Source organism: Lissotriton vulgaris, unplaced genomic scaffold (assembly GCF_964263255.1).
Source record: "Lissotriton vulgaris unplaced genomic scaffold, aLisVul1.2 SCAFFOLD_360, whole genome shotgun sequence".
Classification (NCBI taxonomy): Eukaryota; Metazoa; Chordata; class Amphibia; order Caudata; family Salamandridae; genus Lissotriton; species Lissotriton vulgaris.
In genome coordinates, this window is record NW_028249489.1 from 585,747 (window position 1) to 729,925 (window position 144,179).

Sequence of the window (144,179 nt, forward strand, 5' to 3'; positions counted from 1 at the left end):
TTCCCCATGTGAAAGGACGCATTACTGGAGTTGCGTCACTTTTGTGACGCACTCCAGTAATGCGTCAATTTTGTGTTTACAGTTACGTCAGAAATACTGACGTATCTGTAACTCCTTGAGAATTGATTAGTCATAAATTAAATATGACACATCTGGAATGTCATAAGGAGTGCGCCCAGAAAAGTGACGCATCGCTGTTTTCACGTACCGATGCGTCACTTTTCAGAAATGAGGCCTCCAGTTTATTCACTGTGTCACCTCTACGACCCTTTCTTGCGTCAATACGTCCCTTTTGCATACATTACACCTGACGTCGGAATAATATGGCACAGGGGTTTACAAAGTGACGTATTTACCTAGAAACGCCACTTTGTAAATATGAATAAATAAGGTGCATTTTTTATTGGACTGTTGTGTCACAAAAAGTGATGCTTTGGTGGCTTTAAAGTGACGCATGGCTTCATAAATGAGGCCTTCTGCCTTCAAGTCCAGAAATGCATCTTTTCTTATCCTTCCACACCCCTGTTCCTTTTCAACATTTTCTTTGAATATCAACATTCCCCATATTCACTCTTCTTCTCATAACTTTCTTTCCTAACACTCACCTACTTTCAGTCCTCCTACTTCACTTCCTTTTTGCTCTCATACCTTTCTGTTCTTTCTTACTCATTCTTCTTTCCATTATCAATGCACTCTATTTCACTTACTCTTTTTCATTTTTTTAAGAATATAGCTCTTTGATGACAATTGGAGGTAGTTCTGAAAAGAACTTTTGGTTTTCTTCTTTTTTCTAAACAGGAACAAAAACAGGGAATGGAAACTGCTCAACAGGAGCAAAAAAAACAAAAAAAAGTAGGGGTGGGAAGGGCAGTGATGGTTCTCCAATGCTCGAACCATGAGCTGGACACTTTGCTCCCCATAGGTGAGGAGTTGATTGCAGTATCTGCATCTGAGGACACCATGGTTAAATGCAGGTTGAATGTTTGGCACCTGCTCCTGCGATTGCCCCCTCCCAGAAGAAGTTGCTCCTCCTGTTGATGTAGAGGCCCCATCACTGGGAACCTCTTGTGCCAGAGCCCTGACACTTTCCCGGGCAAAATTCTGGGGGTGCTTCCTCTCCACACGCCGGATCATTGTGAAGTTCCCAAAAGAGTACTTTTTCAAAGGGTTTCCTCGTGACAGCTCTTCTTTGCAGATCTTGCACTGCACTTTTGGAGCATTTACCTTTTTTAGTCCAGGTGGGATTATAAAAAATTTCCAAATGAAATGTTCCTTAACTTTTCGTTGAGGAGGCTCTTCATTGATGAATTCTGGTTCATCCTCACTGCTGGATTGTCTGGCAGCCATGGTAAAACCAACAAATATCCAGGAGCAAAAAGGCAGGTCTTGCAGTCACAAAAGTGAGAGAAGAAGTGAAGGAAATGGGTGGGGATTTCATTCTTTGTAAAAAAAACTGTTAGCAAGCAATGAAAAGTGTTATTTTAAGGTCACATGACCCGACGCACTTACGCTACGCGCTCCCGGGTGCGCACACGCGGCGCGAACGTAGGAGCTTCCGGGGCGCATATGTGGCGTGAACGTAGGCGCTTCCGGGTGCGTTTACGCGGCGCGAACGTAGGCGCTTCCGAGGGCGCTTACGTTGCGCGCGGAACTGACGTCATCAAACTTTTACGGAAATGTATAATCATTTTCCTTATAAAAAAACTGATTTTATTTGTATGGTACAAAATGTTTTGCATTATTATTAACTTTTCATTCATATTTTTTTTCACAAACGAAAGTAGCGCTCTGAGTGCGCTTTCCGGTGAGCTTACCTGTGAGCTTACCGGAAAGCTTACTGGAGAGCTTACCGGAGAGCTTACCGGAGCGCGCACCCAGAGCGCAAAAGAAAAAAATTATATAAAAAAAAATCAAAAATGAATACTTACACAAAACAGCAAATTGTAAAAAAAAAAAAGGTTAGAAACTCGATATAGAAAGGAATTAGCATTTAAAAAACCTTTGAAATTCACTGAAAAAAACATAGGTTTCACACCAGTTATAGTTAGGAATTAGCATTTTAAAAACCTATTAAATTCACTGAAAAAAACATAGGTTATACACCAGTTATAGTTACCTGGAAATTTTACTGACATAAAACCATTGAAATTCCCACGTTATAGTTAGTTGGACTCACTATAACATGCGCGCCTGCAATACACTGCTGATGACGTCACATATTACATCACTCATGACATGGTCAGTGACATCACTCATGACATCACTGATGACACCATCCTTGTGACAGAGTGACAGACCTCCTTTCAGTGTAATATAAGCCTTGAAACACATATTCAAAAATAGTATTTAACATTTTCAAAAAAGTGGAGATACCCATACCAGTTACAACAACCAATTCAGTAATTCCACCATCTATATACACATTCATTCATTCACAAACAGTTCTATATAGTCACTCATATATATACTCACTCATCATATGTAGTGATACACCTATACATCCTGTTACACACCGACAGTCATCCAAAAGTTACTCACACACATACTCACACATGCAAATAAACTATTGAACATCCATTTATTTGCATATACAAGTATACACACACTACCACCTTACTTCTAAGGGAACTTACACATACTTACTCTCTTAAACAATCCCTTATAGAAACACATACTTAATTAAACAGGAAGTCTTACAATCTCTCACTCTCACATATACTCACTTATATACATCAATACTCACATATACTAGATTAAAACATATGTCGTTACTGATAAAGACACTAGTGACACAGTCATTCACTCACTAACACACACATATACACACTCATCCACCCATACAGTCCTGCACATATGCTGTCTTCAAAACACATACAAACAGTGAGTCAGTCATTGATGCATCTATGTGCTAATACCCTCACCAAACCATTCAGACACTCATACTGATACTAAAAAAACATCTAATAACCCCTATACACACACATATAGCTACTCACCAACCCATGCAGCCACTTATACACAAAGTGAAACACTGATACATATATTTAAATATTTAAAATGTATTCGCTAATATATGTATTCGCTAAGATACATTTAATAAGCCAGTTAACCAATCAACTTTTTTTTTAAAACATCCATTTACACACTTATTAAAACATTTATTCTTCCATCGACCTTTACATATACATATATAAAACATATTTATTTTTCAGAAAGACACACATTCACTGGATGGTGTCATCAGTGATGTCATGAGTGATGTCACTGACCATGTCATGAGTGATGTAATATGTGACGTCATCAGCAGTGCATTGCAGGCGCGCAAGTTATAGTGAGTCCAACTAACTATAACGTGGGAATTTCAATGGTTTTATGTCAGTAAAATTTCCAGGTAACTATAACTGGTGTATAACCTATGGTTTTTTCAGTGAATTTAATAGGTTTTTTAAATGCTAATTCCTAACTATAACTGGTGTGAAACCTATGGTTTTTTCAGAGAATATATATATTATTTCAGCCTTCTTTTCTTGTATCAAAAGATACTCGGACACCTTCCTTCTGCAGAAGGAATATATATATATATTACTTTCTGGCGATTGCCAGTACGTAGGTATAGTTAGGACCTAGTTTCCATAGGAAATCCGCAACATTCTATTTGGAATAACTTTGGCGCCGGTGGATGAATCTTCGCGAATTTCTCCAAGAAAATGGCCTGCTCCGCTCCGCTCTAATGTGTGATGAGTGTTGTCATTAGTGACGTCATTTGAGATGTCATCAGTGATGTCATGAGTGATGTCACTGACCATGTCATGAGTGATGTAATATGTGATGTCATCAGCAGTGCATTGCGGGCGCGTGAGTTATAGTTAGCTGAACTAACTATAACGGGGGAATTTCAATGGCTTTGTATGAGTGAAATGTCCAGCTTACTATAACATGTGTGAAACCTGGCTACATACTGCATAGGGCTTATCTTACACCTAGGAAGATTGGGAAGTATTTTGAAGTGGAAGATGCGGCATGCCCCAGATGCAACACGGTGGGAGCAGACCTGGGACATATGCTCTGGGACTGCACACATCTGCGGGACTATTGGAGGGAGGTTATTGAGACGTTAAACACGGTGAACGAAAGGGAGTTACAAGTCACCAAGGGGGTGGGCGTGTTACACTGGTTCCCGCATACACCCAAAAACAGGATCTCAAGTAAATTTGTAGATATGGGCCTGATCTTAGCTAAGAAAGAATTAACTAGGAACTGGAAATCAAAACATTGCCCAACACTTAGAAGGTGAACCAACGAGATGCTTAAGTGGGCAGCAAGTGAAAGCACGCTCAGATATCAGTTAGCACGCCGCAGGTCAGACGACAGAGCACTGGAAGCGGCCATGGAATGGGAGATGCTAGTGCAAGCCTTGCGAGATAGCACGATGGAGGAGGAGGACAGCCTTTCTGAGTCGAGCGAAGTAGAACCCCAACACTTACCAGGAGCACATTCCTAAAAAGACATTACCACTCCTGATAGCACACACACATGATTACCACGGTAGAGCTTAGGCGTAGGGAAGACCACTCGGGGGGGGATGGGAAGGTTGGGGAGGGTAGGGGAGTTGGGTCGAAGGAAGGGGTTGAGGGTAAGGGCTGTTAGAGGGGTGCGGGGTGAAAATATCAAAAGCAGGATGTGATATTCTGAGTCTACTGAAAGCCACAGGCGCAGGAGGACCAGCAGGATGATCCACTGACTGACGCCGCCCGACCTCCGGGTTGTGGGCTTATCGGCTGTGTACATTCCAAGAGTGAAAGGTGGGGAGCGCGCTGGCGCCTGTGGAGAGGAAATGTTGTAAATATGTGAAACGCAATATGTTCCCTGCAATAAAAACAGTTTAAAAAAAAACCAAGTGTGAAACCTATGGTTTTTTAGTGAATTTCTCTAAGGTTTTTTAAATGCTAATTCCTAACTATAACGTGTGTGAAACCTATGGTTTTTTCAGTGAATTTCTAAGGTTTTTTAAATGCTAATTCCTAACTATAACGTGGTTGAAACCTATGGTTTTTTCTGTGAGTTTCAAATGTTTTGTTAATGATAATTTTTAAATGTATTAATTGTTATATTTTTTTATACTGATTTACTACATTATTTTAAATTATTTATTTTTAGATATTTTATTTTTTTAAATTACATTACATATTTTTAATATAAATTGAACTTTTTTTTAAAATATTGAAAATGTCATTTATCTTTTTTTATTGAATATTTTTTTAATTAATATATATTTTATATATCAGGCAATGATATCCTATGGAAGGAATTTCAAGTTACTGGTAAGTACAGTTAAATTTACTTTTCAGGAATAGTAGTAAGCTAGATTGGGGAATTAATTCCTCTTCAATCCTGAGGTCCCCTGTGAGCCAACTAGCCCACCAGGTACCTCCAGTATGCGCCATATATATATATATGTGTGTATATATATATATATATATCTGTGTGTGTGTGTGCATATATATATATATATATATATATATATATATATATATATATATATATATATATATATATGAAATGAGGATAGTTTTGTTCGTTTCTATGTTTGGTATTTATACCTTTATATTTGCTTTAGATATTATACAATTGAAAGTGATAAATAATGTGGCGAATTGATATGTAACACAGGGCTGCATTCATGCAGATATACTGGTTAAATAATGCAACATGCACAATAGTCTGTTGTTTCTATCTATGATCACGTGACCAGAGATCCATTTGTGAGGGGGCGTGCACGGTGGTAAACATATATAAAAAGTGATGCAGACGTGTACAATGCTGAATGTGATCAAGGGCCCGTGAAGCTCGAAACGCGTTGTTGCAGGCTGTGGAAAGAACGAAAATAAAAATATACTTTGCCTGAGTTGCTGCGGTGGTCTGAATTCCTGCCTTGCCGTAATTGGAAGTGGTTGGAATTGTTTGGTTCGTATTGTTACAGAGGTCGGTTACCTCTGTCTCCAGACCGCCTCCCTGCAAGCTGGAAGCTGCCCTCAGCCGTAACCTTGTGGTTCCGTAGTGGAAATTTGGGGGCTTCCCCCTGCCTTCGTAAAATGTCACACAAGAAACCGACGGAAGGATGAATTTGACCGGGTCGGAGGACTCGAAAGAAAACAAAGAACGCCGGTGAGTGGAGAAGTTTGATATTTGCAGGAAGGGGGAGACAGCCCAAGGCAAGGCAAGAAACAAAATTGACTGTGATCATTTCGGGATTGAGACGTTCTAATCACAGCCCGCCATGTCAGCGGAAATTGAAAGAGATAGAGAACTAGCAGCAGAGGGTTTGTTCGGCATTCAGTCGAAGGGAGCACGGAATACAACACAGATGCTGCCCATAGGGTCCGATAAAGTCAAAGATGCCAAAACATTACTTAAAAACTTTGAGTCGAAATCCAAACTAGAAATCACAGAATGGTGGGAAAACAAATCACTTTCCAAGTACATTGAAGTGGGGCGGGTGCCTCGCGGCTTGGGAATCTCTGGCCCCGAGCTTCGATAGACCTAATCCTGAGATGCTCCGTGAATGGGGGAGAGCAACTTGGAGGCGTCTATGAACTTGGTTCGAATTCTCACCAAATATGCTAGAATCGATCGCACGGAAATATTGAAAGAAATTGAAGCTATTATTAATGAACTGGATAAGATACCAATAACGGATTACATCACCAAAACCAAAGCGGCTATTATGGAACGATTAAAGAAACACGAGGAAAAAATCAAGGCGAGGAAAGCTCATAAGTTTGTAGGGATCTGGCGGACTATGAGAACCACCAGATTTGTAAATTTTCACGCAAATATGACCCTGTGAAAAGGAAACAATACAGTGAGAAAATTACAAGTGGGTCCAAAAGTGCAGATCCAATAATGAGTCTCAATGATGATTCTTCCAATGTAGATACAATATCCGTCACAAGCGATTCAAGCGGTTCAAGCGGAACCACAGAATTCACTTCCAACAGAAAACCAATCCTGAACATGAGTGAAGAACTTGATTTTTTAGTGGAAGAGAGACTAAAAACATTACGCCCGAGACAACAAAGGAGGCCAGAAGAAAGCGCAGGAACAAGCGAAGGAGGGACCAGGGCAAAAGGTGGAAAAACAGCCACAAAGAAGAAAACGTTCTGGCAAAGGAACAGGCGTCAATAGACAACAGCATTGTAAATTTGACTAATGTGGATCTCACCAAGGCAGAACAACAACTTCTGGCGTTGGGGTTGAATTTTTGCCCCGGCGAGGATTTTAACTATGCACGAACCCGCATTGATGTGTTTTGTTTCATTCGTAAACTAAAATTGAGAAAATACTTCGCATTAAAAGTAGACAAAAATCAAACTAATGCTTCAGTCAGTAATATGCAAGGGTATGATGATGTTCCGTCACTATTGGCTTCTGATGTTCCCGGTGTAGTCACTATGCATGACTTGCTTGAAGAAGAAGAGAGGTTAGCCAATAGTGATTCAATAGATTCTATTGGTTTATCCACACAAGAGAGACTGCGCAAGATAGATTTTGTACAGAAGGGGGCTGGGATCAGTCCATTCAGAAATAAATCTTGCTTCGTTCCCCTCATGCCAAAAGATTCGATTGATACCTACCATGACATGATTGTATACGACTTCTACGAAATCTAAATGTTAAGAAAAACAAACAACAACGAAGCATTTTTTTAAAGAAAGTAGCCTATGATAAATTAGTAAAAAAACTGGGGGAAAACTGTGACATTGTCATAAAAAAATCCGACAAAGGCGGAAACCTAGTATTATGGCCCAAAAAAGATTATATAGCAGAAGTCAATAAACAATGGGTAATGAGATATGCTATAAAAAAGCGTCAACTAAAGAATATCAAAATGCAAGAGAAATTCTGCAGAAAATGTTGGCACAGTGTAGAAGAGAGGGCCTAATATCAAATGATGAAAGCAAATTTTTATACAAAGAACACCCGGTGTTGCCCATTTTGTATCTCATTCCAAAGATACACAAGGGAGTATCACCGGTTCCAGGTAGACCAATTATTTCTGCCATTGACAGTGCCAGTGAGAATATTGGTCAGTACATCGACCACTTTTTACAAGATCTAGTGATATCACTCCCCAGTTTTTAAAGGATACAGGCGACTTTTTGGCGAAAATGGAAGATGTAGTGTGGTCAGACGACCTATGTCTAACACAATTAGACATAGAATCGCTATACACAAGCATAGACCACACACAGGGCCTACAAGCGATCAAATATTTTCTGGCAAGCAGACCTATGGAATTTTATGGTCATAACAAAGTTATTGTTGAACTGATCAGTTGGTGTCTTAATAACAATGTTTTTCTTTTTAACAATGTATTGTTCAAGCAGTTGAGAGGAGTTGCCATAGGGACCTGTTTTTCCTCCAGCCACGCGTGTTTACACAGTGGCTGGTGGGAGGAACAGGTCCACAGGCGAAAACATAAAACGCTATTTGAGGAACATGTGGCCACGTATTTTAGATACATCGATGATGTTTTTATAATATGGCGTGGTGATATCTTAGCTGCAATTACGTTTATTGAGGACATTAACGATAACTCCTTGAACCTGACATTTACTTCACACATCCACAAAACGCAGATAGAGTTTTTAGATGTTAGACTCCACGTTGAAAATGGCAGACTTGAAAGTATTATGTTTAGGAAGCCCACGGCAGGGAACATCACACTTCACGCCAACAGTTCCCAACCTAGGCACCTTATCGCAAGTATTCCTTATGGAGAAGTCCTCAGACTTAAGCTCATTTGCAGCAATGAAAGAGATTTTTAACAACTGCCTAAAAGAAATGCGAGTAAGACTAAACATGAGGGGGTACAATGATAAACTCATTGACGATGCTATTCGAAAATCAAGTTAACGGCCAAGAGCTAGTCTCTTTAAAAAAGAAGCTATTAAAGTATCAGATGAGAAGAATAAAATAGGTAACCCCAGACTCAGTACCACTTACTCACGACAAGAGAGAAAGATCAGAGCAATTGTCCAGAAGCATTGGCCCATTGTTTTAACAGATAGCATCTTGCATGACCGTTTGACTCCTTCCCCTGTTGTAACTTTTAGAAAAGGTAGATCCATGGGCAATGATTTGGATAAGAATTCCCCTGAAACAAGAAAGGTAACACCATGGCTACAGCCGTCCAGGGGATTTAAAAGATGCACGGTATGTCGTGCCTGCAAATTTGGGTGCAATAAAACATCTTATCAGACACCATTTGATGCATCCCCAGTTCCCATCAAAGGCAGCTATAGCTGTAAAACAGATTTCGCCGTGTATGTCCTGACGTGTACCTGTGGTTTAAATTATGTGGGAAGCACAAAGCTACAGGTACACGTCAGAATACTACATCATTTGAGAGCTATCCTCCATAATGATGCAGCCTATCCTGTGGCACGACATTTCTATAAATGCCACTACAAGGATATAAATTGTCTTTCTTACTTTGTCATCAGTGCTGTCACCAATAACAAAAGAGGAGGGAACAGAGAGAGGCAATTAAGGCCATTAGAGACAAAGTTTATCCTTGAACTAGATAGTAAATGGCCATGAGGATTGAATAATGCAGCGGATATGCATACTTACTTGTAAATACGGTTATTCTGTACATTACTGGGATAAATAAAAGTATAAGCATCACATAACATGAGCGAAGACCATTGATGCTATACTATGTTGCCCATGGACACGAAAGATATGAACTATACACTCTCTCATGCATTAAGGAAATAGTTTTAAGCAATCATTGTTGATATTGTATTTTTTAGCATTTTATAAATCCTGTGTATACTTTTAATGGTGGTTTTAATCCGGCTGGAGGAAACTTTTAACTATGGAGAATATAGGGAATGAATTTGCTATGAAATATAACTTTATCAACCTTGTTTGTCAATGTACATAATGCACTTTATATTTATTATCTACTGTTTGTTGCACATATAGTATGGCACTTTATTATAGTATTTGCACTAGTTTGAGAAAATAGGCACGTAAGCACTTTTTGGATAATGCAAAAATTGAGATCTATTGGGATGATCATTACTGGTAAATAGAATGAATATGTGTACATGTGAATAAAATAGCCACAATGGACTGTACAATCGCATATCAAAACAGTATAACAATTGGGATTTATCCAGTCTATCAATATGAAATGAGGATAGTTTCTTTCGTTTCTATGTTTGGTATTTATACCTTTATATTTGCTTTAGATGTTATACAAATGAAAGTGATAAATAATGTGGCGAATTGATATGTAACACAGGGCTGCATTCATGCATGCAGATATACTGGTTAAATACTACAACATGCACAATAGTCTGTTGTTTCTATCTATGATCACGTGACCAGAGATCCATTTGTGAGGGGGCGTGCAAGGTGGTAAACATATATAAAAAGTGATGCAGACTTGTACAATGCTGAATGTGATCAAGGGCTCGTGAAGTCCGAAACGCGTTGTTGCAGGCTGTGGAAAGAACAAAAATAAAAATATACCTTGCCTGAGTTGCTGTGGTGGTCTGAGTTCCTGCTTTGCCGTAATTGGAAGTGGTCGGAATTGTTTGGTTCATATATATATATATATATATTTTTTTTTTTTTCTTCAAACCTCTTCCTTTGCAGAGAAGAAATGGGTCGCACTCCAGTAGCTGTATTCCAAAGTTTCAAATGAATTTATTCCATATGATTCTCAAACATCAAATACACCAACGCGTTTCGATCTCTGCTGAGATCTTGTTCATGGTAACGCCCCATGTTTCCTACTACTTTTGCTGTCTCTGCTGAGATCATGATGACCATAATTTTGAAATATACTAATTATTATATTTCTTTCTTTTCATAGTAATTTCCTACATTTTGATTTTAAATACTTATATTTATTTTATTTTTAAAGTTACATTTCATATTTTTAATCTAAAATAATAACAAAAGTAAATTCAAAAAGAATGCAGTGCTAGTGAAACTGCCTCAGTGAATTTGTAAGTGTTTGTTAGGGGCAGATTTACAACACCCTTGTGCCTCTTTTGCACCACCGTTGCATCACTTTTCTGATGAAGCAGTGGTGCAAAAGATGCACCACGATATGTGCTATTTAGAATGTGACGTATCTGGGACGTACGGCACATTGTAAATCCCTGTACCTGAAGGACACATTCCTACATTGGGGGCGTTCCTGCGCAGAAACACCTCCTAAAAGTGGCTGACTGCAATCTACAAGATTTCACTTTGTCCCTTTTGGGCTCATGCTGTGTCAAAACCCTGCACTACCTTGAAGCAGGTGCAAGGATTGACACACCAGACTGAGCTTGGGACCCCAGACCATTGCTGGAGATACATTGCACTTCCAACATAACTCAAACAATGCACCACCTCTACAGCACAGATACATTACATATGTGTGCCATTTTTATCCCATGGTACACGGCATTGTAAATACGGCGCATCCATGGTGATGGTGTCACGGAGCACAATAACTGACATATTCCTGGGGATATGCCAGTTATTGTATATGTGCCCATTAGTGTTTTAATGTAGTAATAGGATTACTACATACCAATGAATGAGCAACTACAAAACTAAAACAACAGTGACAGAGTGTTTGCTAGAAGTGTAACGATACAAACTAGTAAATTGAACGTATAAAACACAAATTACATAGAAGACTGCATACATCGTCTATAAGGAATTTGGAACAGTCTATGCCCTATGGCCTATTTTAATGCATGAGTACGTAGAGAGTGAGTGGATGATTACAAGACGGCAAGGAAATAACGTGATTGAATTTATAACAGCCTCAGTTGTACCACAGTACACAGATAAACACATACTGCTGAATGGCTCACTACAATATTGAAACAGTAGTGTGAGAATGTTTGCTGGAAGTATTAGGATACACATTGAGGATTTGAACGTATAAAACATACGATTGCAGGTGCATAGAACAGTGCATCCACAGTCCATAGAGGTTTGAAACAGCCTATGCACTAAGTTCTCTTTTAATCCATGACTATCTAGATACTGAATGGATCATTACACTTCTGCAAAGAAAGTTCCTCACTAAATTTATTACAGCTTCAGTTTTACCACTGTACAATTAAAAAGACATACTGCTGAGTGGCTCACTCCAATACTAAAATAGCAGTGGCAGGGTGTTTGTTGGAAGTCTAAGGATACAGACTGGGGAATTGAAGGCATAAAACACAAGTTTGCACCTGCATACAAGACAGCATGTATACTCCATACGGATTTTAAAGAAATCGATACCCTCAAACCCACTTTGCATATTTTACATCAATACAAACATTTAAAGAATATATAATTGAATCTATAACTTCATTTTTAGTACAATAAATACATTAGTAGATAGTGCTTAAACCTTTATTATTTTTCAACAATAAATTTATTCTTGTAACATCTCATAATTTAACAGACATTCCAATGCAACTTCATCAGATATGTCATTCAGATCAATTTCCTCGTCAGCAGGTTCTGATTTAATGTGTTCTAAAATTTCAACATAATTTAAAACTTCAACAAAATCTGCATCAAAGCCTTCGTCTTCAAAATTACAATTCATGCCTGCAGCACTAATTTCCCATTCTTCACTCTCATTGCCTGTGACTGATACGATTAGTTTTTCAATTACACTCAAGGTAATATCCAATATCTCCTGAGTATGAGGCTGTTCTCTTTCCATAATTTCTCCTTTATGTTCTTGCTCCTTGTATAAAAATATAAACAGTTAATTTTATCACTTTTCGTAATATATAATAAAAAACTACAATTTTCACCTATTTTGGCCTACAAAAAATACTATATAAATACCATTACCGAATAACATTCCATTAGTAGAGTTTTAGTCCTTTGCAAAATTATACAACTATAATTACTTTTAAGGATATCCTGTTCTTAGCTTTTCTGAAATGTTGAAAGCAGTCACTCCTTATGACTATAGGAAAAGACTCAAGCTGTTACAGTAAAATACACTACTAAAAAATGTAGAATATGTCTATTCACCTTACCCTTTCCAAAACAGTAAACGTGTTTTACTATAATGGAAAAGATACTATTCATTGTCCTGAACATTACTGTGTATCTGTGTATATTTAGACATCATTATCACACTACTTTTTAAATACTTCATGTGTTTACTCTATCTCTATCCTCATCTATAACTTAGTCTAACCCTACTAATTACCTACCACTTCCAATTTCGAACTAGCCTCTCCTCTAGTATTTATCTGCAACCTTGTAGCTTACGGTTCTTTATTTTTCCCACTGCTTTTAACCTATAATTACGTAACATTCATTAGCCTAAGCCTATCAGTTTATTGTCAAATTTTCATATTATTAATTTCTTTATGTTCTTCTACTAACTTTTCTTTATGCAGTTGCTAGTTATCTATTCTGTCAATCCTTCAATATCTTGTGTTTTTCATTAATGTTCCTTCTTAATTCAAAAGTCTTTCTGCTATTCCTAACTCAATGTGTTCTTTTCCCTAAAGACCTTGCTTAACACAAATTTCATTGTTTCTTCTGTTAAGTTAGAGAAAATACATTGACTGAGTACATTCAATATTGTCTATAATGTCAGGTAAGTTTACGTACTCACTAACTTGTCAAACAACGTTCTTTAACTCTCACAGAAATATTTCCACTTTCTCTTCACGAATGTCTAAAGAGCAACTGAAAACGGGTCTGAACTTCAAAACGTCTTCAGTGAAGTGCGCACTCGTTAGTGAGCGTGCGCCTCACCAAGGATTCCCCACAACTCTGTGGTAAATGACTAGATCATAACCGCGTCTTTCAGCCGCGGCCCATGCAGGGACTTGCGATGGGGCAGGAAGGACGGGCGTGGGAGGGGCAGGGTGAGGGGTGATAAACAACGGAATCTGCATAATTGCAGGTAACTAAACAATGACATTAATACAACTAATTTTGGGCCATGTTATCAACAAAACGCGATATCAACAAAAGGGGAAACATTATCCCCGCTTTTATCAGCAGGAAAGTGCCGATAAAGCGGCGATAATCCATCTCGTTTTGTTGGTAATATGACCCAAAATGCATGCTAATGGCTTTGTGGTGACGATCACACGTGGTTAGTGGGTCGTACATGCATGTTTAGGCTCTATATTGTTTTAAAGAAAAATTGCAGCATACGCGTACAGAAATATGTACAATTATGAGCAGGAGCTGCATGCTGATTGGCTGTCAATACTCCAAACCAGGAAGTGTTGTAATCCATCTTATTTGTGACGGCAGCCGAGTCACAAGGAAACAGTAAAACAAAGTTGACAAATAAGGAAAGGGGGCACAATAGAAACATTCTGAAACTATGGTGTTGCTCACGGGGTGGTAGATTTATTGTACGCGTACCAACCACGTATGGACGACATACAGCTGTAATGTTGAAAGTCGTCATGTAAGCGTACGTAAGCAAGAAAACAAAAAATCATTTTAGATATTTATGAAGTGTATTTGTTTATGTGTTGTGTGGCTCTAAAAGTGCTGTTGTGTTTATTGCTGTCAGGTCCGGGTGTCCTCAGGATCGTACGATGCTCAATGGGTTCCACCACTAGACAGCCCCTAGGTCTGAAATACCACAGACTCAAAGGAGTGGTCAAGTGAGGGACAAAAAGAACAGGGAAGGGCAGGATGGGGACAGCAGGGAGAGAGAGCTGAAACGAGAACAAGGCACTATGAGTCAAGCCCACACAATGCGACCACTTACACATAGATTACAAGTGTTACATGCCATCTTTCTGTACATAAACAAATAAGCTGCAATACCTGTAAAGGAAAATAATTGTGCTTTGCCTGGCAATCTGGAGATGCAGAGAACGTCCAATTCTATAATTTAAAGAACTCTATGTTATACTGCTATCAACAGATCAATGACATGTCACTGTAAAAGGCATCGCCACTACATACCAAAAGGATACATGCAATAGGCTTCAACAGGGGGCTTGGTAAAAAACAGCCTGCCAGGCGAAGCTCAAGTACCCCTGTTGCAAAGAAACAAAAAGTGCGCAATAAGTCATTCAATAATCCAAGCCTAAGGATTGCGCTACGGGTTGAGCTCACCCTTAAATATAGGACATGAAAATGTTCCAATGAAACTCAGGGAGCACCTTAAAAAAGATGCTTCTTCTGTGCCCGTAGGTGAGCACAGTAATTCAAAGTCACGAGTGCTCTCTTACAGCAGAGAGTCGCTCCGAGTCACCTCCTAAGCGTCCGAAGGTGAGCACAGTTATTCAAAGCACTTCTACTCTCTTAACGCAGAGAGTCAACCAATGTTCCCATTCCCAATTCCGTGCCCAGAGGTGAGCACAGTAAACAAAGACACAAGTTTGCTTGTAATGTAAACTGACGTGCCCAGAGTGAGCACAGCAAACCAAGTCACGAGTGCCCCTAATGCAGAGAGGCAACCAAGATGCCAAATGAGGAAACAATTCTCCCACTGCTGGAAGATCGGGGCGCCACCTCATGAAATAGTATCAAAACAGACAGAATTCGGATTAACGAACCTTCGGAATATGCCTTTAAAACGGAAACCACAAGGACCTGGAACCAGAATGGCAACTGACAGTAGATCAGTACAGGGATAAACATAAACTCGGTGCGAACACCCCTACCGTACTCTTCCTAGATGAAAGTAGAATCAACGGCGGCGCTCAGCAGTTCCCGGCTTCCTCATGAAGGTTTGCGCGATGACGTCACCACCTCTTCCGCCGCGCGCTTCCGCTTAGGAGCCTGGGAATTGTAGTAGGACAGCAAAAGAAATGTCTCAAGGCAGTGTTCGAGCCCGCACTCGGCCATGGGACACAACAATTGCGAGATTTTAGTACCTACAAGTAAGTACTGATGCAGTCTTAAGTTTATGAGGAACACTCTGTTCCCCTCATCTGTAAAATGTACACCATCTCTCCTATAGATGCCATGCATATTGAAATGCAGATTATTGTTGTAAATGGATCCCATTCGGTAGTCTCGGAGAAAGGCAGAAACAGGTTTATTCACATGTTTCCTAGCTTTTTCAAACTGTGGACAATAGTGGTTGGACCGCTTTCATCTCTGCCTTTGGCATATATTAGAATATACAAAGACAGTTTTCGGGAACAGTGTCATCAATTGGGCAAAGGTGTCCTTCGTGAGCATTTCCAGAGCTACCCCAGTCAAAGTGCCTAGGTCATTGCCACCACAGTGCACAATTATGAGGTCAGGGTGTTGGAGATGCATAAAGGATTTCACCAATGGCATCAATTGGTACAACTTTAATCCTCTCTGTCCAATCCATTTAATGTCTACATTTGGTAAACCTAGGTCCTTGTGAATTCTATTCTGTTGTGCGTACCTTTGACTCCAGAAAATATAGCAGTGTCCCACAATCCACACTTCCACACTGTAAGCATTTTGAAGAGAGGTCTGGATGCACTCTGATGGCGTCTGTAAATGAAATGCTAGTTTTAAAAGTAAGATTTTTCTAAAATGGTGGACAACATGCAGTTTTCAAAAAAAGAAAAGAAATGATTGGTTGTTTGACAACATTTTACAAAAAACTAGGTTCCATGTTTTTTGTTTTTTAAAAGCCTTATTTTTATTGGTTAAGAAAAAGTGATAAAAAAGAACGTTACATAAGAAAAGCTGGTATATTCTCCAGTCAAGCACACTTGCTGTTTTAATTTGCAACAATGTATGATGAACTTTTCACCTGTGTGCTGAGTTAGGTGTTCCCTGAAATGTTTCTATGGTAACTGGCAGATTCTGGAACGGGGCAAGGGTTGAAAGTTCTATTAGTTCGAAAGCTTTGGAATGTTAAACCAATAGAAATGTGTGTTTTCCTTTGAGTTAATGTGAACAGGATTTTAATTAGTTATTTATATGTATGTATGCGTAAAATGAGAGGGAAAATGTTCAATTTGATGGTTGTGCTGCAAACACTGAACTCCAGAGATTTTGTAGAAGAATATCCACTGTGTGAGTGGTATTCTTGTTAATCTAGATTTCAATTTGAAAGGTGAGTTGAAAAGTTGTATGGGATTGCGTCTGTGCGGTGTATCTTTGTACATCAACGAAGTATGGGGTAAATTATCAAGACTCAATGATACAATTATCACCACTTTATCGGCAGGAAACTGCAGATAAAGTGTTGATAATGTTATCGCCTGTATTGATAATATGCTCCTATATTCATCTGTTTTTAAATGTTTTATAGTAGTAAATGTGTTTTGCTATAATGCATGCTGTTATGTTTTTTTCTTTAATATCATTTTGTGCCTCTGTACATTAAGGGATTATGGGCCATATTATCAATAAGGGATGATACATTATCGCTGCTTTTATCGACAGGAAACTGCCGGTAAAGCAGTGATAATGCTCTCGATAATATATCCTTGTGAATTCCCATAGAAACCCAGGTTATGGTGTTAACCTGGGCTTCTATGGAAATTCACAAGGATATATTATCAAGACCATTATCGCCGCTTTAGTGGCATTTTCCTGCCGGTAAAAACAGCGATAATGTATCACCCTTTACTGATAATATGGCATTGACGGGCATATTATTAAGGACCAGTGTTAAAATTATCGACGTCTTATGGACAGGAAACTGCAGATAAAATGGCGAAAATGGGCTTAATAATAGCTTCTTGTAAATTGCTATAGAAGTCCAAGTTCTAGTGTTTACCTGGGCTGGTATGGGAATTCTCAAGAACATATTATCAAGCTCATTATCGTCGCTTTATCGGCATTTTCCTGCTGATAAAAACAACAATAATCTATTGCCTTTTGTTGATAAAATGTCCCGAAATTCATTTTAATAATGTAATTGTTTACTTACCTGCAATGATCCAGGGGGCATATTACCAAGGGGGGCGATAGGCAATTATCACCGATTTAGCATCCGTTTTTGGCCGCTAAGCGGCAATAATTCTATCGCCCTATTAGCAAACTGTCACTAACTGATGTTAACGACAGCTTTTAGACGATAGCGAGCAGTTTGGGGCTCGCTTTGCATGTCAGCGATGTTTATCGCAAATGACGTGCAAACTGGGCGTACCCAACCAGTTAGCGGCTGAATGCAGTCGCTAACGTCGCTATCGCCTATTAGCAAGGCAGGCGAACCTTTGGAAATATTCGCGCTAACCGCGAACATCTCCAAATATTAACACCTGCCCAGACCAGTTCTTAGCCATGTTATCCGCCCGCCATCCTAATGACCCCCTAAGAGTAGTGTTCAGAAACAGAAAAATGTCTTTAGTGTATCAGCAATGAAAAAAAAAACTACTAATAAAGAAAAGTGAAGTAGTGTGGCTCACTGGTTAGAGGCGGCAGACCCGAGAGCAGAGGACGGCCCGGGACCAGGGTTCGATTCCCGGCGCGGCAGGTTTCTGGACCAGGGTCAGCGGACTCGATAATTCTCTCGCCTCGGTGCCCACTCTGATCAGCGATCACACTCGGCAACTCTGGCCATTAGCTTGCCTCATCTTCACTAACGGCCCCACCAGACCGCCGGGGATGCCTGGTCTCACCCTGGAGAAACCCATTAAGGGACCATCTCTCAGGGAAGCCAGGAAGGGTTTCGCAGCGGTCGAAGCGCCTTGGGACCCTACGGGTAAGTAGTGCGCTATATAAATGCCTATACATTTACAAAAGAATAATGGAAAATCAAGTGCAGACAAAACTGTGTACAAGGAACAAAAAGCAATTCATGGTAATTAGGACATTTATTTTTATAATAGATTGGTATCAAATTTATTGAAAGAAATTAAGGTATATAAGAAAAAAACAGTATTTTATAAGAAGAAGAAAGCTATAAAAAATGTAGTTGAGAAAGCTTTGGAATTGAAAAGAAAACTGTTTATTTTAGTAATCAATAGAGTTAGATCACTAGATAAGCGAATCCATTTAATGAAGTCCAAAAGTAAGTGGAGAAGATTAATTAACAGAGGTAATTTTTGTGAGTTTTTTTGGGGTGAATGGAAACATAGTTCAAGTTCTGAGCCTTTTTTTAATGAAGAAACTTATCTTCAGAGTAATGATTTGTTGCATGCAGTTGACACCAGTGGTCGTGCTTATGAGGTTAGAAATGGTTGTCCTACTGAGAAAGAGAAAATTGTTCCTAGAAATGCAGAAGAGGTGTTAGCTGATGAAGTTTTAGGGAGACGTCCTAAAGCTACAGTGTACACTTGGAATTGTAGTAGTATTTGCAGTGTGCGGCAAGAATCTATTGATTTTTTACGCAATTTCTTATGTAATTATACCAAGAAAAGTGTTAAACAAAAGATTAAGATGTTACAAGGACAAGACCCTTGCAGAGTGAGAGAAAATACTGGTTTGCAAGGTCATTCTCTGCCTTGTGTTTCTAAAAAAGTATGTAGAAGTGTTTTCCACCATTTCAGGATGTTAGCAGTTCATCATACTCAGATGAGGAAATTAGTCAGAACATTGTATAACGCGAAAAGTCCAGCACTAATGTTAAAAAAGTTGAACATTGCTCTTTTGCGCGGATCTGTATCAGATGTAACAAATTTTTGTGATGAAATTGAGATTAGTTACTTTGGTCCTCAGGAAGACAGTGCAGAAAGTGAGAGATTAATAGAAGGAAATGTGGAAGAGAATGTAGGACAGTGTAGTGTAGAAAATTGTGAGCAAGAAATTATACAGTTTAAGGTGATATCAGGTGAAAGGCCAAATTATTCTTGTATTTGTTGTCGACAAATTCATTATAAAAATCAGACCGGAAAAGGAGGACAATATGATGAACGACCTGCGCAGATTCCTGCATCTGAATACCGGACATCAAGATTATATGCAGAAGATGCAAGATTTTGACAATGTACTCCATATTTGTTTCATCTTTTGTTTGAGAGTGATTTGTCTGGACTTTCTTATGCAGTAAACCACATATTGAAAACAAACAGGTGTACATCTGCAAAATGTTTCGGCAAAGGAATTTATGGATAAAGTACAGCAGAAAGATAATGTTTTGGAAACTCAGCTGATTAATCTGATGGCATGTCAGCGTGGTACTAATGAGTACTGGTACAGTTGTCATGTAGAACTTAACTGTATGCTGAGGAACTTAGGAACTCCTACATGGTTCCTTACTCTAAGCTGTGTTGAATATGCTTGGGATGATTTACTTAAATTTCTTCGAGAGGCAAATCCAAATATACCAAATATCGAATACAAGACACCTGGAGAATTGTGCTCTTTGGATCCAGTTAATGTATGCAGGAATTTCAATCATAGATTCGAAGCTATGATGTTTTTTATCACCAATAAAAAAAATCCTCCTCTTGGAAAGGTTCTGGATTTCTTTTGGAGATAGGAGTATCAAGTCAGAGGTGCTCCTCATATACATATGCTAGTATGGATCAAAGATGCTCCCAAATTTGGAACAGACTCAGATGATACTGTGTTGTCTTTTATTGAAGAATATGCTACATGTGAAGTACCCAAAAGTACACAAGATAAGGACTTAAGACAACAAGTCTTACGATTCGAAAGCCATCGTTGTGGCAAATACTGCCGTCGAAAGGACAATTCTAAGGACAAATTCTACAGCAAATGCTGTTTTGCATTTCCTCGACCTGTAATATCAAAAGGAAGAGTGAACAGTTTTATGTCATCTTTGCAACATAATATCACAAGAAAGTCTCCAAAAAATACCTACAACTTAAGAAGAAATGAAGAGTCAAAATACATAAATGACTACAACCCAGTCATTTTGTTCATTTGGAATGCTAATACGGATATTCAATATGTTGCAGACAATTCCATTGCTGTTGCTCGATATGTGACATCGTACATAACAAAGTCAGAAAAGACGGAATTGAAAGAAATGTGGGAAGAGATTTCCCATGAGAAGAGTCTAAGTAAGAAATTATACAGTTACAGTTTGAAGATGTTATCTCATCGAGAAATTGGAGCGTATGAATGCTCGGATCGCTTATCATCTGCAAGTCTATACTCCAAATCTAGAAGAATCATTTGGGGAGTCTAGGTCTTGCTGCAACACGAAACCGAGTTCTCAAATCTGTACAAGAAATTGAATATTTAGCTGAAAAAGAGCCAAAAAGTACTGATATTGTGAAAACAAATATGTTGGATACATATTATCCAAATAGAAGTCATCATCTTGAGAACATTTGTCTCTATGAAGTGCTGCAACATTAATAATGGTATATATGTCGTTATTGGTTCTGAAGGATGTCTGGTGAAACAAAGAAAAGGACATTTGATTAATCACTGTAAACTGAGTTGCGAAACACCTGACAAAAGGGAATTTTACTATTTAGCTCTTTTGCAACTTTTCAAGCCATGGCTTTCAGAATAGAAATTACATGGAGGTTTTGAGAGCTATGAAGATTCCTTCAATGCAACTGAAGATACTATAGAATGTCCTATTTTTGCTAATTATGTCAAAATGTTGAATGACGAAATTGAGCAAGAAGGTACAATAGCAGCTGAGATTGCTAGAGACAGTTCTCAAGAGAGTCAAACTTCTGCTCCGTTGAGTCAGGACCCACTGGGAGAACCAATTGTTCTAAATGAAGCAGCAACTGCTATGGAAGAGGTGGAAACAGTAATGTATCAAGGTCAAGAACATCTAACAAACTTAGGAAACTTGGAAGATCAACTAAATCTTGAGCAGAAAGAAATATATGAGCCAGTGAGAGAACAGATTGACCATGGATTTCTTCATGAGAAGAAAGAATGCTCTTTCTCATCATTTGAACCTATCCGTATGTATGTGAGTGGACAAGCTGGAACAGGAAAATGTTTTTTAATTAAAGTAATCGCAAGTTTTCTACAGAAAAGAACTGACTCGCATTTGTCTTGTGTTGTCACTGCTCCAACTGGGTTGGCGGTACACAATATTAAAGGAATTACTTTACATCGTTTATTAATGCTATCAGTAGAGCATGACAACAAATTACAATACCACATGCTATCTGGAGAAGCTTCTTATGAAGTTTCAAGAAAATGAAGCTTCTCATTATTGATGAGGTAAGCATGGTCTCAAACTTAATGCTTACCTTTGTGCATTTAAGAATGCAGCAAATTCTTAAAACAGAGTATGACGTATTATTCGGAGGAAAACACGTCATAGTTTTTGGAGATCTTCTTCAACTTACTCCTGTAAAAGGACAGCCAGTGTTTAAAACACTGGTGCATGAAGATACTAGAAAGTCTTTGGGGAGTATTGGCAATGTAAACATTTGGTCATATTTTCAGTATGAGGGACCTTACTACAAATATGCGACAAGCAAATGATGTTGATTATGGATCTGTTCTTCAAGATATAAGAATTTGAAAATTGACCGAACATGGCAAACAAGCTTTACAGACACGATTACTTTCCAATTTGTTTCCAAATGCAAATATTGTCCCAGAGAAAATATACATGCGAATTGCAGAAAACAAATCTGTAATCTGCTTAATGGCAACACTGCGTGAATGTTCTATATTCAATGAAGAAATGTTAAAGTGGGAAAATGAAGAAATTATAAAATTGGAAGCAATTGATAAAATAGAACATGAAGGAATCAGTATTATTTTGAGTGAAAACTTGAAGAGGAAATTGGATTCTTTAGAGAAATCGATAAGTAAAACTGCGGGTTTAGAAAAGAATTTGTATGCATGTGTAAATTGTAGGGTAATTTTGCGACGTAATTTGAATGTGCAAAAAGGTTTAGTAAATGGAGCAATGGGTAAAATTATTGATTTTGTTAATTATGTAAACAGAGCTGGCATTGAATTTTTGAAAATCAAATTTGATGAAATTGCTGAAGTACAACAAGTTAGTCATTGTGCAGCTCGTTTTTTGCTTGTAAAAGATTTGTATGTCTGCAGAAAACTGTTTGTTTGGTATATGCGGTGATCATTCATAAATCTCAAGGTTTAAGTGTAGATTGTGCTTTAGTAAATATTGGAAGTACCGTGTTTAAAGAAGGTATGGCATCCGTTGCTTTGTCTCAAGTCAGAACTTTATCTGGATTGTACTTGATTGATTTTGATGAGACAAAAGTTTCTGCAGATACAAACTGTGTGAAAGAGTATAATAGGTAAAGAAGAGAATATGCACCCAATTTAGGTGAATATCCAGTGATTGAAAAGCGTGTGGTAGTTAGAAAAAGATGATTTGAGAATATCTGTTCTGAAACTGTGAAAAAAGAAAAAAACCAAGATGAAGTTGCGCCTCCAAGCAAAAAGACAAAGGACAGTGTTGAAGAGAATGTTGGTTATCGGTTTGAAAATAGTTCTGGTGTCAACTGCTATGCTAATGTAGTTGTTAATGTTGTTTTTTTTCTTCAAAGTTTCCAACAGCAAATTGTAGAAAATCAGGACAAAAGATGCTGTTCATTGTTGAATTCGGTTTATGAGAAATGTACTAGTAATAAAAGTGAAATACAAAGTGTTTCTGATATTCAAAATGTTTTGGACATATGTTCTGGTTCTAGTCAATTTACGCAGAATATTCAGCAAGATTGTCAGGAATTTTTAACGTATATGCTTGGTGTCCTGGAAGATGAAGGTATAGATGTTGAAAACCTTTTTGGCCTTTTTAAGAAATGGCATCATGACTGTCGAAATTGTTTGTTTACTTGTAGCACTGACATAGACACTGAGAGATTCATATATTTGACTTTACCTGACTGTGAACCAGTGTCTTTTACCAATATAATTAGAGGAGCAATTCAAAACATGGAGTGTAGCCAATGTAAATCAGAAATGTCATCAACATTATTTATACAAAGATATGGACAGTATGTTATTTTAATGCTGTAAGGTTGTAGAACTGATGGAACAAAATTGAAAACTTTGATTATAAATTTTGTAGCTAATCAATGTTCAATATCAGGAAGAACTAGCTGAATAATAGCTGTTGCTATTATTTTTCATGATGGAGCTTCTACCACATTGTTTATTTAAAATGTCTGAAAGGTTGGATGCAGTGTAATGATACTCAATTAGTTTTTAAGCAACGTTTGCCCAAAGAGTTACCAAATTGTTACCTAATATTTTTAAAGACAACATTTTAAGATCAAAATTTGCCCTTTAGGATTACTGATGTTAAGGTACATTAGTCTGGTGTTGTAGAGTATTTTGTAAGTGAGGGTGAGGAGCTTTAAGGTGATCCTTTTGTTGATATTGAGGCAGTGTAGGTGTATCAGGTGGTGGGTGATGTGGGTGCAGCCGGAGACATTGATGATCAGTTACGTAGTGGTCTTTTGGATTTGTTGTAGTTTTTGTAGGTGTTTGGCGAGAATTCATGTGTAGAGTATTTTACCACCATGTAGTCTGCTGCTGATGAGAGCCTGTGTCACTGTTCTTCTTCTTTTGGTTAGGATCCACGTGTAAATGTGGCGGAGCATGTGGAGGGTGTTATAGCAGTACGAGGACAAGGTGTAGACTTGCTTACACATGGAGAGGGAGCAGTTGAGGTTGAATCCTATGTTGTGCACATGGTTGGTAGGTGTTGGTACTCTTCACACTGTAGTCAGGTAGCAGGAGTTGTCTGAGGCTGATGGAGTGGGTCTGAGGATGAGTACCTTCATCTTCTGCCAGTTTGTGTTTACAAAGCTGCTCTTATGTAGTTAATGACGTTCTTCATTGTGTCGTGGAGGTTGCTTTCGGTGGTATGTGGCTTCTTGGTGAGGAAGCGGATGAGCCGGGTGTTCTTTGTGTAGGAGATGTTGTTGAAGTTGTGATGGTGGCTACTTGTGTTGGGTGGCCATGTAGATGTTGAACAGCGTCGGACTGATGGATGAGTCCTGTGGGACCCTTAGATGATGTTGGTGGTTTTGGATCAGAAGGCTGGGAGGCAGACGTTCAGGATTACTATGGAACAACTTCCAAACAAAGGACTTGATGCATACTATTTGGCCGTAAGGAAAAGTGTGCAAAACCATTAAGGACTTTTTCCTGTGTATTTTGTCAGCATCTATTTGTAAGTAACATTATTTACAGTGTAAGAAAATTAATCAGAATGGATTGTTATTTTATGATTGTTTGAGATATGTTATATTTACGTAAGAAATTGCTCTTAGAAAAAAACATTTAAGATATGTTTTATTTCTTTTTTTTATATTGTTATTGAGAATGTTGACTGGGTTTTTTAAGATATCCTTATGGATTGTCTTTTTTTTGCCCGCTGTTATGTGATGAGTACTATTGAACTCACAATAGTGAAATTCAATATATTCTGAGAACAGCAAAAAAAGGCAAATGAAATGTTTTACAAATTATTTTGTGTTGTAAAATATATCTAGTAACTGTGTTTTTTTGTATGTTCCACAGATGACAATTTTATAATATATACTTTAAAAAAAATGTATTATGCTTAAGGTGAGTACAAGTAACTAACTCAGCCGCGGCCTGTGGAGGGAGTTGTGGTGAGGTAGGCAAGTAGGGCGTGGGAGGGGCAGGATGGGGGGTTATAAACAGCGGAATGTGGATGATTGCAGGTAAGTAAACAATTAAATTAATAAAATGGATTTCTTATCCTGCGCCCTGCATCGCAAAATGCAATGCAGGGCACGAAACGAAGTGGCATATTATCAACAAAAGGCGATACTTTATTGCCGCTTTTATCGGCAGGAAAAATTCCGATAAAATGGCGATAATGTACTTAATAATAGGGCCTTGGAAATTCCCATACCACCCCAGGTTCTGGTGTTAAATTGGGCTGTTATGGGATTTCACAAGGGCCTATTATCAAGCCCTTTATCACCACTTTATCGCCATTTTTTTTCCCGATAAAAGCGGCGATAATCTTAATAATGTCTATGTGTTGACAATCACGCGTTGTAATGGCTGTGGCTTATGTCCTTCAAATTCGTTTTTAGGTATACATGTGACCAAGTCTGATAACATTAGAGTTTACGGACAAACACCGTGGTGTCTCTGCCTCGAAATCTCGTTGATCACAAAGAAAATAGGAGGACGATAAAATGAAAGTAACAGATATATTAAAAACAATGGTGACAAACTACTAAAATGGCGGTGAACGGAGTACCTCATCAACTTTTGGCGCCTCAATACTATGTTCCAAATAAATGTAGATAAAATACGATTATTAATATATTACAAAACTACAACAGCGGATGACACACACGACCCGGGAAAACAAAGCGCCAAATTTAATACCTGAAATAAAGAAAGCTTTGTTTGTTGAACTTGAAGAAAAAGAAAAAACGTCAGCTTCGAAACGAGGCTGCGGATGCGTAGAGAGTACAACTGCTACACAAAAAAAGGAAAGTTTTACATACTATCATAGAAATGAAGGGGCATATTATCAACAAAAGGCGATACATTACCGCCACTTTTATCGCCAGTAACTGCTGATAAAGCGGCAATAATGGGCTTCATAATAGGCCCTTGTAAATTCCCATAGCACCCCAGGTTCTACTATTAACATGGACTACTATGGCAATTTACAACGGCATATTATAAAGACCATTATCGCCACTTTATCGGCAGTCTCCTGCCGATAAAAGCGGCAATAATGTATCGCCTTATGTTGTTGATAATATAGCCAGAAGTTTGTTTTATTAATGTAATTGTTTACTTGCCTACAATCATCCAGATTTCGTTCTTTATCACCCCCCACCCTGCCCCTCCCCCGAACCGCCTGTCCCACCGCAACTCCCTCCAGGGGCCACGTCTGGGCTTGATAATACGCCCTTGTTAAATACCATGGAAGCCCATGTTAACACCAGAACATGGGCTGCTATGGGAATTAACAAGGACGTATTATCAAGACCATTTTCGCCGTTTTATCGGCACTTTCCTGCCCATTAAACAACAATAATTTTAACATCACCCCTTGATAATATACCCGTCAGTGCCATATCATCAGTAAAGGGTGATACATTATCGCCGCTTTTAACGGCAGAAAAGTACTGCTAAAGCGCCGATAATGGGCTTGATAATAGGCTCTTGTAAATTCCCATAGTAGCCCAAGTTCTAGTGTCAACATGAGCTTCTATGGCAATTCACAAGGATATATTATCAAGCCCATTAACGCCGCTTTATCGACAGTTTCCTACCGATAAAAACAGCGATAATGTATCGCCTTTTCTTGATAATATGGCCCATTGCTCTTTTTTTGACCAGTAAACTTAGCTGCATATCATCAACTACCGGATGTTAAAATTATCAACATTTTATTGGCAGGAAACTACCGATACAACAACGATAATGAGCTTGATAATACGGCCTTCTTATTTCCCATAGAAGCCCATATTAACACCAGAACATAGCCTTCTATGGGAATTTACAAGGACGTATTATCAAGCCCACCCTCCCAACATTATTAAAAAACCATAGGCCCTTGTAAATTCCCATAGCAGCCCAGGTTCTGATCCTAATCTAGGCTGCTATGGTTCTTCACAAGTGCATATTATCAAGCCCATTATCGCCGCTTTATCAGCAGTTTCCTGCCGATAAAAGCGACGATAATGTATCGCCTTTTGTTGATAATATGGCCCATTGCTCTTTTTTTTACCAGTAAACTTAGGTGCATATTATCAAGGACCGGTGTTAAAATTATCACCGTTTTATTGACAGGAAACTGCTGATAAAACGGCGATAATGAGCTTGATAATACGGCCTTGTTATTTCCCATAGAAGCCCATGTTAACACCAGAACATAGGCTTCTATGGCAATTTACAAGGACGTATTATCAAGCCCACCCTCCCAACAGTAATAAAAAACTCCAGACAATGCAGATACCCGGAGCTGAAGGGTCATTTTACATATCACTGCCCCAGAAATGTAGCGTTCCCCGCAACGTGCACAGGGAAAGAGAGAGAGAGAGAGAGCAAAAAACTTTTTTTTTTTTAAAAGACCCGAGGGGTTGTTGAGAATGCACCCTTATTTTCTGGCTCCCTGTGGGCCCTTGTTACATTCATAATAAATACATCTTTCATCTATTCTGGTGTCAATGATTACTTCCCACAACAGGGGTGCAGCTCACCGAGACTGCGGGGAGTAGCAACGTAACCCCCGCGTACTTCAAAATAAAACCAGAGGAGTGCCGATCCCCCAGTGCTCGGGGCACCTTACAAGCCCCCATTATGCAGAAAAATTGCCCCCGTAATTTGCCCCCCCGGGACCTAATGAATAAAACAAACTTCTACTTTTTTTTCACCTTTTCCACCGCGTACAAGTACTACACGAGTACCCCGCCATTTTTTTTTTAAAATAAAATAAAAATTGAGCCTAAAGATCCATGTACCACTCCCTGACCAAGACTATAGGGTCAGAATGTTTCTACCCTGCCACCTTTCCTTATTTCTCAACTTTCTTTTACTGTTTTCTTGTGACTCTGCTCTCCCGACAAACAAGATGGCTGCCAACATTTCCTGGTTTGGAGTATTGACAGCCAATCAGCATCCAGCTCCTGCTCGTAATTCTACGTTTTTCCATACGCATTTCCCGTGATTTTTCTTTAAAAAATGAAAAATAGAGCCTATACATCGATATACGACCCCCTGAGCAAGCCTAGAGGGTCAGAATGTCTCTAGCCTACCCCCTTACCTTATTTCTCAACTTTGTTTTACTATTTTCTTGTGACTCGGTTCTAGCAAAGGCACAAGATGGCCGCCAACACTTCCTGGTTTCGAGTGTTGACAGATAGTTCACAGCCAATCAGCATGCAGCTCGCGCTCGTAATTGAACAGATTTCCGTGCGCGTGCTGAACTCCGTCTCTAGATATCGCTATGATTTTACTTGAAATTTTCTCAGAACGGATTTACACCATTTAACAAAAAGCACAATCTGTGAACAGAACTCTACCTCTCTGCCAAATTTGGTGTAATTCCGTTCAGTCGTTCGGGCTGTAGCCCTGGCTAAAGGTCCCTATGGAAAATTGCATGGGGAAAACACGTTTTGGGACCACCCTTTTTTCTCGGCCCCCACATGACGAATCACCCCCAAACTTTAAGGGAAGGAGCGGTACCAAGTAGGCCATTTTCTTAGAGAAATTCACAAAGATTCGTCCACCGGCTCTAAAGTTATTCCAAATAGATTGTTGTGGATTTCCTATGGAAACTAGGTCCTAACTATAACTACCTACTAGTGGCAACCGCCAGTAGGTAATATATATATATATATATATATATATATCTATATCTATATATATATATATATAGATATATATATATAGATATATATATATATATCTATATATATATATATATATATATATATAGATATATATATATATATATATATCTATATATATATATATATATATATATATATATATATATATATATAGATATAGATATATATATATATCTATATATATATATATATATATATATATATATATATATATATATATATATATTATATATATACATACACGAGGAGGTGGAAGAGGACAAATGGCGAACACAAGCCAAGGAGGAAAACTAAGAGAAGCAGGAAGCCGAAGATACCCATTGCGCAACAGAGCAGCACCGAAAAAGTATTAAAAACAAAAAGTAAAGTTCCAAAAAAAGGATCCTAAGGTCATTGTCAATCTATCTGATCACCAATTAACTGAATCTGAGACAGCTGTTCTAAGTAAAGGGCTAACATTTTGTCCTGATAAACATCAAGATGAAGTTGAAACGAGAATTGACGTATACAAATATATACGTAAATTAAAATTGAAGAAATTCTTCGCTAAAAAGAAAAAAGAGACAACTGAGCAAAGTCTACCACAACCAGAAACATTCACAGTAGCGGATGCAGCAAGCTTAGAAACTGCATATTAACTTACTCATCAGACAGAAGAGACAGACATGAGTAATACTCAAATAATAACGGACATGGGAATCCCCATAGCATCAGACTCCAAAACCAACTTTAAAAGAAAATCCAAATTCTGCCCAATAATACATCCTGGGAATCGCATAGATTTATATCACAACCTAGTAGTAGCAGAACTTGAAACGATGACTAATGTGAATAACAGCAAAGAAAATGTCAGTGAACAGGAACGAGCAGCTCTAAAAGCTCTTCAACTAAACCCCCTAATTGAAATCAAGCCTGCGGATAAGGGGGAGAACATAGTCATCCAGAACAAAACAGACTATGTAAAGGAAGCTAATCGGCAACTTAATGACGAGGCAAATTACAAACTACTGCATACTAATCCAAGTTCCAAGATGATGCTAACGTTGCACAAACAAATCAGTGAATGTTATGAAAGGGGACTATTAAACAAGGAAGAGAAAGATTACCTGACAGTACTACTCCCAATAACACCTACAATATACTTCTTACCCAAGATCCACAAGACTTTACATAATCCACCGGCTAGACCAATAATTTCAAGTTGTGGATCTTTATGTGAAAACGTTGCATCCTATGTTGACTACTTCTTGGCACCCATCGTCCCATCTCTCAGCTCATTCATAAAGGACACTGGGGACTTCCTCAGGAACATAATGAACACTAATTGGCATCCGGAATATTGGTTGGCAACAATAGATGTTGTATCTCTATACACGTCGATACAACATGATGTTGGGCTGAAAGCACTCAAATACTTCTTACAACAACGCCCAATCTCAGAAATCAGACACACGAACATGTTGATCGACATGATAACATTCTTTCTAACCAATAACATTTTCCTATTCAACAAGAACATTTACGCCCAAATTTATGGCTGTGCAATGGGCGTTTCTTTCTCCCCAAGTTATGCTAATCTCACCATGGGGTGGTGGGAGAAAAACATAGCTTGGGGAGAGGAAAATGAACAATATACCGCAGATGTGGTATTATGGTTGAGATTTATTGACAATCTCTTCGTCCTCTGGAAAGGTCCAAAGCAGAAACTAATTGAATACATTGATGCTCTGAACAAGAACAACGTAGGACTGAAATTCACCTACAATATTCAAGAAATAGACTTCTTGGACAGCAAGGTCTACATAAAAAACAACAAACTTGAGACAACAGTCTTCAGAAAAAAGACCTCTACAAACAGCGTTTTGTTTGGTACTAGCTTTCATCCCACCTCCTTAAAGCGAAGTATTCTGTATGGAGAGTTTCTCCGCATGAGACGAAATTGTTCTGAGGATGAAGAGATGGAGAAAAAGTTCAATGAGACAAAAGAACGATTCACTGCCCGTGGATATAAACACTCAGACATCACTCATGGGGTACAAAGAGCAAGAAACAAAACGAGAACAGAAACACTAATACCAAAAATCAAAGAATTTAAAACGGATGATGACAAACCACGAATGATTCTTACTTATTCGAAAGAGAGCTTTAAGATAAGACAAATCCTGACCAAATATTGGAGTGTTCTGAAAAAAGATACAGAAATTGGATCTCTATTAGGAGAAAGACCATTGATAACATTTCGCAAAGCACCATCGATACAAGATACCGTGGTCAACAGACACTTCCGAATAATAAAGCCTTTGACTTGGCTGGAAAAAAGACAGCATGAATTTACAAAATGTCTAACATGCAAGGCATGTAAAATCGGTCAAAACCTCAAAAGTTTGAAAGACCCTAAAGGACGTAAATTCGAAATTAAAGAGAAAATCACATGTGAGTCACAATTCGTTGTATACCAACTTCAATGTTTCTGTTGGAAAGAGTACATTGGCTCAACAACTTGTGCTCTCAAAAAGAGAATACTCTAGCACATTCGATCAATCATAAACAATGACTTCAGCTATGCGATAGCCAAACATTTGAAAACACATCCTGGAAAAACCTGGAAGGACATTACATATGCAGGCATAGCTGTGATTAATGAAAATGAGCGAGGTGGTGATCGAATTACAAAACTACGAAGTCTCGAATCAAAATTAATAATTAGATTCAAAACCAGAACCCCTATGAGTTTGAACGGGGATCATGAGATGTATGTGCACCTGTAAATATGAACTATACGATACAAAGAACATGAAAGCGAAAACCACGCTAATCTGGACAATTTATAAATCTGTTTAAGAAGTCTAAAAAGTCTAAAAAAGTAAAAGATGTAGTATTCTTAGTAACTTTTCAGATGATACATTAGAAAGACGTGTAATTTAAGTAGTACAGTTTAAACTCTCTTTTTTTTCTTATCAAAGTGTTAACGGCTTGCAAGTAAAACGCATGCATAACGGGTAAGGTTAAACACGGCACTCAGCCATTACATACCTAATGACTATCGGTCATTAATGTGAGGGCATAATATCACCTCCATAAATAGTTTTTTACATACTTTATGTCAAAAACAGCCCTCACATATACTTGGTAATCTAATACCAATGTTAACCCCAAACTTAATGCTAAGCGAAATACTTGCAGACCAGCAACACGGCGATAAAGCTGAGAAATAGCAATAAACTGCAATTGCCTACTGTTCCCACAAAGCACCGTAACTTGCCATGTGAGAGTTTCAGTATAAATATGCAAAACAAACAAAGGACTAATGTTTGTAAACCGTGATCAGGGACTTGAATAGTCCGAAACGCGTAGGTGGGAGAAACCTACAGGAAAATAAACACAACTAACCAGCATTGAAGTGGTGTGCGGTGTCTTCTTTGATGAAGAAAACTTGTTGTAACAATATATATATATATATATATATTCTAGCACCCCGTCCCGACGTTGTCCGGGTATGAATTGCTGCCGGCCAGTACTATATTGTTTTGTAGGATTTCGTTTTGATAGCATTTCTTATCTGTGACAGGCCTGTGAATCGCTCTGATTCACAGTGCACTTCTGATGCACTTAAGCGTTCAGTAGTGTGTGAACTCGAGTTTCCCTACTTTATTTTTCCTTGCAATATTATATAGCGCGAACTCGACAACATGGCATGAGCACAATTTACATTACAGAAGAACACATTCAGTTGTGGTAGGCACGGGGAGACAAAGCGATTTGCCTGGAATCACAGGATGTTGGGCTGATGCCGAGATTCGAACGTAGCTCCCCAGCTCTAAAGTTCGCAATTCTAGAACTTGTGGTGGGAGGTGTGTCTAAAAGTGTATGTCGGTGCTGGCCATCCATGAGAGAGACCTGTGCATTTTTCAAATGGGTGGTGAAAAAATATGAGTATGTTGCTGGAGATGTGGGCCGCCGTGCCACCAATGTACTCACTGGGGGAGGGTAAACACCCATTATTCCACAACTTTTTTTCCGCATACCATCACTCCGCATACTTTCATTACAAAAGTACCATGTCTCCGCAATGCCATTGTAACGCATGGCATTACATTTTATATGCTTTTACCACGCATACATTTACAACAAATTTCGTTGTAAATGCATGAATGGTAAAAGCATATATTTTTTTAATGTTTGGATAAGGTAAGTATGGGTATAGGGGTATATGTTTTGGGGTACTGAAGTATATGCTTTGGGGTGTTTGGGTATTTTAAGGGTTCAGATATAGTTTTGGGTTATGGGGTACAGGGGTAGTTTTAGGGTTTAGGGATAGGTAAGGGTTTTGGGGTACAGGGGTATTTTTAGGGTTCAGGGCTGGGTTTGCGATTTGGGGTACAGGGGTATTTTAAGGGTTAAGGGCTAGGTTTGGGTTTTGGGGTAGAGGGGTATTTTAGGGTTCAGGGGTAGGTTTGGGTTTTGGGGTACAGGGTTATTTTTAGGGTTCAGGGCTAGGTTTGGGGTACAGAGGTATTTTTTTGGTTCAGGGGTAGGTTTGGGTTTTGGTGTACAGGGGTATTTTAGGGTTCAGGGGTAGGTTTGGGGTTTGGGGTACCGTGGTATTTTTAGGGTTCAGGGCTAGGTTTGGGTTTTGGGGTACAGGGGTATTTTTAGAGATCAGGGGTAGGTTTGGGTTTTGAGGTACAGGAGTATTTTTAGGGTTTAGGGATAGGTTCGGGTTTTGGGGTACAGGGTATATTTATAGGGTTAAGATGGGTTCGTTTTTAAGGGTGTTGGGGTATTTTAAGGAGTAAGGGTGGTTTATGATTATGGGGTGTAGTGATATTTAAAGGGAGCAGGGTGGGATTAGCACACAATATGAGACATGACATGAAGGGCAGAACGTACCACACGCCACCAGCGTTTGTCACGCCCCCAGCACACGCCCACAGCACAACGCAGACACGCCCACAAGGACTACTTTGCTGGAACGGTTCTTTTACCTTTTAAATGTATATGGTGGGCGTCTGCATAGCCTATGTCCTTCTGCTGCAACTGCCCTTTCCAACGCTGTATTGGGTGTTGTGATTGGTGCTGTGGTTCCTGAGATTACCCGCCTCAAAGGTTTGGGCTCTCTCTTTATTATATTAGTATGGATATATATATATATACACAGGTACCCTTGACAGGAGTCCCGCACTCTCAGAACACAATATGCAGTGGAATGCTCAGGATTTAATAAGCTTCTTCATAGCGCGTTTTGGCTGTTTTGCAGCCTTGCTCACACCCGAAACGCATTGCTTCACCGGCATACACACCACCTTCCACGGGTCCGTGGTCTGCGCAGACGCATAAAAAAGATGGATATATATATATATATATATATATATAAATGCTCCACAGTTTGGCCCATCTTGGCTGGATTTTCCAGTGCTCTCGGGCAGTGCGGAACCCAACGGCAGAGCCCAGCCGTATTATATCCACCACAACCTTCCAAGGAAAAAATGGGTTGCACTCACTGGTAGGTTTAAGATCACTTTTACTTTCAATCAAAGTTCATCCGGACCGAATACAACAACCAACGCGTTTCGGTCTCACCAAGACCTTGTTCACGGTAACACTAGTGATGCATTCTGACCAATTATATACATTGTTGTTCATTACAAGCTTAATGATAATTTTCTGTTTTACATCAGTTAGCATTCTGGGAGATGTAATCAATCAATCAGTCATTTGTAGAGCGCACCACATACCCGCGAGGGTCTCAAGGCGCTGGGAGGAGGCAGGAGGTAGGGCTGCCACTGGTCAAACAGCCACGTCTTGAGTAGCCTCCTGAAGGTCAGCAGGTTTTGGGTCTGTCGTAGACTCAGTGGGAGGGTGTACCAGGTCTTGGCAGCGAGGTGGTAGAAGGATCTCCTGCTGGTGGTTGTTCTTCGGATGCGAGGGACAGTGGCGAGTGTGAGGTCAGCGGAGCGGGGCTAGTGGTTGGGGATGTAGAAGGAAAGTTGTCTGTTAAGGTAGGCTGGGCCGGTCTTGTGGAGTGCCTTGTGTGCGTGGAGGAGGAGCTTGAAGGATATCCTCTTCTTGATGGGGAGCCAGTTCAGGTTTCTCAGGAGGTGATGTGGCTGTGGCGTGGTACGTCAAGGATCAGTCATGCAGAGGCGTTTTGGATGCATTTCAGTTGTTTGATGAGCTTGGTTGGGGCTCACTTGTAGAGGGCGTTTCCGTAGTCAAGTCTGCTGCTGAGCAGACTCGACTACGGACACTATGGAAACGTCGGAAATGCTGCTGAGAACTCAAACCAAATCAAAAGTGATTAAAGTGATAATATGTGGAAAACAGTGTATTGAAGTCAAACCCGTGTCCGAATAATACACATTTAACTTAGTCACTGAATGATGACACAATATTATTGATTCATTTTGTCATATTACATTTGATCACATCAATTCATGAGTCTTAAACTTTCGGTAACAATAAAACCCTTCGGTGGGTTGGCTCAAATTTGGCAGTGATGTTTATCGACAATTTTCTCTTGCCCTCTAGTGGGAACCTCAACATTGATTAAACAATCATGTCAAACTAAGTATTGAAATTTTGCAGTTATTGAACGTGCTTGGTAATAAGTGTGCAGTGCTCCAGTGATGTGAATTGAGTTAATAAAATTACAAAGCAAACAAACGAGCTCACAAGGTTTTTTTGATAAGTGTACATGTAGTTCTTCACTCTGATTCAACCCATACGGTATGAAGGTCCGCAAGTCGATAAGAGAAATTGTAGTGTAGTTCCTATTTTCCCAATAGGCCCTGCGCATTGTAATAACATAAACAGTAGTATCGACGTAGAAGTGCGGATCTTCCAGGCCTCTACTGACTATGCTAAACTTAATTGGGTTTGTTACCAACTAGCTCAGAGGTCACTGGAAACTTTCTTGACTGAATAGGAAGTGATCAGCTTCCCTGGCACAGACAAGAAGGGATTCAGTTTTCCAACAACCGTGCAACATGACAACTTTGCTCCTCAGATCAAGAGTCAATCTCTAGGGTCGTGTGAAACAATAGACAGTTATTTTACTCAGTCAGGTTGGTGCAGATTACTTTCACAATATGTAGAGAATAGAGAGACGGGCTTTGTCAATAAAAGGTTAACATTTATTGAACAGTCTTTCTTCTCGTACAAGAGAAATGAATTGCCACAATTGCAAGACTTGTTATTATAAAAAGTATGTACAGTAAGATAAGTATTGCGAAATAATACTGTAAAAGCATTGATATGGTTTCTTAGCCATACAATGGTTTAAAATGAATAAAACATATATACATTCATATATACATTAGGCTAAAATACTCAACTGGTGCTTCTAACTACGCCTACCCCAGTGTACCTGACCTAAGCCTAATACTTGGGAGGGGAGTAAGTAAGTAGCTTTAAGTTAAGTTGGTCTTGCCAAGGTTTGCTTCAAGAATTCTCTCTCAAGGGTTTAGTCAACACCATACCTCTGGAATAGAATGATGGAGGTCTGGTATCTCCTTCAGGGAGTCGATATCCCAGTCACCCGCAAGGGTAGACCAGAAACGCCGGAGCTGGATTTCTCTGCAGGAGAAAGACAGCGTCTCTTCTCAGAGCGTCGAGGAGGAGGAGGAGGAGCAGCGTCCGCGGGCAGCTTGCATCTGCTGGGCTCTTTGCAGGGGATGGCTGTTCAGCTCCTAAGTTCACCACATCATCGTTCGCTTGTTAGCAGCGATAGCAGTAGCGATAGCAGCTATGGTATCATCAGCATGACAGCTTCTTCAGCAGCAGCGAGATAGCTGGCAGCATCAGCTTCAGCGAAACAACGGCAGACAGCAACACAGAAACATTGATAGCTTCAGCACAGCGTTTGCTTAAGGCAACGTTGGTAATATTTATACCTGAAAGGTGCCTTGTTTGACGTAAGTTTTTGGACATAAGACGTCAATAAAGATGTCACTAGGAAGTGATCGTCTATCAGTGCTCATTAGAGTTCTATTACTAATCAAAACACAGCAAGCGGGGATTTCCAGGTTTGCTGAGTTTTTATCTTGTTGAAGAACTCGGAGTGTTAATCTAGGAATCTCAGATAGTAACTAATTGGTTGCAAAGGAAGTGGCAGAGAAAGCTATTCTGGAATGTGGCTCTGTTCGTGTGAGGCCAGAGATGAGTTTCTGAATATCGCACTTGAACGGTTATGCCAATATAAGGAATAAATGGATTTATAGCCGAATAGGGGCATAAGGTCACAGTATCGATCAGGGTCCTAGATTAGAACGCTACACCCACTCCACAAATTCATGTCCATCAAATTACTAAAACTAGAGCAATAAGATGCATGTGTAACATTGCCCATCCCAAAATACATATATGCATTTGAAATAGGCGTATTTGTAATACGTGAAAATTTAGGTACTGTACGTTTTTGAAGCATAGAAGTCATTCAAAAATTATAGCATATGAAATCAAATGAACGATTATGCAAAAAGAATTACACATGAAATATCTCTGAAACAGAAGAAGGGCGAGATAATTTCATCACATATAAATGCATTGTAATAAAATGTGCTAGAGGCTGGTGTAAAGTTATTATGTCTCTAGATGTATTTAGAAATAGAAGTTGAAGCTTCTGTTCTCTATAAATAGTTTTTACTTTAAGCAAAGAATTTTTCGTGCCAAAAAAGGTGAATATTAAAAAGTGTTCAATTCAAAAGAATTATTGCTTGAACTGGGACATTAGAGTTCCAACGCTTTTAGCAGTTTTTGTTGTTCAAAACTGAAGGCCGAATTCAGAGTTCATGGGAACGCTGTGTGTCGGAATGCTTCTCTAAAGTTATTGTTTCTGTTCGGGTGAGAACATCATATCAGACAGGCTCTCAAAGAATTGGTCTACAAAATCAGGTGACAGTTCGACCAAATTCGATAGTGCTGTAACTTGGCAGGTGTGAGAATGATTGCTGTCATCAAAGTCGGGATCAGCAATGCTCACAGAAGGTCGTACCTGGGTGATGTTGCTTTTGTCACTCGCTCCACTGTTACCACCTAGTCGTAGCACAGGAGTCTCAACGAATGCCGTCATCAGGATTGGTAGCCGCTGGGGACAACACAATGCGTGAGCCGTTATCGGACTTAGCAAAGTATCGATATCCATTGGTACTGCTGATGGAAGTGAAAGACAGATGTCCAACACGCACTCATCTCCGCATATCATACATCGTAGTACAGGTAAGATGCAGGAATGCCATATCGGTCTGAATGAAAGGAACCAGGTCATGTTTAGATCTCTCAGCCTGGCCAATCCAAGGACTCTAGTTATTCTGTCCCGGTAGCGCATTGCTAGGATTGTTTCTTCCATTCCCATAGGAGTCATGTCTGAGCTGTGGCTTGCCATAACGAAGCAGGAGGGTCAAAAATAAAATCCCTGCTACAAGTCCCAAAAATAGGGGTATGCCGCCAAAAACAGAGTGGACAAAATTTGGAACGATTCCCAGAATTGCTTGAACGGGTGTTAGCAGTCCCGTAAAAATCGTCTTAAATATGCCTGGGAGGCCTGTGGCACTAGACATGTTAAGGAGTTGGCTCAACATTTCTACGAAATGCACGGGGCAATTTGTTGATAAAAGGTCATGAACCCCCGTAGCTGTCCTTGCAACTAGAAGATCATACGTCTCTTTTGATGACGTTATGGGCACTGTTGTCTGTAAAAGCACAGATTTCATTTTGCTTAAGGTATCAATTCGTATAGAAGAGAAATGCAGACGAGGCCAGATGGGAGTCTCTGTGTCTCCAGGCCCGCTCGGGAACAATGCTTGCATACAGCATTTGACCGTGGATGTTACGCTTACGAGATAACTTTTCCCTGGAACAAGGCCACAACATCTGTGATCCGTTCTAAGAATGTAACTCCCATTCGAAAGTTGCATAAAGAAGGGCTCTATCTGCGTTGCAGGTGTGACAAGCTGGTGGCATGAAAGGTTGTTAGAATTACCTTCACAGGCTCTGTGTAAATTAATACCCTGACACAAAAGTATACCGCTTAGTGAACGTTTACAGTTTTCACCACTAAGAAATACATTTTTGTCGCTGTCACTATAGCATGAATGTGTGTATGGTAATTTCCATTCTGATTTTACATATCCTTTACCCAATCGTTCATACTGGCCAGTAGGTATGTATTCAAGGCACTTTTTAAATCGGAAAGTTGTTATCGCAATAGTGATAATTCCGTGTATTATCCATTCAATGACAGGACTCTCTGACATTGTCAATGGTAATCTCTCAAGTTTTTCGATGCTCAGGATTGTATAGTCTGCTCCTTTCTGTGCCAAACTGATTTGTTTATCAGTAAGGTTAAAAATGGAAAATAATGACGTTGTGTTGATTAAACGCCAAGGCACATTGCCTGAACGAAGATTTTGCAGCGTCCAGCCTAATTGTACAATAGAACGTAATTGAGATTGGCCATGCTGTAACATTAGCAAGTCTCTGTCTATTATGTCAAAGGCAGAAGATACAATATTGTCCAACGAATATATTCTGGAGGACAGAGTCATTAACCCATTGTCCACTACAGAAAGTGATTTTTCCAAATTAATACGATCAATTTCTCGTATTTTTTCTGCTGTTTCAATTTGTGTGACTTTCCAAGCCTCGTTGTACGCAGCATAGTTGCTGGCCGCTATGAAACGTTTTTGACGCTGTTTGCGTGGACCAAGAATGAAATCGCGCAAATCAGCACCATCTTTAAGTAAAGACAAGTGTTGCTTAATTTCAGCCAGTGTGGATGATCCTAGCCATTCGAGGCAGAGTTTCCCTGTATGTTGTTACTATCCCTGGATGTTGTCTCTGGGAGTATTTAGGGTCTTGTCTGGTCATTTTTAACCCCTGTGTTTTATTCAGGAATCTATCTTGACAGCTGTTTGTGTCAGTAGGCCAGATTAACCACTTTTTCCAATCAGGATGTGTTCTGTTAAAATGTAAAATTTTAGTTACGTCTATCTCAATATCTGTTGTTGTATTTTCAGGTATTGGCTTTGGAATAGACGGTTTGTTAAGGTCTTTGATCATAGCTAGGCCAAGACAGGATGTTTGGTGAATTGTGTCATTTAAAAACATCATTTGTTCTGGTATCATGCAGGTTCTGAATAGTGCTTCTAGGCCTTGTACCTGCCAATCTTTCGTACCCCAAATGGTTTTTGTTTCAATGTTATTTTTCCAATAATCAAAACCAAATGTCATAATTTTTTCATAAAATGCTTCTGAATATATTAATGTAGTGTTTGTCAGCATTGTTTTCATTCCTGTTTTATCTAACAGTTTGTAATAAAACGTTTCTGCATCACTGGTGTTAAACCCTGAGAAGTACTTGAATTTCTCAAAGAATGTTTTAGAACTGCTTTTAGGTGGTGTAGCACAATGTTCCCATTGATTATACTTAAAAACATTTCTAGGCTGTGCAGATTTATGCAAATAATGATCGCCATAATGTGTAAAACAGAATACCTGTTCATAACTAGACGAACCTTGTAAATAATCATGTTCTGTGAATCTAGCTGACATTACTAAATCAGACATCATGTCATTAATACTGTTAAAGTCCCAATCATCAGAGAATGTGCTAGGTTTTACAAAGTCACTTAAGGAAACCTTCAGTTGATGAGGATACTTCAGGATCTCGACCGGACCATAGATCTCATAGTCAGTTTTCTCCCATACTACCCCACCGGGTATTGGAATGGCTGTGACATTTATTGTTGACAGTTCTCTTTTCTTCACGTGGGATGATCTGTGTGGTTTGAGGACTAGGTTGATGTTCTGACTTGCTGTGTCCATTCAATTGTAATAAACTTTCCTAAAATTAAAACTAAAATTAGGCATAGTAGGAGTATGAATACCCCTGAAATAATCCAATGCTCAATCAACGGTGAATCCAGATATAATTCTTTGATTTGTTGAAAGAGTTCCGTTGTAGTTTCTTTAGAATACTTTTTTATTTCTGGCATCACTTCGGGGTTACTTTGATCCTCAGAAAAGTTGTCGAAGTCGATGAAATAACCAGAGGCAGTTATGTCAATTGTTGGGATTGTTCTTTCAATCTGTCTTTCGGTAGCACTTTCTGATGCCACATTATTGTAGACTGGTGTTTCTTGACGAACTGTTTCAATCTGTGTCTCAAGAGGCACGAGTTCCATGGCATTATTGCATAGTCCTTCTCTGTGCACTGCAGGCTGATCGAATGTGATTAGTCTTTCAGTTTGAACCTCTTGGATTGTTGCAAGTTTGGGTTTTCGGTTGTTTCTCGGGAGTCCACTGGGCCTACTGTTGATTATAGGCCACATGCTTGTGGTTTTACCAGGTCTATAGATACAACTCTGTTCTCCTTTTACCAGCAAGGGGCGGTAGTACTACTGATCTTGTTCCGGTGACTGCCAAGACAGGTACTGCTTTTCTGTAAGAAGGCCCAAATTCCTTCTTCAACGCGATTTTTTCTCTGACTAGATCCCCAATCTTTGGAATCCAGACAGGCCTTGCTGGGGCTGTTGCTTGTGGTGCCTCGTCAGTGGTATCTGACTGTTGCTTTAACTTTATGTTGCTTAAGGATTTTCTTGTTTCATTCAAGTCCTGTAAAACAGCCAAACGATCTTTGATGTCAAAGTCTGTTTTCTTATCTTGTACCACTGATACCTGACTATCTAAGTCCTGAATTCTCATTCTAATTCCAAACAATAGTTCGTATGGGCTGAAACCTTTTAGAGATTTTCTTGGCAAATTGTTAAGACTGGTCTGGACACTTATTAAATGTTTGACCCACCCAGCGCCTGAACCTAATACCTTCGCTGTTATAGATCGCTTTATGTCCCGGTTTTTTCTTTCTACCACACTATTCCCTTCGGGGTGCGACGGACAAGAATACCGCAACCCAATTCCCATGCTGGCCATGGCCTCCTTATAAGCTCGAGAGCTGAAAGCAGGACCCTGGTCAGAATGGAACGTGGTAATTGCGTATGTGCCGATAAAGACTCGCAGATCTTTTATAACCGTTCTAGCGTCAGCCGAGCGCTGGAGGCCACATTTTTTAAGTGTGTTTAGCCTTAACGATGTACAATGGGACGCGTTTCTCTTTTTTGATAGCGCGGATAGATTGCCTAATGCTTTCTATTAGGGCTACTGACACTACTCTGGCCGGTTCTCCACTGCGATCTCTGTTGCAGTCTTCACAGTTTTTTGCAAACTCATGAATGCCTTCACTCATTTCCGGCCACCAGTACTCTGATTCTAATTCTCTCAGAGAGTCCCTGATTGTTTGGTGTCTCAGACCCAACCCCATATGGGCTTCCTGTGTGAGGAAGCCCCTCCGGTCCCTGTTTGGAATTACCCTATCCCCCACACCAGGGATACGAGCAAAAGGAACGGAGTTTGCATCGATTACGTATGCATAATTGAGTGGATAGTTCACGGGTAGTGCTGCACAGTCGCCCTTTACGGTCGTTTTTACTGCCAGCATGGTTCCCCCGTCTATGTATTTTTCTGTACGCTTTTTTGTGGCTACGGAAGCCGGTTTAGTTGCTTCCGCTGTGGCTGTATTAGCCAATGAATTCCCTGCAACGTGGAACGCCATCATGTTGAAGACTCTGTGCGTGTATCACGTGAGTCTTTTGTAGTTCTTTCTGTAAAAGAGCTACCTGTTTCCAGAGCAATTTATGCTTTATTGTGGCACCTGTGTCATCTTTGTAATCGTTTTCAATCCAACTCTGCAGTTTATTATTGTAAGAGTTGACGCATAAATGAGAATCGCACACGATTAGTGTCGGGAATTCACGTTCTGCATTTTCGAGCGCCATCTTTAAAGATCTGATTTCAGCTCTCTGAGCCGAACAGTTTCTTACTGATTCAGTTTTTGTTACTTTCGGTCTGAATTTACCGCACAGCCAACAACCTTTAACAATCGCACAGGCTGCATCGTAGGATTTGCTCTCTACGTTGTAATGCTGTACAAATCTATCTGTATAGATTATATAGGCGTATAGTGGGAGAGGCAGAAGTTCGATTGGCAGAGGATATTCTTCTTCATATTCTAAATCATTCAGTTCTTCGAATAGTGGGCAAAATAGTATTTCACTTCTTCTGATCCTAGAGAATCTACACACTGTATCCATTTCGGATCCAGTGACACTGTAGGCAGGTTTACTGGGCTGAATAGCGCCTCGAAGGCGGATTCCGCTGTTAGGATATTAATCCTTTTGCCGTGTGCTAATTCTCGTTCATTTGCTAATGCAATTTGCACTGCTTTCACAGTTCTTTCTGTGTGACTGAATGTTTCTTCTACTTGTGTGTACAAGTGAGATTTAATTGAGATTGGTACCTTTTTTCCCTCATTTGAGGTCAGGTATGTGAATCCGCATCTTCCTGTGATGACTCGGATTACAAGATCGCGTGTGTTGTCACGTGTATCTAATTTTGTTTTAGCTAACATGTCTGTTTGCAGTGATCTCAAAATTTCTGTGTGTTTTTGAGTCCAATTGATTTGTTTAAAATCAGGTTTAATTAGTTCGTAGAGAGGTTTAACCCTCTCTGCGTAATTTAGAATGTATGTTCTTCCGAAATTCAGAAAACCTAGTATGGATTGTAAATTCTTCAGCGTTTTTGGAGCTTGGAGTACAGCGCACTTCTCTAAGAAGTTGTCCGCTAGGCTTTTTCCTTCACTTGATAACTCGTAACCTAAGAATAGTACTGTCAGATGGGCAATTCGAGACTTTTTAAAGTTGAATTTGTAACCCTCTGCTGCGAACCCAAGTATAATGGTGTTCACTCTTTTCAAGTGAGTATCCAAGTCGTCGTCTGTGAGATAGATATCATCTATGTAAGATAATGCCTCATCATCATATATTTGTAGTAACTCTGTTACCCTAGCTGAGAATAGTCCTGGGCTGTTCTTGAACCCCTGTGGGAGTCGACAGGATTTTTTCTGCGACCCAAATGCTGAGAAAGCGGTCAGATATCTGCTTTCTGGTGCAATGTTTTGACAAAAGAAACCATTAGATATGTCTAATGTTGTTTTATATTTTTTCCTAACTATGTTATTCATTAGGGCTGCACTATGCTAGTTTTGTACTGCAAATGTTTTGCAACATGCATTAAGGTGTCTGTAATCCAAAACTAGACGATATGAATTGTCTGGCTTGGAGACAGGAAACAATGGATTGTTCATTTGAGAGGTGCATGTTTCAATCACCCCCTGGTACTCAAGTTGATCTAATATCTCCCTGACTTGTTTTTTAGCTTCTTGCTTAATGGGATACTGCCTTTGGGCAGTTGGTTCACTTTTTAACTGGATTTTGTGAGGAGGTGATTCCTCATCCCATCCTACATGATTTTTATATAATGCCGGTGCCTGGGCTACTGCCCATTTCCTTGCATAAGTATATTTTTTGTGAATCGGAATGTGATTCGAGAAGGCAGGCATAATCATTTCTTCGCCACGAGGGCATTCCCTGACAAACTCTGGGGGCCAATCTTTTTCAGCTAACAGAATATCATAGCCTTTTGAGAGTTTATCCCAAAATAGCCCCTTTATTTTCCTAGTCTTATCACCCTCTATACGCAATGTTATTTCGTATATTTTATGGGGCTTGCTAAGTCTGGTGTCGGCAGTTTCAACCTGAATGTATTCATTCGTGTCCACTGTCTCCAGATGACTCATCAAGATCTTGCGGGCTATACTGATTTCTACTGCACTGTCCAACATTGTCAATGCCCACTCCCCGTTTTTCAACTGTGTCCTCAGTATTCTCGGCATGGTTGATTACTCTAATACTGGCTTCCTTCTTTTTTGGAAATTGAGATTTTTTACTCTGAGCAGATTCCTTGTCTTTGGACTTGGTGTGCTCTCCTGGGTCTGACCGTCCTCTTCTTTCCGATTTCTGCGAAAAAGATCGAGAGGGACGTGTATCAATACTTTGATATCTATCAGGTTTTTTCAAATTATCCCTATTTCTAAGGTTGTATCTTTTCTCAGAGGGCTTCCTCTGGGGAGACTGGTGTTCTCGAGTCGGAGTTCTTTCCCTCCGTCGAGGAGACCTTCCTCTGGACTGGAAAACTTTTTCCTTGGGAGTGGATTGTTTATTTCCATCCCAGCTCTTTTTAGGAGTGTTTAAATTATTTTTAATAAATAATTTTTCAGGATTTTCGAGCAGTTGGAGTTTTACTGGTTTTCCACCCAAGCTGTCTCTACCTAATTCTTCATAGCATTTCTCTATGATTCTGGCAAGCTCAACTGGCTGATCTGTTATATCTGTTTCCTTCAACTTCTGGCGGATCGCCACAGATGCTGCTTCTCCTTTTATGTTGGCTAATAATATAGCCGAGACCTGCTTGAAGTCTTTCAGTATTTTCATACCAAGAGTTAAAGCAGGGTCTGGACAATATTAATTTTGAATCTGTCTTAGTACATCTGGTATTACCGCCATAAACGGAACACCATGTGTTTTTGTGTAAATGGAAGCAAAGACTGTACCCCAAGTGTCGCAGTCCTCTATGTGTGGTGCGATTCCCATAGGAAGGCAGATGGTCAAGATTCTGTGTTTCTCAATAGGGGTATTATCCGGAAATACTGCCTCTATTTGAGTGATTTTCTGTGCTAACCAGAAAGGAATTTGTTCCCATTTTATGGGTGTTTTACCAAGACATGATTTTATGTTCTGTGGTGTAATTTTATTAGTGTTCCCCTGATGAGGGGTCAGCTGTGGTACATTAACAGCTGGTTGGACTGTTGCAGTCCGCATTACATATTGGACTAATTGCCTATGTAATTTTATAAGTGTTTTTAGCTGTACTAACAGCTCTTCTTTTGACATTTTTGCAATGTCCGGATGTGGTGTGTAGCTGGCTAGAATCGGCCACGTTGCTCCTGGTCTACCTAGTGGACCGAGCCTGGTAATATGATCATTATGTTTTAGGGCGCCATTAAACCAGATCAGATGCTCTTGGAATTTTAGTGGGATTTCAGTCTCCTCGAAAGGAGCGTACTCATCCGGAGGTTTCTCAATTTTGTAATAGGGAAACTCTTTTGTTCTAGCTTTTGCCGCTGGAAAGTTTATCCATGAATAGAATACCTCTGTCTGCCGATATTCGTGTGCCTCTATCACGAAAATTACTGTACCACCTTGTGGTGTCAATCCGTTTTCTATAAGTTTTAAAGTTATAGATTTTCTTAAATGAGCCGGGATTATAATTGCATCCGGGTCAGTGTCGTCGGGACCCTGCTGAGTCGCATCTGCTGCGGCCCCAGTGGTTCCGTTTTCTCCTGGCATTGTAAAAAATGCAAGGTTTGCAGAGTAGGTCTCCAAGGAGACAAAGATTAGGTGCACAATATTTTGGAACACTGTATCCTTCAACGTTGAATAAACCAGAGCTTTACATAGGAATCTCTTCCTACTGAGTTCGGGCGGATTTTAACCTTTCACCCACTCCAGACGTCTATTGGAGTATTTACGGGAGAAAGGGGTCTGTGTGAAAAATGCACGACTGAGTTACTCTAACGTCTTGCGTTAGTTTATCGCCTTACCAAACGTTGGGCGCCATGTAGTGTAGTTCCTATTTTCCCAATAGGCCCTGCGCATTGGAATAACATAAACAGTAGTATCGACGTAGAAGTGCGGATCTTCCAGGCCTCTACTGACTATGCTAAACTTAATTGGGTTTGTTACCAACTAGCTCAGAGGTCACTGGAAACTTTCTTGACTGAATAGGAAGTGATCAGCTTCCCTGGCACAGACAAGAAGGGATTCAGTTTTCCAACAACCGTGCAACATGACAACTTTGCTCCTCAGATCAAGAGTCAATCTCTAGGGTCGTGTGAAACAATTGACAGTTATTTTACTCAGTCAGGTTGGTGCAGATTACTTTCACAATATGTAGAGAATAGAGAGACGGGCGTTGTCAATAAAAGGTTAACATTTATTGAACAGTCTTTCTTCTCGTACAAGAGAAATGAATTGCCACAATTGCAAGACTTGTTATTATAAAAAGTACGTACAGTCAGATAAGTATTGCGAAATAATACTGTAAAAGCATTGATATGGTTTCTTAGCCATACAATGGTTTAAAATAAATAAAACATATATACATTCATATATACATTAGGCTAAAATACTCAACTGGTGCTTCTAACTACGCCTACCCCAGTGTACCTGACCTAAGCCTAATACTTGGGAGGGGAGTAAGTAAGTAGCTTTAAGTTAAGTTGGTTTTGCCAAGGTTTGCTTCAAGAATTCTCTCTCAAGGGTTTAGTCAACACCATACCTCTGGAATAGAATGATGGAGGTCTGGTATCTCCTTCAGGGGGTCGATATCCCAGTCACCCGCAAGGGTAGACCAGAAACGCCGGAGCTGGATTTCTCTGCAGGAGAAAGACAGCGTCTCTTCTCAGCGCGTCGAGGAGGAGGAGGAGGAGCAGCGTCCACGGGCAGCTTGCATCTGCTGGGCTCTTTGCAGGGGACGGCTGTTCAGCTCCTAAGTGCACCACACCATCGTTCACTTGTTAGCAGCGATAGCAGTAGCGATAGCAGCTATGGTATCATCAGCATGACAGCTTCTTCAGCAGCAGCGAGATAGCTGGCAGCATCAGCTTCAGCGAAACAACGGCAGACAGCAACACAGAAGCATTGATAGCTTCAGCACAGCGTTTGCTTAAGGCAACGTTGGTAATATTTATACCTGAAAGGTGCCTTGTTTGACGTAAGTTTTTGGACATAAGAAGTCAATAAAGATGTCACTAGGAAGTGATCGTCTATCAGTGCTCATTAGAGTTCTATTACTAATCAAAACACAGCAAGCGGGGATTTCCAGGTTTGCTGAGTTTTTATCTTGTTGAAGAACTCGGAGTGTTAATCTAGGAATCTCAGATAGTAACTTCTGCTCTGTCATTGCACTAATTGGTTGCAAAGGAAGTGGCAGAGAAAGCTATTCTGGAATGTGGCTCTGTTCGTGTGAGGCCAGAGATGAGTTTCTGAATATCGCACTTGAACGGTTATGCCAATATAGGGAATAAATGGATTTATAGCCAAATAGGGGCATAAGGTCACAGTATCGATCAGGGTCCTAGATTAGAACGCTACAAAATAAACCAATTGAAGGAGGTAATCACCCTAAAGAAATACTTAGAGGTACAAAGGGTACCCAGAGGACTGAGAATTACCCAAATGCCAAGCCACCAAGATAGAAGCAACAAATTACTGCAGGAGTGGGGTAACACATCCTGAATTCCTCAATTGGTTTGATGATCATATTGGTCAAACACATAGCAATTGCATTAAATAAAATTAAGGAACAATTACATGAATTGGAAAAAGAACTAACAGTATTGGAATTAAATCCAGAAATGAGTAATTCAAGGAAGAACTAGAATGACAGATTGAGAGACATGAGGAAACTGTCCAATTGCGCAAGCAAACCAGATTCCAGCGCGAAAAAGATGACTATGCGGAAGGGAGAATCTTTATGTATGCCAGAAAGTTCAACACTTTAAAACAACAAGATAAAATGGACAGTGTTACCAATGTATCCAGCAGCCTCTCATCCCTAACTTTAACTGATGCAAGTGAAGGAGAGGCAGAACTAACCGGAGTAAAACATACTTTTTAGGGGACATGCTCCAACAACACCAGTAGGAACAAAAACATGAGTGCCCAGCCACAAGGATACAGAGGAAGGGGACCTCCCCGGGGATACGGAAACAAACAAGAAGAGGAAAAAGGAGCAAGTTAAAGAGAAAAGCTGTGCACAAAAACAAGGAGCATGCGACAGAAGAATACATATTAAACTCAACACAAGAACTGACAATTGTAAACTTATCAAAAAGATGCATATCTGAATCAAAAATATTGCTATTAAAATGTGGCCTCATTTTTTGTCCAATAGGACAAATGGACATAGCACAAACAAGAATTGACCTATATCAATATGTGAGAAAACTGTAATTGGCGAAAAACGTTGCTGAAAACAAACAAATGCGAGACTTCAAAAAGATACTTGAAAAAACAATCTCCATCCTTACAGCAAAAGATTCAAATGGTTTACTAACATTAATCAACTTGGATGCAACAGGGGATACAAACAGCATTGTTTTAGAGGAAGCCAGTCCTCAAACGGGTGCTGGTTTGAGTGGCAAAAAAACAAAAACACACTTTTACCCACAACTTGCATATGACATTCCAGGGCTTAATCAAAGAATTTGATGCATTTAAAATTGAATGTACAAAGAAAGCATGCATTACAAGAATGGCCTGATATAGAATAGCCCATACAGGGCAGAATCAAGTCAAAAGGTGACGAACTGTGTATTGCTATAATCAGGTTATTCAAACCCAAATAGTATATAAAATGCATGTTGAAAGTGGAATGTCGTATGCTAATAGCGTAAACATTAAAGTAATGAACTTTTACGCTATTGAAAATTTGAAATTGTAAATTTGATATCTATGTGATGCATTCAATGGTAAACAGTCATAATATCGATTCCAAAATATAGAATGGACATAATATCGAAGTAAAAATATAGAATGGACAAAATATAGAATGGACACAATATAGTGGTTAAAAATATTGAATTGAAGGTAAGTAATATCGATTGTCAAAATATCGAAGTCAAAATATCTAAGTATAAAATATAGACGTTAAATATATCGAATTTTTTTGTATGTTAGTATATGTGTGAAAAGTTTATATTAATGTTTGTAATGTATGTTTAATTTATTTTAAGTAATGAATTGTGTGTTATTTCATTTTTGTGTAATTAGGGGAATAGGGTGGGAAGTAATTAAATTGCAATTAATTGAATATTTTTATTTATTTATTGGTATTCATTTTGAATTTATTGTTAATTAACTTAATTGGTAATTAATTTTTATTAATTGGTAAATAATGTTTATTAATTGATTAATTGTTAATTATGTTAATTTTCTTAATTTTTTTCATAGCGAGTTGTGGGTTTATAGGGGAATAGGGTGGGAAGTAATTAAATTGCAATTAATTGAATATTTTTATTTATTTATTGGTATTCATTTTGAATTTATTGTTAATTAACTTAATTGTTAATTAATTTCTATTAATTGCTAATTATTTTGTATTAATTAAATATTTGATAATTATGATAATGTTATTAATTTATTTTCTGTAGTGGGTTGTGGGTTTATAGGTGAATAGGGTGGGAAGTAATGTAATTGTAATTACATATTAAAAATATTTTTTGTGTATTGCTAGTTAATTTACTGGTAATTATTAATTGGTATTAATTTTTATTATTAATAAGTTTTTGTTATTAATTAGTTGTTAAATAATTATGAATAGGTAAATAATTTTTAATAACTAATATTTATTTGTATTTCGAATTAATTATTACATAATATTAAATTGGTTATTAATTTCAATTAATGTTTTATTGGTATTGATATTTAATTTATTTTTAATAATATATTAAATCATTACTTTCCCTACTGTTAAACTCACTGGAGTGGGAATAGGTATTTTTACCCTCCCGCTATCCAACGCTTTTCCTACTGTTGCACTCTCTAGAGTGTGAATAGTATTTTTTACCCTTACGCTAACCAACGCTTTCCCTACTGTTGCACTCTCTGGAGTGGGAATAGTCATTTTTACCCGTACGCTATCCAACGCTTTCCCTACTGTTGCACTCTCTGGAATGGGAATAGTAATTTTTACCCTCCCAATATCCACCGCTTTCCCTACTGTTGCACTCTCTAAAGTGGGAATGGTCATTTTTACCCTCCCGCTATCCAACGCTGTCCCTACTGCTGCACTCTCTGGAGTGGGAATAATATTTTTTACCCCTATGCTATCCAACGCTTTCCCTACTTTTGCACTCACTGGAGTGGGAATAGAATTTTTTACCCCTACGCTATCCAACGCTTTCCCTACTGTTGCACTCTCTGGAATGGGAATAGTAATTTTTACCCTCCCAATATCCACCGCTTTCCCTACTGTTGCACTCTCTAAAGTGGGAATGGTCATTTTTACCCTCCCGCTATCCAACGCTGTCCCTACTGCTGCACTCTCTGGAGTGGGAATAATATTTTTTACCCCTATGCTATCCAACGCTTTCCCTACTTTTGCACTCACTGGAGTGGGAATAGAATTTTTTACCCCTACGCTATCCAACGCTTTCCCTACTGTTGCACTCAATGGAGTGGTAATATTAAATTTTATCCTCCTGCTATCCTACGGTAAAAATATTGTATATTTTTTATTAAAATTACGTTAATATATATGTATTAAAAAATAAAACAATATCTTTTTTTAACTTAAATTAATTATATCATAATGTTAAGGTTATTTGAGTATTTTTAAGTATGTTTTAGTTAATTATATTTATTATTTCATTATTTTAAATTACTTTTAAGACATTTAAAAAATTCGATATTTTGACTGACTATATTTTTTACAGACTATATTTTTGATTCGATATTTTTGTACTTACCTGTTTGTACATAGGAATTCGATATTTTTGCATTCTATATTTTGGCGATGATATTTTGGTAAGTCTATATTTTGTCATTCTATATCATGTCAGTGATCCGCATTCAATAATTCTATATCATGTCAGTGATCCGCATTCAATAATTGATCCGAGAAATACATATTAATCAATGTAAGGATTATTGAAATGTGGGCCTACTTATGATGAATTAATAGGCTGCTCTATGAATCGAATGTAATTTAAAAAAAAAAAATTAGCAGAGTTTTATATAGCGCAAACTTGACCCCAACCGAATCAGGTATCAGAGCACTTTACATAGCACCAGTTACGTTACATGAGGACACACATTCATTTTTGTTAGGCAAAAATGTATGCATGTTCAGAGATTGGTGCCTATGAATGAGCCATTGTGAGCCCTGGGGACCACCACTTGCCCGGGGCTAAGTTTTTCAATAGAGAGGGGCTGCGGGGCAACCCTGGAGGAGCCATAGATGGCCCTGGAGACCACCATTCACCCAGCGCTGGCTCCTGCTACCTCCTGTGGTGCCCTCACTCGGGAGGTAGCTGTTTGCTATTCCTTGGTGGGAACAAAAGCAAACATAACTCTTTAACTCTGCTTTCTGCAAGCCGGAGCTGTCAAACAGCTCCTTCTTGCAGAAAGTGGAGTTTTCATCTGTTTTCTTGCATGCAAATATGCATGCAGGGGAACAGATGAAAACATTGCTCTCACAAGCAGGTAGCTGCTATTGAACATAGCTCCCTGCTATGCACTGCTGGTTCCCGCAGAAGGCGGAGAGCCTGCTGGGACCATAGGAGCCTTGAGGCTCCCCCTTGGTCCAATTGCTCACTGGAGACTTGGCCGGGCCCCGAGGATGGGGTGCTCGGGCCGAAATGGGCCCGGTGTAGGGGGCCGTGCAGCCCTCCTCCCCTATACAATTAGAAATATAGGAGCAGAAAGAGGCAGAATAAAGTCAGCAACTAGCAGAAAGATGCAAAATAAAGGCAACATGGCAAAGCAACAGGCAGAGGAAGTCATTCGTCCCAAGGCATAAGCTGTGAAGCTGTACGCCCATAGCTACTCAGCAGGACCACAGGGACCATGGCCACATAGGCTTCTACTTCTCTGTACCAGAAAACGGGTTCTACCTTGCGATCCTCAGCAGGGCTCTATAACAGTCTTTCAAGTGCCCCTCAATTCAGTGTGGTAATGAAACCCACAGTAAGGATTGATACAGCAGGGTGCAGTATTTAGTTAGGCGTGGTATTTCCCACGATTCTACCATACTGTACAACGTTTGTGTACTTGATTGCTACATGTGCCTCTTTTCACCGGGGTTTTCTTGGTAAAATGTATTTGGGGATGATTACTAATGTGTGGTATCTGCTACAAGTCATCAAATAAATGCATTTTCAGTTGTCATTGCAGCACAATAGGAGCCACCCCTCTATCCCTATCACAATGAGTGCATTGATGACTGAATGTATTAGAGGAGTATTTGTGTGTTAAGTGAGTAGAAGTGCTTAATTTGTAAATAAATGAGTGCCGGTGCCCAAAGCTCTGCTCACAAGTGCTATTAAGTGTTATTAATGTCAGCAGGCAGAAAGCCAAGGTTACGTCATCTTGAAACCCCCTCAGGCCTCTTTAATCCACCACCAGATGCTCCCTGCCCCTGCCCCTTTATCTCATTCGTCCTGCTTGTGATGTGTTTTCCATTGTATTCTTCCTTCATCTTCCATATTTGCGTGTTTATCCATTGCATGCTCTCCGTCAATGTATGATGAGGAAAAATAGGTGCTGATCCCCAAAATGAGTGCCGGTGGGCCCCACCCAAAGCGTCTTATTTAGGATTTGGCGGAGTAACCTGTATCCCAAACTCTTGTTTACCTGCTCTATTTATCGTCAGACGAACACCCACCTTACTGCTGGGAAAGTCTCCACTGGTTCAGTGGCATAATGCTAAATGATGGGGTCCCCTATAGAATGTGATAAAGGCCCCTGAGTCTCAATTATCTCACAGATATTCATTGGCCTTGGGCTGAATGGGGCCCCCTTGAAGGGTTGGGGTCCACTGGAGGGTTGGGGGGCCCCCTGCACCACAGGGGCTGCAGGGGCCTGCGTTATAGCCCTGCGCTGGCCCAACCCTGAGGCCATTTCACTGATGGATTGACTGACATGATTGGACTGTTGGTCAAAGTAGCTCAAACCATCCGCCCAATATAGGGCATACATTCCAACATATATTTTTTTCTGTTTGCGACCACAAGACTTCGCCCTGTCCAAAACATAAAAATGACCCCAGCACATGAGAAAAAAACTCTTGCATGTCAGGGACATGTATTTATTTTTTTGATTTCCAAAACAAACTAGTGCTATGTGAGTTTATTTTTTAAAAATAAAAATCTTTGCGGCGGGGCTGCCCTGAGCATGGCACGCGCACAGCAAAGCTTCGGGGCCTTCAGAAGAGCCACGGTTCTTCCCAGGCAGCAAAATATCTCTAAAAGTGGGAGTCTGTGGTCAACAGAGTACAGGCTTCGAAACTTTAAGTCACCATGTGTGCTACTTACACAACCGTAATTAGGAATGTATTCAACTTTTTCAAGAGTACTTCTGGAAACGTGCAACTTTGCAGGTTTCCAGGGCTACCATTGGCGTAACGAACCTTGAGGGGGGACCCCCTGCAGGGTACGTGAAGGGGCCCCCTCCAGACTCAATCTAGAGCTCCCCAGCAGAAGTGCGGTGCTGACGGTGCCCCCTGGAGGGTGAGGGCCCCCCCGCACCGCGAGGGCTTTAGGGGCCTATGTTACTCCCCTGAGGGCTACTTAAAAAGCTTTCTGAATTCGCATCGTGTGTAAATCACACTTGTTCAGTGGAGTACACCCACGAATCCAGGATAACAAGTTTGTTTGAGAATAGAGAGCCTTGCCAAGCAATTAATTCGTGGGTGCACCTTGTGCAGCTGTCTATTGCAATAGCATTAACTGGGGGAGTCTACTGTAAAATAATGTCTGCTATATAGGTGGGGCCGGTATGCAAGCTGTGCCAGCAGCACAGACTGTGATTCAATCCTCTTGAATCACCTCTGAATTTCCCTCCTTAAATTAGGGGTTTTCCACTCTTGGTCAAAATGCATAGTTAAATGCATTTTCGCTCTGGCTGCAGCTAGAATGAAAGAATATTGGCATATATGCCTGGAATAAAAACTGTTATATGCAAATAACATAGCTTCAATCTCTAGCTAGTTCCCCCTTACAAAAAACATAACTGGGGTTTCTTGTCAAAAGTCTGAAAAAGGTGTTCCATTTGTCATTTCTGTCATTGAAAACTGGAAGACAAACTCCCTCCTCCATACTCTTTAATGCTGATGATCACATACTAAACAGTTTGCTTTAAGGTTTGCTTTCTTGCCAACACATTCATAACCCTCTGCCAACTTGAAGGGAAACTTTTGATGAGTTCATGTCAAATATGGAATGCCTGATTCAAAATGATAAACTTAGACCAAAAGTCTAACTTTAGTAGTAGTAAAGTTAGACTTTAGCTCTAACCTTTGTGAATCAGGCCCGGAAAGTCTTCTCCTTCATGTCCTCAACAATTTCTTTTAGGTTTGCAGGTTTTGAAACTTTCTGAATTTTGTCTAGGACATCACACACCATCTGCCTTCCATCGTTGTCTATACTAATGCCCTGCTCCTGATTCAGGGGCATTTCTCCATGGATGTCAATTCACCAAAATGCCAGGGTTAGCGGAAGTGACTTCACATGCCCCTTGACCTTCACTTTCACTCAGACATACATATGCTTATACATACGCACACATTCACACATACACACACTACCCTCACATGCACACACATTCACACATACGCCCACTCTTGCTTACATAAACACACTCAAAACTGCAAGTGCGCACACAACATGCATACATTTAAAAGCATTTTTTTACTTTCCTCAGCTGCCAGGGAGAGTCATATTCCAGCTATTTGTACTCCATTTTATATTGAACTAATAGCGAATAATGTAATTTTATTCACTATAAGTAGGATACATTTTTTTTTTACAAAAAACGAGGCGAGTGAAGCCCTCATCCACGTCCATAAGAACAAGCTGGTTCTTTTCCTACCACTGATTTTGCCACTGCTGACGCTAGGGGTCGCAAAGGCAGTGCCAGGGGTCACAAGGGCCAGGGGTCACAGCAGTGATTGCTGGTGACCCCTAATGACGTCCATGCATTGCTCCCTATTTTTACGCTGCTCTACCCAGGCAGGTTTGCTCTCATTGTGCTCATTTTGAAAGATGTATCTTCCACCGCTGATGCCAGATTTTCTTTGATATGGCTGGGAGAGACTATTTTCTCGCTTGCCTCCACTGGCCCCTTTACTGCGTCTCTTGTGCCCTCCTACGCAGTGTCCTCTTGTCCCCCAGCCACCTTGGTTTAAAAAATCTTTTTTAAAGATCGTTTCTGCCTTCCCTCCTATTAGCAGGTGGCTATGTTCAAATGCTTTTTTTTACCATTTCAAGATGGCCGCCGTCTGTGCTGTTTGAGCAAAGAAGACAGTGCTTAATTTTAGCCTGTCATCTGCGGTTGCAGCCACTGGAACTCATTTTTGGGGACCCGCACTTATTTTCGGCTTTAGGCATTAATCAAGACCAAGATAGGGAAACAGACACAAAGCAGAAAGATGGAGGAATAGACAGACGGAAAACCTGTGGCAAAGGGGGAAGCAGGAGCTTGCAAGAGTGAGATAAACGGCAGGATGTGTCTCGTAGTGGATTAAAGAGATTGCAGGTTGTTTTAAGACTATGCAGCTTTGGTATTCAGCACGCTGATGTTCAATTACTCTGGCCAGGGGCTTCAGAGCAGAGCTCCAGTCACTGGCACTCATTCTTTTACAATCTAAGCACTGAGGGAAGGATTGGTTCCATCCAGTGGAGGCCAACATGTAGAGACAGGGGAGGAATGGGCACGTGCGACCACAAATTAAAAAAAAAAAAAAATGAAACACTTACCGAGTCCTCCGCAACTGACCTCTTTTTTCTTTAACTGCAACTCCCTTGACCAATCCTGGTGCTGCTCTCATGTAGCATGAGAGCAGCACTCTGATTGGAAGGAGCAGCTTACTTGGCACTCCACTGCGCTCTGGAGGCCTGCCCTTGCTCTGACCCAGCTGTCTAGAGATGTTTAAAGTGTGCATGTGTGGCTGGCCACAAAGACATGCGCACTTTAAATAGTTCACATACAGCTCACCCTCCTCCCTGCTGCTGTCACTCAGCAGGCCCCGCTTGATCCTGATGCTCGGTTCGGTACGGGGGATGAAAAATAAAATGGTAATGAATTGCTATTTTATTTTTCATTTCTGGAGCTTTGAGGGAAATTTAAATGGGGTGGTGCTCCTCCGTTCCAACGGAGGAACCGCCCACGGTTCCATCTCTTTAAAAACTTTAGCTCGGGATGAATTGTCAGGGAAGCCATATTGGATTACGATTCGCTTCACATAGAAATTACCTGCAGGATCCGTACCTTTAGTGTACCGACACCAGAGATTCAATTCCGTGTTTCACGCAGCTCAGCAAAATGGCGCAAGTAGGCCACATGCAGCTTTCAAGGTCGACTAATGATGTTGTTTTTTAAAAGGCGCACAAAGGTCCTTCAGGAGAGAAAATATAACTTTTTTTGGCCGAGGATGATTTCTAGGGTATCATAGTTTGATTTAAACAGCAGATGTATTCCCTTTTCTACAAATGGGGTTTTAAGACTTGTTCATGCAGCCCATTGACAGAAATAGATGTTTTTATTATTATTGGATGGGGAAGTGCTGCTTCTGCAGGGCATGACTCATGCAGAGAGGATGAGTCAACATGGAGGGTAATGCAAGAACACAACCGGCTCGAGTGCAATATAATTGGGGCGTCTTTGTTTTGTGTGGGTTCGTTCCAAAGAGTGTCTGAGCATCGCTGATTGCCCACCTACACTTAATCATCTAACCACAATTAAACCAGAAAAAAAATGGTTGAGAATAAATTACATTTATAATTTTTTTAACATGGAAGGCACACCCATCCTAGAAGTGAAAAATGTTTTTTGAGTCATGTTGTCAGAGCATAATCTATGATCCACAAAACTCAACCATTTTGTTCTAAATAATCCTAAAAGGCTTTTTGTAATTTGTGAGTTCCCATTGCAAAGTACTCATTCATGTTGGAGCGCAGTAATGTTACTCAGACAGACTTCATAGAGGCATGAAAGCATATTTGGGAGTCAGATACCCCAGGCGTAGGGCTTGGTAATGCCATTTATTTGAAAATATCCCCAGATTTCTTCCTATAAAACTTGGATCATGGGCCAGAAATTGAATAGGAAGTGTCCTCTCCTGGGCACTGCCAGCACAATCCCCTTGATCTTTCTTCAACCAACAGAACATCTTGGGAGAAGTTCCAAGCACCAGTGCTCGTCAAAGGAGTCGGGAGCAGGACTTGGACTGGGGGTTTGACACTAGGATCTCAATTGTTTCTCCCTTCACACTAAATACACAAAATGTGATGAGAGGAAAGCTTCAAAGTAGATTAACCCACTGGCAATCACTCAGGGTGGCATTCCAACCCATATTCTCTTTTTTTGCCTACCGTGCCATCTCAGATTGGAACTAGCTACAGGCAAATCAGCCTTTGCTCTGCTCCAGTAGGAACAGTCCAAACCCATGTTCCTCTCCTAGCTGGAACACAAACAACACAAGATAGTTTGCATGAGAACGATGGTCAGTACAGAGTTGCATAAGGTATGCCTTTGTCTAGAGTGCCATGGTGCGTGAATACGATTTATTGGGACACGGCCCAAGTGATCACCAGTGGCTGAGAATATGTCAAGCATAACAACCATCAGTTGTTGATGCTGCAGTTGAAGACCTAAGCTGAACAGATAGGCCCAGACGTAGGCCTGATGCTCACTCTGCCATTGAACTCACGCTACACCCTACTGATGAGCCCCATAAAGGGCGAAACTGGTCTGGGGTTTCTGGTGGTTCCTTCTAGAGGGGGCCTAATCAGGCAGTTCGGGACAGACTGTTCCCATGAGGAGTAGGGGTGTTACTGATTTACAAAATGTGGACCTTTTCCTAGAGTGGCATGATGGGCGAAAACCAATGGACTGGAATGTGCCCCTAACCATTCATCAGTGGCTGAGATTAATTCAAACTTTCATCCATCACTTTATTATTGTTACAGTTCTTTCTTCATACTGGAATACCTTAGGCGTTATACTGGCAGATTAGCTTGCTTTAAAGCGTCCCTAGTTTGCGTAAGTATGGGAAAAATGGCACAGCCTTTATTTTCTGGTCGACCAGTCCAGTCTCCACTTTTTACAGACATATAGGGGTAATTAAGAAGATACTTGTCCACCCCCTCTATTTCTTTGTTGTACTTAATCATCCTGGTTATCTGTCACAATAGCCATATCCCACTTAGGTACTAGTTAGTTGATGGAACCCTTTACCCATGGCGTCTTTAAATAGGAATACATACATGTTACAGTATAATATCAATATGATTGTTTTCACACAAATTCTGTATCATTAAAACATTCACCAACCATGAGGGTTCATGGAAGAGGCAAATTATATATTGAAATTTGTGGTTTTGGTATAAAATAAAGAGAATTTTTGACAGAATTTGTACAAACATACTTTAATAATTAGTGTGCAAGCATTCATTCTGACAATTCCTACTATATTGAGTGAGTAGGCCTACTGGATTAAGGACAGCCTGTGATATTGCGAGAACACAAACCTGTTAACCATCCATCTGGCACTCTTCCACTCTGAAACCTGAAATAAATGAAAATAATTGATAAATAATTGATAGGTGAGGCAGTAAAATAGTTTAGTGAGTTGAGTGCCTGTGCTTGATTGTAATTTGCTGGTCCGAGCTTTGATGACCAACCAAGACGACAACACCATTTATCCTTCCATGGTTGATAAACTGACTGTCACTGTGAGATGGAATAATGAATGACATCTACCCTAAAATGCTACCAGTTACAGATGCTGTACAACAGGCACAGTTCTTGCAGATCACTTCGTAGCCAGCACTAACAGCAGCAAGGAAATATTTGCCGTCAAAAAAGATTTCACTGCACCCACTGCCCCACTAGCAACATCATCCCCTCATAAGACCTTTGTAACAAGCAATTCTTCACTAACAAAATCACCTCCATATATCATAACTTTGACCGTAAACTCATTAATTTAGCAACTAAGCTTCCCTGCTCAAGAAACCATCTGCTGACCCAACCACGCTTTCCAACTATAAAGTAATCTCTCTCCTACCATATCTTACAATGATCTTGGCGAACATATTTACCAATGCCTCACCGATCACCTCAGCAACCACCAGCTCCTTGACGCTCTGCAGTCTAGATTCCAGCCCAACCACAGTAGAGAAACAGCACAAAATGCCGCCACAGAATACATCTGCATGATCATTGACAGAGGAGACGCAGCAGCCCTCCTTCTCTTGGACCTCTCTGCAGCATTTGACACAGTCACTCTCACAACTCATCATCATCAGGCACCCGCAATAGATTGGAATCCAAGGACTGCTCTCTGCTGGATCTGCTCATTCTTAATGGATTCAACTCAACTTGTCAGCCTTGCACCTTACTACTCGAAAGCCTGCAAACTCATCGGCAGATTGCCTCAATGTTCATCGCTCAACCCCACCCTCTTAAACGCATGCATGATCCCTCTGACCAATGGCATCCACACCCACGACATGAACATCTACTGCTAAGCCAATGACACTCAACTCATACTCTCTCTCTTGGGCAACACTCCCAACACAAAAAAGAGTTCATCGCTTCTTGACTGAGTCGCTAACTTGATGAAAGGCAACAGTCTCAGACTCAATACCGTCAAGACAGAAGTGGTGCTCTGCGACAGGAACACCTCACCATAGAACTCCAACCGGCGGCCAGCCGAACTCTGACCCATATACACACCCAGCAGCCACACCAAGAACCTCTGAATATTCATCAGCAGAAAACTGAACATGACCGTACAAGTCAATGCTGTCACTGCTTCCTGCTTCCATTACCTGAAGACGCTGAGGAGGATATTCAAATGATTCCCAAACAACACTAGAAAAACTGTCACTCATGAGCTAATCACCAGTAATTTGGACTACGGAAACACCCTCTATGCTGGGATCACCAACATCTCACTAGAAGACTGCAAAACATCTAGAACTCGGCAGCCAGATTCATCCTCAACCTCCTACACAGAACTCACACAACACCACACCTCAGGGAGCTCCAATGGCTCCCAATACACAAATGCACTCATTTCAAACCTCTCACACACACATTCAAGGCACTACAAAACACAGGCCCCACATACCTGTGCAGTCACTTCTCCTTCCACCAACCACCCAGACACCTCCACTCCACAGAATTCCTAGTTGCACACATCCCATGCATACACAGAACCAGATCAAAGAGTGTAATGGCCTCCCACTCCATATCAGAGCCTTCTCCTCTCTTCTTGAATTCCACAAGAAGATGAAGACCTGGTTTTTGATCTCACCAACCTACCATAGTCAGGTCTAAGCACACACACCTGCTAAGTGCTTGAATACCCTCCTGTGTGTAGTGCGCTTTACAAATACACATAACAGACATCTATTTTTAAAGATCCAAGATACAATGCAGTTAAAATTCTGCTCTGAATAAACGGTTATTTTTTATTACATTTGAGTCTAGGAATAGGGCACCATGTTGCAAATGAGATCTGTTAAAGAGAGGTTCTAAAGCACCTACTTACATCTCTCATAATGACAGCTAAATGCCGGATCACTGAAATAATATCGACTGACAAAATATCGACTTGCCAAAATATCGTGGACAAAATATCGACAGTCAAAATATCGAGTTTGTATCTACAAACAGGTAAGTACAAAAATATCGAGTACAAAATATCGTTAACAAAAATATAGATGTAAAAAATATCGACTTTATTAAAAACAGTGTTAAATTAAATTAATATTAAATTTTAATTACTAAAATATACTTAAAACGACTTAAATTAAATTATAATAATAAAATAATAAATGAAAATAATAAAAATAATTTTTTAAAATCTTATTTGTTGACCCTGAACCCTAAAAATACCCCTTTACCCAAAAACCCAAAACTGACCCTGAACCCTAAAAATACCCCTTTACCCAAAAACCCAAAACTGACCCTGAACCCTAAAAATACCCCTTTACCCATGACCTGAAAACTGACCCTGAACCCTAAAAATACCCCTTTACCCATGAACTGAAAACTGACCCTGAACCCTAAAAATACCCCTTTACCCATGACCTGAAAACTGGCCCTGAACCCTAAAAATACCCCTTTACCCATGACCTGAAAACTGACCCTGAACCCTAAAAATACCCCTTTACCCATGACCTGAAAACTGACCCTGAACCCTAAAAATACCCCTTTACCCATGAACTGAAAACTGACCCTGAACCCTAAAAATACCCCTTTACCCATGAACTGAAAACTGACCCTGAACCCTAAAAATGCTCCTTTACCCAAAATTTATCAATATTATTTAATTACCAATTAATTATTAATTAACAATAACAATAAAGTAAATATATTAGAACATTAGGTGTAATTATTTTAATAATTAATATTATTTTATCAAAATTAATTACTTAAAAATAACACAAAATTATATATATAAAAATGTACTCTAATTAATGTAATTAACTAATTACAATTAATTAATTAACAATTATTTACTAATACAAAATATATTCAAAATTATATTAATTAATTAACTAATTAATATTAATTAATTATCAATTAATTATTACTTAAAAATATTAACAAACATATATTAATTAATTAATTATTATTAAATTACTTCCCACCCTATTCCCCTATAAACCCACAACCCGCTACAGAATTACATTACGCAATTATTATCAAAACAAAATTCATGTAATAAAATATTTAATAACATTAATACACACTATTCACACATATAATTACATAAAAATACACTATAAAATATTATATATTATTAAAAAATCGATATTTTTGCTATCTATATTTTATACAGTCGATATTACTTCACTTACCTGAAAAACGATATTTTTGTAGTCGATATTATGTCCAGTCGATATTTTGTCCAGTCTATATTTAAAACTCGATAATATGTCCAGTCGATATTTTGGAGTCGATATTTTGTCTCTATACCCTAAATGCCACCAGGTCCTTCATATATGCAGATGTCCCTGCCTATTGTTGAAAACATACTCTGTAGCCTTATGCTTAATTGTACCTGCTCTCATTCTCTTACATCATTCTCAGAGGCATACAAAATGAATGAACTTTTTTGTTTCCATGACCATGCAAAATAAACTATTTCCTACTGTCATTCCTGAACCTAATACTTTGGTTAAGGAAGTAACTTTATATCTTCTATAGATGTCTACCTGTTGCAGCAACTCGTGTGCGAGCTGTCATGAAATAGACCATTGAGTTAGAGAACACCTATAATTAACTGCCAACAAATAATTAGGTTGTTGGTGTCTTGTTTAGTAACCTTGAACAATTAATTTGACCACTGTCCAAGGTCATCCATACCAGAACTTGGTCATAATCTTATTTTCCCTGGTGGTAATTATAAATCTGCAATCAGAGCAACTGAACTTACTTTTATTTAGCATATGATCCCATTCTAGATTAAGCCCTCTTTCTATTACATATTCCTTTACTAATTCCAACACTCTGAGACACTGTTTAATAAAAAATCCCATTGCCTTGTATTTGGAACATTTATATTGAGTAAGTTCCAAAGCATAGCCTCCATAGGCACTCTAATCACTAAAAACATTTTTCATTCTTCCTGATATCCATTATTTGATGTCTTATTTTATTACAAATGAAAATGCATACCCTCCTTGTTTCTAGTTTAAAGCATTATGTGCCATTGTTCTTGTTCATTCACCTTTGAACCTTTTTGACTTCAGCACCACTTAAGAAATATCTTTTAAAAAATACTTATTTCCTTGGTTTTGTTTCAGGCCTGTCGGCTTTTTAAAACTTTATTTGAATATTTTTGCCGTTGTCATTGGAGTGTTCCATACTCAGTCAATATTCCCTTCTCCATAATACATAATATGAGAGAACAAAATGGTCATTATGACCCCTGACTTAGACATTCACAACGACTTACAAAGCGTACATATAAAAATATGCTGCAACCCAAAGAGTACAAATGTTTGTTAAGAGACTACAACATTACTAATACGATATCTCAGTGAGTAAAACCCTCGCTGCTGACATTTCCTGTGATGTACATGCCAGATTTAAATCCTGACCAGTTCAATTCATCCTCCCATTTTTTCCAAGGTTGGTAAATTGAGTAGGCTTAAATTTAGTCAAATCAGTTACATCACTTAGAGATTGCAGAACTGAACTATCGCACACGCTATAGAAACAGGTTAAGACCCCCGCATGCCCTGTAGGTCTATCAGGTAATAGAAAAGCAATTACGTTTTTATTATACCTTTTTATTCTACAGACCTAATTTTTCACCCATTATACATTATATTATCTTACTAGACTTTATTTACAATTTAATAGACCAATATAGTTATTAATACTATCATAACGACAAATCTAGTAATCAAAGCAATTACAATAACAATAGCCTTATTACAACCTTAGCAGGTTCTCAGAGAACGACAGAAACTAACCACCTGTCTATTCAACATTGACAATAAATAGTCAATCTAGTTCCTTACCCACTCTATGGTAAATTATCAATACACCACTTTATGCTTTCAGGTTATGCTTTAACACACTAATATGCTAAACATTCCATCAGTGTTTTAACATTTTTAGTTAATACTCTATTTATTTATGAAACTGTATAAAACATTATGAGACTAGTCCATTCCTCAGACATCGGGACTTTATCTTTAATGCATCATACTCAAAGGTTTCCAACTCTCTGTGCTTACATTTCCCTGTACATTATCAACATTCTTTTGGGTTCTTTAAAAGCTAGAGCTTTGATCCCAATGGTTACAATCAACATATGCTGCTAATCTCAGACCTTCTGAGACCACACTAACCAGAGCAATTGCAAGGGCAACTGGCAGTCCAAGAAAGTGTTCCTCTCAACTAGCTCCATCACTGATAGTACAAAGCAATCAAGCAAGAAGCCTTTAGAACAGTCAACTACAGCTCACTACTCACCTGAAAAGTCTCCAGAAGAGTCAACAGCACCTCTGCACTTACCTGAGCAACATCCAGAATGGTCATCTGTACCTTACTGTAATTCACATGCCTCCATGCTAAACTGTATGCCTGACAGTACTCCAGACTCATATCTACCAGAGAGGCCAGCTTGCCCCAAGCTATGCGAGAGCTCAGAAACTGGTAACATTTCTCTCATTTCATTCAAACATCCATAATCTCTCAACTTGAGAAATCTCTAGAATTTACTAGGGACTACTCAACCTTCTGGTCACGCCCAAATTAACCTTTCCTGCATCTTGATCAAGAGAAGGTCCTTAAGCACGTATAGATTCTGCCTACATGACCTATTTATTTAACTTCAAACCAAGCATTCTCACCATCATGGAAAAGTGGCTGGAGGAAGATGTCTCCTTCATACTCCATGAGGCTTCCTATAGCTAGGTGTCACCCAACTTTTCAGAAATGTCCAGATCAAGAAAGGTGGTGAGGGAGTGGGACTAGCTGTAGAATGCAAGCAAAACTTACCAATCACAATACCAAACCCTACACAGCATCAGAGAATATACATGTATGTTGCTCACCTAACTTAACTTTGTCTGTCTCCTTCCTACATATCTACCTTCCACCCTCCACACAGTGGACTTCCCATACATGCTCCTGGATTCTATTTCAAACATCACGTTTTACCCACAAACCTATTTATCTTTGGTGTTTCCCCAAAAGCCTGAAATGCCCACACTGCATTACCCCTCTCCAGCTGTAGGCTCCAGGCCTCCACCAACTAGTTAATGAGTTGACTTTCTCTGCTGACTACATTCTTGATGCACTAATACCCCAACAGGGACTGATTTAGAACATCTTACACTTGCATATAACCAATCTAGTTTTCTCATTTGAACAGGTGGGTTCAGGCTTTTAACCTCTTCCCCGTGGGACTAATTCCCCCGCTGTGCTGGGGGAAGTGGGGCGCGCACACCGCCGCGGTGCTCGTGACGAGCTGAGCTCTTCATGACCACGCCCGCTCAATGGAACGCCCAGCACAGCAGGGAAATTAGCCCCACGTGTCAGCGCCACGCGTGTCATGACGAACTCAGCTCGTCATGAGCACAGCACGACCGTGCCTCGTCATGAGCACGGATGAGGTTAAATGAATTTACTCAAGATGATGATTTTCATGTGTCTACATCTGTGTATAAGGGAATGTCAGTTTGTTGGGAGTGCATGTTACAAGGGCGAAACACCATCAAGCTTGCACCTTTGTGGATAATCAGAAACTCCTCACTGATCACCTTCCCACACTTTGAAAGTAGGAGAATTATTGATGTCAATAGCAAGAGAAAACTCCTTTTCAGATGGAAAAGGGGTAGGAAGCACCCCCACAATTGATGAGGGAACAAAGAAGGGAGTTCTCCTGAGTTAAACCATTTTAGCATGGAAAAAGAGAAAAACCTTTCTGTCAAGTGCATTTTCTCTTGCGCTACTGAATTTCTCATGTCAATATGTATGCGCTTATATTTTAGGAAGTGAAAATGCAAATCACATTAGTTTGTAAGCTGGTAAACCTCTGTCGATCCTAAAAAGTCATGACTCTACAACCAGGGTAGGTTGTAAACCTGATGGTCCTGGGAACTCAAAGTATTTACACACATTGCAAATATTTGCCACTTTTTGGTACCAGGATTAACCTCCAAAGGGTGATTTGTCACTTTCTTGAATGGCTAAGGTATGTTTGGATCCGAAAAAGGCTCTCACTGAAACACCATGAGCTTTTCATCCTATAAAACAGTTTACTTGTGAGCGACACCTTGCCCAAATCCAATGCCATCTACAAAATATTCCACAGCACTGTTGGGATGCCAGTTCCAGACATTTACGTTAATGAAGGATTTGAGCCTTTACAGGACACTGTTCTTATTAAACCACTGTTAAAAAACATGTTGTTTGCTTAATGAGTGGACTGTTTTCACATACATGTAAAATGAAATTAAGGTTTTCAAATCTGTTTCTATGACAATGCACTGACAAATGTAAACATTCTTATGTATTATTAAACTTGTTGATTGCACCCAGATTTTAGTTGAGGGTGAAATGTCACAAACGGGGTAGAGGGGCACATAAGTATCAATTCCTTATTTTGTGAGATATTTTGCAAACTAAATTCTTCAATGAATTTTTCTTTTAGGTCCTGCCTGCGACAGCGCATGAACTGTATGCTCTCTCACTTGCATGTGATATTGTGCACAACAAGGCGCTTATTGCTTACCATACATTGGCTTCATTGCCACTCTTATTTGCTGCCTTCTAATTGGCCATTATGTGCCAGCCTCACTTCCTCTTCTTTCGGCTGGAGCATGGACCAAGTACTGATTACTTCAGCTTGATTACTGTCAGTCCGCTGATTGTCCTGTTATTGAGGTACTAATTTTCTTTCCTCCATGTTGCTTGCTCACCCCCTAAGCACGTGCCCATGTCACTTCTTTCTCTCCCACTCTCTGTTATCTGTTATGCTTCTTCTCCTACCATCCCACCTCCTCTGTGCATGTTGTTCATATGGCTACTTCACCTTCCCACCCTTCTTTTCAATGTTGCTTCTTCCTCTCACAACCCCCTTCCTCCTGTTGTCTGTGTCATCAACCCCCCACCCACAATAAGAAAAAAAGCACTATATCATGGCCAGCGCTGGCCACTTCATAGTACTTTTTTTTATCACGTTGTCCTAGCCCTCCCACCTTCTCTCTCATTGTCACTGTTGACTGTTCCTTAGGCACCCTCCCTCCCATTGTTTATGTTGCCCACCCCCACCAGCCATAAGAATAAAAGTGCATTCACATGGCCAGCACTTTTTAATTATTAACTTTTAGCCATTCTACACAGCAGCAACACTGCACTCCAATATGGCAAAAATGCATTGTCAAACCCGAGTTCTTGCAGAGGCAAGACCTATTGGCTTTACCAATGCTTGTTGTTATTTCTGTTTGCTCTAATCTAGTAAAAAATGAAACCACCTTTATTTCACTTGGAAACAATGACATGTTAACAGTGAAGATGAAGGTGCTGTTAATATAGAGTGACTTTTCTTTCTTGCATTGTCTTGCTTTAATGCGCTAACACACACAAATGTTAACACAATGTTAGAACTATTGGCCCTGCAATTTCTTGTGATAATTAGGATCCCAACATCCTTTTTGCCATCTAAATGTAGGTAACTGAACTCAACATAGGTAAAACACTGAGGTCTTCTTAAACTTAGGGAAGATTACTTTTGCATAGGCGTATCCAATGACTCAGTCCCTTTCTCTTATAATCTACATTTCATTATGGGCTTCCCCTTTCACATGTTTGAGAAGTAAATAAGGAGCTTCTGGCACCGCATCAGCTGCTGCACTCCAAGGACCCGCCTGGCTGAAAAATTATCACAAAGAGTATGTAGGGTGCATCGGAGTTGAATTAGGATAACAAACTCTGAAATTGGATGGGGGTGTTTGTTGTCTCTGTAGAATAGTAGGTGATAACTTCTCAATTATAATAACTTTCAAAAGTAAAAATAGTACGTGCATGGAGTTTTTTCTGCCAATACGACCCTTAGTAGCAGTTTGCTTTCTTTATTTGTTTCTTTTTTCCTACTTTATCTCTTCATTTCTGTTTTTCTTCTTTTTCTTTCTTTCTTTCCTTCATTCATTTTTCTTTCTCTTTTCATTCTTTTCTTCTTTCCCATTTCCTATCTTCCTTCAATTCTCTTGTCTTTCCAATATTTTCTTTTCTTCTTTCGTTCCTAAGAATGTTCATTCTTAAATTGTCTTTCCTTCATTATTTCCCTCTTTTCCTTCATTCTTCTGTTCTTACCTTATTACTTATTTCCATAGATTCCTCTTTCCTCCTTTTCCTCTATTTTTCATGTTTCTATTTAGCTTCTTAATTTATTCTTACTATCTTTCTTTTCTGTTCTTATTCACATATCTCATGACTTTCTTTTTCTCAGTTTAAGTCGTTCTCATACTGCCTTTTCTAGTGTTCTTTTTATCTGTTTTTGTTCCTAGTTTTCTTTTTTCTTGTTTACCTTCCTCTGCCCTCTTTTCTGTTTTTGCCTTTTTTCTCCCCCTTCCCCACTTCAATTCCGAATTTCTTTCTGTGCACACGAAAAGGGCCTTTATAAACAACAACAGGCCACAAGTTCCCTTTAAGTCGTCAGCCTCCGGGGACCATGAGTCACGTTCTTCAAATTCGAAAAATTAAACATTCTTCAGAACAAGGAAGGCCTTTTCTTCAGCCTGACCCGCCTACTTTTTTGACTCGAAGCCACTAAAATGCTCGGCACACGCTGCACAGTTTGTTTACATGGGCTTGGAGTGCATGAAATAAAAATCAGATTGGTAAACAACTTTGTGCAGAGCAGGACATTTTTTATTTTCCTATGACACTGAAAGTTCTGCTAGAAGTCGTCAGTTTTCTTCCACTCATTACCAAGGACTCCTTAGGAATATTGTTTCTCTTTGCATTTATTTTAATGGGTGTATTACATTTTACATATGGAGGCAATTACTTGGACATACATATTCATCTTCTGGAATGCTCGTGCACTCTGGTGGTGTCTATAGTGAAGTTTACTTGAAGAATGCCTCGATTTTGCAAGTGTGATGTTGCAGTTACTATTTCGAGCTGCTGTAGGTTACTGCCTTTGGCAGAAAAGTGCACATATTTCTTTCCAAATCAAAGACAGATTGGAGAGTTGTAGCTGCTGCCGTCCCAGTTTTCCCATCACTCCATGCGCGGTAAATTGTCTCTTTAATGTCTGGGCAAGTGCCACTGGAATGTGTGCTGCCTGTCGGGCTGACAGCTGCCTGTTATTCGCAGTAATTGGCAGTCATGTGCGGCGTTCGCGGCCAGATGTTAAATACGGGAACCTGACACACGTGCAGCTTGCAGGCCAATGGCTGTGTCAGAAGCAGCCAAACCTGCTTCCAATTTGCCTGATTGTTGTACAGTTTTTGCATTATTTTGGGCCAATGGCGCAAAGGGCCAGAACGCTTTACAATTATACTGCTATTACTGTAGTATTCACACACTAGGTGGCCAATACTAACCTTTTCTAAGGCACAGCTTATCCCGTGATTCTATTTTACCCTCTTTTTGGATAAAATTATGAGATCCAACTTGCTCTGATGAGTGAAGAGGAGTGGTTCTTGTCACTTGCAAAACTTGCCCATCAAACTATCTCTAGGCATTCATGTGGGACTGTATTCAGATGCGGGTGCCAATGAGAAAGCTCAGAGATTTAAGCTTGTAGGATAGCTCACTGGGTTGACACCCTGCAGTTGAGAGTTAGCTGCAAAGTGCAAGGTGCATTTTAGTGTATAGGAGGAAAGTCTGTGCTTTTTTCCTTCCATGGTCGTGCAAGGCCAATTACGTGAAGACGTTTGTAGGTTTTGTGCTTGCAATAGGCGCTGTGTAAACATTGCTTTCTGATTATTATTTTTAAGATACAGACCTGACAATGTTTTGAGCGTTTCCCTGGGAATATTGAAACTTAGAAGCAGATATTTCTAAATTTGCATATTCATTACATCAGTTGGTCATTTATTCTGTGGCGAAATAATCAATAAATGGCTTCTGTGGGGATTGTGTGAAGGGCCAGTAATAATCTCCTCTACTGAACTAAACATCAGATTTTATTGTTTGCTACACACCTAAAATCAAGATTGAAAGGTACGAATTAAAGGCCTCATTACGAAGGCGGGTGGTCCGTCACCACCAACAGGCTGTCGGTGTCAATCAGCCCGACATCCAGGCCATCTTGCCGACCGCCGGATTATAATACCAGCAGTCGGAGCACAGAGGTCAGGGGGAAAGACCGCCGCCCCCGAGAGGATCCAAGATCCCGTTGGGGTGATGGTCGGACCCCTATCTCTATAGTGGAGGTGGTGCCTGTGTAGACACGTCTGTAGGGATTAGGTTGTCCCTTTCCGACTGCCTTTTCATGGCGGTCCCGCCATCATAAAAAGGCAGACAGAAAAAGACTTTGGGGGCCCCAAGCAGGGTCCCCGTCCCATGTGGGCCACTGTTAAGTGGCCGGGGGGGGGTCATATGTATTGCCCCACACACATCCATGCATGTGACACACTGCATGGATGTGTAAAAAGTGCCTTTTTTATACTGTGGCTTGTGATGAAACCCTTTTCCTGGGCTGCAGCACACGCTGCAGTGCAAAAAAGCACTTTATGACCGCCTGAGCGAAGTTCCTAATTGAGTTAAGTAACAATGAGGTAACCCGGTATCCCTAAGAACTTGGGCAGTAAGGTAAATCCTAAACAACTGGTCCTTTTGGGTGCTCTATATTTCTTCTTTCTTTCTTAACTTTCAACAGAAAAGTTAACCCCTTCGCAGCGGGGGTAATTTCCCCGCTGTGCTGGGGGGTAGGGGGGCGCACACAGCGCACCTGTTCGAAAGACAAGCTCAGCTCGTCATGAGGCACCGTGCTCGTGTGCTCATGACGAGCTGAACTCGTAACGGCCGCACCCGTTTCCGTGGAACGTTCAGCACAGCAGGGGAATTATCCCCGCGTGTGAGCGTTCCATGGCTCATGACGAGCTCAGCTCGTTATGAGCACATGAGCGCCGTGCCTCATGACGAGCTGAGCTCGTCATGAGCATAGAAGGTGTTAAGAAAGTTGTAGAAAGTTAAGAAAGAAAGAAGAAATATAGCGCACCCAAAAGAACCAATTGTTTTTGATTGACGTTCCTAATTGGGCAGGTGAGACCACCGCCTCATTGTCGGATGGTCACCTGCCCCATATGATGGCTGTCGGCGGTCCGACTGACTGCCATCGTAATAAGGTCCTGTATGTAGAATGCCCCATGACAGAAGAGTATGTCCCACTATGATAAAGAGTTCATTCACAAAGACATTTTGACCACTATAATGGTGAGAAGGCTCAGAGTGAGTTAGTGTCTACTTTTTTATTTAACACACTGTGTTTGAAGCTGTTTCTATGCAACAGAAAATTGATGGAATAGGACAAGAATGCCAAATTGTTATTCTAGAAAGGCAGACATTGAAAAACATCCAGATTAATATTCTTAGTCGGGCTGCTATTTTTTGGAATAATCTTCCACTGGAAATTTAAACCACAAGTCACTGTGGACTATTTAACAAGAAACTTAATGATATATAGTTCATATATTTTTTGCTTAACGGAAAACACAAAATGTTCCTTATGTTATCTTAATGGTTATTGTGATGTATTTATTTTCTCTTGCATGACTTGTCTGAATATGACTGGGTCTCTAATTTTCGGGTTTTGTACAATGGTTTAAATAACTTTAAAAAGTGAGATTTGCACCTTACAAAACTAACTAAATACCTGAATTCTTAAGAATTTCGGCCCTTGAGCTCTAGCCCTGAGAACAAGGAGCCAATTAGTTAATTGAAATTCTGATGAGATTTGTTCTATAATCTCAGATATAGATTGGAACCAAGAGGTTTGTATTCCAATCTTAACTCCCAATTTAAACCAAAACGCATAACTTCAACAAACTTGTTTGACCTTCTTGTGCCTCAGTACCACAGAATACTTATATTGGGATAGTTGAGCAGGTCTGTTGCATTTTTATGTGCCATTTGAGATATAGTAATCAATGAGAACACATGTCCTGCTCCTTTCCCTCTCTCTCTCTCATTCTCTCTTTTTCTATTGCTCTCTCTTACTTTCTCTCTTTCCTGTCTCTCTCTTTCCACCTCTAGCTTCCCAGTTATCCTCCATCTTCCACGTAAGTTATGCCCGGATGGCCCGCTGCTTCGATATTGCTCTCTCCCCCCACACCAATGTACCCACCAGCACTGCCGTAGCTCTCTCCCTCTCCTGCCGCTCTATTCCGACCCACTGCAGCTGCCTGCTACCCACTACTGTTACTATTGACTTTGCCAATGCTTGTAAGATTGTGCAATTTTACAACCACTGGCAAAGCCAATAGCGTCAGCGGAGGAAGTCTTGCAATCTTATTTTCTGTACTTACAGGATGGCCACGTTATATTGTATAACTAGAAACAACGTGGCCGCAATTTTGGAAATATGGAACGATATTTTCTACCCTTGTAAGAGAGCCACCACGTTGGGTCTATACACAAAGTGATGGTCATCCTGGGAGTCTAAAGAATAACAGCCAATGCCAGATTCAAAGAAGCAGTGGCAGTGTGAGTCCGATTGGTTTTGCCAGTGATTGCTGAGGAAAATTAATAAAAATGGAAAACATGCATTTTGAGGCATGTTTAATCATTCACTCTTTATACCAACTTAATTCGTTGTTACTTCAGAAATTGACCATGTGACTCAGGGGCATAGGACCAGAGCCAGTCCTGTCAATCACAGGCAGGAGTAAAGAACAAAATAAGTGGTATGATGCATCGTTACATTATAGTACTGCAACTACAAAATGGTAGAAAGCTGAGGAAAGCACATCCAGTATTATCTCTGCGTATATGCCATCTTGTTCACAAAGTTATGTGGGTGTGAACCATCTAGGGAACTCGAAGTTGGTCTCTTTTAGTGCTACGCCTAGCTTGGTTAGCTAAAATAAAGGTGATATTGGGGATATTGGTGTAAAGTGGTTTTATGAAACTATCATGGTGCAATGTAATTTTTTTTCTATTCTGCCTGCTGAAAAATATGATTGTCAGTGTTTAAACCTTTTAAAGAGTTATTAGTAATAGTGTGTGCACTAGGAAAGGGTTTTGATTTTAATAAATCTTGAAAATTTACTTCTGGTTTCATAGTGTTCTTGAGTGTGCCCATTTAGGATGAAAAACGGTTTAGTTTCCACTAATTATCCATATGAAATCTTGCAAGACATGATTGTTACCTAGCACACACCTCACTCAAGTAATGCTCAGTGGGTTGTGGGATGGTTCCAGTCTACTGGGTTTTCTATCTCAGATTGGCATGTTGATTTAGGGCCTGATTACGAGATTGGCAGTGCGGGTGGTTAAGCGCCGGGTCTGCCCCGAAGCAGCACCACCAAACCGGGGGTCAGGCCGCACACTAGATTGTGAGTGCTTCTCGTGTCTAGCAGGCTTTTATTTACATTCCCACGACATTGCCTCAGAGAATGGGAAAGCCAAAAACAGCTCCTGCACATCATGGACTATAAAGTACAAACCCTGCAGGAACTGGGGTGCATACACGCAGGGGGAACATATTGTGCCCCCCCCCTGCATGCAACCAATGGCCCTGAGGCACAAGGGGACCTTGTAGGGCCCCCTTTGCTTCCTCTCTGCCACAGTTTTCATGGAATAGGAACATCCATGAACACCGTGGCAGAAAGGAAACTCGTAATATGCTTGGCGGACCGGCCCGGTTACGCCACACATATTGCAGCCTCAACACCACTGCAACACTGCCAAAGAATGGCAGTTCCCTGGCCGATGCCGCAGGGCAATAGTGGTCTGACCACCCTAATTGTAAGAGGGCGGTTAGAAGACCACCACCGCTGCGCCCCTACAAGTCTGGCTGTCCGTGGACCGCCCGCTCCTAATCGAGCCATAAGTCCTTAGTGGAAGGGGGGTCTAGAAAATCGATTTCTAGGCCATGTTCTAAAAAGAAATAAAAAAAACTTAGGGTTAGAGAGATGAACTTGGATCACAGAGGGGAAGAGAAGTGCATGGGCTAGGGAGAGGAATGTGGAGCTGTTGGGAAGACTCACAGGTGTGAAGACATTGCAGAAGGGAAAAAACACACTAAGGTGAGCACAACATGAAGTGGGTTAGAGAGAGCAACACACAGAGCAGAGGAAGGGGGAAAAGCACTGAGCAGTACGCGGGGGAGACAGTAGTACTTCAAAGTGAGTGGTGGGACATAACAAGTAATGCATCCTGCTTCAGGGGTGGCACAAACACAAGAAAAGGAGGTGAAACTCATACAAGCTAATGAGAAGCAAGGAATTGAGATCAGCAATTAAGACAGCCAATTAGTTAGCAATGGGTGGGCTTGGGCTATCTGAATACTGTGAGCTAACAATAGGTATTTCACCAACAGACTGGTAGGCAAGACCTAAAAAAGCATTATTGATGGCTCTCTGTCACTCTGTTTTCTTTCACTAGAATTGCAACTCTTTTTTGTTTATCTTTGTTTCCCATGGGTATAATAAATCATCATCCTGGTCAGAGCCTGATGCCACCCAGACATCAATTGATGCTCCCCGGTAGGTCGGTCTTCTCTACAATTTGATGGCCAAAGCACAAACAATGATTGTTTGAGTGCTTATGCCTGCTCTTGTGTCCTTTGTGCCCGTACTGCTGCCACTGCTGCCCGCCATCCCGCTGATCTTGCCCTGGTGGGATAGGAATCCCAGAGCCCCCGGAACACCGCGCTGACATCATTACACCCTGGTTGGAGACTACATCTCCCAGGGTGCAACGAGAGTCCCACAGGTGCCGCGAGTGAGAGGGAGGCGACTGAGCTTCCAGCGTGTTCAAGGCACAGCCTCTACCCCCGTGGCCCAGGACGTGCATGGGCCAAGGGCAGGCCTGTCCATGCCCGTCAGAGCCCGAAAGAGACTGGACTGGGCCTATCCTCTGACATTTTGTACTATATAATTCATCAAAGATTTACTGTCACGAGATTTACAACTAATTGTAGAAATGTTAAATCTAGATGCTGACTGTCCTTTTTGCATATTGTATATCAATTTAAAAATTAAGTTAAAAGTAATGGCAAAAAGGAAGACCCCGCCGATCAGACAGTAGGGAGTAGGGCAGGACCTTTAGATTCTTTTTTGACTAGGGAAGAATCAGTACTGACGCATGAGATTGCTTTAACAGAGAAACGCCTTTCCTTAGACTCATTAACTGCGCAAAAGCGTTCCTCACTAGGTACATTTACCTCACTAACACCACTATTGGCCTCACCTTCTACTCCGTCAATTTCATCGGCATCACCTGTACAAATTGTTGCACCAGTGGGCCCGCACCCATTCCGTCCACCCAATGAGCCTATTACTAACTCTAAGGCACTAATAGTAAGCCAGGGGCCAATAGTTGTGCCTGATAAAAGCAACAAGCCCCCAGTGAAGCGCAGAAGGGGTGGTGCACTAGTAAAGCAACCGGTGAAGAAAAAAACGCAACCCACAAGATGTAGTGGGAATGAAGTAACTGAAACAACTGATCCTGGCCCAAATGACACTGTGCCTCATGCTATAAATAAGGACTCTGCTTCCTTCCCACTAATTGAGGGTGATGATATGTGGAAGAGGTTTGAGACAATGATTACTGTATTGTTAAACCGTTTATGAGTGCAGTTGCAATAGGATTGAGGAGCGTATGTTGCATATTGAGGGCCTAGTAACTCCCTTTCATAAGTCAATATATTGTCTTTTCTATCAGCGCCAACAGGTTGGGCCTCCGGCTAAGCCATATCTAAGTAATGGTACTGCACAGAGGAATCAACCTAGCCAGAGAGGAGACGGAGGGTTGGAGCCTTCTAATAGAACACAAATTGTCATCATTCTTGGAGGTGTCTGCCACCTACCGTCCAAACTGAATCGCAAAGCCAAATGGCCTACCAGGTACAGCAAAACTAACCTCATCAGAGCAATGTTACCCCCTTACTACAACCCGTCACTACCATAAACGACCCAGTTAATAACATTCAACCAACATTACAGGGCCAGAAGGGGAGGTTCGCATATTTCAATGAACAAAGCCTGTCAGGGGGGCCCTTGCTAAACCCTATCAGTTGTTTGAATTTGAATTTGAAGTGGATTTCTAAAGCGCGTAGCTACCCGTGGACGTCCCAGTTGTTGCACCTTCCTAAGACCTCAGAGCCTCTTGTCATGATTCTAGCCAATGTGGCACCCTTAGGGAAAAATCTCTCCACTGGCTTTCCCATCAGATCCCTAGAGGGGTAACTGGGGCTGTCCCGCTCGCAAAACAGATCAATAAAGGGGTTAAAAATATGGCGTCTGATACAGGAGAGGCATTTGAGGGACCAGATTCTTTGAGGATAAAATAACTGCGATACATGCATCCTTTTCCCCCTGTCAAATCCCAATGCAGCCCGATGGACCGATATCCACTCCAGGTGACTTATTGCACACCTGGGATGAATTCCAAATGATTGATAAGGACAAGATCTTGTCAGTTGGATTAAAAATCAAGTCTGGTTCCCCTACTGATCAGGTTTCTCCAAAACTGTTCTCTACACTGGCCCCGGCCTTGGTAGAATGCCTAACCAGTCTCCTCAATAAATCTCTTCTGGAGGCAGACTTTCCCATAATATGGAAGGAAGCTAGAATCAGGCCAATATTGAAGAAACCCTTAGACGACTCTAATGTTCTCTTAAATTACCGACTGATTTCTTTGTTGCCATATTTTGGAAAGATACTGGAATCTTTTGGCAATGGACAGCTGGTGAGCCATATTAAGAATCAGGGGCTTCTAGATCCTTCCCAGTCGGGTTTCCGCGCCACTCATAGCACGGAGACAGCACTGGTTGAGGTTGCGGACAATATCAGGGTGGCCCTAGATAAAAATCAATCAACGATCCTTGTCCTGCTTGATTTGTCAGCGGCCTTCGACACCATCTCCCAACGCATTCTCATCCAACGGCTGTGGGAGATTGGTGTCAGAGGGAAAGCCCTAAAATGGTACACCAGCTATCTATCCGATCGGACAACTGCTGTCCAAATCGGCAAGAACATAGCAAACACACGGCTGGTCAAGATGGGTGTTCCGCAGGGCTCCATTTTGAACCGTACGCTTTTTAATGTCTACATGACACCCTTGGCCAGAGTGATTAGAGCGTTCAGTTTTGAGGTCTTATCCTACGCCGACGATACCCAAATTCTAGTCACTTTAGGCCCTGCTCTCAATGAGACTAAACTTCGCTTCAAAAACTGCATGATCGAGGTCAAGAATTGGATGGGCATTAATCACCTGCAGCTCAACGGCACTAAAACTGAGATTATGCTCTTTGGCAAAGCCGCTGAACACTGGGCTCATGATTGGTGGCCAGTACAGCTTGGCGAGTGTCCTACCCCCAAGGAATCAGTACGAACCTGGGTTTCTACATGGATAATAAGTTATCCATGAAAACCCAAACAAATCACATTGTAGGAACCTGTTTCTGACTCATGCGCAGTCTGCGCAAAGTCTTCAAGTGGATTCCAGCAGAGGCACAAAAACCCTTAGTGCAGGGTCTAATTATAAACAGGTTAGACTACGGGAATTCGCTCCTACTAGCGATAAATGAGCACCACCTGAAAAGACTACAGGTTCTTCAGAACACTGCAGCACAGTTGGTTTTAAACCTCCCCCAGAGATCTCCGTCTGCCCCATGCCTCAGAAGCCTCCATTGGCTTCCGGTTAAAAAGCGAGTTATGTTTAAAACGCTATGTCTGGTGGAGTGGTGTGGCTCACTGGTTAGAGGTGGCAGACCCAGAAGCAGAAGTCGGCCCGGGACCAGGGTTCAATTCCTGACGCGGCAGGGTCGTGGACCAGGGTCAGCGGACTCGATAATTCTCACCTCAGTGCCTACTCTGAACCAGGGGTCCCACTCGGCAACTCTGGGCATCAGCTTGCCTAATCTCCACAACGGCCCCATCAATGACGGGGATACCTGGCTCCACCTCGGGGATTCCCAGTAGAGACCATCCCACAGGGAAAGCCAGGACGGGTTCCCCAGCGGTATACAGCGCCAGGACGCCGACAGGAAACAGTGCGCTTTACAAGTGAACATTACATTTACATTACATTTACATGTACGGCAACGGCCCAAAATATTGGTCCCATAAGCTTACATGGTACACACCCATAAGGCAACTTAGATCTAGCACTGTGTCACTCCTCACTCCTTTGAGAATATAAACCTCCAGAAATGGGGGTCGAACCTTTTCCTTTCTTGCCCCCTCCTTCTGGAAAAAAAATGCCCCTGAACCTGCGCACTACTTCAGAACACAGCTGCTTTCTTAAGAAGCTGAAGACATGGCTTTTTGCAAACTAAGCTGTCCCCTGTCATCAGAGCCGTCTGCAAGCACCATGAGACTCTTTGGATGTGATATGTGCGCGTTACAAATGCCTCTGACTTGACTTGACTTGACAGAAAGGGATCAACCTGGAAATAGAGAGATATGCAAAGGGTTATCTGGTCAACATGATTGGGAAGGGATTGTTCTAGCAACCTGAAATATGAATGAGTTGAAAATTAGGCCAAGAACATCGACTGAGTTAACTTTATTTCCTGTTATCATATTGTATTTTTCCAGGAAACCTGGTGCGTAAATTCTGTACATATTGACAGTTTCTCATCCCATTTCCTTCCAGCAACTGGCTCAAAATCAGGTCGAACAAAGGGGGGCTTGCAGATACTTATTTCCAACAAAATACCTTTAATGGTTAAAAAAGTTGTATAAGTGGAACTTCATGCTCAGATCTTATGGCTAAGCAAGAAGGGAGGGAAAGACCTTATTTTAGTACATATTTACAATAATATTTTTGATTCTAAACATATTAATTTGGTATCGGCCCTTGGTTGGCAACTAGAAACTTTTTTAGCAACAATTATTACAGAATATTTCCTACTCTGGACAGGAGATTTTAATATACAGGCATGTAATGCCTCAAACCCCCAAGCAAGCTGCCATATTCGTGGTGACAGGAACGAAGTTGACCACTTTTGCCATAGTGAGTATGGGAAAGCCTTAAATCAGATGGTATCCAAATACGATCTCCTCCTACTTAGGGGAGGCTGCGGCCAAGATGGGGTTGTATTCCTAACTTTTTAGGGAGAAATATGTACTCGGCTATTGAACACGTATTAGTATCCACCTCGGATATATTAAGGTGTGGAAACCCCATCATCGTCCCCTCCATTCTGAGTGACCACAATCTACTGGCTTTACCTTTATTCTTTTGGGGCACAAAAGGTGAAGCTTTTTCCATAGCGGACTATTTTACTCCATTTAGGAATAATGGAACTAGAATTAAGTGGACGGGTGTTGACCCAAGTAGAACACTAAAGCAAATAATTACACATAACCAGGGCGAAAAACGCCTATTGTCTTCAGCACGATATTTCCCAAACTGTATTAATAAGTAATTTGAACTGCATCACCATGTATATTAAAGGACTTTTAACTAGGCAGCCCAGTAACGCAGCTCAAAACAAGAAGGGATGGTTTGACATTACCTGTACCAAAGCACTCCAGGTGCTCAAATACTCTAGGGCGGTGCGATCAGTGCAACCGCACCAGGTGCTGACTTGGTGTGGGGATGCCATGTTCATCGTTTTAAAAGCACCTGATGCCAAGTACAATTTCCCAGTAATTTTCAAGCATCAATAAAAATTACAACTCAGGTGATTAATGTTCCTTCTGGAGAGAGACCGGACTTTTGTCTAGTGAACGTTTTGACTCACCATAGCGCAGAGGGTTAATATGCCTATTGCATAGACCGGGTCTTATTCACATCACATAGTGCATATAATATAAATAGGTCAATGGGTTACTGGTTTTGTCAGAGATCCTTTTGTTATTTTCAGTTTATAAGTTAAATCCTGATATAGAGTACTGAGCTATTAACTGCCATAAAAGAGCTGCATGCAAACGGCAAGGAACATATTAGAGCTTTATATTTTTTTCCCAGTTTTTCATTTTCCTAATATTGCAAAAGGGGTTCATTTGGGTAGAAATCAATTCCTATTATTAAAGAAAACCCCTAACAATGGTGTTACATTTTAAAATTCTGAATTTGAGCTTTTCCAGTCCATGGACTTTTAAACTATACTGCCTACCAATATGGATGAAATGTGACTCCTAGTCGTTGTAGGCCTCTGTCTTATGTAAAATGTCCTTTACATTGATTTACACATGCATGATTGTCTCTGTGCAATGCATGTGTGAAGTAAAGTGTTCTAACATCTGAAAGTGGTATGGGTGGCGCTTTAAAACTCTAAGAGACAGTGGTTATGGAGACTTGAGGGGCACTGTCAAAGGGTGCTAGTGAGGGAATCTGTGGCGGAGGTGGTTATTGGGGGGGGAGCGCCAACAAACATTGTGGCACAGGGCGCCACCAGTGCTAAAGCCGGCCCTGCTCAAATATGCGCTATCCAAAACACTGCGAGATGCATTGGTGATCAAATCCCTAAGACAAGAATATAAAATAGCTCTAATAAATAGGAAACAGGTACTACAAAAGAAGCATGGGATAACCTGATAACCTCAACTGAAACAAAGAACAGCAAACTCTTTTGGGACAATGTAAATGCCCCTTTTAAAAAAAACATTATGATGTACCAGAGGTTGGTTCATTTATCCCGGCAGAAAAATGGGTGGCCCACTTCTCTGGAATCTTTAACAACGCCGAGGAGATAGTGGGAGGTTTAGATAGGGACATTCACGTAGAGAGGATTTGCATCTTAGATATCACATGTGCAGAGGATGTACTGGCAATTCAAGAGAGTGCTGGGGGGCGGGCCACAGGTCCCGATGGAGTTCCAGTAGACGTCTATAAATATCTGACTTGGAATTATGGGGACCCATTTTAACTAGAGTGTTCAACTCAGCTGCAAAAGAAACAACACCACAAACATGGGGTGAGTCTATTAATGTCCCAATGTTTAAAAAGGGGGACAAAACTGACCCAAAAAATTATCGCCCGATTTCCCTCCTGGATACTTCTTTAAAAGTCATGAGTAGGGTTCTACTTAAAAGGTTGGAGGAATGGGTTGAAGAGCATTGCATCCTAACGCCTGTGCAGTACGGGTTCCGGAAATGTCTGGGGACAGTTGAAAAATGCCTTAATCTGGAGCTACTCATCGGCAAATACACTAAGGGAAAGATGGGTTCCATTTATCTATGCTTTACCGATTTGAGTAGTGCCTTCTATTTATTGGCCCACCACTTACTATGGCAAACCCTGATCGACCTGGGAGCACCTTGGGCAATTGTTAACTTTCTGTCACGCATATACAAAAAACTAACCAGCGCGGTTCGTTTTGGCCCTCAGGCAGAATGTACCCCTAAATTTTAAGTGGGTCAGGTATACGACAAATATCCGTGCTAGCCCCAATTTTATTCTCCCTTTTTATTAACAAGGTTGATACTTGCCTGCAGAAAATTCGAGTTGATGTACCCAGGGTGGCTGGTCGTCCGATACCAGTATTAAATGGGGAAGACGCAGTGTTATTGGAACGGACTCCAGTAGGCCTCCAAAGATTGATGGATGATAATCAACAAATCTAAAATGTTCACCATGGTATGTGGGCCTAAAAAGAAACCTTGAATAACCTTTCAAATAGACGGCACCCAAATTTGTACAGTAAACTCTTTCTCCTACCTTGGTATACTGCTTTCAGATAAAGGTACATGGTCCCAACATATCATAAATACAAAAGTTAAATTGAGTAGGGCCAACCAAGGGATTTTTAAATTTGCGGCTAAATTGGGAAAACAACCAATTAAGGAGATGGTTGCCATCTATAAAAATAAAGGAGTAAGTACTTCTATAGATGGGGCAGGACTTTGAGGCTACAGAAATAGTGCTGCATTAAGAATTGACGAAAATTGCCTTATAAAACGCATGTTGTTTTTACCGTCCTCTGTATCGAATACCATCGCACATCATGAGGTGGGGCTGCAATTTTTAGATGACATCTTCATGGCAGGACCCTTATTAATATGGGCCCAAATCTGGAAAAATGAAGAAACTGCTTTTACCAGCTCAATTATTTTAGACTGCTTAAACCTTGACAATGCCCGAAAATTCCCTGGTTGTCCTATAGTAACACTAGACTGGGGAATTTATTTAATATACTAACTATTAAAAGGAAAGAACTTAAGGCCTCCTTTTTGTCATTTAGACAAAGCCATAGAGCAAAAATGAAACTAAGTAAACCAACTGTGATTTTATACAAAACATATATGTTAGAAGAGGGAATTAATGGTTACCTGTTGCATGTGACTCATCCGCAGAATCGGTTTGTTTTATTGAGATTTAGATATGGCATTGTACATTATTGTGTCGCTTTCTCAAAAATTAAGATAAGTCCTTCAGATAAGGTGCCCTGCCCTTGTGATAAAGAGTAAAGAAAAAAGCAGGCTGCACTTTATATTGTTCTGCAAATTTTATTGTAATTTTAGGAATTTTTATTTGAAGCCCCTGTTTGTTAACCGTGGAATCAGGTCCCAAAAATTGGCTATGAAATTCCTTGTAAGCCTAGAAGATCCTTTTACATGTTATAGCACTGCCCTGTTTATTTTAAAATGAATTCCGCAAGGGGAAGCTTTGTGTTATAAACTAGTAATGGATGACACCAATGCCTGTATTTTTTTAATATGCGCCAATTTTTATGTATCATATTGTCTGTGCTTTTATGGCTGTTTTTTAATAGTTGAATAAAGATTTTGAACAGAACTGAGTGCTTATGCCAAGATAAAACCTGCATGTCAGGTTGTCAGGGGATCAAGTTAAGCAAGATATCCCAGAAGACTACATCCTTTTCCTTGTTAATGCATCACCATTTTAGAACAATTTTTCTGCCAATGATTCTAACATTGCCAACCTCTTGGCCTCATGTATGGCCTTAAAAACATAGCAATCCTCTCTGTAGCAAATCCCTGGCCCTTTTTTGTACTTCCTTCTCTCTCTCTTTTGTCTTATTACAGCAGAGCAACGTCAGTGGTGAATGTCATACTCTACAATATTTGCATGCAATTTAACTCTCTTTCTCTACTAAAATAAAGACCAACATAGAACATGCATTCTTAGCTCAACTCGCTCACACTTAACAATAATTATGAGAAATTGGGTTGTTTGCTAGGGAGGTGAAACCCTACTCAAGCAATAGCACAATTCTTGTCAGGGTGAACCACAAAAAGTCACTTAATTAACCTGTGCTTACCCCTCCGGTAGCTTGATCCAAAGCAGTCAAACTTAACTTAAAGGCAATGTACAAAGTATATATGCAGCACACAAACAGTAAATAAGTAAAAACACAGCACAAGAAAAATCCCACACAGATTAAGAAAAAAAGGTTAAATGTTTTGATACTAAATGCAAAAATCCAATCAGAAGAACAGGAGATATGCAATTTCAAAGATTTAGGGTAAGAATACCTCCCAAAAGCATAAGTGCCACTCGCGATTATCTGGTCATGAGAGACTAGGTGAAAGTCACAAGTTGAGGCTGAAGGAGATGGAGTGTGGGCCGGATACAGGCCGGATACAGGGAGCATGTTAGTCCCACTGAAAAAGGTACCTTCTAAAGTCTATTGCGGAGAGTTCCGTTTGTGGTGGAGGAAACTGCTACCAGCAGGGAGAGTGTCACGGATGGCTTTCATTGTAGCTCGAAGCATCGCTGTAGGAAGAAGGTCCTGTTGAGTGTCCCAGATGGTCGCATCTTGAGCTTTGTGTTGCTGTCACCGTGGCCTGTTGATATTTTAGCATAAAGTACAGATCTTGCATTGACAGTCTTGTTGTAGCACAATGTGCCAGGTTCACCGGAGCCTTGTATAGGCGGTCACTGTGGGTGGCAAGACCTTGAAGCAAACTGACCTCCTTGCAGCCACAAAGAGCCTAAAACTTCAGAATGTCTCCATTCTTTTAGGAGGAGTTTAACTGATGACACTACAAGCCTTCAAGACCTGAGGGGAACTTCATGGGGATCCAGGACTCACTCCAGCTGAGGCCAGCAGGGCTCAGGCAGGTCCCAATGCAGGTACAGTTGCAGGTCCAGACATGTCCAGTGCAGCAGATCAGCCGCGCAGATTCAGGGAGGCCTCTGGAGCATGCTGTGCTCCTGTAGCTCATAACAAGAGGCCAGTCAGTTGTCCCTTGGAGTTACTTTAGCCTGGGATGAAGTGTGCAAGTACAGTTTCCTTCTCAGACAGCAACGCAGGCCTTAAGCAGCAGGATAGTCCTTTGTCCGTCTGTAGTATCCATAGGTCCAGGAGTGTACTACAACATGTGTCAGAGGGTCCCCTTTTTAAACCTGGTGCCCCCTTTGAAATGGAAGAACCTTTTGAAGTCTTCCCCCAACAGAGGTGTCTGGAATTTCCTGCCTCCCTGTCCTGGTTCTAGTCTGCCTGCGGGGACAATAAGGTAGAGGAAAGTCCTTTGTGTGAGCTGAGGAAGTGACTTTGTAGTTCAAATGTGACAGGTGACAGCAACACCCCCTTCATCAAGTCAGGATGGGCAACACCCAAACCATCTATTGTATGCCTGTCTGGGAGGAATACATAAAGGCCAACTGCCAACTACAGCTAGTCATGTGACCCAGGAACAGGCTGCAGGCACCCAAAGGTTAGTGCAAGAAATGCCAACTTTCTATAAGTGCCATTTTCAGAATTGTAACTTAAAATAAGACTCTTGCATTAAAGAGGTTTTTAAATTACTATTCCTCAGACACCAACCTTGACATTCCTACCTACTCCCAAACAAAAGCTATCACATATTACTTGTAATTCGGTAACCCAATGTTATCCTATTGGAGAGGTAATCCTTGCAATAGTGAAAAACTAATTTGAGAGTTTTTCACTACCAGACCATGTAAAACTTAAAAGTATGTGTCCCTCTTTTTAAATACAGCACTACCTGCCCCATGGGATGCTTAGTGCTTACCCTAGGGGTGATATATATGTGTTAAAAGGGAAGGTTTATGCCTGACAAAAGGTTTATTGTACCAGGTCAAAATGGCAGTTTAAAACTGCACACACAGCCTGCAATTGCAGGCCTGAGACATATTTCAGGGGCCACTTAAGTGGGCGGCAAAATAAGTGCTGCAGAACCACTAGAAGCATTTAATTTACAGGCGTTGTGCACCTGTGGCACTAATTTACTGGGGACTTACAAGCAATTAAAAAGGTCAATTGAGTGAAAGCCAATTTTACCATGTTTAGAAGAGAGATCAGAAGCACTTTAGCACTGGTTAGCAGCGGTAAAGTGTGCAGAGTCCTAAAGCCAACAAAAGCGAATTAAGCAAAGCAGGAGGGTTGAAGGCAATATGTTTGGAGGTGACCCCGCAGAGAGGGCTAGGCCCAGCAATAATATCAGGCTTTCTGTAGCAATATTGCTGTTTCATATTAGTAACGATGTTACTCTTACCCAATCTAACAGTACTAAATTATTCTGTCAAAATTTTAACCATTAGCCTGTATGTCACACAAGGCACCTGGAGAAAGTGCCTGAATCACTGAAATATGTTCCCAGCATCCCCTAGTACTTCCCCAAAACAAACTGACACATGTCCATGCCCTGAGCCATAACTTTACTCTTGTACGGCACAGCAACTCTCCAAACCTGGCTACGGTAGACTTTTTCAACACTAACTCTATGCGGTAGGCTGTGCCTTTTAGTATGTTGCTAAACTAGATCTATCATATTAATGTTATAATTCTGTATGTGTTTGTTATGTATGACACTCACAGAGGTTCAGACTCTGATAAGGGCCAACAGTGTTGCAGCAGGGTGGATGGAGGGAAGGGCTTTTTTGTATTTTATATACTGAATAGGGAAAGAATTGAAACGAGGGTGGCTGGGGTGGGCAGCAGGTCACCTTTCTGCAAAATAATTGAGCAGGGGAGTAGTGGATGTTGTAATGATTTTTGGAGGTAGAATAAAAGTTATTCTTTTTTAATTTGGGAGGCGATGGATTGGCAGTGCTGAGGGTGGTGTGTAGGGGGGGGGGGGCAGTGAGGGATGGCCAGGGGGTGGAAGAGGTGAATGGAAGGACCCGTAACCGGTGGCTTAAGCAGGTCAGGCGATGTTGTGTGTGGTTTTCCCATGATTCCTTTACTCCTAAACAGTTGTTGTCAGCAGAGGTAGATAAAGTGAAGGGACCATACATAATAGAACAGTTAAGATAGGTATTTTTGAATAATGTGGGTGTTTTTCACCTTAGTGTTCAGAAGCCATCTTAGCCAACTCAAACTTCGCTCGCGCTGTCACTCAGAACACTTCGGTGAAAAAACACCCCTGGGACCCATCCATAATTCTCTGTTTTTAGACTGACAAGTTCTCTAATGCACTAAATTGCAGAGAAAATATTGATTTTATTTTTTATTTTACAGAATTTTATATAGCGCGAACTTGACCCGAATCGGGTATCAGAGCGCTTTACATAGCACCAGTTGCATTACATGTGGACACATTCATGTTTGTTAGGCACGGGGAGATTAAGGGATTGCCCAGAATCACAGGATGGTGAGCGTCATTGCCGAGACTCGAACCCAGTTTCCAGGTCGACCGCGCTAGCCGTTAGGCCGACTCCTCTCCCCCATAAATAATAAATAGTAATGCGCATATCTTGATGTATAAAGCCATACACACAAAAACAAATTACAAAAATAATCTTTGAGTCACTCAAAAACACATTTTAATAAATAAAATCAATATAATATATTCACACTCCTACTTGATATGACTGGTTTACATCAAAATGAATTTAATTTTCCAACTTTGAAGGCGGGGGGTGTCTTATGTTTGATTTTTTTCCTTCAATAATTAATTTAGTCCTTTGTTTGATCTCTGTTCTATTAAAGGTGATTGCATTGGCAGCGAGATCACATGCTATTCAATAGATTTCTTTTCCACCTCTATTTTCCAATATGCGTGATGCCATATGAAACATGCGAGACTAATCCTACATTTTTTGGAACAACACATTGATAGTTTAATGCCTGTGTTTTGGTGAAACATTACAATAAACATTTTCAAATGAAAAAGTCCCAAAAGCTGAGACTTTCCAAAATGAATGCTAAAAAGCGCTTGTGATGGGTATCCCTGGAGCAGAGGGAAGGAAGGATAATGGAATCTCCCGCCGAGGGGCTCAGCCCTCCAATCACAGGAGGGTATTTCTGGTACCTCTTGTAGTTGCCTGGCTAATCCATCCTTCCAAGGGGACAGGGGCGGCTTCGGCACTCGCGTCTAAGCCTCTGAGGTGCAGGATGGGGCCGCATGCATTTTTATCGGCCTTTAATTAGGGAAAAAAAGGGCGGCTTTATTCTTATAAATAAAAACATGCTTTCCAATATGTTTGATCTCCTCCCGGATCTGCAAGGCAGATTTGTAGCAGTCGCGGGGCGCCCGCTGGATCAAAGGCGCGAGGCCATCAATATGTATGCGCCAAATCAGGGTTGCCCAAGGAGTTTTGCTAATATCTTTGAGGAGTGTATTCATGCATTGCCAGGGGCCGCAGCGCGTGCCACGCCTGCTCCTTTTTATTCCACATGACTTTCTGCATGGCATGAAACATGCAGCTGGCCTAAAGCTAGGATCGTGCAATTGGCCCATATGTTGAGCCTCTGAAGACGGGGTTATAGGGGGGGGGGGGCGTGGTGTGTTTATAAGGGTGGGAGCACGGCGTTGGTCGGCCAAAGTGTGAGCCTTTCCCCTCTGTGATTCTATACCGAACTAAGGGCCTCGTTTATGAGGCTGTGCGTCACTTTTCCGCCGCCGGTGCGTCACTTTTTGTGACGCACCAGTGGCGTAAAAAATGCGCCTTGTTGCGCCATGTTTACAAAGTGACGCATCTAGGTAGATGCTTCACTTTGTAAACCCCTGCGCCACATTATACCTGATCCAGGTATAATGTATGCAAGGGGGGGCGTATTGACGCAAGGAAGGGTCGTAGAAGCGACGCAGTGAAATCTATAAGATTTCACTGCGTTACTTTTAGGACGCCCTTGCTTCAAAATCTCAGCGTAAGACTGCCGCAGGCCCTTTCACATGGGGCTTGCCCCATGTGAAAGGACACTTTGCTGGAGTTGCGTCACTTTTGTGACACACTCTAGCAATGCGTCACTTTTGCGCTTACAGATACGTCAGAAATACTGACGTATCTGCAACTCCTTGCGACATGATGCGTCATATATTAAATATGACGCATCAGGAATGTCGCAAGGAGTGCGCACTAAGTGACGCATCGCTGCTTTCACGCAGCGATGCGTCATTTCTCATAAATGAGGCCCCAAGCATTTACATCTTCTGACTAGACATTTGAAATGTCTCAGCCTTGCCCCAGTTTGTGTTCTGTTCGTATGTTGGTACCACCTCACCAGGTCAGCAGCACACCTGTAAAACATGTCCGGCCTCAGACACACATGTGTGGATCTCCACACACGCATGTGTGAATGCCAGGAAATACCAGAGCTTTGGGACTGCTTTCCTGATTCACAGACTGGAAAACCAATTTTGGAATTAGTAACCTTTTTCTTGATCTCTGTCTTAACACTAAATGTGCCGGTTCTTCACACTGCATCAAATCTGCATGCTCAGGTTTAAAATATCTTTTGTTTTTCTCACATGGTAAAATGTGGGAATTTATGTTCTTCGCATGAGCTTAAAGAGGTTTAGTTTTCTGCCAACAATGCCATGTTTCCAGCACTGCCGTCTGCTTCATCCAGGCGTATGCGTGGCAGTGTTATAACCTGTGGTACAGATGTGTTGGTGTGTACTCGCGCAAAGCCAGGGAGCACCCTTTTCATGTCCCTTCCTCATGGGTGCTCCTGTGAGGACCCGACTGTTGCTCACATTGGTGTCATTTCAGAATGTGTAAAAAGCTAACAATCTGGCAGTACTTCTGCACTCATCACGCTTACTAAATTATATTGATTCTGCTGACGTGGATGGGATCGAATTATGTACGCAGAGTTGTCCACTGTTTCTTGAAGCAGTTTGAGGGAAGCTTGTCGGTGGCGGTGGGGCCGCTTGGGGGTGAATTTCGAGGGACGATGCAGAAGAATAAATACATAAATAAATAATTTTCCCTTGGCGTCGTCCCTCGAAATCACCCCCCATGCGACCCCAGCGCCCCACCGCACCACTGCTGTTACCTGCACGGACCGCGGCTGATTCACTCTGTAGGCCAGTGATGCAATCGGCATCATGGTTTCGGGCGTCAGAGACTTCATCCCTGCGTTATTTCGAATGTCCGTCATTCAAAAGCAGGCATGATCTGGTGCCTTGTTCTCGGTAATGGTCAGTGTTTGCAAGCTAATGAGTAACAAATATTGTGCTGAGACTCCTCATCATGATAACCTCCCCTGCTGTGACACCCTAGGCCCTCGCTGCAGATTGCTGGGTCTGTTAGAAGTGGAGCTGCTGTATTTGTTCTCCCACAAAATGGATCCAAATAACGAGCAGGGTTCGTTCTTGTTCCCTTACGAAGTTAGTCCAAATATCCGAGTCAAGCAAGGCGGGAAATACGTGCTCACAGTGGACAGTTCTCTGATGTGGACACTAAAACTGTCCGTGTCTTCATGTTCCTAAGTTAACCCTGATGCCAAAAACATGGATTCACTTGCAAACAATGAATGTTAAAAACGTTAAGAGAATGCATTCATCTGTACTTTTTCTGTGCATATTTTGAGGCTTGAGCCTTGCGAGGTATTTATAAGGGGCTTTGATCAAGCGCTCAGGCGCTAAGGCTGAAGCAAAAAAAAGTGCCTGTCGGTGGGTTGGCCTCTATGAATAGCACTCAGAGCTGTGTTTGTTTATGTATTCCATTTGCAACTGAAAATCAATCGATATGTGTTTAAAGGGGATACACAGATATCAAAATATTTGCAACGCAAAAGTAAGAGAAATTAAAGTGCTTAAGTTTGAGGGAGTGTAGTACGTGTTTGGAGGTTGTGAACTGACCAGGATGTGAGGAAGTGCATTCGAGGAAGATTGAAAAGAGGATGCTGAAGAGGAAAGAGAGGTGTTTGAAGACGTGGAGATGGACAACATATGCAGCAAAAAGAGGACGCATATCTAACATAAAGCACACATAACAGAAGGCCAAAACTCCATTCGGATCACTGACAGAATTTCGACCTCATAAATATCGACCTACAAGAATATCGAGTCAACAATATCGAGGGCAAAAATATCGACATCCTATCTACAACATGGTAAGTACAAAAATATCGAAAAAATAATATAGATGTAAAAAATATCGATTTTTTTTCTTTTAATATATAAATGTAAAATTAAGTATATAACACTAATAAATAAAATATACATATTTAAAAGTATCTAATAATGTTTACAATTAATAAATAATACATATATATTAATAATACATTAATTAAATCTATACAGTAAATATATAATATATATGTACTGAACAATAAGTATTAATAATTATTTTACTATTTTATAAATTAATGAAATATATTCTAATTTACTAATACATTTACAAACATAAAACAATAACATAAATAAAATGTAAGTAATATAAAAAATAAAATAAACATTTGATATTTTAACAATTAATTATATAAAACGTTGGATAGCGTAAGGGTAAAAATTACTATTCCTACTCCAGAGAGTGCAACAGTAGGGAAAGCGTTTGATAGCGTAGGGATAAAATTACTATTCCCACTCCAGAGAGTGCAACAGTAGGGAAAACTGACCCTGAACCCAAAAAACACCCCTTTACCCAAGAACTGAAAACTGACCCTGAACCCTAAAAATACCCCTTTACCCAAAAACTGAAAACTGACCCTGAACCCAAAAAATACCCCTTTACCCAAAAACTGAAAACTGACCCTGAACCCTAAAAATACCCCTTTACCCAAAAACTGAAAACTGACCCCGAACCCAAAAAATACCCCTTTACCCAAGAACTGAAAACTGACCCTGAACCCTAAAAATACCCCTTTACCCAAAAGCAGAAAACTGACCCTGAACTCTAAAAATACCCCTTTACCCAAAAACTGAAAACTGACCCTATACCCTAAAAATACCCCTTTACCCAAAAACTGAAAACTGACCCTGAACCCTAAAAATACCCCTTTACCCAAGAACTGAAAACTGACCCTGAACCCTAAAAAAAACCCCTTTACCCAAAAACTGAAAACTGACCCTGAACTCTAAAAATACCCCTTTACCCAAGAACTGAAAACTGACCCTGAACCCTAAAAAAACCCCTTTACCCAAAAACCCAAAACTGACCCTGAACACTAAAAATACCCCTTTACCCAAAAACCCAAAACTGACCCTGAACCCTAAAAATACTCCTTTACCCAAACTTAATTAATATTATTTAATTAGCAATTAATTATTAATTAACAATAACAATAAAGTAAATATATTAGCACATTAGCTGTAATTAATATAATTTAATAATTAATATCATTTTTCCCAAATTAATTAACAGTAACTAAAAATTATATATATAAATAAATTACTCTAATTAATGTAATTAACTAATTAATATTATTTAATTACCTATTAATTACTAATTTAAAATATGTACAAAATTATATTAATTAATTAACTAATTAATATTAATTATTTGCCAATTAATTAATTATAAATAATTAAAAACATATATTAATTAATTAATTATTATTAAATTACTCCCCACCCTCTTCCCCTATAAACCCACATCCCGCTACAGAAAATATATATCAATTAATCAATTAATTTTTTTCCCAATTAATCAATATTAATTAGCAAATAATTTTAATTAATTAATTAATCCTACTAATTATTAATCAACTTACCATAATCAAATTACTTCCCACCCTATTCCCCTATACACCCACAACCCGCTACAGAACATATATATCAATTAATAAATTAATTAAAATTATTTTCCTATTATTTTCAAATAATTACTAATTAATTATAATTTATTAATACATCCTACTAATTAATAATCAGTTTACCATAATTAAATTACTTCCCACCCTATTCTCCTATAAACCCACAACCCGCTCCGGTACTAAAACATAAAATTTACTTATAAATTTATTTATTATTATATAAAATTTATACACATATAATAGTAATTATATTATATACTTAAATTAAACATATAACACATACATAATAAAAAACTATAAAATAATACAAATATCGATATTAGTGTCATCGAAATTAGTAACATCGATATATATGCTATCGATATTACTAACTTCGATATTACTTACATCGATATTAGTTATTTCAATATTACTTACCTTGGGTCGATATTCTGTCCTACGATATTCTTGCCTTCGATATTATGCTCCTTCGATATTTCAGACTCGATATTATGGTAGGTCGATATTTCCTACTCGATATTTTGACTGTGTACCACTCCATTCACAGGCATTAATGCTATTTAATTCACAGACTCACAGTTTTAGAATTGAAATATTTCCAATGTTAATAAGTTATAACAAATTGTTGTGAAACATTTATCTTAAACAGCTAACACCCATTGACAAAGCCAATCGTGCGGACAGGCTTCAGGTTGTTGTGTCATTGATCTGGGTACAATTGCTTCTCAGAGAGAAACCCAAAAACTGTCAGGTGGCGCTCTATGGGAATCACAAAAATGTGTTTGACATGTTCCTTTATAGAGAGCCGCCACTATTTTCATCCCACTTAAAGACCTTCCTGCACATATTTCTATATGAATGGCTACAGCCAGCAGCTGTGGGTGCTTCTCGAAGTCTGGTTAGAGCATATTTTTCCAAAGTAATACCGCCTGCAGAGCAAGACACTGGCAAACATACATTTAAAAGGGCTAAAGTTGTCATGCTGAACAATTTACACAACAGTAACTGTTGAACATACTAATACAGGACGACATGGGGCAGTTTTTAATGTGTTCATTATTTTAAGACTATACGTTTCCACTGCTTTATAAGCTTTACTTTATCTCTACATTCATTTGCTCTAAAATGCAACCTTTGCCAATCTTTTTTTCATTTCTTTTTTGGGAGAGAGATTCCCCCTGTACCTCAGCTTTATCCATTGAACTTGTTCACATCGCTCACTATATAAAAGTCATGCCCAATGTTTACGCTCACCACTTTCAAACATCACCAGCCGCCACTGCTGATAGAATCGATATATCTACATGACCCTTGTATGAGGGCCCACCATCCCTTGGTATCTGAAGTGGTCAAGGACTGACTAACAGTTAGACTCATGGAAAGGGGCGACCACTCGGTCCCCCCGAACGTATGGCAGAGTACCACGATCCCCCCGGGAAGCCATCTTGGGCGGGAGGCGAGTCTCGGCTGGTATGCCCGAAGCGGCGTAGCCGGGGCGCGCCTTTTCCCGCCCTAGAGTGGGTTGGCCTAGACACTGACGCGGCTGGCCACGCCCTAGGGGCAGGCAGGGGCGGGTTTACGCCCGCCCTGAAGACGGATAAAAGGAGAAGCAAGATCCGAAGGCATCCTCTTGTTCCTGTGCTCTGAAGCTGCACCTCCTCGCTGCACGTGAGCTCGAGACGGAACGAAGAGCCAATTTTGAGCGTTGTAATCGTTCTTGTTTGTTTTACAGATACTCTGTTGGAGAATGCCGAAGAAGGCGGGAAAGCGCATGACTACTGAACAGATGCTGCGCGTTCTCATGAAGGAGATGACCGAACTAAAGAGGCGAATGGATAAGAACGAGGAAGGGGGACCGAAACGTCCTTTGGCGGGAGCAGCCCCGGGAGGGAAAAACAAGAGGCCCAGGAGGGGAGCAGCGGGAGAAGACATCCCGGGTCCCAGTGCCCAGCTCGAGGCACCAACTCCCGTGCCGGAGGAAGGGAATCCGATTCCCGTTGTGGTCACCCCCGTGTCCGGGGAAGATATGCCGCCCGAGCTGGCAGCACAATTGGCAGCGTGGTTGGGAAAAGGTAGCGAGGGCGCCACGGCTGTCGACGCGCAGGACCTAATGAAGCAACTGCGTGAGTCACGGGAAGCAGCGAAGGTGTCCACGCCGGCTGCAGCAGTAGAGAAGCCACAGGGGACGGGTTCAGTAGCAGAGACAACGTCCGGTGCAGGTAAGCGGCCATTGCCGATTGCGAGGGATGAGTCGGCACCCTCTCGTAGGGAAAAATTGGGTCAGCATGTTCCTTTGGCTATTAAGGAGAAGATATGGGCAGGGGAGTACGTAAACATCTTCTCGTTGCTTACTGATCACTATGAGATGGAGCATGTCAAGGGCCAGAAGGAGCTCATGCATCCGAGTGTTTGGCGCGCAAAAATGGCCGCCTTTAAGGTAAATGAAAACATTGGCAATTGGGGCCAAGCGTGGGGGGTTTTTACATCGATCTTGGGGGAGCGAAGGCCCGATCTGTTACCCGAATTGCCGATTTATCAGTCACGAATCATGGGGTACTCGGTATCACACGAGGGTAATCATTGGTTCTGCTATGATAACCTGTTTAGAAAAGCTAAAGAACATGATAAAAACTTAACATGGGATTGTTATGATTCTGTGTCATGGTCCAAAATGAAGGAGACCGGTATGTTAAAATTGCCATTAGTGGGGAGTATCGTTGGCGAATCTTCCCGCCAGTATGCGGGGACGCCCTTTCGGTCAGGTGCGGGTACCGACAATTACTCGAAGCCTGCCGGTAACACAGGAAAAAGGGGGGTTTGTTGGAACTTCAACAGGGGTAAATGTACTAGGCCCCAGGGATCGTGCAAATTTAGACACGAATGTAGTGGGTGTGGGCAATCATCCCATCCTGAGTCCACGTGCAGAGCCAAAACGGGTGATAACGGGGGTAGAGGAGGCGCCAAACAGGTCTAACATAGTCCGAGGGGCGCCTTTACCTACCCCGATTGATACCTTGGCAATGATTCCTTGGCTCAGTGAATACCCGGATCGTACTTCTGCTGGGGTGTTGCGGAACGGATTTTCTTATGGTTTCCGCATCCCAGTGGGGGACTTTCAAGGTGCAACGAAATGTAAAAATCAGCTATCGGTCTTTCAGCATACGACTGTGGTACAGGATAAGATCAGGAAGGAGGTTACTCGAGGTCGAGTCGCCGGTCCGTTTAGTGTACCACCGGTTCCTAATTTTGTTTGTTCCCCTTTAGGTGTGGTCCCAAAGAAGGACCCGGGTGAGTTTCGGCTGATACATAATTTATCAGCCCCACGTGGTCTTTCCGTAAACGAAGCGATAGACCCGGAAGTGTGTTCGGTGCGGTACGCATCCTTCGATGAGGCCGTAGCCATTTTGAATCGCCTGGGGCCCGGGGCGCTGATGGCAAAATCTGATATCGAGTCAGCGTTCCGGTTGCTCCCGGTACATCCAGACGATCAGCGTCTCTTAGGTTTCATGTTTCAGGGTCATTATTACATGGATAGGTGTATGCCGATGGGGTGCTCTATATCTTGTGCCTATTTCGAAAAATTCTGTAGTTTTCTACAATGGGTCTTCACAAGGAAGACGGGTTTCCAAAATGTGATGCATTACCTTGATGATTTTTTGTTCCTGGGGGCAGCCGGGGACCCGGAATGTGGGCAGGCTTTGGCACAGTTTTGTGTCTTGATGAATCAGTTTGGCGTGCCATTGGCACCAGGTAAGACTGTGGGGCCTTCCACTTGCCTCGAGTTTCTGGGGATCGAGTTAGACTCCGCAGAAGGTTGTTTTCGTTTACCAGCTGACAAAGTGTCAAAGTTCAGGACATCCCTGCAAATGTGTATAAGTGGACCTAAGGTTAAGCTGCATCAATTACAGCAGTTAGTTGGCCAGTTGAATTTTGCCCTGAGGGTTATACCAATGGCCCGCCCCTTTTCCCGTTCGATCGCTCAAGCCATGGTCGGCCTGAAGGAGTGCCATCATCGCACAAGGCTCTCGGCAGAGGTCCGCCAGGACATGCGCATTTGGTTGGCATTTCTGGCGGATTTCAATGGTCGAGTCGTCTGGAACAAACCAGCCGTGTCCTCTGAGGAGCTGGGGCTGTGGACAGATTCGGCAGGGAGCATAGGTTTCGGTGCCATATTCGGCACAAGATGGTCTGCACAAAAGTGGCCGACATGGTGGCATGACAGTGGACTGACAAGTAACATTGCTTTCCTGGAACTTTTCCCCATTTTAGTGGCCCTGAGAACTTGGCCCGAAGGGTTCAAAGATCACTCTGTGGTATTTTGGTCTGACAATATGACCGTGGTCGAGTGTATCAATAGTCAGGCAGCACGATGCAAATGGATTTTGAGACTGCTCAAGGAAATTGTTTTACTGTGTATGCAATTGAATGTGCTATTCAGAGCAAGACATGTCCCAGGGGTAATGAACCAGGCGGCTGATGCACTGTCTCGTTTTCGTATGCAGGCTTTCTGGGGTTTCCTTCCCACAGCGGACCCGGAGCCGGCACCCTTTCCCGAAGCTCTCTGGTCTCTCGGTGCCCCGAACTTCGTAACCTCGTGGGAGAGAGTTTAGCACCCAGGACGAGGAAGGCATATGAAGGGGCGTTCCGGTCCTATTTGGCCTTTTTGGGGACTGATAGAGAGGAGCTTTGGGGCCAGGAAGAGTGGGTGGTGGATTTTCTGATGTCCTTACATCGGGTCGGAAAATCGGTGGCCACGGCTCAGAGGCATCGGGCTGCCATTTCCTTTGTTGCTAGGGCTCACGGGATCCATGACCCGACAGCGTCTTTCGTTGTACAGAAAGCGCTACGGGGGTGGCAACGCCTTGAGGGTCGCAGAGTAGATGAGAGGCGCCCGATAGGTTTGGATAGGCTGGCCCAGTTATTATCCAGACTCCCTGCTACGTGTTCATCTCAGTTTGAGACAGTGTTATTCCGAGCCGCTTTTACACTGGCATTCCATGGGGCTATGCGGGTAAGCGAATTAGTGGCGAGGAACAAGCAGGATCTGACAGGAGGATTGTGCCAGGAGCACGTCCAGATCAGAGGGGAGACGATGACGGTCTCATTTGTCAGGTCCAAGACCGACCAAAGTGGGATGGGTGACTGCGTAATCATACGCAGGATTCCCGGGTCCTCCATGTGCCCGGTAAGGTGTCTAGAAGATTATTTAGCACGAAGGGTGGCATCATGGGGGGGACCTTGTTGAGACACGCTGACGCCACCCCACTGACAAAGTTTCAGTTTCAGCGGGTGCTTGCGATGTCGATTGCCGCTGCGGGCTTGAACCTGGGCGAGTTTGGGACCCATTCCTTTCGGATAGGGGCTGCTACAGAAGCTACAGCCAGGGGTCTGGATGTTGAACAAGTTAAACGGGTGGGGCGTTGGTCCTCCAATTGTTATAAAAGGTATGTGCGGTTGCACATGTTGTGAAGCTGTAGCAATGTACTCACGCTTCTTGTTTTTGTTTGGTTTTCAGTTGCGCAAGCCTACGAGGCGGGGCGGACTTTGCAGTCGACCCTACACCGGGCCAGCGGTCAGACATCACCGGCTGTGAAAAAGGAGGTGTGGGTTGTGGGCCACTCATACGTGAGACGTGCCGCAGACGTATTCAAGGCAGGTGATATGATTCACGTAGCTGGGGAATACGGGTACAGTGTGTCCTTCTACGGAAGAGGCGGTCTCTGTATTGACCAGTTTCAATCATTTTTTGAGGGTTTGCTAGGGCGGACGAGGTCACCGCCGTCTGTACTGATAGTACATCTTGGGGGTAATGATTTGGTCACCACTGGTAGACGACTTCTTCTTGAGGCGATGCTTTCCACTGTAAGTTGGTTAGCGAGGAGAGTTCCAGGGTGCACAATTGCGTGGTCCCATATGATCCCACGAAAAGTGTGGCGGGGGGCTATTTCGGTTCCTGCTTTAAATCATTCTGTTAGGAAGCTTAATAACAAAGTGAGTAGGTTGTTCCGTTCCAAGACACTGCATGCTATTTCACATGGGTGTATTAATGATGACAGTATGTATTTGGGGGATGGAGTGCATTTGTCTCGGGTGGGGAATGAGTTACTCATAGGAGACTTCTTAGCATGGCTAAAAACGTTACACCATGACCTTTAGGTAGGAGTGTTGTGGGGGGTCCGGATAGCCGGTCAACTATCCGGCCTGTGGCGGTAAGGTCATGATCGGTGAGCACTAATTGGAAGATCCCTATGAGTGGGCGTCACCCAGCACGGATGGGAGCGCTCGGGGGAGGTGGCCATTGGCCCCTCAACGGGGAGGCGGTCCCTTCTAAGGATGGGTCGCCGAAAGAAGAGGAAAGGCGGTCAAGGCCCCTTCCTGGGTAGGAGGGGTTACAGCCCCCTCCTGGGGAATTTCCCGGGGCCAGGACGTCTGCGACGGCAGATATGGTAAGTTGTGTGGGGTTTGGGGGGGGGTCTACGCTACCTTCTAGATACCTCACACGAGTCCTCGTACGACCTCTAAGTGGCGTCGAGTTTTATTGGGGCCCCCGTCAAGTCAAGGGAAATTGGTAATTGCACTTGAGGTACGCCTCTGGGCCGCCCCTCACAAGTGAGGGCGATATTTCTGGGTTAGGGATCTTGACACCGGTTACGACCTTGCCGTTGGCCCTTAAACGTTAGGATGTACAATTTCAAAATTTCAAGTAAATGTTTTGCAGGATGTTAGTTCGGCTAGGAGAACCTTTGTATTAGAGAATCTGTTAAGGTTAGCCAAACATCGCAATGTGGTAATGAAATTGTACATAATATGAAACTGTTTATTTAATGTTTTAATTTTGTTTCATATTTTAATAAATACAGCCGGGGGGGTTACTCCCTCCCGTCTTCCAAAGACTTCAGAACTGTTTCCGGTTTCCCATCCTTGGGGATTGTGTTGAGAGGGGGTGGCGGGTATCTCAGCCATATGGAAAGGGGCGACCACTCGGTCCCCCCGAACGTATGGCAGAGTACCACGATCCCCCCGGGAAGCCATCTTGGGCGGGAGGCGAGTCTCGGCTGGTATGCCCGAAGCGGCGTAGCCGGGGCGCGCCTTTTCCCGCCCTAGAGTGGGTTGGCCTAGACACTGACGCGGCTGGCCACGCCCTAGGGGCAGGCAGGGGCGGGTTTACGCCCGCCCTGAAGACGGATAAAAGGAGAAGCAAGATCCGAAGGCATCCTCTTGTTCCTGTGCTCTGAAGCTGCACCTCCTCGCTGCACGTGAGCTCGAGACGGAACGAAGAGCCAATTTTGACCCACCCACCAGCCCCTGATGACAGCAAGTGGTTTGAATAAAGTTGATGGATAACTCGGATTTTCGTTTACAGGTTGTGGTATTATCGTGATGATTTTGAGTATGTAATAAAGAATGTCGATTTGTGTTACGTTTTGCAAATAAAGAAATTCTGCTTTAGTGTTCATTGGTAAGCATGCTTTTAATAAAAGTATAGTTGCTACTGTATTTTTAGTTTAGTCATTTAGTTAGCATTGTCGTATTTATTTTGGTCGGGCGGTAAGGTCATGATCGGTGAGCACTAATTGGAAGATCCCTATGAGTGGGCGTCACCCAGCACGGATGGGAGCGCTCGGGGGAGGTGGCCATTGGCCCCTCAACGGGGAGGCGGTCCCTTCTAAGGATGGGTCGCCGAAAGAAGAGGAAAGGCGGTCAAGGCCCCTTCCTGGGTAGGAGGGGTTACAGCCCCCTCCTGGGGAATTTCCCGGGGCCAGGACGTCTGCGACGGCAGATATGGTAAGTTGTGTGGGGTTTGGGGGGGGGTCTACGCTACCTTCTAGATACCTCACACGAGTCCTCGTACGACCTCTAAGTGGCGTCGAGTTTTATTGGGGCCCCCGTCAAGTCAAGGGAAATTGGTAATTGCACTTGAGGTACGCCTCTGGGCCGCCCCTCACAAGTGAGGGCGATATTTCTGGGTTAGGGATCTTGACACCGGTTACGACCTTGCCGTTGGCCCTTAAACGTTAGGATGTACAATTTCAAAATTTCAAGTAAATGTTTTGCAGGATGTTAGTTCGGCTAGGAGAACCTTTGTATTAGAGAATCTGTTAAGGTTAGCCAAACATCGCAATGTGGTAATGAAATTGTACATAATATGAAACTGTTTATTTAATGTTTTAATTTTGTTTCATATTTTAATAAATACGGCCGGGGGGGTTACTCCCTCCCGTCTTCCAAAGACTTCAGAACTGTTTCCGGTTTCCCATCCTTGGGGATTGTGTTGAGAGGGGGTGGCGGGTATCTCAGCCATATGATTATTCGTCAACTCTGCATTTTGTATAAAGCATTAGGTGAGGATGCGTAATCAAATAATCAAGCTCGAAAGAGTTGTTTAGTTCCACCTGAGCAGAGAATAAAGGAGTGAAAATACTATTTGCTGTTATTTCGCACCACCACGTATTAGGAGGTAAACCGGTCACAATGAAGATGACAGGTGAAAAAGAATAAAAGTACCTCAATCCAAATGTGAGCAGTGGAAGGACACTTACCAAAAAGAAGCAATCAATACTTCGTCCATGATCCACGAAAAGGAGAAACACACAAAGAGAAAGTGAAACCGGCATGCACTGACCAATCAGGAGCTTGCAAAGAAGACTTACAATGAAGCCAATGAATTAGTAGGCAGTAGGGCAGCTTGCTAGACCCCTTTTATTAAATAAAATGTCTCAGGGAAAACCGTAAAATGAAAAAAATTGGAAAGGTGTAACATGCTGGCTACCTAAATATTTCAATGCTGCTGGGCGAGCCTTTGCTATTCAGTCCTGCACAAGAGGCATCACCAAAGAGTACCACCGAAGCCTAAACAACACGCATTGGACATAATAGACATGATTCAGATCATCAGCTGCACACACCTGTATGGAGCCGAAAAGCTGCTATTCTTGGAGTGCTCACAAAACACAACTGAAGCTCAAAAACATGGGCTATAAAAACAAAACCCTATCAGACGAGGAATTACAGTTTTAAAACCAACTTCCTCATTGAATTTAGGCAAATACCTTTTTAACTACCTTACATATTTCCTTGGGCCAAAATACTGTATGAACTAATTTGTATACAGAGCAAGGTGCTCTAGACCCTCCCACAGTTGCTTCTTTACTGTATTGTGTCTAAAGATAGGGATGGAAATTCTATACATGCTTACCTGCTGATATTTTGAGTTTCGATAGTATTATCATGATATTGTGACCACTCGATACTCGTACATCGATATTCAGAACCCATGCCATGTGGTGCTACTTTTTTGCAGGTATTCTGAGTATTTGTATTAGTAGGGTTGATGAATAATGTAGAGCATTCATAGGGCAATATGTGTGATGCAAAATATTTTAACCCATTCACTGCGGCGGCTATTCCGCCGCAGTGCTAATGGGGGAGGGCGGCCGAGCGGCGGGGGCATGCTGGTGACGGAACCCCTCCGTCACCAGCTTCACTTGCGCTGTGCTTATGACGGAGCGGTTCCGTCATGGCCCCACCCGCTCAATAGAACGCCCAGCGCAGGCGCGGAATCCGCGCCGAGCAGGCGCGTCGGGCGGGCCATGACGGAACCGCTCTGTCATTAGCACAGCGCCACCGCGGCTGATGACGGAGCGGTTCCGTCATCAGCAGGGGAGGGGTTAATGGAAAGAAATGTGAACGGAAAATGTATTGTGCATGTGTCATTTTCCTAACCCTAGACTTGTTTACTGTACACTACGCATACGCAATTTTAGTTTAAGAAAATCCTAGTAAATGGCCACTCTTTGTGAAATCCATGCAAATTACTCCTACCAGGTATGGGAAATTAACAAACAGATCTGAAAAAAATTTGAATATCGAAACAGTTGTAAATTATGCACTAGTGTAGGCAAAACGTATGCATGCAATAAATTATATTTTTTTGTGTGAATTGGGTCCTTAGCCCCATCTTCCTACCTACTTTATATGCTCCAAAAGGCCAAATATGGGGGACGGAGACAAAATCAAGAGGCAGATAGCCAAAGGGCTATAGGAAGGCACACCAAGCCCAAATGGTATTCCCGCAGTCGTCTTGCAGGACTCCACTCTCTGGTCAGAAACCTTGGCACCAGTATTCTCATAGATCAGGATTTTGGGTGCTTTGTTTGCCTTGTGGAGGGGCTTAATAATCTCACCAATTTTTAAAAGCAGCAACATATTTGTGCCAATTATTTATCGTTTAGTGGCCCTGATTGATAACAAAGCCAAATATTTTTCTGTGACTCTCTCAAAGATTTAGCACTCTGGACCACTAGTAACTTTATCATCCAATTCAACCAGACTGGGTTCTCAACAATGTCAGGTACAACTCATGGGGAAATACTGGCACCCTCCCAGGAGCAAATGAATGAAACTCACCAGACATAGCAGGTTTGCTCAGAAACAGAGTGACATTTTTTATTGGTACCAAAAGCATGCATCATTGCTAATTAGCAAGGAAGAAGTCAGGTCTCCTGCCTTCGGGGCTCTCAGACCGCTTCTACCCAGAGTGGCTGGTTTCTGGGTGCTATACAGTTAGGTAATGCCATGTCAGCCGAACTAGAATAAGGCACCAAGCCAAATATGGCTAACATGGATGAGCAATGTCTGCACCATGCAAATTATAAACAGCCAGATATGGGCAGACCAGAAAGGCTGGCTTGGCACTGTGTTAGCAACTTGCACAACTAGTTTAAGAAATATCATGTAGTCAGGACAGGCAAAGTGACCTCTAAGGGGGTACAGAATAGTTTGTAGACGCTTGTCCAGTCAAGGTCTGACAGGAAGCCCCTTGGAGCTCCAGGCCTCATGTTAATGTGATACATCTATGCATGATATTTTTTGAAGTGCATACACACAAATTTATATGGATATTCATATATATTTTGCAACAACAACAGCAAACATATTGGCAATTTTTCTTTTAATGGATGCAGCACAAGATTCCAAAAACAAGATGCCAAAATGCCAATACACTTCTGTTTTATTGTTTTAAAAGCATCCTTTGACCCTGTCGATCAGGAAAAGCTGTGGTGCAAGCTGAGAAGCTGGAAAATACCCTCAAGCCCTGCTGAACATGTTAATCCTGCTCCACATGTATACTTGGGTACGGGTCAAGCTGGGCACTGGAATGCACCTCTCTATGGAAAGTCTAACTGACCATGGCTTGAAACAGGGATGCGTCCTGCCGCTGACTCTGTTCAATCTCTTTCTGATGGATCTGACACCTCAACGGCAATCCTGTAATTCCCATATGTTCTTGGTCAGGTGCACTCAGGTGGGGCTGCAACCGATGTTCAACAATATGAAGGCATATTTTATGGGTAAAGACCAGGCCAATAGTAATGGTAAAACCAAGAACATGACATATAATAATAAGAAAAAAAAACAAATAAACAACATGGTTCTAGGGAGACTTTGGGTTGCTAAAACAGTCACAGGCTAGGCGGGGAGCGTATTTGATATGCTAGAGCAAAATCAGCAGAGTCCAATACACGGAACTATCTGCTATGGAAGTAGCTTCAGGACCGAGACATGTCACCAAGAAGGACCTACCTTGGGAAATGATTAGAAGCCACTGGGCTCACACAGCTTTGGGACACTCCAACCAGTCATCAGGTCTTCAAAAAGTTGGTCTGGAAGTAATTAAAAATCTTCTAGCTCACCCAAGACAAGGCTTCTTTGTTGCATAGAGCTCATGGATGGATGACAATAAAGAACTACTAAAACCGGGAAACATCACTTACAACGCAACTTTTACCACGCAGTGCCTTTACGACGCAACTTTTACAACGCAAACCATTACAACGCATTGCGCTGGGGGGCGCTCTAGGATAGGGAATAGGTTTAATTTACTGTCCAACACCTTCCCTACTATCCACTGGACTGGAGTTGGAATAGTAAATTCAACTATTTACTATCCAGTGCCCCAAAGCACTATGCGTTGTAATGGTATGCGTTGTAAAACCTGCGTTGTAAAAGCATGCAATGTAAAAGCATGCGTTGTAATGTTGTACATCCACTAAAACCTTGCACCACAAAAATATTTTACAACTGGATACGCATTCTTTGTCAAGGTGCAGTTTTCACCTTCCCGCCTGGTTGAGAGAAGGCCTCTCTGACACCTGCCGCCTATGTGGAGCCCGGAAGGAAGATTTGCTTCATCTTGTCTGCTCCTGCGAAGCAGTAGAGGGTGAAAGAAGACAGTTGCATAAAGTCCCCCTTAATCAAAGAGGTACATGTTTATGAAGGTAGGTGGTGTTGACCTGCTTTGATCGAGGAGACCCTCAGTTGAACTGTCACATTGCTACATTTCTGCACTGAAGGAGGAAAAAAGTATGCCCCACAGTCGATCTGGCAATCCTGCTGCACAAGCAGTGACTTAATCAAGAGCTGAATGACTTTTCTGAGGTGGGCGACTTGGTTGGGGCCAGCACTTAGCCAACTATGAGCACTGATCAACTGTGGCCAAGAAGGGAGGCTATCTCGGGTCACCTCCCTATGCGAGGGCGACTCCACGAGTTACGCATAGCTGTCCCGCCCTGCTGTCTCTTTGGGGCAATCCACCTTGTTTTCTGCACTTGCACTTAACAAGGATAAGTCACTCTCTCATAATCATGAGCAAGGGACAGTCCATACTGGCCGCTCCTGTGGACATAGATTGATCGGTGGGGCCATACAATGCAAATTAAGCAAGGCTGGCAGTGCAATTGTTGTAATCACCTCTTACAGAACATTCTCTTCCAATGATTTTTATTGTGCTCATTTTCTGGGGTACACATACTCCACCTTAATGGGCCTGTTAATATGCACAATCTACCTATTCTTGTGTAGGACTTATCAACTAAGCCTCTTTTTATTATGGAAACTAATGGTGTCTTGTGTTTTAAATTGTCATTTTATTGTAATGGTCAATGCTGGCCACCCCAGTGGGCATAGTGTCAACTGCAGGGGACAATTAAGACAAACTAAGCGAGTACCTTCCTTTCACTGCCACAGGACATATTTGTACAATGAATAGGGCATTGGTTACCTGAGGTATTTCACCCAACCTCAAAGGGTCTGTTTAATGCAAATCATCTGGTGTCTCGTGTATGGAACGGATTAACTGAGTCTATGTATGAAGACTAATGGTTCTTTGTGTTTTACCAATGTCATTTTAATGCAATGGTTTTAAGTAACTATGCAATTAATTCAATTAATCGAAAGATCTAAATCTATCTTTCTACCTCGATTTTAAGATATTTTCCTTATCCATGTACTTCTTCTTTTACACTGACACCACCTATAGGGAGTGTAGAACTTGCCAAGAGTGTTTTTGCACACACTTTAGGAGGTAAAATCCTCATTCCTGTACCAGGGTGTGCTATGAAACGTTCTGCACTGAGAGAAGCAGAGCAGCAGTTTCAGCCTCACATTCCTTCCGTGCACAGTTTCGGCCCTGTGGCTCTTTTTTCTTTGAAACTTTCAATCTGGCTTCTGCTGTGGCGCTGTCTCTGGGTTTTTTATGGTACCAGTATATCTTGGGCTAAATATTGTCTGACAAAAGTATAATGCCCTTTATAAGGGTTTCCTAAATGTCACCCACTGGAGTTTAGATATATTAGTAAATCTACTCCCAATGGACTAATATATTTGTAAACAATATTCTGGCTGCACTGTTGACGTCAGACAATATTTTTGTTTTCAATATTCTGCCATACCATCCAGGGTTTACAGCAGACTTTCATCAAAGCAAGGATATCCTCAGGTTTTCCAGGTCTGACATCACCACTCCAGCCAAGGTGGAGGAGAGAGCTCTTGAATTTTGCAAAAAAGATCCATGACCTTTCTAAGATTTACTCAAGGTCTTTTACTAAATGATTTGTTACTCAGCTCAGCCTCTAAAGTGAGAATATTGGGTTGATTCATGAAGGTGTTTAATACATTTTAGACATTCTCAAAAATATCTGAAGCCAGTAAAAATATATTTGATTTTTGTTTTTGTTCTCGCTTAATATAGTTACATGTATTTCCTGGCTGAAGATAACCTAAGACTATTATAAAGTGTTTTCAGTGGCTTATAGCCTTGAGACTGCCTCAAGCCAAAGAAAGTAGTTTGTTAGCTATCCTCGTCTTTTCTGACATAAGACTGTCTTAAGGCTGCTTCAAGCATGGAAAATTCCTTAGTAAGTCTGGCCCAATATTCTTCATCTTCCTATCCCTTTCATTCTATGTTGGTGCACTCAATTTACCCTAACACTAAGGGGGTGAATATGATGGTGGGCTGATCGCCACTGCCCGGCCATTACCCCCTGCATTGTCATGCACAAGGTGGTAGGCACTGCGCGGTTCATGCCACGTTGTGCATGGCAATGTACAACATGCCATTTTGGCAATGGTAGGGTGGAGGTCGCATTAATGGGCCCCTAGGTTCTGTTCTCCACTTTGCATTGAAGTATTTCACAAGGCACTAAGCTACGGAAACATTACCATGCACTTCTGTAATATCAACTGCAGAGCAGGGGGGACAAATGGGGAGCATGAGCTTGATAACTTCTCACACATTTCTTGGACCCAATTGCATCTAATCTTTAATTCCCCATTTGGCTGGTAACTGAATCAAGAATTATACGTTTTGGGGGTAAACTGCCGCCCCCATGTTTTCCACCCAGAAAATTCACCTGTTCACCGTAGGTGAATTGTGTGAGGGAAAAGTGCTTGCAAATGGGAAATAATATGTGGGAAACAGTACAGAAAGACTGACTCCCAATGTTCTTCGCCACTTCTAATAGCCCAGTATCACAGCACCCCTCAGCTACCAATATCAGTGCTGTTAGAGCGTGTTCTCTTCCTGATCACCTTTTTTTGAAAACTGGTCACTTCACAGCATAATTCACAGTTTTAATCCCCAGTGCTCATGTTATGATACGTCCTCAACTGCTGCTTGTCCTCCTTTCCCGCTTTATCTGTTATTTACTATTTACTTTTCTCAGCTGAAGCTCGGCTCTCTCTATGGTCATCTGCCCGATTACCACCTCCACCTGCTGCCCATCTTTCTCTGCCTCAACATTCCTGTGTAACTGCGAGAGTAGCTCAGAATTACTTTGTGCAAGGCTACAACAGAAACTACTGAACAGAATTACTCCAAATTTGGCAGAATGATAGTACTTGGGTCAGAAAGCGACCTTTTTAAAAATAGTGGAAATACGTTCAGTAGTTGCTGAGAAATTAGAAAAATAAAAGTTTTGATATCTGAGCGGAGCCTAAGCCGCGTGTGCGAGCTTCACTGTGATTGGCTGCCAGAACTCCAAACCAGGAAGTGTTGGCAGCCATATTGTGGCTCGGCAGAGTCGCCAGAAAACAGAGAAACAAAGGTAGAAAACAAGAGAAGGGGCAGGGTAGAAACTCCCTGACCCCCAGGCCTGCTCAGGGGGTCCCAGAAGGACCCCCAGGGCCAAAAAAAGATTTTTTAAATTTTTATTTCAGGGCGTTTTCACAGTGGTGCAGGGAGGGGGAGAGGCCTGACATGGCAAGTGTGCAAACGCACCCCCTGGCACATTGTAAAATGGGGGATTAAGTCCCCTTCAATCCTGAGGGTCCCTGGGGCGAACTAGCCCACCAGGTGCCTCCAGTATGCACCAGGGAGCTGCGTTACAGAGAGGTATTTAGAGGCCATAGCTTAATAAAACCGGGCAAACCGTGCCTTGCCCTGCAGGACACCAGCCACAATGGTTTCAATTCGTTTCCCCACGCAACACCAGCCTGACAATGATGCATCTTGAGAGTTGCAGTGCCTACAGCGCTGCACTTGGTGGGCTAGCACATGACTGGGGATGGAAGGTGCTCCTACCAATGGGAGGACTGCAGGATCATTTAAAGGTGGAGGCGTGGCTATGTTCTTGGTTAGCACCGGCGTCTGAGGAAGCCTTATGGACGAAATGCATTATGCCGGTATGCTGTCCAATTAAAGCTCTTACCTGGATTCCCCTTGTGGCATCTTCGTTCTGCATACTGGAGGGGTCTTGGATATTTGTCGCGTCAGCCAGAGGTGCGTTAAGAGGCCCCGTTCCACAAGCTGGCTGGTGGCATTACTGGCTTCTGCGTCTGTAGTTCTTGTTGTTTTCCAAGGGGTTGGATCGGCACCAGCCCACCTCGCAGTGTCAGTTCAGCAGGGCTCATGACTTCACTAAGTGATGTTGATTTATTACAGTCAACCTACAGCCGGGCTGACTTTCATCAGTGAGGTTGGAACATATGCAGGGACCCAAGGAGATTTCAGGACTTAATAAAACTGGGATGAATCTTGGGAGTTGCAGTGCCTACATCGCTGCACTTGGTGGGCGAGCACATGACTGGGAATGGAGGGTGCTCCTACCAATGAGAGGACTGCAGGATCATTTAAAGGTGGAGGCGTAGCTATGTTCTTGCTTAGCTGCGGCGTCTGAGGAAGGCCTTATGGCCGAAATGCATTATGCCTGTATGCTGTCCAATTAAAACTCCTACCTGGATTCCCCGTGTGGCCTCTTCCTTCTGCATGCTGGTGGGGGTTTGTATATATATATATATATATATATATATATATATATATATATATATATATATATATATATATATATATATATATATATATATAAATATATATATATATATATATATAAGCTTCCAAACAGAGCTCCTTCTGGGTCCCTTGACCCATGAAAGGTGGCGTGGATGTCGGCGGAGTGCTTCAGACAATAATGCGCTCAAAGGCAACCAAACACAAAGTTCATATCCCACGCTCTCAGGATACAATGAGGCGACACCAAGTATAGCCAGTGCTGTTTAATTCACAACGCGTTTCGCCGACAAACGGCTTGATCACGTGAATTACTACTGATGAATCATTGGTATATGTTACAATGTATACATGGACATGGACAGAGGACTGGGGACATCATTTTCAATAAATCATTACTTTTTACACAAAATGTTAAGCTGTATTTGCTTATTCATTTTCTATGCATTTGTAATGACACCATATCAATTATCGATGGCACACATGAAATTAAACGCAAAAATGAACATAAAATATGTAAATTCAGATGCGAAGGAAAAGAGTGAGATAATTCATATTAATAACTGTACATGTACATTTTAGAAGTAAGAGAGGGTAACCCATCAAACAAATGAACTGAAATAAATGAATTCATAAAGTTGAGTCCATCCCAGAGTAAGACGTAACTCCACCCATACTCACGCAAAATGCGTGAGAAAGCGTTATCAGAAAAACGCAGGGCTCGTTAAGACCCGTAAACATGCATGTCACAGTTCCAAGAAAGTGAAGACATATACTGGCGAGTGAAGAGTAATCTCGCACAAGGTGAAGACTTACACAAGTATTGACAAGTGTCAGATGCCCACTATAAAAGGGGGGGGAGGGGGAGGTATTGGCAAGTGCCCAATTACATACGCTGTGTCTTTATGAGACGGTCCATTATGTGTCCATGTATCACAAAAGGAAGAATAGATTCATAGCGAAAAAGTGCCCATGTGAAAAGGAACCAGACAAAGGGGAGCAGTCCCGTGAAGTGAAGTGACGGTGCGCTGGGCCCCTAATTCCGGTCCTGAAACAGAAAAAAATATACAATACAATTAAAATCACAATTACATTTTGATTGATGTTAACATAGGGCTAAAAACATATCTAGGGCAGAAGGAAGATTATAGCGAACGCATGAAAAACTAATTTTTAAGATGTACGGCTAACTCTTCGTCCTGGTTAAGACCCCAGGGGTTTTGGTCTGGAAGTCAATGATTAATTTAGACTCCCTCTGACGTAGTTTGAGAACTCTATTCCCCCCTCTTGGATTTTTCACTATCTGTTCCAGAACGAAAAAACTCAAGTCTTTGACATTGGAGAAATGTTTTTCTCTAAAATGTCGTGCCACCGGGTATTTGGGGTCAAAATTGGTGATGGCTCTCGTGTGCTCTAATATTCTTTTCTTAGCCATACACGTAGTGCTGCCAATGTACCATTTGTTGCATGTGCAAACAATCGCATATACAACAAAAGTCGAACTGCATGTAAGGAAAGGCGTAATCTTTTTGCAGACACCATTGTAACTGACCTCCTTGATAGGTTTGCTGTTGGCACAGGCTTTACAGTGCCCACATGGGAAAAAGCCATCCAATCCCTGTATGTTACTGGGTGGGTACACTGTAATATCGCTCCGGACCAGCATGTCACGGATGCTCCTGCCCCGTCTGTATGTTATACTGGGTCTAGCAGGTAGTTCTTTGCCTATAACATTGTCAGTTTTGAGAATATCCCAGTTTTTGGTAACAATTCTCTTGATGTTTTGGGAATCAGTACTGTAAGTCAGGATGAGCCTGGTGACATCCTCATCCTCATTGTCCCCTTCACTCTTATCTGCGAGGGTATCAGATCTTTGAAGTGAGTTGGCTCTATCCTTGGCCCTTTTGAGAACCCAATTCGGGTAACCCCTCTCTTTGAATCTGTTTAGGATGATGTCGCTTTCTTTAATATATGCAGCACAAGTGTTCCAGTTACGTTTGGCCCTCAGCAGTTCCCCAAATGGAATACTCCATTTCAGGTTCTCTGGATGACTGCTGAGGGCATGTAAAACACTGTTCCCGGCAGTCGCCTTGCGAAAGAGTGAGGTATGTACTTCATTGTTGACAATTTTAATTTTAACATCAAGATAACCAGTGGTTGTAAGACTCTTAGTACCACTGAGAACAATGTTTAAGGAGTTGCAGTTTAATTTCGCTACGAAATTATCTGCTTCTTCAATTGTGCCCTTCCATACAATAAAAAGGTCATCGATGTACCTCAGCCACATCGATACCTTGTTGAAATCCTGTTGTAAGTTGGAGGCGTGGCTATGTTCTTGCTTAGCTGCGGCGTCTGAGGAAGGCCTTATGGCCGAAATGCATTATGCCTGTATGCTGTCCAATTAAAACTCCTACCTGGATTCCCCGTGCGGACTCTTCCTTCTGCATGCTGGTGGGGGCTTGGATATATATATATATATATATATGCATATATATATATATATATATATATATATATATATATATATATATAATATATATATATATATATATATATATATATGCATGTATATATATATATATATATATATATATATATATATATATATATATATATATATATATATATATATATATACATATATATATATACATATATATATATATATATAAATATTTTCACCAGCACGGGTCCTTCCGGGGTCCTGCTCCCTTTGTCGGGTGGCGCGTATTTCGGCGAACCCGGCCGAAAAACAATTAATAAACAGTCCCAGTGTGCTGATTTATTGACGACATCTGCATGATTTGGAGAGGGGATGAGAAATCAGCCACTGACTTTGTCAAAATCATCAATAACAATGACTTGAACCTTGCTTTTACTAGTCAGATCAGCAAAACTAATATCCAGTTCTTGGATGTTGACATTTACATCCTGAACAACACCCTAGCCACCAGACTCCATCGAAAAAATACGGCGGGCAATTCAATTCTGCACGCCTCTAGTGCGCACCCAAAACACCTCATAAAAAGTATCCCTTATGGGGAATTTATACGGATGCGCAGAATCTGTAGTCTAGAGTCTGATCTGAATACCTGCCAGGAAGAGGCAATTCAGAGGTTTGTAAAACGTGGTTATGCTATGGATGATCTTTTAGCGGCTAGAGAAAAAGCCAACAGAGCCAGTATTGATGATGTTGGAGGAGAGGGTTCTGAGATTATCAATGAAAATGTAGAGAATGCCCCTAAACATGACATCAATACGGTCAGTTTAATTACCACCTTTAATACTGAGGAGAGAAAAATAAGGGGCATCCTCAAGAAACATTGGCCTATTCTCCATACCGATATCAATCTGTCTCCTCTACTACCCATTGAACCCTCCATCATATTTAGGAGAGGACCCTCGATGAGAGATTATCTAGTAAGAACTAGCCCAGAAGTGAGCAATAACATAGTCAATATTTCCAACAGAAAGGGTTTTCATAAATGCATTTCATGCAGAGCGTGCAAGTTCGGGGCAAATACGGAGGTATTTCAATCTCCTTTTAATCCCATGCCTACACCCATTAAAGAACTGTATACATGCCGTACAGATCACGCAGTATATGTTTTGGAGTGTACGTGCAAACTTAAATATGTGGGAAGCACTAAGTTACAGGTGTTTAACCACATATTGCAACATCTAAGGGCAATAGTGAACTCTGATTCCAACTATCCTGTTGCCCGGCACTTCGAACTTGTACACGCTAAAAACTTGAACCATCTTACCTACTTTGTTATTGACTCCGTCCCCAAAAACATCCGGGGGGGGGATCGTGAAAAGATTCTGAGACAATTAGAGAGCAAGTATATTGTCCTCTTAAATACCAGAATACCCAATGGGCTTAACAGGGGGGAAGATTTACAAGTTTTTCTGTAAATACACCTTTAAATCAACCCCTTTTTGTGTAAACTTGATTTGAGCAGCCATTGAAAGTAACCTTTGTTTCCCACTGTTACATGTGAAATCTGTTCTTTGGATGTTGTCCTAATTTTCAGTAGATATTGTACAGTTATTATAAGCTTGGCAAACCATTTTCATTTTTGCAATGGTCTTGGGTGTTTACACTTTATTTAGTCACTATGGCTATAGTGAACTTCGAGCATCAGCAGCAATGCCTATTTGTTTTTAACTGTGGTGGGTTTTTATAACACTAGCGCAGGTACATTGTGCTACATGACATCTTTGTGCTATGACTTATTGCTTTCATAGCATACATGTACTTACTGCGAATACTTTATGCACTTTGGGCACTTGAGCACTCTTTTTTTCTTGATAACATAAATGGAGGTCGTGTATTATGTTTTTTTGGACATGCTATGATAATATTTTGCACATTTGTGTTGAATGTCATAATATTTGATATGAATTTTATTCTCTCAATTGACATCATTGTATATATCTTGTAAATACGTTTATTAGATAATGCACTAGCACTTTATTCAATTTTCATGATTTATCTGAAAATATTGTAATGTTCATTTGAGTTAATGTATTGTGTACATATGTGCAGAGCGGCAGTATTTTCTCTATGTCCTTGACCCCTTAAACACATTGTTATCATTTCTACCTCTATGTTTGACACAGTATTTAAACACCCCCATTGGCAATCTAAGGCCATGTGATCAAGGCCGTTTTGTGACGGCCGAAATGCGTCATGCCGATGGCGAGGGAAAAATAAAGCCACAACCTTGAATAATCTACTTTTGGTGTTTCGTGAGATCTGTTCCGCGGCGGTGCGAGGAGACGCTTTGCAGGACCTTTTGTTTTGATATATATATACATATATATATATATATATAAATATTTTCACCAGCACGGGTCCTTCCGGGGTCCTGCTCCCTTTGAGGGTGGCGTGTATTTCGGCGAACCCGGCCGAAAAACAATTAATAAACAGTCCCAGTGTGCTGAAAGCACTACGCGCACTCAGTAGTAGAGATGCCCAGTTTTTTCTTTATTCCTCAGTCAACGTTACGCGTTTCGACACCAAAGTGTGTCTTGCTCACACGTTACCCAAACAAAACATAATTGCACTTATATGTAAACACAGAGGTAGGAAAGTTTCACTGACATAAAAAACGGACATATAGTTCAGATAGTCAAATTGTATCCGCCATTTTAAGCTAGTAACTTCGTCCTTATATATGCAGTTATTGGATCAACATGTATATTGTTTCTCATGCTATATCATATGTACACCTCTAGTGAAAGGTTATACTCATATACATGTAAGCGAGAGTAATTACTCGAGATTAAGACAGGTATTCTGAAGTTATATATGCACTGATAATATACCTGCCGATTGATGTAAATGTAAATGTATTTGAGCTTATATAGCGCACAGCTAGATGTATGCGCAAAGCTAGAGTACATTGTTGTAACCAAGTATTAAACATTCATTTAACATATTTCTTTCGGACTAGTGCCTATGATGTCAATACCGGAATTCAAAGGTTACTCATTTGACCATTTTTCGATTAGCACATAAATCAGACTCTAATTCCGCTCACCCCTGTATACACATATTATTACAAAGTGAAAAAAGGGTTTCAGACTTGACTCTAAAAACCCGATTAATGTTCCAAACAAACAGTGAAAACATATAACATATATATATAACTACCTACTGGCGGTCACCAGTAGGTAGTTATAGTTAGGATTTTTTTCAATGTAAAATCTCAACATTCTATTGGGAATATGGGAATAACTTTGGCGCCGGTTGAGGAATCTGCCTGAAAATTTCCTCAAATTTGCCTCGCGGCGCTCCGGTCCTTCCCTGAAAGTTTCGGGGGATTCGTCAAGCGGGGGCCGAGATAAAAGAGGGGTCCCAAAACGTGTTTTCCCCATGTTAATTTCCATAGGGCGGTCGACCTCACTTTTAGCCCGAACGGCTGAATGGATTTCCACCAAACTTTGCAAAATTGTAGGGACTGGTAGCCCGATGTGCCTTTGCTATGTCTCAAGATATATGCTCCAGTGGTTTTTACGAAAATTAACTTTGAAAAAATATATATTGGGCTACATTGGGCTATATATATGTTAGAGCCCAAATGTAGCCCAATACAGCCCAATGTAGCCCAATGTAGCCCAAAGATGGCCACCAGAGACAAAAAAAAACAAATGTAGCCCAAATATCAGCCAGATGTAGCCCAACTATAGCCCAATGACAGAATGTCCCAGAGTGTTCTAAAGAACAACTAGAGCGCTAACAGTCTTACTTATGACAAAAGTATGGCACACCTGAAGTCATCTTGATTGGAATAAAGTGTTAACACTTAAAACATTTAATTTGCAAAGGAACAAAATGGGGGGGTTTCTTTTGCCATAGAAATTATGATTAGTGCTGAAGAAAGAAAAATTAGGGCACATTTTGAGTGACTTCTCAAATCCTCTTATATTTCATTAAAAAAATTATGATATGCAGTCTCCCAAGATGGCCACCAGAGACAAAAGAGCCCAAATGTAGCCCAAATATCAGCCAGATGTAGCCCAACTATAGCCCAATGACAGAATGTCCCAGAGTGTTCTAAAGAACAACTAGAACGCTAACAGCCTTACTTATGACAAAAGTATGGCACACCTGAAGTCATCTTGATTGGAATAAAGTGGTAACACTTAATACATTTAATTTGAAAAGGAACAAAATGAGGGGTTTCATTTTGCCATAGAAATGTTATATATATATATATATATATATATATATATATATATATATATATATATATATATATATATATATATATATATATATATATATATATATATATATATATATATATATATATATATATATATATATATATATATAGGAGGGTGATACAAACAGTGCTCAACTATTTGTCAATGCGCTTAATACCAATCATTTTAATTTATTTTTCACATCTAACATCAGTACTACATCTGCTGAATTTCTTGATGTTTGCCTCAATATCAATGGTGCTATGATTGGCACATCCCTACACAGGAAACCCCCTGCTGGTAATAGTATTTTACATGCCAGCAGTGGTCACCCCAAACACGTCATAACTAGTATTCCTCTGGGTGAATTGTTGCGTTTAAAAAGAATTTGCAACACACCAGAGAAGTTTGAGGAAGGTGCAGTTGTGATGATGGCTAGACTCCAGGCAAGGGGGTATAGTAAAAGCTGCCTATCCAACGCACTAGAAAAGAGCAGAGAAAGGTCAAGAGTCTCTTTACTAGCACCTAAACCTCTTGACGTTAATGCCAGTGCAGATGGTGTTCTACGTGACATGACTCCAGACAGACCAGTGGTTACATTCAGGCGTGCATTCAGCATGCACAGCAAGCTGGTTAAATCCAGCCCTGAACTACCCAGAGCTAATGAATGGTTTGGAGGTAAAGGCTTCCACAAATGTTTCTCATGTCGAGCATGTAAATTTGGTCAGAACACCACCCATTACAGCACTCCATTCTCCAACATAGAAACACCTATTCGTGGCAACTACAACTGCCGAACAAAGTTTACGGTTTACGTCCTGACGTGCACCTGCGGTCTGCGCTATGTGGGCAGTACCGGTGCTCAGGTGCATGTCAGGATACTGCAGCACCTTCGTGCCATTGTTAACCACGATGGGGCTTACCCAATGGCGCGTCATTTTAACATCAGACACAACAGGGATCTGTCTTGTCTTACATATTATGACGCTGTTGCCCCACTCAGACGCGGTGGCGACCGCGACAAATTACTACGCCGAATGGAAACGCGGTACATCATTAAGCTCGACAGCAAACAACCCAACGGGTTGAATGCGACAGAGGATCTGCATAATTTTTTGTAGAATTGTTGATCAATCACACACACACTGAAATCGGGTCATTCAAATTCATTAATGAAGGTTCCAGCTATCATTTCATAGTGTACAGGATATTGAAGTACATATGATGTGTACATTATGTAATATACAATAATGCACTCAATTTTGGTGATCTGCAGTCCTACTACTGTTTTTAGATTGGTTGTTTATGTTTTTGAACAATGCAGTCTTTTAAATAATCATTGGTTTAAAAAAAAAAATTGGGGGTGGTTTATTTACACTGTGAATACATTTCAGCACTCTTTTCACTTTTTGCATATATAATTTTTTGTAAATAGTTCCTAATATTTATGCAATATGAAATTTATTATGTATAAATTTTAAATAAATATATAGGACTGTAGCTCAATATCATGGTTGTACACTGATGTGCATTTTGGTGGCATGTCCCCTTTTCTTTCACAAGTTCCAGTCAAGCTCTGGATCGGTTTTCAACAGTACTGTGGTTAGGCTCAACATTTAAATCTTTTTATAATGCCATGTATATACTTGATTGTTCCATTTTGATTTTTAACTGATCGAGTTATGAGTTATGCATTTAAGCATATCATTTAAGATTCAGTTTTTGGACAATTTTTATGCATTTGTGCAGTAAAGATAAATAGTCTTTTAATGTATTTGTACAGTAATACATATTAATTCCCATGCATTGGTGATCATTATGATGAAATTGACATCAGAGGCATTATTTTTGCTATTTGAATTTAAATGTGTTTGTGATGTCATTTGAGATGTCATCAGTGATGTCATGAGTGATGTCACTGACCATGTCATGAGTGATGTAATATGTGACGTCATCAGCAGTGCATTGCACGCGCAAGTTATAGTGAGTCCAACTAACTATAACGTGGGAATTTCAATGGTTTTATGCGAGTAAAATTTCCACCTAACTATAACTGGTGTGAAACCTATGGTTTTTTCAGTGAATATATATATATATATATATATATGACAGCTCTAATCGTTTCTTATTCCAAAAGAACGATAACGCACTCACGGGGGTTATGCAGCGATAATTTTAATCAGCTACGGACAAAACAGACGCGTTTCAGACCTAAAGTCCTTCATCAGTGTTTACAGTTACGTGCATTTCCCACACATTTAAGTACACCTTATTTCCTGTGAGTGACAGAAATGATGGACATTTTAATGCATTGCAAACGGTGGCCATTTTGTAGTGGTTTCTTCACATACAAAAAAACACTCATTTCGATTATAATACATTAACTTATGTTAGCATATTAGCATGAGTATAGTGCCGGTCTGCTAAGAGTCTATCTTGTTGTGTATCAGCGTTGCACCGGCAAATTCCATTATTCGCAATATAACAATCTATACATCATTTGATTTGACACCTAAACTTTACCAATTTAAGACAGTGCAGCTGCCCGTCAATTATACGGGGCTCTTATGCAATGTACCTGAAGCACGATTTACTAAAACCCATCGATGGGATATCTAGTCCCCTGTCGATGAAAAGGTTGTGATCTCGCCGTGGATCGGCGCGTCACCGACATATATAATGACTGGACAACTGTACTGTCTTAACAAAAACACAAAAACACCCATTTATCACCAAACTTTAAACGTAAAACCAATCATATGTGTATCTCACAATTTAATTACAAATTGGAATCACATTAGACCTTATATTCACCATCAATTTCATCTTAGCGAATTGGTTGAGAAACCCAGTTCTTCATAAAGGTCACAAATTAATGAATTATCAAACTGGAAGGGTAGGAAAACAAAGACCAGAGACTATAGATGAGAATAGTCTAAAACAATTTGAGCTAAGAAAAGAAAGCAGATTTGACTAATCACAGTTTTTAAACAACAACGGCCACATATCAGTTCATTTAATTGTGCACATAGGGTACCATTTCAGTCTCTCTAGTCACCTTCCCAGGTGCACTGTAAATTCCTCCCCGATGTTCAACCCACCCGGCTGTTTAGTCTGCATGTCTATTATATATCGTGACTCAAGTCTACGTAGGCATAATAACCTGTCTCCCCCTCTGGGGTTAGCAGGTACATGATCCAAACCAAAATATTGAAGTAACTCACGGTTACTTTGATGTTCCTGGGCGAAGTGCCGGGCCACAGGATAAGATACATCCTTATTCATTATGGCCCGCTGATGCTCAAGCACTCGCATCTTCACATTATTGATAGTACTGCCTACGTATTTGAGGCCACAAGGACATACAAGAAAATATAACACATAGGGTGTGGTACATTTGATGAATTCTTTGATTTTTTTGGGGTGTGAGAGGCCTGGAATTTGATAAGAGAGAACTCTCTTACTATTTCCACATGCCCGGCATCTTCCACATGGGAAAAAGCCTGCCATGTCCTTGAGGGTACCCTTCTTTGGAATTTTTATGGGTGCTAGATGGCTGTGCACTACCATGTCTTTAATGGACCTAGACTTGCGGAAAGTAATGAGAGGTCTCTCGGGTACATCGCTCCCAATAATCGGATCAGTACGAAGGATGTGCCAACTTCTCAAGAGCATACCTCTTAAAGAGTTGGCCCCATCTGTGTATGTTGTAATCATCCTGAATTTGTTCTTAATATCAGCATCGTTTTTCGTTTTCTGATCACATTCAAGTAATTTTTGCCTTGGAATCCTGATAACTTTCTCCAAAGTTCTATTGAGCATGTCCAAGTTATATCCTCTCGTCCAGAATCTCTGTATGCTCTCCTTAGCAGCTGACATAAAGTCAGTATCTCTGGAGCAATTCCTTTTTAACCTGAGTAATTCACCGTACGGTATACTTCGTACAAGGCTGGAGGGATGACTGCTCTTGGCATGAAGTATGCTATTCCCTGCCGTCGGTTTCCTATAGAGGGAAGTCTGCAATTTCCCCTCACTAACAAATACCCTCAGGTCTAAATAGTGCACTTAGTCAGAACTGATGTCTGCCGTGAATCCCAGATGTAAATTGTTTCTGTTAAGATCAACAATAAACTCATTTGCTTCTATGGAGGAGCCCGTCCATGCCAGAAACAAGTCGTCTATATAACGACGCCACCCCACAATGTGGTTTGCCCACTTTGAGTTTTCCCCGACCAGGGCCACCTGCTCCCCCCCAGCCCACGAAAAGGTTCGCGTAGCTGGGGGCGAAGCAGGTTCCCATCGCCGTAGCCGAGGTTTGCTTAAACAACACATTCTGAAATAGAAAAATATTATTCTGTAAACAAAACGCCAACATCTCAATCAACATTATACCATGCTCTTGATACTTTACAGATCTCTTGTCCAAAAAGTATTTAACAGCCTCCACCCCCTTGTCGTGCTGTATGCATGTATATAGACTGGTGATGTCTAGGGTAATGAGCAAAAAAGATGAATTCCATGCGATGTGTTGAATCTGTTCAATGAAATGTTTCGTATCTCTCACATATGATCTGAGGTCCACGACAAACCCAGCCAAAAAGGAGTCAATGTAAATTGATAGATTTTCTGTTAGTCCACCTTTGGATGAGACGATAGGTCTCCCTGGGGGATTTACCAGGTCCTTGTGAACTTTTGGAAGTTGATAAAAGGTTGGAATGATGGGTTCAGGGTTACGTAAGAACAGGAACTCATCCGTATCCAGCATTGACCTATTTCGCCATTTTGTCAAAAGTTCATGGTACATTTTTCTGCTGTGCTCATATTCTTGTTTATTAGTGACAATATAATTGTCCTGATCTTCCAGCTGTCTGAGCGATTCTTGGCAGTACTGATCTCTGGTTAGCAGAACAATGTTCCCCCCTTTGTCGGAGGGTTTCACAATGATCTTCTCATTTTTCTGGATATTTGATAGAGCCACTGCTTGTTCTTTGGTCAAGTTGTTATTGCTCTTCCAGTTCTTACTTCTGTTGTTACTTGCTCTGAATTTGATTAAATCCTGTGTGACAGCATCAGAGAAGATGTCAATTGCATCATAGGGCGTCTGAGGGTTGAATTGTGAAGGTGCCCTGGAAATTCGTTGGGGATGACTGTTGTACAATATTGTCCAAATTCCCCAATGTTTGTGTTTGTTCAGCTCTAAGTTCTTGTAGTACCTGAACAGCATTTAAATCCTTCACCGTTAATGCATCAGTTGGTTGCACAGTTGTTCTTTTCTTTGATTTTCGAGGGTCCAGAGTATTAGGCTTCATCTTATGAAATGTATGTAATTTCATTTTCCTAGTTAGTTTGAAGAGGTCAATTCTTGTTTGTGTGAATTCCAGTTTATCCTTTGGGCAGAAGGTAAGACCTAACTGTAAGGTTTTTTCTTCAACCTCGGTTAGAGTTTGATCCGTTAGGTTGATGATAGTCAAGTTCTCACTAGGATCTACCACCGATTGCCCTTCTTCCGGGTGTTGCAATTTGTCACTTTGCCTCTTCCTCGTCCTCTGCTAGCCCCCCCTTGGGTTTTTCGTCATCTTCCGGGGGTTTGGTTTTCCCCCCTCTGAGCCAGGTTGTTCGAATAAGGTCGAATTCCGAGTGAAAAGGGGTCTTTTGCATTTCACTCGTACTTGCCAGTCCCTCGTCCCCAGATCGCTCCTCATCCGTGACGCTGGATTCTGATGTCGCTGGTTCAACTACTGGCGCTGCGAACTTGTTTCTTTTTCAGGGCTGCTCTTGGGCCATCGAATTTCTTAGAAAATGTCAGTATCCTTCCCATAGCATAGTAACGCTCGTCGCGCTCGAACTTCTCCTGTTTTCTTAATCTGATTTTTTGCTCGTATTTCATCAACCTCTTTTTCATGTCTTCTCTCAGTTGTTGTACTTTGTTAGAATCTGCTTCCTTAAGAAGTTCCTTTTCCAGGGAGGCAATCTCCTCTAGGGCTTTTGTCCGATCACTCCAGGCAAACTTAACCAGGAGGTCCAGCATTGCTTTGCACGATGCTGCTGTTAATTCCGCCCATTGCTCTAGTAATATAGGATCTGGGCTCTCATAGGCTGGAACCGTATATATCCTTAGTCCTCTAGGGACTCTGTCAACATCCATGTAGTTCTGGAGCGAGGTGGCCTCCCACCACTTCCTGATCTCCCTTTCACAACACCTGTCCAGTTTGTTAAATAGCGTCATGAGGGTGCTGTGAGATTTTGTGCCCCCACCCCCTGACTCGGGTGTAGCTGGTACAGTAGGCGCTCTTTTTTTGAAAATGTCCAGTGCCGCCTCCCCGCGGTCCGTTTCGTCACACATAATGTCCGTCTAGTTGATGCTGATGCGGGAAACCTCACCGCATGTCACTCGCATAACACCCTCGTCCTGCTTGGCTCTCAGTCAGTTCACAGATGCTTTTGTAGGAGTGAAAAGAGACTTACGATTTTGCAGGTCGTTGTTCTCTCGACTGTTGTTGCCGCTTCCGTCTCTTTTAATAACACCCTTCTGACTGCGCGTCGCGGTGCCTCACGCGTGAGTACCGACGCGCAACGGCACCCGTTCGGGAGTGCTTCGGGATTGTGGTACATCGAGGAGCTTGTGTCTATTGTGTATATAGTTAGGTCTTACCTTCTGCCCAAAGGATAAACTGGAATCGGATAATCTGTTGTTCATTACCAATGCCGCTGTGCCCCCTATGGCTTGAAATCCTGTAGTAGGTCGCTTTTCAGGTGAAGCTAAATCCCCGCTTGTATTACCTTGCCAAATGGTCATAACGTTCCTCTGTCGCTCGTCAATTATCGACGTGCAGGAGCCTCTAGTCCGCGGCGGGGCTTCTCGCGATCTGGAGCCGACCGCTGTGTATCCATTGAAGAGCGCACCACTATTGAGAAGCCACACACGGTATGTATTTTCACCTTTTAACAACAAAGACCAGAATGCAGCTGGAGGACATGCCCTGTGGGGCGGGACTAACTTGATGAAAACGCTGCTAGTGCGGCGGGAAACCACAGATGCTGCTCCCCCGACAAGATGCCAGTGAACAAGGGCTCTTTAGCCTGAAACGCGTATGGACATTGTTTTCAAGGTGGAAAGATGTTGCCTCTCCCTGCAAATCCTGCCATTAAAAGGTGAAAATACATACCGTGTGTGGCTTCTCAATAGTGGTGCGCTCTTGAATGGATATATATATATATATATATATATATATATATATCTATATATATATATATATATATATATATATATATATATATATATATATAGATATATATATATATATATATATATATATATATACAATTTGTAGATAAATCTGAAAGTGAATTATACATTGAAGCTAACATGGAATTAATAAAGGTTTTCAAGGGGGGTCTGCACCTCTTGAATCAAAGGTTGATATAAAGCATATGAAATAGAGGTAGTATTTAGATGAATTCTAATGGTAGACCATGGAGCTTCCCTTTTCATAGCAAGTGAGAGAGGTACAGTATAAGTTCTATCAAGTCTATGGTTATAACATATTCCATATTGCCAAGCTTGAAACAAAATCTTTTTATGAGTTCTTCCAGTTTTTTGTAATTTGTTGTAATGCAACAGCTAACATAAGGTCAATTATTTAAACCTTTTTGCATAGAAACAGTCTTCTGATACGCTGCCTAGGAACAGTTTGGTACAGGAAAAAGGAACATTTGTTTGAAATACAGAATGTACCTGTACCCAAACCTTAATTCAAAAACCTCACTTCATCCTGTGGATTCCTGCACTGCTCTCTGTTTTTTGATGTCCTCCTAGAAGTATTTTCCCCTGTTGTTCACTTCCTCAGAACCACTGCTTTCCCTGCATTTGTGATCCATGCAGAATACTTTGTGTGTTAGACCTGGCATGATTGGCGTGGGTTTCCCCTATATTTTTGCCTATGCCTCCTGTGTTTTTGCTATGTGTTGGACTTCGTTGTTGCTGGTCTAAGATGCTTTGGGCACCTTGCCACTGCTGTCCAGTGCCAAAGTGCAAGGGCTCCCATTGTAAATTGGTGTTATGGACTGGTGATTCCATGATTGGCATATTTGATTTACTAGTCAGTCCCTAGTACAGAGCTCTGTGTGTGCCTAGGGTCTGTAAATCAAATGCTGATGGTGGCTGCAGCACTGATTCTGCCACCCACCTAAGCAGCCTGTAAATGTAACTCAGGCCCGCCATTGCAAAGCCTGTGTGCAGTCTGGTACTGCCATGTCGACCTGTCAAGTGCACATGCCATGCTTTAACCTTCCCTTTTCTTACATGTTGGTCACCCCTAAGGTGGGCCCAAGGTATCCCTGTGGGCAGGTGCAATGTACGTGAAAGGTAGGGCATGCCCTGATGTGTGTGGCATGTCCTGATAGTTAATTAATGCCAATTTTGTTGTTCACTATTCCAAGGCTACCTGTTCCCATAGGATAGAATGGGGAGTGCGCTTATAACATCTTATAAATATAACTACCCCGGCAACAAGGTAGGAGATTAAAGTTCTGATATGCCTGAACTCAGAATGTTAAGATGCATCTTTTAATGAGAGTGATTTTCACATTCTGTGTATGCAAATACCACTTTTAGAAAGTAGGTATTGTCTTGCTTAGCCATCCAGTGTGCTTCTGCTAGGATGTGAGTTGACTGTCTGGCTTTACTGTGACAGGGGCTGGAGAAGTGCAGTGGCTCCAGAGAGTCTGGATGAGTCAGGGCTGGGCTGAATAAACCTGGGCTGCATTTAGAGTAGGGGTAGGAGATTTCCTTTCACCTGAATGGGCCTGATCTGCCTTCCATAATGCTTTCTCCACCCCCTGCAAGGAAGCTGCACCAGTGAGGCCAGAACTGGTTTTGGCTGGGCACAGATACTCTCTGCCTTCAGAGAACAAAGGAGTTTGCTGTATAAATATTGGGGCCCAGAACCCCAGAGCTTTGGATCACTTTTGGACTTCAAGAGTAACCTCTGCCAAGGAGAAGAGCTGGAGAAACTGGAGGAGGAGTACTGCCCCTTTGGTGTGTGCTTTCTGGGGTTGGCCTGCAGTGGCCGTTTCTGCCAAGGAGAGAAACTATGTGTGCATCCTGCTTGAGAAAGTATCTGCAAGGGCTTGAAGTGGTGCTTGCCCCCTATTCAAGAGGTCTCAGGAACAGCAAAGACCTCACTATCCTTCTGGTCACCGTCTCTGGTTCCTCTGATTCCAGTCGCCGCAGAAGAAAAGGGCAACCAGCTCCATCCCCGAGTCCGTTGCAAACTCCATGTCGTGAAGGCACTGCAGAGCGCATCATAGAGTGCACCGCCTCGCTTCACAACGCAACCCTGGTCTCATCATCTCCGTCAACGAGCCTCTGCTTGTACTGCGTCCTGTGGGCACTGCACTCCGCAGCTTCGCTACAAGCTGCACAGACGGCACCAACTCCGTTGCTGCCCGCCTTCAACATCAACCGGCTCCGTCGCCGCGCTGTGACCTGCCAGCACCGCATCAAGCACCACCTGCCCCTGCAACACAAGCCTTGGTCCCACCAACTCCGTCAACGAGCCGCTGCCTGCACTGAGTCATGAGGACACCGCCTGCTGCAATGATTCCATCTCACATCGCAACCAAGATGGTTGCCCCTGACTGGCTCATACCATCATGTCGACCACAACAAGAAATGTACTGTCACCGAGTCTGTTGACGATTTCACTAACCCGTACCAACGCGGTTGGCTGGAATTGTTAGACTCTGTTGTGTTCAGTATCGCGGTAGCCCCCAAAAGAGCAACTGAGTCGGACGAACTGTGTTTTCAAGCTATTCCTGCAATGTAAAGGTTATTTTGACAAGTAACTAGTTATACAGTATTGTGTTTTAGATTTTTGTAGTTTTTCTGGTCTTCTGTGGTTTAGATAAAGTTTTGCTTATTTTTCAAAACCAGTCTGGTGCCCATTTGTAGTGTTTTCACTGTGTTACTGCATGCATGCACAAATGCTTCACATACTGCATCTGAGATAAGCCTGTCTGCTCATACCTACCTACCAAGGGGGTGAGCAGGGGTTATTTTAGACGTGTATCCCACTTACCCTGACTAGGAAGAAGGGTCCTGAATTGGACAAAGGTGTTAACCCTTGCCAACTAGAGACCCCCATTTCTAACACTGTGTTTTTAAGATACTGGATCTGCGGTCCAAAGTATGAGTAGCTTTTCAACCTGGTCATGATGAGTAGCTTTTGTAGGGAAAACCAAAATGTAATGTGGGTAAGGTCAGCCATAAGAGTAAGAATGTAACTTTCTTATGCTTGCCAGTTATTCACAAGGGATTCCTGGCAGGTTTAAGACAATTTACGGTGGTGGAAATCCTTCCCATGTTTGTGGATATCTTTGCATCCATAAATCCCACTCAAGGTGTGGGATGAGGGTGTTCTAAACATGGTTGGCCTTGGAAGTTTGGGATCAACCACAAACATGCATTTGTGGACATTCCCAATCCCCTCTCCCTTCCCTTTCCACCCTGGAAGGGAATGTAAATTTACATCAGGACAGGGCTGCCATATATCCCTTTCCATGGTGGGAAAAGAAACGAATCACCCCCAAGTTTTCTAAGAATGAAGATGGAAAGGTTTTTACATGGGGGAAAATATTTTCCCCGTGGACAAAAATGTATACTAAAAAGTGGTGCATTTGCACTGGGCTTCCTATTCTCTTGATGTGGAGTTTTCTCTGTGGAGAATTCTGCACAATGGGAACAGATTTCCACTGGGAATGACACATTTGTCTTTTACCTTAAACAGCACTCCACTGAATTCTGGCTAGGTCTGTGCTATAGAAATACCACATATGTGATCTTCCAGAAGTACACCTGGAAACCTGTGCCTGGTGCAGCATTTCGAGCTTACTTCTGGGAATGTTTGTGAATTCTTGAAAATTGGAAAAATATGTTCGGATGGAGTTGAAGATCTCTGCCCGTAATTTTCTGACTTCTTTGTGAATCAGGCCCATTGTATCTCAGTAGCTTTAAAATTTCCAAATGTTTTATGAAACACCATTTCTGAATTAAAATTCCATATGAAAGCAAGGATAAAAGGGGAGTGCCCCATCACGGCAATTCTGAAGGGAATGTCGACTCTTGTGGTTGCAAATGACAGAAAATGTACTGATTTCCCTTTGAAAGCGAAAGGGACTGCTTCTACTATGAACATGATAGCTGTAGCTATCTGGGAGAGCAGAGAGTGGTTGCATGGACCTTTTCATAATGTGCATCCCACCACCCCAATGTCCCTTTCACACTGTGTCACTTTTATTTGGCTTTATAACCCCCTTCCTTTAAGTAACAGGGAGTGGAATTGTGGAACTTTGTGAACGAAAATGCAAAGAAGGGAGTCTACTCTTTCATGCCTGCATTTGTGCAATGACAACTGGTTTCAATGATTACTAGAAAGAACCCTCCCTCATGAATATTTGTTAGGCAAACATCCTATGAGTCCTTGTGAAATGCCTCTGTGCACTGTGCTGGGTTTAAACATCTGCAGGAGTGCAACGAACCGACTTGTTTACCAGCACTTAGCTACAATCCAACCCAAGTACTGTCTGTTAGGAACAACTCAGTGCAAGTAGACCTTGCTATTGCCTTACTCAATGAACATAAATGATGTGTAGTTGCATGCTCACTCATTTTTCACCAGGGCTGCAGCCATGACCTTTCATGTTAGTGATCCACGTTTGCCAGATTGTACCTCTGTCCAGATTGTTTCATTTCCTGTTGTTAATTTTCGTTATTACTATCTGCAATGAAACTTGTTTCTAGATAATGATGCTGTCTAGCTCTTTTCAACTTTTTGTTTTATTCATTTCTTTTTTTTACTATAAAGTTTATTTAACAAACATCGCAAAACAATTCAAGGGGGAAACAAAAAAAGGAAATGTAAGTGTAAAAATGTATTTATATCACAATAAGATTAAGTATTACAAAAGTGAAAAGCATAAAATGTTGTCAAATTGTGACTACAGTGGCAGCACCATGCTATCCCAAATATTAGTATCCACGTGCGTATTAGTGCTGTTGGGCATGTGCAGCCTTTCAGCAGCTACCTATGCAATCAATTCATCTAATTATTATGTGAGCTTTTTTCAAAAGACGTAAGAATAGGTAGGTTACATTAACAAGTTTTTTTTCTCGCAAGGTATAATTTGTCACTCATTTTGCCTAATTAATAGGATTCGATTTTCACCCTCTTCGCTGCCAGTTAGTGTTGATCTCTGTTGTTTTCCATTATTAAGTTAATGTCAGTGGCGAGACTGAGCTAATTCACTGATTTAATGAGTATGCTGTTTAATGAAGGTGTTTCACTTTTTAATGGCTTGTTCTGCTTACAGCGAGATCGTACCTGCACTTTGAATTGCAATGGTATGCTTTTTCAAACTAGATTTATCGAGGAATGTACACCACTTTATATTTATCTCAATTAATTTCATACACTCTCAGTTATATAATAAATTGTTTAGACTTTATATATTTGTTTTCGACTTTCCTAGGTAGTCTGTCCGTGAAGTCCTGTTTTTAAATTCTAATTCATGAAACATAAATGAAACACCTGTGCATGTCCAGTTCAGAGGCATTAAACTTTTTTTCTGATGTAGATATAGAGCAGCCTCCTAAATCGGAAACCTCTGGTTGTGGAGCTACAAACTTTACTTCTTCACGGTAATCGCTGCAATGAAGAGAAACTATGGGGCATATTATCAAGGGCCTTATCGCCGCTTTAGCGGAACTTTTTCCTGCTAAAGCAGCGATAATTTCATCGTCCTATTAGCAAGCTGTCGCTAACAGCAGTTAGCGACAGTTTGTAGGCGATAGCGAGCGGTTTGGGGGCCACTTTGCTTTGTATGTCAGCGATATTTATCGCTAATGACATGCAAAGTGGGCGTACCCAACCTGTTAGCGACTGAAAGCAGTCGCTAACATCGCTATCGCTTATTATCAACGCAGGCACAGCGATAAAAAAAATTGTGCTAAGCGCGAATGTCGCCAAAAACTAACGCCTGCTCAGACCACTTCTTAACCTGTATATCCAATGGGAGTTGGATATTCAGGTTAAGACCCTATTGACGTTAATGCCTGAATATCGCTGGATTTCTAGCGATATTCACGCATTGAGCCGCTGTCGCCGGATATTTTATCGCATTTGAGATAAACGTTGCTAATAGCACGTTATCTCTGTGATAAAATCCGGCGATGCGCGGCGATAAAAAAAATATCCCTAAGCTCATTTAGCGATAAATAACGCTAGTTGTTGATAATATGCCCCCTATATTTTAAAAAGAACATGCATTATGGTGCACCAAGAAATGCTGCTCCTGCTACATAAATATGATACTGTCAAGAAAATGTATGGAATGCCAGAGAGGGGAGAGCTGGATTGGTCCTTGTTGAACTTCCTCTCTGCCCTCACTTACCTCCGCGAGGTGGCTATTCTGATCTAGCCCCTTTCAGCTTAGAATTCACTGCAGACCAATGCGTTCATGAGAGTACCACGTGTCATAGTTCAAGCCGCCAGGTTGCAGTCACACACAAGGGGTGCGGCAAAACACAATCCTGTATGCTTCAACAAGATGGCTGCTGACATTAGAGTCTTCTTTGGTGGTCACGTTCAGACACTACCAGGGTTCTCCAAGAGTAGCAGGTTTCTTGTTATGGCTGCAATGAGAGTGTGTCAGGTGAAGAGAGGAGGAAAAGCGAATCCCTCAGTGTGTTATCTGCCTTGCAAATCAGTCTGCCCTGTGCAGGTCAGTTTAAAGGTACTCACACGAGGATGGAGGTGCTGTGGGCAACTGTTTTCCTCTTTTTGTGCCCCTGTTCATAACACTCATACTACTCACAGCATTCAAGTACATTCACTCAAATTCTCTGTTAAAGAACTCACAAAACGTGTTGCCCTCACACATCCTCACTCAGGACTCACTTTTTTGGTTAATGTACTTGTGATGAATTAAGCATGTGTGTTCCACTTTAGAATCATATGCGTGGAAGATAACATAGAATGTTGTAGATAAAGGGTCCGATTCCGATCCAGGTAGGAAAGCTCTCTGACCGAGCGGATCCGGAGTGTTCTCCGACCGAGCCGGACCCCTGCAGTCCAACCGAGCGAGTACGATACGGAGGCATGTTGCCGGACTAGATGTGGGCGGACTCCCATATAAGTCAATGGGAACTAGTCGTACGACACGTACATGGGCTCCCATTGACTGAATGGGGATGTCTCGCACAAGGGCGCCCCCTACAGTGGGTACGCGTCGGTGCCATCCCCACCATACATGCCTGTGTTGGGGAGACCCTTGGGTCTCCCCTGTGTCTGAGTCGTAAGGCAGTGGGTGATGGGGGGTCCGACGCGGACCGCCAAAGGCAGCTTCCTGGACATTCTGCGAGCCGGACACTTCGGCTCGATCCGGCTGTCCGACCCGTGCATCGTACTGACCCGGGCGGAAGTCGTCTCGATTGCATGGCACTGTTTCGTTACGGACGAGATGTACGGAGCGGTTCGGACCCGGAAACGATTCGGTCAGTGAATTTCATGATGCCCGCATCGTACTCGCTCGCACAGCTGTACGAGTCGGACGGAGAACACGCGTATGACTTTTTCGGGCTGGATCGCGTTCTGAGCCCATCCGAGCCAGATCGGAATCGGCCCTGAAGTGTTCTTAGTCAGTTTCTGAGCTGTTGATGGATGAGGTGATCTTCAATATACCATATCACATTATTTAACTATAACCCGTTTTTCTACCTGATCTTTCATGAGTGTATTGCTTGTGAATGTCACACTGCTGATGAGCAACCCTTTAAAAGATGAGGAACATGGAGATTGGTGCTGCGGAGGTGAAGTTATAACACTCTCCTCAGTACATTTCTTATTAACTGGACATAGCTGCCGGAAGTTGTGTGCAGTTTTCACCTTGTGTGGACAGAGAGGCGTGCTCTCAGTGGGCGAGAAACGGCTGCATGTCATACTTAGGGAGGAGGTGAGGCCTTTAGCATTTTTTATTTAGTTTTTGCAGATTGATATAGCGCAAACTCAACCCGAAGGTATTGAAGTACTTTACATGAGCACCAGTTACGTTACACAAGTACACATTAATTTTTTTGGTAGGCACAGGGAAATTAAATGATTTGCCCAGAATCACAGGATGTGGAGTCGACCCGAGGCTCGAACCTTGGATTCCCAGCTCCAAAGTCAGCAGTCTACCCGTGAGACCACATCCTCTCCATCTCAAAGCATTCCTTGAAATGTATCTGCATTTCAATGTCGGCAGGAAAATAAGCTTGGCCCACTGTGGAAAAAGGTGGACGTTGTGCCAACAGGAAAACAAACTCCCATGGCTGTAAAAACAAATGAGTGTGGTGAAGAAACAAACTTCACCACTTTTGGAAACAATCTTGGTGCGAAACATGAGAGATCGCCTAAGGAAAGTGACGTTGAAGATGTTGTGGGCGGCAATCTTGGAGGTAGTAAAATTTACAATCAAGGCTCGCACATGCTGCTGCAGTGATTCGTTTGATCGGGTATTACCTCTTGCAAGCCTTCACATGCTGAAGATTGGGTGGTGCACTTTTGGTATCTCCTTTTTCAAGTGCATACTCATGTTCAGCCTGTGTGCAGTGATAGGCACACTGTAATTTTGAATGATCATGGTACATCCAGACCTATGTAAATGTAAATGTATTATACTTGTAAAGCACACAGCTGCCCCAGCAACAGGGTGTCCCTGCGCTGTAGAACGCTGTGGAACCCTTCCTGGCTCTCCTTGTGATATGCCCCTCCTGGGCACCCCCAAGGTGAAGCCAGGCATCCCAGTGTTTTTTGGGGCCGTTGTGGAGATTAAGCAAACTATTGCCCAGAGTTGCAGCATGGGACCCATGATTAGAGTAGGCGCCGAGGCGAGAATTATCGAGTCCGCGGACACTAAGACCAAGACCCTGCCACGTCGGGACTTGAACCCTGGTCCCGGGCCTGATCTCTGCTTCAGAGTCTGCCGCTCTAACCAGTGTGCCACACTTCTCCACTGTAATTTGTTGGATCAAAGGGTGATAGTTCCAAAAATCTATTGTGTGGGGTTTCTCATTTTGAGGTATGTTTAATAAGTGGTAATACATTTCAAGTGTGAGTAGGATTGAAGCTAGTTCAAGTTCAGGATGACTTAAGTCAGGTAAGAGTGCCACTAATTTAGTTTGGATAGTGTAACAACTGTGTGTTGGGGGTATATACTAGTAGGATAATACAGAATGTAATGCCCCCATTATTCTTTTTAAGTAGCCCTGGGGAACCACCTGTGAGGTGGCATAAATGGAAAAAATGATTGGCCCTTACGCAAGGGTTTGTTTGTTTACGTGTTGTAGGAAAGTATTCATTGCTAATGCATTGTCTGGGAGGTGAAGGGCAAGAAAGTTCAGTGAACTTGGTGGATAAGAAAGTGGAACAAATGCTCAAATGTGTGTCAGAAATAAACTCTGCCAAGAAGAAACGTGATACACTTACTAGGAAAGTTGAGGAAGTTGTATGCAAAGTTAAATGGAAGGAATTTGATAAGAATATTCATATAAAATTCACTGGTGAATGTTTTAGGTGTTGAAGAAATGGCCACAATGCGAATGGTAAAGAATGCCCAACATTAATTGTATATTGTAATGGTTGTGGTAAGAAAGATTAAAGAGCTTTCACAAGAAATAGATTTCAAGTAGGAAATGTAAGTTAACTTGATGAACACCCCAGTGAACTGGTGAAAGTAGATGGAATGAATTTATTAATGAGATTTGACTCATGTTCACATGTTTGAAATATTTTTCAAAGAGAACTTATGATTTTTTTGTGCAGAGAGCAATAAGATTGTGCGTCGTGGATGTGGTTCCAGGAGGTTAGGTGGCATGCCTATTAAAATGTTGGGGTATTTTGAGAGATGTCTTGAGTATGGGGACGATATCTGATTGGGAAAATGTATGTTTCCACTACAGGGAATTACTTAATAAGTTGGCCGCATCAAATATAGTTAGGAATGGTCAGGAGATAGATCCAAGGAACAATGATATTGTGTCAGAATTTCCTGATTTGTTCAGTGAAATTTTAGGTTGCATGAAAGGATATAAACACCACATCAGACTAAGGAGGGATGCAATTCCAGTAACTTCAAAAGTAAGTCAAATTCCATTGGGTTTGCAAGAACAAGTGAACTGTGAGTTGAAAAAGTTGGTAGTTTCAGGTGTTATTGAGGCAGTTGAAGCCATGGAGTGGTTATATCCCATTGTGGTGGCTAAGAATCCCATAGTGACATAAGATTATGTGTGGACCTTAGAGAACTTAATTGTGAAGTAGTAGTTGATACACTTTCTCTTCCAAACATCGCAGAAATAATTTCAACATTAGGATGAACTAAACTCTATGCTAGACTTAATCTCAGCTTACCACCAAGTCGAATTCGATAACATGTCACAAGAACTTATAGCATTCTTAACACCTATGGAAGCTTTTCAGTTCAAACGAATGCCATTTGGACATGTGTTCACTATGTCCGCTTTTCAACATATAATGACTAGAGTATTGAAAGACATAAAGGGTGTGAAGTGTTGTCAAGACGATGTATTGGTTTTTGGTAGCACTATAGAAGAACATAACACCAGAGTACGTGAAGTACTGAGAACGTTAATGGATGCGGGTTTAAAATTGAGAAATTGAAAATGTCAATTCGGTTTTCTGTAAGTCAGCTATTTGGACATTTAGTGTCTCGTGATGGGGTTAGATCCTATACAGGAACCTGTCACCAATATTAAATTGAAGAAACCAGAATCTAAGGAGGAAATCCGTTCATTTCTGGGGAGGGTGGAATATTATGGAAGATTTATAAGAAAGTCGGCAGATGAATCAATAAATCTGAGAACCATTTTTTAAAAAAAGGCAAGGGATATGAGTGGAATGATTTATGTCAATCAGCTCCAAAGATTTTGGGGCAGTTTTGATTGAAAAAAGCATAGAATGTTGTAAAGTGTTCTGGGTCAGTTGCTCCTGAGCTGTTGATGGATCAGGTGTTCCTCAATAAACCTTCTCACATTATCTAACCATAATCCATTATTCTACCTGATCTTTCATGAGTGTATTGCTTGTAAATGTCACAGTCCTAGCTCTACTTTGAGCTCTCACACACCTTCACTTAGCACCTACATTTCTGGTTAAAGCAGTCCTAATTGGAGCTCTCACATACCTCCACTTTGCACTCATATTCTTGGTTCGAGAACTCACGCTACTTCGGGGTCTCACATATCTTCACTCGGCTCTTACATGCTTGCTGAATGCACTGATGCTACTTGGAGCTTGCACCTACACAAAATGCCAGCATACCCATTTAGAGCACTGGTACGATTCACCAGTGCACTCACCTTACTACCCATTTGGCTTCGGGAAGATTCTTATTTCAGGTCTTGCATTTGTGGGTTCACAGTAGTGCTGTGATGAGGCCATAGGGTAATGGGTGGTGCTTCTTCATCTTTAAGTTTTCACCATGCTATAACAGATGTTAGACTATTTTTTTGATTTAATGTAGTCCTTAAGTTGTCCTTCAACAACTTGTAACATTTCCCACCTGTTTATGAGACTTAGGTTCCTTTGCTCCTCTAAAAGCATTACAGAGCCCTTAAAAAGAAGTAACAAATGTTATACCATATAATACATCCATACATCAGGTTCCAGCCGGCACGCTTCAAGAATATCATACAAGGAAAATAGAAAATGTGGCACTTGAGACAATCAGGATACATTTCTAGCAACAATGAACAGGAACCCTTTGGCTGAAAGATGTACCAGAAGAACTCGTCCTAGACTTTCTTTAATTATTTTTTCTTACTGGTTCTATGTAAGTGGATCGGTTTTACTGTTTGGTCAGAAATTGTGGCTTCTTGAAGGGGCCATCCTCACATTAAGAAGGTTGTGATTTGACTCCTCCACCCAATGATTGAAGCAGTGTTTTACAGATGTTGATATTTTGATGTGTGATCCTGCATGTTCATAGCTTGAAAATAGTTTTCCAGTTTACAGCCTTTAGCCTGAATTTTTGTTGTTGCGTGTGCACTTTACTGTTTCTCTAAGACATTCATTTAGAGACTGGAGGGAAATGAAAATCTTGCAATTTCTGGAAGAATCTCTAAATATGGAGTACAATCCACCACTGAATTGCCTGCATGTAGAGATATTACTATTGAGGAAATTCAGCTGGTGAACTGTAATCTGAGTTTAGAGTTTCCTTCAGAAATTGGGGGATTTTCAGTTTCCTCCAAACTATCAATAAGGACTTAAGTTGGTCTGGACTCATCTACTTTTTGATTATTATTTAGCAGACATTTGTTTTTTTCGGTTTACAGATATTTCTCCCTCTACCATGTGCCTGCTTTGCTTATGAGCTCTACTTCTGTTTCCTGTCAGGATAGTTTTCAGGCACCACTTCCAGCCAACATTTTTGCACACCATGTTCTTTGATTGTGTTTATTTACCTTGAATATAAATGTTCCAGTCAAAAGCTATATTAAATCATTTCTTCACTTTTTTGTATGACTAACAAAGTATCCACTAGTTACAACCTTCTTTTAACTTCATCTGAATGTTTTTCTACCAAAATAGAAAAATATATACAAACTAAAATAATTATCACAATGCATACACTACTGTGTTGCCTACCTCCTGATTCCAATAATTAATTAAGAAGGGTCATCACACATCTAATGACATGCACGGACACTTGCCCTATTCCTTCCCACTCCTACAGACCAGTGCAGCTCACGAAGGCTTTCCAATGGGTGTCTAGGATCATGTGACATTGTCTCATGTTCCCCATTACCTTGTCCTTCACAGGTGTGCTTCAAAAAGGCAAATACGTGTTGCCTAATTCCTCCATTCCTCTGCATGAACACATAGTTAAACCTGGTGCCCGAACTCCAACTTTGCTTTTGCTCACACTCTCCCTTTTCTTTCCCTTTCCCTTCCTCCACCTCCAGTTGTTCTTCCAAAAACTCCCAATATGTTTTCATGGCTATGAAACCCCTTTTCTGTGCTTAGAAACTAGATGTGTGTGGTTTGAAGAGTTATCCAAAAACATATTATTATTAATTGTAGTAATAAGAGTATAGTTCATGGAAATCGGCAATCCCTGAATAAAACACCTTCTCTAATTTCTTATAATACATGGGTATCTGCAGACCGTGGATAAAACTCTGTCTCTAATTTCTTTATATTCGGTGACATGATGCACCCAGTCACTCATTATTAAGAGATGAGCAGTTGCTCAACTGCAGTAACTTGGTATAGTTGAGTTCTGATGTCACAGAGCCTGTTGCCAAAGCCAGCAGCTGAGGGAAAGGCAGCTCAGGTCACCGAGCATAATTAAAGCCACTGTTTAAGGATTGCAAATGAAACATGGGTACTCTTTTTTTCTGCTCTGTTTTTATAGCTGTACAGTGACAAGGAGATGTGCATGGCAACAAGTTTATTTTTCCCACTCCTTAAGTAATTATAGAAATGTTAGAATCATTCTGCATGTTTCTACACATTCTGAGCTCCTGCGCCTTTTTCAAAAATTATTTTCATGAAACTTATTCTATCTTTTTGCAATAAATATCTAACAGCTTTTTTAGCGTGTTTAATTTTGTAATAGAGATTCTATTTTTGTTCTTCATGCTTTCTCTTTCATATGAAAGAGTTACACACACAGTGTTTAAGTGGCTTGTGGGAAAGATGATGGAGCGACCATGTATTGTAAGGCATACTGGGCCCGATTCACAGAACTAATTTAAGACAAAATCCTAAACTTACTACCATTTTGGTATTCACAGAAGGCACTTACTCATTTTGGTATTCACAGAAGTTAGAACTCCTAACTTTAGGACTCCTAAATGCCTTCTGTGAATACCGAAATCCTTAAAATTAGGATTTCTCTCAGTTTAGTAGTAGTAAAGTTAGGACTCCTAACTTCAGGAAAGCCTTAAAATTAGGATTTTTCTCAATTTAGTAGTAGTAAAGTTAGGACTCCTAACTTTAGGACTCCTAAATGCCTTCTGTGAATACCGAAAGTCTTAAAATTAGGATTTTTCTCAGTTTAAGAGTCCTAAAGTTGGGAGTCCTAACTTTACTACTCCTAAACTGAGAAAAATCCTAATTTTAAGGCTTTCGGTATTCACAGAAGGCATTTAGGAGTCCTAAATTTAGGAGTCCTAACTTCTGTGAATACCGCAATGAGTAAGTGCCTTCTGTGAATACCAAAATGAGTAAGTGCCTTCTGTGAATACCAAAATGGTAGTAAGTTTATGATTTTATCTTAAATTAGTTCTGTGAATCGGGCCCACAGTGCCCCCTGCTGTATATGATAAGGATAATTGCAAGGTACCTATGAGATCCATAACCTTATAAAGGAACTCTTCCTTCAGCCACAGTCCTCTATATGGTCATGGACTCCTTCGGGACTTGTAACATCCTTATAATGTATGGTACAAGGAACTATTTCCCATACATTAGGTGCAGTAGTAGTATTATTGTCATTAGAAGTAACAGTCTCAGGATATCATCACCTAGGTGTGTAATAAAAAAAGCTGATTATTTGGATCCCAATTGGTAAAAAAGGCCCAATAGCCCTATAACCTATCACTAGTCTCTCATAAAACTAACATCTTCCCCTGACTCAGGGAATATCACACCCTTCGCTCACTTACCCCTGGAAGGCCTCTGTTGATGCTGCACTCCAGAATCCTCTCACAGGCATTGCCCATCCTCCACCAACCTTGAGTTTAGGAGGAAGGATGCAGCATCTGATGAGACCTAGGAATCCCAAAGCTGGATACTGTGTGGAATGAATATTTGTCCAATATTCCCACAAGCTGGTGCTTGCTCACCTGGTCTTAGCCTAAACCTCTGTCAGACCCATAGTTTGGATCATTATAATAATGTATGCATTTATTTTAAAATGATCATAATAGAACTCCACCTGCAAAAAGTGCATAGCCGCAGTTCACTGTCGCAGCCCAGTGTTTGTGTACACAGGTTAACGTTTAAGAGACGATTAGTCGAAGACTAGGGCTTAAGGCTATTCAGGGCTGTTACAGCTTGAACTGAGACCAGATGAAGATTTGTTCCAAAATGCACAAAGAGTTAAGTTGATAGCTGCACTGGTAATTTAAAATCTAGCTTCATATGCCATTTCTGTGTGTGCAAGTCAGGTGAGCAAATAAACTATTAAGTGAATCTTATCTTTGGGTAGTAAGGTGGATGAAAAAAACTATTTACCTGGAACCTCAGCAATAGGAGACTAGTTTTGTTTTTGTTTACCTCTAAAAAATAAGCAAGCTGTAGCTTCATTAGCACCTTGCATTGGAATCCAGAAGTTAAGAATTGCATTCTAATACATTCTGGAAATGTATTCTGGAGTTATGCCATTTGGACAGAAATCAATTTCAAAATGTATGAAGTAAGTCAAGACATTGTACGTGTCTGGATGATCTGCCTACATGGAAATAGGAAGGTCTTCTCGTTGATCCATGTCACATGACAGGTAATTGATCAATTTACTTGACATGTTGACAGATAGCAGTGTCTTAAATTTCATCTCTCTGTGCCTGCGGGAACATCAAAGAAATCCAATGTTTAGTGCCAAAACCAGACCAGTGGGCAAAATTATGTGCAGGTGATGGTGTGTCAGTATTAGAGGTGATGGAAAATAGGCCAACAGCAACTGTTCCAACCAGGAGTACCACACAGAAATTACCATCCATAGATGGATTTGATAACTGTGCTCACACAAATTGTGAGGTACAAGACATGCAGTAATTTAAGGAGAGAGGACCCGCATACACCGTGATTCAGAGACCTCATGCCAGAATGGCAGCGGAGGCTCGTTCAAACCCAATGAGACCTGAAAAGGCTTTCCATGCATTGTATTGGCATGCGTTGTAAAGGTATGCATTGTAATGGCATGCTTTTTAGTGACGTGTTGTAATGGCATGCGATGTAAAGGCAGGTGCGTTGTAACAGTTGCATTGTAAATGCAGTGCGATGTAATGACTGTGTTCTAATGGATGTTTCCCCAACTGTATGGTCTACCCTACTATCCGGGCAGACGGAAGGAAGGGTAGGTGTTGTGAGCAACGCACCCAGCAAGACATCCATGACCGAGCTCACCCTTCTGATCTGACACATGACCCTTAACAATAATAGGTTGGACAACTAGTGAATTGATCCATGAGCCGGAACCACCCTGCTAGAGGGGGACTGTTTTTCTCTGGATACACCTGTGGTAGGCTACTTTACCTCCCTCGCAATTTTTTACAACGCATGCACTTACAATGCAGTTTCTACATCGCAACATCCACTACAACCCATTCCATTACATCGCATGACACTACATCGCATTTTAAAAAACTTCCTTTACAACGCATTCCATTACATCACATACTACCTTTACAACGCATACCATTACAACGCTTACCCCTATACTATCCAATACTTACTTAAGGTAAGTATTGGATAGTATAGGGGTAAAAATGACTATTCTAACTCCAGGGGGTGCAACAGCAGGGTAAGTGTTGGATAGTGTAAGGGCTAAAAATTACTATTCTAACTTCAATGGTATGCGTTGTAATAGTATGCGTTGTAATGCCTGCATTGTAGTGACAATCGATGAAGTGTCATGCATTATAATGGTATGCAGTGTAATGCATGCGTTGTAGTGACATGTGTTGTAAAGGATGTTGCAATGTAATGACTGCGTGGTAAGTGTAGTGCGATGTAATGGTTGTTTTGTAAAGAATGTTTCTCTAAAGGACATCATAACCCAGTAAGTAGCACTAATCTACTTGGTTTTTTACTCTGATAAGGAATCCACCATTTAAAAAATATTAAATCAATATCCCTAGCCAGTTTTAAACTCACTTTTTAATGCACACCATCCACCACCCCACTATTACTCTCTCACACTCATCATTTAGTGAGTAAAACAAAAGCTCTCCGCTAAAGTGACCCTTCGGGGAACCCGTAGGGCATTGCAATGCCAGCCCAATGAGTAGCCCCCACCCTATGATGAAGTGTGACATCCCTTGGGATTTGTGAGGGCAACAAGAAACAGTCTTGTTGACTGTCCAGTTTGCCTAGATATTTTTTTCTATCTACTCTCTCACGAACAGTGGCCCCTCCTCCCCCGACTTGTAGAATATTTACCCTTGGAGCACTGGACCTTCATTAGTTCCCAGTCCACCCTTCTCTCTCCTTTTTGGGATGTGTTAGCATAAGACCAGGAGCCTCGGGTCATTTATAGTCAGTTTGCAAGGGCTAAAGTGCTGGAGGGCATCCATATGTGAGATCTGAAAGGCAGCCACTTGACCCTCTACATCTACCTATGTTTTTAAACCAGACACCATCTGGATATTAAATAAGCATAGATTTATGCAATATTTTGAGTTGTGTATAGTTATAGTCTACATTTTACTTGTCTTGTCATCTTAGTTTCTTATGAAGAAAAAAAGCATTATTGCCCTGCTCCCCTCTAAGAATTATTCATCATTAGAGTGGGTTCTGATCTCTGATCCTGGCCATCTCTTTTCAGCATTGTGTCACTTTGACTTTGGTCCAAGGTAGCTTGGAAAGATGTGTCATGAAATTATGAGCAAGAGTGTTTGTTTACCTGGCCTGGCCATTCGGTCTACAGCGGGCTCTTGCCACGTTTCTCTAAGAGGTCCAGCCTTTAATTGACCATACAGGTTTCCTGTTTTACAGACATTTCAGAACTCTTCTATGGATTGAAACAGCTGGTCATAGACTATGGCCTTTTGTCTTATACCTTTTACCCACAAATACAGTACTACCACATGTGCTCCTGTGGAATTTTTCCATAGATAACGTCTTGTCCCGGTTGCAGGGTGTGAGGTGATGCAGGGAGTCACACACCTTTTGTCTCACCTTTTACACATTCCCCAGCGTTTTTCACCTGTGCCGCGCTTCCTCGCATAATGTGCAGTAATGCAGTGTAATTGACTTCTCTCTTCTGTGAAAACCTCTTTTCAGCTGTGTTTGAGCTTTATAACTCAAATGCATACTGTCAATCACCCTTTTGCCGAAAATGCCTCAGAGTATTTATGGAACACTGCTACTAGGAGTCTGACTCAGTCTTTTATCCAAATTGCGTCTTTTGTTCACGAATGATGTAAATCGTGGGTTGAGGTGCCCTTTTATCCAAAGCACTTCTTAGTTTCATGAATGATGAGATTAGTGGGTTGTGTCGGCCTTTTCTCTAAAGCGCTTCGGAGTTTTCATATTTCTCATGGAATGTTATTGTTAGCGGGTGCAGGCCCTTATGCCACATCTCAGTTTAAAATGGGGAGTGCTTGGCTGTTCAGCTTCTCTACATAGATAAGAAACATCAATATATGAGGATACTAGATACATGGAAAGAGGTGGGATACAGCAAAAAACTGGGAGCCTGTGGGGAGAAAGAAATAAAAAAAGTCAATTGGGTGCAGGGTGGGGCAGGTGATACTAGCAGCAGTGCCCTCGGGAACTAGGGTGTCTTTGGGGCACGAGCACCGCTACAGAGCAAAGGTGAGAGGCAAGATGCAGGTGCTTTTAAAATCAAATGCTGTGGACGAGAGCATTAATGGGTAGATGCATCAACGTTGTCATTTGCGATTCCTTATTTGCGAAAAATAAGGAATTGCAAATAAGGAATCGCAAATGGCAATGCATCATTTATTTCGCACTTTTATTGAGATTCGGTAAAAATCGCAATTTTTACCGAATCGCAATAAAATTGCGAGTTTCAAATAGCGAATTCGCAATTCCCATTCATTCCTATGGGCTGAAATGAACCCATGAAATGCAGTTTTACCTGTAAGTTACATACACACATGTCCTAAGGACATGTGTGTCTGTAACTTAACAGTTTAAAAAATGCATTTTTGTGCGTTTTTAAACAATTTAGCAAATTACCACGAGGTTCAACTTCGTGGTAATTTGCACTTGCAATTTGTTAAATGGCAAATGTTTTGAGAATGATGCATTGCATTTAAGGAATCGCGAATTTGCGATTCCTTAAAAGCAATCGCATTTTTGGAATTCGCTAAAAATAGCGATTTCCAAAAAATGCTTGATGCATCCCAGAAACCAATTTAGGAAGTGCAAACGGCCGATTTTTGCAATTCGCACCGTTTGCACTTCCTAAAAAGGTTGATGCATCTAGGGATAAGCATTTTATTGACTCTGGTGGCTGACCTAGCACTGGGATGTTTCCCTACTTATTTCAAACAGGATATTTCCATATCATGGCCATAGCGCCTGGTGACTCTTCAAGGAGAGCAGTCTTCACATGAGGTGCGTGGAAGCATAGAGTCTCTGCAGGGGGTGGGTGAATCCTCAGTGACTAAGTTCACACTCACAACAACCCTCTCCCCGCCCAATACTTAATCTTATTAAAGCAGCTGCATTTCTTCACTGAAAGAAGGGCCTTGTTTATGTCTCCAAATTGAATATTTTGGGGATAAAATCCTAACATGTTTCCTAAAGGTATTATTTACATATATTCAACGGCACTCACCTTTAATTCGCCAAGCACTGAAAGTTGTGAACACCATTTCTCGGAAGTGTTTTTATTTGTTGCCTATTGCACGCGGTTTTAAAAACATTAGCATTTACCTAGTTATTAATTCAACAATCCTCTGCAAACTCGTGACACGTTTACTAGAGAGATTACCCAATGCGAGCTAAGTCTACACATGCAGAGTGACTATGCTTTTTAAAGGAAGCAGCATCAGCGCTATAACATAAAGTACATCTTAAAAAATACAAAATGTTGTGCCGCGGCCAACTAAACGAACTGAAAGAGAAAAATAGAGCTACACCTGACAAAACGCATGAACATTTCTTCTTACAATCCTCCCTCGTGAGCAAGCTCGCGAGGTGATGAAGTTTATTGGCCGGCGGCCATTTTGAATCTAATCCTGTTAGAGGTGGGAGGAAACAGATGACTCCTTCCCCACACTCTGTTTCTAAGGAATATTTATGGGAGAAACACAGAGGGGATAGAAGCTGCTTACGTATCAATAGTGCAACCTCACTGGAACCAAAAGGTGCTGGGGCCCTTTGACACCTGCTGAAATGGCTGTATTTCACTACCTAAGTGAGGACGTAGTGGGGACCCATTTTCCTGCTTGCACTGGGGCACAAAGCTCTTTCTAGACTGCTGTCACTCAGAACCTCATCTCACAGTTTTTAACCACCTGTCCTGGCAAATTTCTTAAAATTTGGCAAGTCCACCAAAAACACACAGGAACACAAGTTTTCGTGTATTGTTGTCTTAGCTAGGAGCTGTAGCATGAAGCAAGTTAGTTAAAACAGATGATACTGTATTTAAAAGTTGTATTTAATTTCCGCTGGTGTAGGGTGACCAGGCGTCCCAGATTTGCTGGGAGAGTCCCAGTTTTACACCATCTGTACCGGCAGATTTCGACAAACTTAATTTGTGTGCCGCTTTTTAGAGGGGAATGGCTGAAAACAGAAAGAATCAGGTTTTTGTGTGTTCCAAAGCAGGATGACTTAGCAGCTGTTATCAGAAAACAGTCCAATTAACACCCATGATGCTGGATTTTAAAGTTGCTCTTAGTTTCAATACTTAGTGCACATCAACATAGACACACAGACAACGAAGCACTGTCACTTAAGTCATTTTGTGCCCCTCAGCCGATGTAAAAGTGTAGTCCTTCTTCTAGGTTTGCTAAATGTCACGTTTTTTGTTTTCCAGATCTAGTCGCCCTACCATAGGGCCAATTTATCTGCAGGGTTGGATTGGTAAGGTGAGCACTGGGTAGGGTGAAACCAAAGGAAATGATGGACAAAGCGTTGACAATACAAGCACTCACCCCCAGTCAACTGATCTGGGTTTAATTCATCACCGTTCTTTAGCTCACTCAGCCACCCCAGTTCAGACATGGCCATATGCAAATCAGTCTGACCCTGTGCCTCATGGGAACAGTCTAGCCCGAACTGCCAAACTGGGTAGGGTGACCAGGCGTCCCAGATTTGCCAGGACGGTCCCCATTTTTCACCAGTTGTCCGGGCAGATTTCGAGAAATTTGCTCTTTTCCCAGGTTTTGGAGAGGGTCGACTAAAAACTGAAAGAGGTGTTTTTTTATGTTTTACAAAGCGGGGATTGTTAGCAGTTGTTCCAAGAAAGCAACTTAATTCACATGCAAGCTACTGGGTTTAAAATGGCATCTTAGGTATGTTCTTACTGCCTGTTTTGTAATTCTCTGCTGAGGAGCGCTGTCATTCTGTGCGGTCGCTTGTCGTGAAATTATAGTCCTTCTTCTATTTTTGTGAAATGTCCAGTTTTTTAACTTTAAAATTCAGGTCACCCTAGCACTGGGGCAATGGGTGATGAGCCTTTATCTTAGTTACAGC